Source organism: Eleutherodactylus coqui, chromosome 1, assembly GCF_035609145.1.
Source record: "Eleutherodactylus coqui strain aEleCoq1 chromosome 1, aEleCoq1.hap1, whole genome shotgun sequence".
NCBI classification, from domain to species: domain Eukaryota; kingdom Metazoa; phylum Chordata; class Amphibia; order Anura; family Eleutherodactylidae; genus Eleutherodactylus; species Eleutherodactylus coqui.
In genome coordinates, this window is record NC_089837.1 from 152596472 (window position 1) to 152740650 (window position 144179).

Consider the following 144179-nt stretch of genomic DNA (forward strand, 5'->3'; position numbering starts at 1 on the left):
AAAAGTCTTTTTTTTTTTTGTGTATATTCTTTATTTACTCATTAAGGATAGGGGGAGGGGGAAATACAAGAAAAGTAAGATAATGGTAGGGACTTAATCCCAGGTTAAATCTGTCAGTCAAACAACCAACAAACAAAAAACAATGACCGCTCTGTTGAGATATGCAATGTTAAGTATCAGAAAACTACAGAGAATAATACATTAATAAGGCAAAGTCAGATAGTGGGGTGAAAGTAATCCTGTGGCTAGGGGGTATTAATAATTTTTGGTGATGAACTGTGGTTTCCATAGAAGAAGGTGAACCAAACACTCAAAAGTCTTTTTTTTATCATTCAAACTTTGCACTATTGCGCACGCAAGAAAAAAATGTAGTAAGATAGGGCACGTATAAAACATGCTTGCAAGCAAGATCAGGCAAGGACTATCTTTTCTTGCGTGGAGGAGGAAATGTTGCTTTAGAATCACACTCCTGAAAACAAAACTATTGATATCAATTTCTTCGCTTTGTCACAATTTGATTTTCACGCCCGCTAAACATTCCAAAAACACATTTGTCTGTTTAAGGGTGCCTAAAGGGTGCCTAAGGGCTTCTTTCCACTGGCGAGATAATCGTACGTTTTCAGTGCGATGTGAGAGTGCCAGCTCTCGCAAGAAAGTCCCTCACATGTTGTTCTATGACAACCTTTTTACTAGCGATGTTTAAGGGCAAGCTGTGATGCGAGGATTGGAAATCGCAACAGGAGGATTGTTTCAGCGTTGTGCATTTTATTGTCACCCATACAGTGCAATGGCAAAACAGATTCTCGCATCGCAACGCAAAAGCTTGCGATTTTGCAGCGCTGCGATGCGATTTTCTCACAGCGATATCACTATCGCCAGTGGAAAGGAGCCCTTAGGGTGCCTTTCCATTTGCATTTTTTTTAAGGGCTGCACTCTCACTGAGTTTTTTTTAACACGATTGTCAATGGGACTTTCTAATGTTGAAAAAAAAAACATCGCACAAAAACCGCAAAGCACAAACTTGCGATTTTTGTGCGATGCGTTTTTAACATTAGAAAGTCCCATTGACAATCGCGTTAAAAAAACGCAAGTGGAAAGGCACCCTAAGTCCCAAGGTTAGACTCACACAAGCGTAATTTCACCTTGTATTGCATAGTTTTATAGATCCACTCATGCCAGCTTTTTTTGCGTACAATACCCACTTGAAAAAGAACGCAGCATGTTCTATTTTACAACATATTATGAATGCTGGAGCCCTATTGTTCTCTATGGGAGCCTAATAAATGCTGCACATATGGAATTACATTGCGTATGTGCGATGTTTATACGCAATGTCGCTAAGCAACAGAGCGGGTAAATTTAAAAGGTAAAAGAAACAAGTCAGACTGCACTTGGCAGCGTGCGTGAGATACACTGTTATGCGCAGTGCAAAATCTCTGCACTATGCAGTGAAAGCCTACTCACCGCCGGCTCACACAGCCATTAGGGATTATTTACGTGAGCATGTTTGTGTGTGCAAAATATGTGTGTGCATTGTACAGAGAATAGAGGCCATTGTTTTCAATTTGTTCATTCACCATATTGTTTTTTTCAAGCGCCCCCTCTTCCAAAAAAACACACAAAAACGCTGCCATGCTCTATTTTTGTGCACATTTGCGCACCAAATGCACCATAGGAGTCCCGTGACGATGTGAAGGCCCCTAGCAGCACAGAAAGTATACTTAAAAGCACTGAGCAAAAAGTTGCGCTATCAGAGTGGGTGAGTTGACCTCATGTAGCCTTTATCCTTCTCTTTAGGGAGACTGTTGCTTCACTTCTTAGGCTGCCTGCAGACGGCCGGGTCGGATCTGGCAGCGAGAATTCTCGCCGCGGGACCCGACCCGAGCGCCTGCAGAGAGCAGCGCGTACTCACCTGCGCCTGCAGCTCCGGATCTTTCATGTGCCGGCTGCCGGGCAGCCGACGCATGCGCAGACCGGAGCTGGCGGCCAATGAGTGAGAACATGCTGCGTTTTGTTTGCCGCGCGGCCAAACCGCAGCCGTCTGCCTAGGATTGCGTTTCCGCCCGTCTGCAGGCGGCCTTATTCTGGTGGCGCCTCCTTAGCAATAGTTCTGTAATACGTCTCTGTGAACAGAATCCTGACCAGGTATTTATGTATACAAGCGGCTATCTACTATATGTATCATCTTGCTACATACTTGCTTTGGATTATTTGGGCAGCCATATATTATTTTTGTGTGGTCTTCCCCGATTACAGTGGTCACCGGCCTATTTTGTGTGCTTTAAATGGTTTTAATACGTTTGGTTCCTTTTCGTATTCATTTCACTAAAATTTCTCACATGATTCTAATCTATATTTTCTAGAGTTCGGGTGTTCCTTGCTTGCAGCTAGAGATGAGCGAACGTACTCGGTAAAGCACTACTCGTCCGAGTAATGTGCTTTATCCGAGTACCTCCCCGCTCGTCCTGAAAGATTCGGGGAGCACCGCGGAGCGGGGAGCTGCAGGGGAGAGCGGGGAGGAACGGAGGGGAGATCTTTCTCTCCTTCTCTCCCGCCCGCTCTCCCCTGCTCCCCGCCGCAACTCACCTGTCAGCAGCGGCGCTCCCCGAATCTTTCAGGACGAGCGGGGAGGTACTCGGATAAAGCACATTACTCGGACGAGTAGTGCTTTACCGAGTACGTTCGCTCATCTCTACTTGCAGCCCTTTTTCTTTTCGGCTGCATCCCTTTCTCCGCAAGTCATACATATTGTGCACCTCATTACCAGGTTCCCTTATTACGTAGTGCCCACTATTTTTGGTTGTTAGCCCCCAAAGTCATGTACAGACAACTGAATAAAAAAATAGATACAAACAAAACAAAAGCACATTAGAAAAATGGAAAATATTTACTATCTGGTTTTAATTCGCAGAAACAGATATAATTTATACATTTCCTTTAAAGTGTAGCACAAACTTGTTTCTACAGGCGATGGAATGCATATAATTAGCTTGGAGTGTGAAAAAAGCAATATATCTTGGTGATCAAGTCATTATGCACACAATCAATGTCAAAAATGACAAGTAATGTACCCAGCACAATACTGTATGCCTACTGTAAAGGATATATGATCATTCTTATTTAAATAAAGATTATGTAAGTGTTTACTACAAGATACACCCCGGTATTGTGAATCATTCCCTGTAAGGAGTGCAAGCAGAGCGTCCATGTACCTGCTCCGTGAGAACAATACACTGAAGAACACTGTGCACCTTGTCCCAGGACCATGGGGATACTGGAGCAGGATGGCTCCCGGGCACTGCTTAATAAAGGACAGGACAATGAGATGGTAATCCTTCTGGAACTACTTTCCTATAAACTTAGAAGTTTCTATATTATTTAATGCATTCTTAGTTCTAGTTTGGATACTTGCATGATGATATTAAGTTCTATGAAAACTATTTGTAGAAACATCCTTAGTGCATTCTCCAGTAGTTGCCTGATTTACATTGTAAGAGATACATTGATGATTGTTCACACCGGCTCTTGTATAATTATAGTGTTATGATAGGGAGTATATCTGGGTCACGTTGAGGACATTAGTAATAGGGTACTGTGCATGTTTGAGAAATCGAGGGGCAAAAAGAAGAAACATTAAGGTCGGGCTCACACGGCTGTAGGCATGAAACGCTGCGGGGCTCCCGCAGCGTTTTACAGCTATGAACCCGGCTGTGATTCTGCGTATGGCGGCAAAACTGTACTGTGCATCACCGAGTTATAACGGAAGCAGTTATGAGCAGTACACTTGTTTTTTTTTCCTGTTCATATTTCCTGCGTGGTCGCTTAGCGATGACGCGTATACGCGCAGCCCATACGCAATGTAATTGTATATGGGCATGGGTATATATGTGACAATAGAGAACAATGGGCTCTATCTCGTGTATATACGTGGCAAAATAGAACATGCTGCATTCTTTTTTGCCCTCACGGATTACGCAATTCCGACACACTAATGTGAGTGGAACTGCGTCAGGCAATATAATTGATTGCCTGTGAGCCACTATGTATCACATGGGCGTAAAGAGCACACATAATATGCAGTTCCAGTACGGTTGTGTGAGCCCGGTCTAAGGTTGGTTTCATGCACAGTTTTTTTTAAAGACAGTTTTTGTGGCAGTTTTTCATGTTGCTTATTTGAGTTGAAGCTAGAAATGGAGGAATAAGGAACAAGGAAGGACTTGTACTTTTTCCTCGTATGTGTGTCAATCCATCCTGAAGGTATTATTTCTTCACAAGGGTTCATGCCCATGCTTCATAGAGTTCATGCCAAGAAACTAGAGAGCACAACATCATGGGAAAATAAGTTGCCCTACTTTTTACTAATCCGCATGTAATAAATTGAACTTGGCAACACCATAGCATTTTTTTTAATTAATAGCTCAACCTCCACTTCTGAGTACATGCAGTTTTCCTAAATTAACATATGGTAAGACCTTTTGATAGACGCAACCAACTGTTGAGTGTAAGTGTAATAATCGAAAGTTATTATGCCAAACATAATTATTATACCCAAGATTTATCCTCAGAGGTAGTGATTTAACTCCAATGGAAGTAGACTAAGCATCTACTATAGGGTCTGTGGTCTTAGGAACTCTGGGTCAAGAAGCCGGTGCTATGGCCATGTCATGTTTTCTAGCTGAAATTTGTAAATGATCAAAAGGGATTCCCCCTCAACCTGAGAATGTGGGTTGATGCGCAGGCATTCCTCATTACACTCTATCAGATACAATAAGAGTTGAGGAAACTGCGGTGGTAAAACATCTTTGACATGATTGTCAACTATATATATTAGAATTTATTGCAAACTGTTAAACTGTATCTTTTAGTCTTTTACAAAATTATCTGTATAGACTCAACTAAAACTAGAGAGGCACTAACATAAAATACTGGTGCAGCGTTCTCATGATGTGAAGCGGAAAATAACTTAGCGGTGCAGTTTCTTGGTTTCAAAATCTGAAGCCATAACTAATCAATTTTAATTATTTCCGCTAGCTACACAATGAAGACAACAAAGGTCTATTGTGTTATAGTTATGTATAAAGAGTGCATACCTGATAATTGATCATTATTGGATTATTACATCACTCTTGTTTGCACAAAGAATGAACCCATGAAATGCTTTAAAAAGTGAGCATTAATTTAGCTTCTGTTGTTCTGGCCACAAAATGTTCTCTGTATTTCTGTGATCTGTATTATTCATTCACCATCAGAGTGTCATTTGTACAGATACACATCAACTATTGAGAGATTGGATCTTTATTGTATATTAGAGGCAAAGAATCATGTCAAGAATTTGCATAGGCAACCAGAGAGATCTTTGGCAAGGACTGAAGGCCATCTCCATCACTTAGGGAAGCCCAATTGAGCGAATGGGAGCTTTATAAATTACTATGCAGCAAGCTTAAGGCCCATTTAGACACAACATTTATTGCTCAAATTTCGCTCAAAAGAATCTTTTGAGCGATAACCGTTTTGTCTAAATCCACTGACATCAGGCAGTTTTCTTGTAAGAGTCGATGATCGCTGAATTCTAGCTTGCTAGAATTGAGCGATCAGCTGTTATAAGCAGAGCAGGCTGCGCTAATAAGATTCTCTTTGCCTGTGTCCCGCTGTCAATTCACAGCAGAGACACTAACAGTAAGCGCAGAGAACAATACAGCTGTTTGCTTATGCAAAACAGCTGTCTTATTCTCATAGCGGCTGCGGCTGTGTCCCGTTCCGTCAGCATAGCTATATAGTGGCTTACCAGCTACTATAAAGTATGCAAAGATGATCGCTCAAAACTGTCACTCAAACTATCGTTTGAGCGATCATCTATCAGTGTAAATGGAGCTTTAAGGCTAATTTAGACCCAACAAGAATAGCTCAAAATTTGCTCAAAAGATTCTTTTGAGCGATTCTCGTTCTGGCTAAATGCAGGGACATCGTGCAGTTTTTGTGCACAAGTCACGGATCGCTGAATTCTAGCTTGCTAGAATTGAGTGATCTTCTGTTATCAGCAGAGCAGGCTGTTATTAGACGGCTGCAATGATAAGATTCTCTGTGCCTGTGTCCTGCTGTGAATTCACAGCGGGGCACAGGCTGTAAGTGCAGAGAAAACTACACCTGTTTTCTTATGCAAAACAACTTTAGTGTGTGGCGAGGGATAATGGCGGTGTCCCACTGCACCTGCATAGCTGAGAGTAGCTAATTAACTACTATAAAGTATGCAAAAATGATCGCTTAAAACTAACACTCAAACTGTCGTTTAAGCGACTTTTGAGCAATCATCTGTCAGTGTAAATGGGATATTACTCTAGTGGTTGCAACAGACATACTGACCTTTCTTGTGTAGCTTAAAGACTATGGAAACCTTTGTGCATGAAAACTTAATACACACATATCTTACTAAGCTCCTACAGAAAAAAATGATGCACTTATCTGGTTTTTTTTATTGAGCTTTCCTCCTCATGCATTTAGAAAGCCTCATACTTGGTTTGCAGGCTCTTCTACATTCATGTTTTTGGCTCAGGGGCATTACCAGCAGTTATCAGCTCATTTGAGACTCTGCCAGAGTCAGGGTCTAATAGACTGAGTTACATAGCAGACACCATGGAAACCCATTAGTACTTTGCGATCACATTGAGGGGTGCCAATGGGTGACAGTAGGCGCCTCCTCCACCTATCATCAGCTTATTTGCTGCAGTTGCTATTGATTGTGGCATGTAAGGGGTAAAACTGTCAGGATCTGAGGTTTCTGCATTACTGGCAGTAAAGCAGGAGCCTTCTGTTAGTAGTTAAGCCACCGCCTTAAAAAACTTCATGTTCAGGCCTAACGCCCATTAGTGACCACCGTAAAAAGGCATATAGTCATTAAGAGGTTTTAAAGCTAGTATACTGAAATCACAGAACTCCTTTGCAGAGTGGGAATGGTCCTATTTATACATTCTAGCAGTTTATAGAACAATTCAACAATGCAATAACTTTTCTATATACTTAATCCTTCTCAAGTTTATTACAGTGCAAAATGGTTTTTAACAATATTTTGCTATTTTTTATACAGGAAATATTTGGATACAAAACAGTTCTATGTCAGAAAGTCCTTTGCATTGTAGGATACATATTTACCTTTGGATTACTATGGCTTTTGTTTTACTGGAAACCTCAATGGGATGTTTGGGCATGCTGCACCCCATGTACATTGGAAGAAGCAGATGTTGTATTACTTAGAGAAACGGTATGTAACCCATACTTATGTAGAATCGTGCATTTATTGTTTGCCTGTATTTATAAGATACTCATAAAATCTAAACTCATAAACTCTTTCATAAATGTTTGATTAGTAAAGAAAAAATAAAATGTTGAAAGGCAGAAATTGATGCCAAATTAAGCACAGTGGGTTTCTATGTGACACAGTAAAGCTCTATAGGCAAAGCAAATCCTCACTCTTTATTAGCTACATGTTTGATAACTACAGTGCATGTAAAGTCTGCTCCAGCCTGTGATACTGCTGTCTCGTACCGACTTTACAAATGTTTCTCCTTTGTACTTTCATTTGACAATGGATTATGTCAAATAATAAGTGATAATCTAATCAGCAAACATTTCTCTGGCCTGTGTCTTGGCAAGGTAAATATTTCCTGCTACAAAGACAGATTCCCATCATGAGAGAATGAAGACTGAAATAGGTGTCTGTATTAGGCCGCCTGCACACGGGGGGATTTACAATGTGTCATCCAAGGTGGGCATTCGCCTTCAGATTCCGCAACAAATACCGCCCATATCATACTATGAAAAAGGGATTTTTCATACACACAAGTGGAAACCAATTGCGTTTTCGCTCGCAGAGGAAAAATTGCAAAATGCTCCAGTTGTGCGTGGATTCCACACAGACAACTTCCATTGAAGTCAATGGAAGCCATCCGAACCGTGACCATTCCCCAATTGACAGTTGGGGCTATTTATACATGTTGTGTTGAGATAGTTTACGTTCTTACCTCATTTCTTTTCTTTTTTTTAATACAAGTTTTATTGAAAATTTTTCAAGTAATATGATACACAACAATCTTGCAACTTTGCAACTGTCTTACATCTCCAAGTATAGCTGTATCGTTCCCAGTGGAGTGAGTACTTATTGCAGAGAGTACTATGTGAACCGGGGTGGAAAGCGAGTCCATGGATTAAGTCTCTCAAGCTTCAGCTCTCCATTTGTCTCCTTGGGGACAGCCCCAAGCTCCACTATGTAGGAGATGCATATAAAGTAACATTTCAACAATAAAAGACAGGGGCAGGGGGGGGTTGGGTAGGAGTGGGTAGGGAAGAGGGGGTAGGGAGAGAATATAGTGTGATCGAAGTTAGACAATGATGTATGAGGTGCCGTCGGGTGTGACTACTTGTTGGTTCTGAGCCGAGTAGAAAGAAGGGGGCAATATCGTCTTCTATGTAGGCTTTCTGCGTGTTAGCGTATTAGCGTATTAGCTCCAGGAGACGTTTCGCCAATCTGAGTGGTCGGGGCGCCAATATGACAAGGTGGCCACCCCGCCTCAACGCCTCAACGTCTCAACGCCCGAGGCCGACTGCCCCAGAAAAAGGCATACCACTGGGTATACGGTGAAGGTCGGGGGACCCCAGCATGAATATATGCTGTTCTGAGGTCTCCCCCGTCTATCCCAGCTGGTCTGTCTGAGCTATCAGTTATTAGTTTGGGTGTTATTGAGATTGACCAGGTTGATCTGTCTCCAAGGGTGCCATGTTTTGATGAATGCCTCGTGTGTACCCGTATTCCAGCTATGTAGTTCCTCCATATTATATTTGGAGTCAACCTTTGACTTCCATAGATCCAGAGAGGGCGGAGTGTTCTGTAGCCAGAAAGAGGGGATTAGGGCTTTAGCCGCGTCGAGGAGGAAGGCTAGCAATTTGTCTTTTAAGGGGTGGAAGTTCGCCGAGGGTTTCCAGAGGAAAAGCATTTCCGCTGTAATATGGAAGTTTGGTTTCAGTAGACATAATGTTGCTTCTATATCCTTCCAGTATGTGGCTAACCTCGTACATTCCCACCAGATATGGCAATATGATCCTGTAGCCGCATTGCACCTCCAGCATTTATCCTGGTCAGTTAGTTTGTGTGCGAATAGCCATTGCGGGGTTTTGTACCACCTGACCAGGATCTTATAATGGCTTTCTTGGAGTAGTATGCATGGCGATAACCCAAATGCGGTCTGCAGAATCGACTTAATATCTGTGGAAGTGAGGGAAATTTTAAGGTCTTTTTCCCAAGAGGCTAAGAAAGCTGGTTTGTAGAGTGTCTCGGGGTTTAGAATTTTGTTACGGATAATGGAGATGGATTTATTTTTTGAGAGGTCATTGGTTAATATTTTTTCAAAAGGGGTCTCTGGTCTAGTGGACCTCGGAGATCTCAGGAAGTCCCTGAAGGTTTGGAGTATATGGGCTCTCTGTAGGAAGGAGAGGGAAAGCTGCGGAGCCAATGTGTCTAGGATCTCATCCGGCTGTTTGTGTGCTAATATCTGTAGCGCCCTCATCTTCAAAGGGTCGAGCTTCTTCCAGAGATATCTATTGTCTTTATCAAGTGCTCGGCCCAGGTATTTGCTTAATGTGCTCAGTGGAGCCTCCGGGGAAACGTTAGGGGCCAGGGTTGGCTTAAGCTTATCCCATATTTCGCATGGGCCTCGCAATAGGGGGTTAAAGTTTTTATCTCTGTACCTTCTTTTGGCGGGGTACCATAGGTCCTCCATGAGAGTGTCTCCGTCTCTTCCTATGGTTAGGGCACGCAGCAAATGATTCCCTGTGGGGGATGTTAGGTCCATCCAGTATCTTAATTGGACCGCTTGGTAAAAATCGTGGACGCATGGCAGCCCAATCCCCCCCTCAGTTTTCCTTTTAATCATGAGTCTAAAAGCTAAGCGGGGTCTTTTCTGTCTCCAAGTGTAGCCGATTATAGCTGACCATAGGGCTTTAAAAAAGGACTGTGGAAGATGAATAGGTAGCATTCTTAATTTATACAGAATTTGCGGTAGGATGTATGTCTTAATAATGTTTTTCCTACCAAACCAGGAGGCATGTGGTATGTCGTATTTCAGTAGTAGGTTTTTAACTAGGGACAGCAGCGGGACAAAATTGGTGCTGTAAAGATCTTCCAGTTTTTTTGTGATCTTTATTCCGAGATATTCTATAGATGTGTCCGACCATTCGAAGGGTGAGCTGAACCTCAGGTGGGAGCATTTAACGGGCGGGATGGAAACATTTAGAATGTTGGATTTGGTGTAGTTAATCTTGAAGTTTGAGATTTTCCCAAAAGAATTTAGGAGGGTAATCAGGCTGGGAATGCTTGTTGTTGGTTCAGTCAGCACAAACATAATGTCATCTGCATAGGCAGCTGTGTTTAGGCTGGCCGGCCCTGCTTTCAGGCCCTTAATGTTAGGGTCCAGCCTGACACTCCTCAGTAGTGGTTCCAGTGAGAGGATAAAGAGGGACGGGGACAGCGGGCAGCCCTGACGTGTACCATTTCTGATATTGAAGGGTGGGGAGAGCAAGTTGTTTACTTTTAGCCTAGCATGCGGTTCCTTATAGAGGGAGAATATCGCCGCTATGAAGGGAGGGGGGAAGTTGAAATAGGTCAGAACCCTTTCCATGTAGGTCCAGCTCACCCTATCGAACGCCTTCTCGGCGTCTGTTCCGATGAGCACCATCTCTATGCCCTTATTTTGTGCGTATCATATGGCATGGAGCAGTCTATAACAATTATCTCTGCCTTCTCTATTTTTAACGAACCCTGCTTGTTCCCTGTCAAGCAATTTGGGGATTAAGTTTTCTAGCCTCTTGGACAGACGCTTCGCCCAGAATTTTACGTCAGTATTAATAAGAGAGATGGGTCTATAGCTACCGCATAACTCTGGGTTTTTATTGTCTTTGTGGATAAGTGTTATGTGTGCCTCCAGTGCCTGCTTGGGGAGTGGTTTGCCCTGCATAAGTGCGTTCATTAAGTCCTTCAATTTTGGGGCCAGTGTCTCTTTGAAGGTCTTATAGTAGAGTGCAGGGTATCCGTCCGGTCCCGGACTCTTTCCAGAGGGGCTATTGATTATGATATCCTTTACTTCTTGTAAGGTGACGGGTAGCGTTAGGGAGCTGGCGTCAGCTTCCTTTAACTTGGGGAGGTTGGTTGCGCCTATGAATGAGTCTATTTTATCCATAGTGTCCTTAGGGTTTGTGGGTATCTCTGATTCTTTTAAGTTGTAAAGGTCAGCGTAGTATCTTTGGAAGGCCTCCGATATTTCTTTCGATGACGTTGCGGATTTCCCCGTATGGTCTGTAATTGAAGTGATATGGTTCCTAGTTTTGGCTTTTTTAATCATAGAGGTAAGCAACTTGCTCCCTTTATTACCATGAGCATAGAATCTATATTTCAGAAATAGATGCTTTTTGTTGAATCTTGATTCAAGCAGTCGTTTGAGCTCTCTTCTCAAGTCCACTAACTCTTCTGATTTGCTTGCTATTTGGGATATTTTGGAGAGACGTTCGACTGTCGAGATCTTATTCAGAAGTCGATCTATTTCCGCTTGTTGTTGTTTTTTGACCTTGGAACCCAGCGAAATGAATAGGCCCCTCATGTATGCCTTATGGGCCTCCCAAATCACTGGGAATTCCAGGTCTCCGGTGTCGTTGAGTCGGAAGAATTCCTCCAGCCCATTGGTCAGGTTCCCCCTCTCTAGGTCCAAATCTAACAAGGAGGTATTGAGCTTCCATACCCACTCTCTACATCCGTCTCTGATAAAGCTCAGATCTAGGTGTATCGGGGCATGGTCAGATATTGTTATTGGTTCTATTTTGGCCCCTCTAACACTAGGAAGGATGCCTTGGGAAACAAAGAGGTAATCTAATCTTTGGTACGAATTGTGTACCTGGGAGAAAAAGGTAAAATCCTTTGTCGAGGGGTTAATTGTTCGCCACGCGTCCACGACCTTTGCGTCTTGGAATGCTTTGTACAATTTTTTAACCTGTCTCTGGGCGATCCAAGATCTGCCTTTCGACGAGTCAATTAAGGGGTTCAGAAATACATTAAAATCCCCACCCAGCACAATTGGACCCTCTGCGAATTCCTTCAAGATATCAAGTTGATCGATCAACCAGCCCACCTGATTTGAGTTGGGTGCGTATAAGTTCGCAATTGTTAATTTTTGGTTGTCAATAGTCCCTTTCAGGAACAGTACTCTGCCCATCTGGTCCGAATATCTAGCTTTTAAGGTAAACGCTATGGATCTATGGAAGAAGGTAGATACCCCTTTTGAGGCTGAGGTAGGATGTGTGCTATGGTACCCCTGGAGAAAAACCCTCCCCGGCAGGGGGTAGTGCTTGTCTGCTTTAAAATGTGTTTCTTGGAGGAGTAAAATTTTTGTGTTAAATTTTTTGACCAGCTGGGATACACTGTACCTTTTCTGAGGAGTGTTCAGGCCCCGGGCGTTGAATGACGTGATCCTCAGCGGCTCCACTATCCTTGATGCATCCATCTCAGAGTTCGTTCGTTGGAAGCTGCCTTAGTATCAAAAGGAAGAGACAGTGAGACAAATTGCTATTTATCAGAACTAACTCTAGGTGTGATGTCAGAAACAATATCGTCACCCTGGACCAGTCTGTTTCGTCAGCGGGGGTTGTCTAAGTGTATGTGCGATTCTGAGGGGTAGTGGAAAAAGGGAGGGAGGAAAATTTAGGTAAGGTAATATATGGAAAGAAAGAAAGAGAGAAAAGAGGGGAAAAAAAAGAAAAAAGAGAAAAAAGAGAAAAAGGGGGGGGGGGGGTTAAACCAGATTGCTTATACTACAAATGTACTATAGCGCCAGTAACTTTTGGAACTATAGTATTTGCGGGTGAGTTCTCCGGGGAATCCCACGGGAAATTCCACGGGAAATTCCGGGGCTCAGCCACAAAAGACGGGGTGGAACTAAGTTTTACTAAATAAACTATACGTTTGATTAACGCCTGATCGGGGGAGCACGAAAAAGTGCTTGCTAGTGGGGGAGTTAAGAAAAACTCTACCGTCCAACAACTATGAACTGCAACGTCCAACTTGGGTAACAGCCAACAGAATTCGGTGAGCGAACCGCCTCATCATCTTTCGTCAGGTGTTTCTATGGGAGATGAGAGAAATTCCGTTAATCTTGAGGTATGCGTAGGCTACCACTAAACCTGTTGTGGAAGGAACGAATGCCCCATAAGGTTCAAGTGTCGTTTGTGACAGGTTCTTCTCTTGGTTTCTTGCGCTGCTTGCTGCGTGGGGACTTTGATTGTGTGGCTATCTGCCAGTTGTCTTGGGAGGGTAGGTGGGGCAGTGTCGGGAGCTCCGGCAGGGGAAGCCAGTTGGGGAGATCTATCGGCTCCAGACCTAAGTGTTGCCAGCTTTCTTGGAGGTCCTGAGGGGACCGTATGTTTAATCTTCTTCCTTTATGGGTCACGCCTATCCCAAAAGGAAACAGCCAGGCGTACTTAATGTTTTTGGATCTTAGAGCCTCCAGCAGGGGGCGCAAAAGCCTACGCTTGGCTAAGGTAGTAGGGGAGAGGTCTTGAAACAACTGTATGTCCGTACCTTCAGAACGAATATTTCTGTTGCCTCTTGCTGCGTTTAGAATGGCAGCTGCGTCCGGGAATGCCAGCAGTCTGCACAGCACATCCCTTGGGGGTTCCGATTGCGCTGGCTGCGGTCTTAGGGCTCTGTGTACTCTTTCAATTGAAATCTCTAGTGCTCTGTCTTCTCCCAGTAGCCCTGCAAAGATTTCTCCACAGACCTTATGCAGCGTCTCCGCAGCCCATGATTCTGGCAGTCCTTTAATACGGACATTATTGCGGCGGCTCCTATTTTCATAGTCCTCCTGCATAAGGAGCATTCTATTTAGCTGGGTGTGCTGGTCTTTCACTGCGGTCTCTAGGACCCTGGAGTGGCTAGTGATGTTTGCCGTTGTGCCCTCTAACTCCTCCACCCTCCTCCCCACACTCCTTACTTCCTCCTTTATGGCATTCAGCTCCGTTAGTAGTGGTCCCATGGTGGTGGCTAACAGTTCCCTCATGAAGCCCTTTGAAGGGGGTTCGTCTTCCTCATCCTCCGATGAGGTTTCTCCTTCCCGCGCTGTATTTAGGACTTCAGCAGCCGCAGCTGCCAGCGCCATCTTGCCCGCTGCATGTGGGGAGCGAGCGCTCCGTTCTTTAAAGAATCTCGGCATCTCGGACTGTCCTCTGGCCAGGCGAGGGGTGCCAGTGTGTTCTCCGGTCTTCATTTTAGTAAGTTTCCCCATTTTTTCAGAAGATTGCTACCGTTCTTACCTCATTTCAATCGCTTACCACAGATCTTATAGATGAGCCCATTTCTATCATCACATGCAGTTTCAAAGAATACCCAAGCTGCACAAGTCCTGTGAGCAGACCTAGTTGTGGGCCTGATGTTGTTGGTGATACAGCTAGTAGTAGGTGATAGTGACAATATGGCCCTTTTGTCTATCTGCAATCCTACTTGCTATTTTGAGAGGATGTTGCCCCTCAATGTCTGCCTCTTTCTGCTCTCCCTCTAATCGGCTATCATAATGCTCCTTGCCTACCCACCATGTTGGGTCAAGTAGCTCATCATCTTCCACTTCCTGTTTCTTTTCATTGCCCTCCACCTCTTGAGTGGACTCTGTGATACCGTGAGCACCAGGAGATGGCAACCTCTGTTTCCACATCCCCCTGAGTACACCTTGCTTGAAAGCTTATGTGCACACTGACCCACCCTCATCTTCCTCTTTGGAGGAAAAAATGGTTGGTTATCAGTGCATACAATGATATGTCTTCTCCCTCTGGTTGCCTGGACTTCCCTGTTTTCATCCATGACACTGAATAATCAAACAGCTTTCAAAATTATCCATGGGGAATGTTTTGGGGGATCTGGCACAGGGTGAAGCAGAGGCAGGATGCTCTGCTGCTCTATCTCTGGGACTGGCAAAAATAGGAGGTGGTGGTAGTTGACAAATGCTGTGGCATCCACTTTATGACATGTTCTAAGTACTGCAGATATAACACATGGACATAACAACTTCTAAGGAATGGCAGTAGGCTCTGCTCACCTCATTCAGAGCATAGTAACGAATTAAGACAATGTCCATCTAGTTCAGCCTGTTTCCCCTCCCCCCCCTCCCCCTTTGTTGATCCAGAGGAAGGCAAATAAAAAAGAAACAATGAGGCAGAAGCCAATTCAGCCCACTTGGGGGAAAAAAATTCTTCCCGACTCCATAATGGCAGTCAGAATAATCCCTGGATTAACGTTTTCTACCTGACTCCAAGACCCGGATCACCAACCCTGCTGGTTATTTAATGTCCATATCCTGTAATATCATAGCGCTCTAGAAAGTCATCTAGTCCTCTCTTGAACACCTCTATTCATTTTGACGTCACTACGTCCTCAGGCAGAGAGTTCCACAGTATCACTGCTCTTACAGTAAAGAACCATCTTCTGTGTTAGTGATGAAGCCTTCTTTCTTATAGACGTAGAGGATGCCCTCTTGTTACCTTCGCAGTCCTGGGTATAAATAGATCATGAGAGAGATCCTTGTATTGTCCCCTAATGTATTTATGCATGTTATTTGGTCAGCCCTTAGCCATCTTTTTTTCAGGGTGAATAATCTCAAGTTTGATAGTCTCTCTGGGTATTCCAGTCCTCCCAATCCATTTATTAATTCAGTTGCTCATCTTTGAATCTCCTCAAGTACTGCAACTTGATCCTGAGCACCGGTGTCCAGAACTGTATACAGTATTCCATGGGGAGTCTGACAAGTGTGTAATATGGTGGAAGAATAATGTTCTTGTCCTTCGCCACCTATACCTCTTTTAATGCACCCCAAGACTTTATTTTCTGACTAGCATTGATTGCTCCAGTTTAGTCTACAGTCAACTAGTACCCCCAGAACTTTTTCCCTAGCAATACCCCATTTAGTGTATATTAGTGACATTCGTTTCTCCTGCCCATGTGCAAAACCTTACATTTATCGATGTTGAACTTCAATTGTCATTTTTCTACCCAAGCCGTTTGCAGACGTACATTGTACTCCATTGTATTAATTATCTTGTTTAGTTTAGTTTTTTTGTTGCTCCCTGATAAGGCTTCCAGTTAAATGACAACTGGAAATTAATTATATTGTGGTCACTATTTCCCAAGTGTCCCTCAACCTGCACCTCTATGATTCTGTCTGGTCTGTTGATTAATAGTAAGTCCAGGATGGCCCTTCCTCTAGTTGGCTCTCATACAAGTTCGGTAAGGTAATCATCTTTAATTGTTCTCAAGAATGTATTGCCCTTGTGAGATTCGAAGGATTTATCTTCCCATATTATATTAGGATAATTAAAGTCTCCCATAATAATTACTTCATTGCGGTTTGACACCCTTTCTATTTGTCTTATAAATACGTTTTCAGTTTCTTCTGTTATTTTTGGTGGCCTATAGAAAACTCCTATCAGGATTTGTTATTTTTCCCTCCCTGTATTTCTACCCACAGAAATTGCACGTGTTTATCTCCTACACCTATATCTTCTCGTAGCCTCGGCATTAAGTAGGATTTAACATACAGACATACCTCTCCCCCTTTATGGCTTCCAGGGTCTCCTCTGAAAAGATTGTAATCCTGTAAATTTACCACCCAATCACACTTATCATCAAGCCATGTTTCTGTTATTCCTACTATATTGTAATTTTCTTCAGACATTCTTGCTTTAAGATCCCCCACTTTACTGATCTTTTTTGCATTCATTGCCATACAATTTATATGGTTGTTGTTATTCTTTATATTAATTATGCTACTTATGGTCCTATTAGCTGTTCTATCAGTACTAACCCCAACCCCTGCTCGACCTCCATTCCCATTACTTGGTCCCAGGTTACTGTCTACACTGTCTTCCCACCTATTACTCTTTTTGCCCTCCCCCAGTCCCTAGTTTAAATACTCCTCTAGACTTTAGCAATCTTCTCCCTCCACAGCTGCACCCTCCTTATTGAAATGCAGAACGTCCCTACAGCAGAGCCTGTAACCGACAGCAAAGTCAACCGAGTTCTGCAGGAACCCAAACCCCTCCTTCCTACACCAACTCTGGAGCCACTTGTTTACCTCCCTAATCTCCTGCTGCTTTTCTGTTGTGATTCGTAGTACGGGTAGTATTTTCGAGAAAACTACCTTGGAGGTTCTCGCTCTAAGCTTAGATCCTAGGTCCCTGAAATCATTTTTGACTTCTAACTTTGTCATTGGTACCAATGTGCACCATGACCGCTGGATCCTCACCAGTCCCTCCCAGTAATCTGTCAACCCGATCCACGATGTGTCAAACTCAAGTGCCAGGAAGACAGCACACCATTAGACGATCCTGGTCTCTGTGGCAGGTTGCCCTGTCTATTCCCCTAATAATTAGGTTCCTCGCCACTAGGACCTGTCTAGACTGCCCTGCGCTCCCCTTCCCCTTCTTACTGGAGCAGTCATCTCCCTGGCGTTCAGAGGGCATGTCGTGCTGCAACAGTGCTGACCCTGTGATGGCATCCCCGTCATCTGAAAATTTTGCAAACATGCATAACATTTGTAACAATCTAATACGGCAAATTCAGAACTTGAAAAAATGTGTGAAACCAGAAATTTTTTAGATTTCTGCATTATTGAGATACATTCTAAATTAAAAGGATATTAAAACTTTAGCTGCTATATACAAACAGTTAATGATGAAAAAATACCAAATACCAGCTAAAAAAACTTGCTCTCCAAGTTGCTAACTTTCAAAGTTTTCGTGAGTTAGTCACATGTTCTTCACAACTTGAAGTGACCTTTTGTCAACACTACACACCCAGTTGTTGCAGATTAAATGTTTATATATATATTTGACTGACTTTATAAGTTTATATATTACTTTTCTTGTACTGACCCTAATTTACAACCTGTAATATAGTCCTAAACTACATTTATAATTCTACTGGTGGCAATTTATGCATATATTTTCGGGAGGAATAAGAGGTAAACCAGCTGATTTAATAAATGCACATCATTCATTTTATTCAAGGGGATTTCCAGACTATTTCTATTGATGACCTATTAACAGGACAACTAAACAATAGCTGATTAGCTGGGGTCTGCCGCTCGGAACCTAGTTGATCAGCTGTTGAGGTGCCTGATGTCAGTGCCAAAGCACAGTATACGGAGCAGAAGCACATTGCTCTAACACTTTGTAGTGGCTGGCGCTAGTAATTGCAGGTGCAGCTCTCATTAGTTTTAATGGAATCTACGCCTACAATTACCACTGCCGACCACTAGATAGTGTTGGAGCTATCTGCTTCTGCTTTGATCACTGTTTTTTTGTGCTGACAGTGAGCACCAAAATATCTAATCGACTGGGTTTCTCAATAGTGGACTGATCAACTACTGATGACCTTTACTGAGGACGGGTCACCAATAGAAAGAGCCCATAAAACCCCTTTACTTACAAAACTTCACCTTGAATTTTTTTATGTCTCTCAAAAGCATATATTTTTATTATTTTAAATATTAGTTATGTTATTATATTTTCCTGACAGGATGAGTTCAAACGATACTCGAGAAAGAAGATCCAGTGGACCCATCTCTCTGAGCTGAGCTCAGACAAATTGTCATATGGGGATGACAACTGTATTATCAACAAATCAATCATTGAGCCAGAAATGAAGGTGAATACATGCATAAATTAACTATGTGTTTCCTTATGGCAGGATGAACCCTTGAACAAATTCTAGTTCCCTTGTATTTTGAGGTGAGAAGTAGATTTCTAGGCAATATACCTACTCTAAATTATGTCCATCTATATCATGTCTCAGTGAGTCTAGTCTCCTAAGGCTACATTCAGGCTAGCGACACACTAGTGTAACTGCACGTTGTGTGGGACAGACACAGGTGCAACTCACATTGGACAACACCTTCGACAATAGTCCATGTGCATCCTGACATACATGGACACAACACATTCACATTCATATTTTTCCTCTGGGAAATGGACATGAGCAAGACATAGCTTGTGTACACTGGTAAGCATGGACCCAATATGGAAGTGAAAGGATGTCTCAGTCACCATAAAACAAAGGTTAATCGCAGCCATCATCTTTACGATAGTAACATATGGCTGTGAGACGTGGACATTGAGGATAGCAGCAGAAGAAGAAGTAACTTTTTTAGCTGTGGTGTAGAAGAAAACTTCGACAATTCTCCTAGACAGCTGAGGTTACCAACAAAGTTGTTCTGGACAGTGTCAACGAAGGTGTCTCTGGAAGGCAAGATCACTGGAAAAAGAGATGCTACTTGGAATGGTCATTGGTAAAAGGAAACAGGAAAGACAAAAGACAGATTGGCTTGACACCATCAAGAAGGATACGGGAATGGACATCAGGCAATTGAAAGCAGCCGTAGAGAGTAGAGAAGCACGGAGAGGGCTGACCAACAGATTATCCAAGAGTTAGACAAGACTGAATGGATAAAATTGAAATTGAAATTACTTTTATATTGTCAAGGCTTTGTGCTTCCTGTTAAAGTGGTATTCCCATATCGGCAAGTCATTCCTTATCCACAGGATAGGGAATAACTTGCCGAAGAGTGAGGCTCCGACTGCTGGGACACCCGCCAATCCAAAGGTATTGCCCTCGGAGCCTTCATGCCTTTCATTTCAATGGGACCTGAAGTGCTTAAACTTGACTATCGCCAGTAGTCCTATTGAAGTGATTAGTTTTAATCCAGTGGTCAGATAGGGTATAGTTTACCAAAATGGGAATACCCCTTTAATTGCAGTTACTGTATATTTTCTGCGTTGCAGTATCTAGTGGCTGCTATCTCCATAATGCAGTATTTGAGTCAACCATATCTTAATCATCTTAATACTTATAAATGAAAAGTTATGCACATGGGCAGAGGAAATACATGTCAACATTACACAATAAATGAGAAGCCACTGGGAAACACCAACATGGAAAAGGACTTTAGTTAACTGTTAGCTTAACTAGAGCAACAGATCAAAGAGCGTAAACATAATCTGTTCCTGCAGGATCTTCAAGATAATAAGGCCTACCGGACCCCTTTCTGAAACAGAAGCATGCTCATCTAACCTGGATAGCGACCTTACCTTCCTCCACGATCCAATCGTGCTCGTTGTACATATCGTGGTATGGGTCGATCAAGATTGACCTCAGAGGGCTTTTTGGATCGACCCATTTCCTGTTATTTTTTGAGGGGCGGCAGGGACCCCCTCCCCTGTACTAACCACAGAGTCTAAAGATACCCTGTTTCCCAATATCCTGTCAGGAAATTCATTAACTCAGACCCCAAATGATAAAATGCAGATCATCAATTTATCCAAACACAATCTAACAAGATTGAAAATGAGAGTCTTGGAGAGGAGGCTGTCCTTCGTTCCGACGACCAGATACAAGCCATTTATCTGGATGAAGGACATCTCCCTCTTCATGAGAAAACTCAGGTGGAAAAAATGTTTCTCGCTTAAGGACAAGACTATGGCCCAAGAATTTAGCTTATTACCCAAAGATCTCCCAGGGGTACGCGCCCTTCAAGCATTAGAGAATGAAGAGGTTTGTACAGGTCCATTCACAGACCTCAAACTATCCAACAAAACTACCCCTCACCAGTCCACTGTCCTAAGTTGGACATATTTGAAAAACTTGTCTTAAGGAACCTTAGGACATTATATCCATTATAAACCAAATCGACTCTCCAATATGACTAGATCTGAATTTTTGGCCCTTCACACTCTGGAAACTAATGATGCAATAATTATTAAACCTTCTCGCAAGGGAGGAAACATTGTGATACTCGACAAAGATCAATACGCCAAGATGTGTATGCACATCTTGAATGATAAAGATCTATACACCAGTTTGAAACACAGATCCGACTACACAATATCTGACTGAACTTAAATATCTTCTCACCCAGGCCAAAGATACCAGGTGCAAACGGAATACCAATTTATGACCAGTAACATTCTCATAAATGCAACATTTTATGCCTTACCTAAGGTGCATAAGGGGCTAAGCCCCCTGAAAGGCAGCTTATAATATCTGGTACTAACAATCTGACACAAAATCCAAGTCTATACATGGACAAAATTCTAAGACCATTTGTATTGGCCCTTCCCTCTTACGTGAGGGACACAATGAACCTCCTGCATCAACTTGAAGGTATTTCTGTAGGCCATGAGAACCTTATAGCTACCCTGGATGTGGAAGCTTTGTATAGCTCCATCCCACACCAGGGTGGTCTTAGAGCAATTCAATATTTTCTATCACAAAGGGGTTCTCAGTTTGGGAAACATAACAAGTTCATATTGGATCTCCTAAATTTCATCCTAACACACAATCATTTTAACTTCAATTCCAAGTACATCCACCAGCTGAGGGGGACTGCAATGGGGACACTATGTGCCCCATCGTATGCCAACCTATACTTAGGCTGGTGGGAGAAAAGGTGTATTTTCTCAGCTGACAATGACACCTGGTCTACTTACATCCTTAACTGGGTAAGATATATTGATGACATCCTAATATTGTGGACAGGGAGCAAACTACAGTTTAAAGAATTTGTGGAGCATTTAAATCAGAATGATTTAAATCTCAGATTTACTTCTGAGATAAGCACAACCTCAATTGAATTTCTAGATGTCACAATAACTCTGCAACCAGATGGTACTATTTCCTCTAACCTTTATCGCTAACCAACAGCAACCAACAACCTGCTGTTATGGAACAGCTTTCACCCCTGTGCCCTTAAAAAAGGCATTCAAAAGGACAATACCTGCAAGTACGACGCAACTGTTCTGATGAATCATCTTTTACCACTGAAAGTAAAAAAATGAGAAATAGATTTGAGCAGAGAAACTGTCCTTCTAAAATTCTAGATGAGGCATACGAGTTTGTGAAACGGAAAAACAGATCAGAATTACTAATCCTGAAAAAACGTGACTCATCAGCAGAACTCAGAATCATAGGGACTTATGATACAGGTCATAATGAGGTCAGAGGTATTTTACAAAAATATTGGGATATTTTGATGAACGATAAAGAACTACAAGTCATGCTTCCCAAATCCCTGAGTATTACCTATAGACGTGGACGCAACATCCATGACCACTTAGTTAAGAGCCACTTCAAGTTCAATTTTCATCAGGACAACTGGCTTAGAGGGTTCAGGTCCAAAGGCACATTTGCATGTTCCAACTGTGTGACTTTATCAACTCCCTCGCTAGAAATGTTGTCTATTTATTAACATGCCCATGCAGAAACAATACATGGGCAAGACGCGACAACAATTAAGAAGGCTAGTCCTGGGCCACATAGGTAATGTGAGGAGAAGAGAAAGTACTCCACTGTCAAATCACGTGTGGGATAAACATCAAGGCGACCCTGATTGCCTCAAATTTCAAAGCATTGAACTTGTAATACGAGAGATGCGAGGGGGGGATATTGTCCCACTATTGCCACAAAAAGAGGTGGCTTGGATTTTTAGACTAGACACCATCCAACCTAAGGGAGTAAATGAAAACCTGTTTTTAATTGCTTCCTCTCAGAAACTTCTAGCCCCGACAACTGGTACTCCTGTTGACATAGTGCCAAACTAGTTGGTGAGTCTATCTGTCCTTACCTCTATTCAGGGCAAATCGAAGGAATGGTCCATATTGTTACTTAGTGTGTCTGAGTGTTGAGTGTTTTCTCTTTTCTTTTGTCTGTCCAGTTTTAGAGTGACAAATTCCCCGTCTATCTCTAATGTGTGTATGTTTTTAACCAGGTATAAAATAAAAATCTAATTTTATCTATAGTCTATTCTGCGAAGGGTAACTGGAGCAACCAGTGTCAGGCAGCTGCTGCCAAGGCAAATAGGATCTTGGGTGCATTGAAAGAGGTTTAGGGGCACATGACAAGAACATTGTTCTTCCTCTTTACACTAGTTAGACCACACATGGAATATTGTGTACAGTTTTGGGCACCGGTACTCAAGAAGAACATATGAGAGCTTGAGTGGGTACAAAGATGGGCAACTAAAGTAATAAATGGAATGGACGGACTACAATACCCAGAAAGATTATCAAAATTGGAGTTATTTAGTTTAGAAAAAAGACGTCTGACGGGCGTCCCAATATATCAGGGACAATACAGAGATCTCTCCCGTCATCTCTTTATACCCAAGACAGTAACAAGGTGGAGCTCTAATAACTATGTATGAATATATCAGGGGACAATAGAGAGATCTCTCCCATGATGTGTTTATACCCAAGAATGTGACTGTAACAAGGGGGCGCCCTCTGCGTCTAGAGGAAAGAAGGTTTCTACACCGACATAGAAGGGGGTTCTTTACTGTAAGAGCCGTGAGACTATGGAACTCTCTGCCTGAAGACATGGTGATGGCAAACTCAATAAAAGAATTGAAGAGGGGCTGGGGCACCTTTATTGAGTGATACAATATTATATGTTATAATCATTAACAACTTCAAAAGGGTTGGTTATCAAGGAATTATTCCGCTAGTCAGATTTGAGTCAGGAAATTTTTTTCCCGCTTAAGGGCTTAGTCACACGGGCGTCTTTATGTGCACATGTTACTTGCGTTTGTGATCCCCATCTATTAAGAACCAATGCTTTTCAATGACAGCGGTTATATGCCCGATATTTACCTGCGCACAAAAATGCGAAGCGGTAAATATAGGGTAGCAGATTTTAAAACGCAAGTAACTGCGACATCCGTCTTTTTTGGATGTTAAAACCCCTGGATGCTGTCACATCCAGGGGTTTCACCTTGTGCTCAATGGGGCCGGCGGCAGCAGCGCCGACCCAATTGAAAACATACAGTGAAGATCGTGATCCTCTGGCACAGCTGTGACAGCTGTGGCACAGGAGCGCGATGTTCTCCCATTGAACTAAATGAAGCCGGCGCTACAGCCGCTTCCATTGAAAGCAATAGGCTGCCGGCAAGCTCTACAGTGATTTTCGGGGGTGATTGGCTGAGCACTGTGACCAATTAGAGGCAGCATTCAGCTATTGAATGACAGCTGAAAGCTGCCTCTGATTGGTCACAGTGCTCAGCCAATCAGAGGCAGCCCTTTCAGCATGCGGCGATTTTAAATCCCCGGCTGCTGAAAGCACTTTAGAGCAGTGCAGGGAGAAGACCTGGCTGGATGCGCCTGAGCCCCGGCAGCAGCGGAGAGGTGAGTATATATATTTTATACACATTTTAGGGATGATTTTCAGGGAAGGGCTTATATTTAAAGCCCTTTCCCGAAAATCACTGCAGGGCTTGCTGGCAGCCCATTGCTCTCAATGGAGCCGGCTGTAGCGCCGGCTCCATTGAATTCAAAGGGAAAGCATTGCAGTCCTCTGCCACAGCTGTGACAGCTGTGGCAGAGGATTTCTTTATCTTTGTGGGGAGTCCCCTTGTCCCTGGACACTGTGACAATGCTGTCACAGTGCTCAGTGACAAGGGTACTCCCCGCCGAGATGAAGAAATCCTCTGCCACAGCTGTCACATCTGTGGCAGAGGATCGCGATCTTCTCTGTATGTCAATAGAGCCGCCGCTGCTGCCGCCCGCCCCATTGACCAATGGTGAAACCCCTGGATGTGACAGCATCTAGGGGTTTCACATCCAAGGAATCCCCTGCTGCAGCTGTCACAGCCACAGCCGGGGATAGCGGGCACCGCACTTTATGTGCACGTTAAAAAGCCTGTCTGATTGAGCCCTCAATGGGGAAAATTGGCTTCTACCTCATATTGTTTTCTTGGCCTTCCTTTGGATCAACATTGGAGGGTATTAGGCTGAACTGGATGGACAGATGTCTTTTTTCTGCCTTAAATACTATGTTTATCTCTCCCTATGTTGATGTCAAGTACAGACAACTATGTTCCTCCAAAGCTATAGGAAATTTAAAATTAGCTGATGTAAATACTGCTTTTTTAAGTTGAATTAATAAAAAATGAGGCATATTCTCTGTAACGTCACTATGCAGGTTAAAGAAACTTTGTGGACACAGTAGACCTCCATTAAACTTGCCAACACCAAAAATGTTAGTTTCTACCTAAGGGTGCCTGTCTACAGGCGTGCTTTCGCCGGCGGTAAACCGCCGGCAAATCACGCCCTCTGAAGCTTCCCATAGCGCTGCTATGAAAAGCGCTGTCATACTGTCTACAAGCGGAGAATCATTGTGATTCTCCTCTTGTGGCGGGCAAGTGGCAGCATGCTGCAAATTGCCCCGATTCTCCGCTGTCAGCCTATCTATCAGATAGAGCTGACCCGCGGAGATTCGGTCGCAGCTCCTGCTCCCGGGCAGCGGCTCCCGCGGCGGAGCTTCACCACGGGATACCACAATGCCTGTGGACAGGGGGCCTAAGAGGGCATAAAAAAGGTTTTGTTTAGATTGTACAACCCCTCTAATACATATTTCCTAGTATATCACGCTATGCTATTCTATATATAGCATGTATCAGTAATATCATTAACATGCATATCATTGTAGCCAGTGCATATTGTCATAACTCAGGACTTATATGACAAGGGAGACAGCGGGGGGAGGGGGGGTCACAAGCCTTATGCGGCTCTGGAGCCAAAGGTTGCGGACCACTGCTTTACAGTATGACCTATGCTGTACCGCAGTTACTCGTTTTGGGCACTCTTTTGGATATGTTACACACAGTAAATGGTAAGTTGTATTTTTTTTTGCAAATCAGTATCAAATGTATTTTTTGCTACATGGAGCATGGTTAACATTTGTGTTTTTCTTATTTAACACTTTATTTATCATCACACTTATTTGCTTCCTCCTCATAAAAGTTGCTATTAAAAAGAATACACATGGGAATTATACAGGTTTAATGAAACTAGTGAGATAAATCATTGTTTAACAACTACCATACCCAGTCTGATTGCATTCCTCAGTCACCTGGCACGTTTCCATTGCTAGTGATGCTGCAGCAGTACCTGTGAAAGGTGTGTATTTATCCAATCAACTTTTATCTAAAGTGCCATAAGAGCATGCCACGTGAGAAATTTACCAGAAAGTGTCTTCTGCCAACTGGCAGAAAGAACTTTGACTTAGCTTCAATATAAACGCAGCATAATTCTAGAATATGGAGATATTTCTGACATGGCAGCCAGCAGTCTTTGTGTGTTGGGATAATAGCTCAGTTGGTAAATTCTCAGAAGTCACAGGAAACCAAACAATATATAATATTATAAATTTCTGCATTGTAGACATAAATTCTGAATTAAAAGTATTTTATACCTTTGTCTGATTTATACAAACAGTTAATGGCTAGGAATAATCCTTTCTCCTAAAGTTGCTGACTTCTGAAGTCTTTATGAGTAATTAGTCACGGGTTATTTGCTAATTATCCTGAACTCACCCTTGTGAACAGTACACACCCAGTTGTTGCAAAGGGTTTTCAGGGTTGGATTTGGAACCCAAAGTAGCCCTGGAAAACAAAATCACAAAGTGGCGCCATGTTATATATTGGCCCAAGACAGCAGCAAGTGGGGTGAATACAAGTAGGCAGAGGTCAGCAAACCACCAGCTGCAGCTATGCTGACTGTAGGAGGGGAGAAGCCTATGTGATGCGTAAAGCTTAGTGCAGCAGATTTTCTACAAAGCACTGACCATGTAAGCACTCCAGGCTACGCTGGTGAGTAAGTACAGGCCACAGTGCCCTCTACAGTATAAACAATTTGGTGTCAAGTCCCACTCTATTGGCCCACATATATAAATGCTTAAGCATGTAATGCAGCCATCCAACCAAATGGTGGCAGTATGTGGTTTACAAATTGCCACAGAGCACACTTATACACTATATATATTATGTATATTATATTTTTTCCTCATATATTCAAACAGGTTATTGCATTACTTTGTGAATACATTATAACTTATCTTCCGCTGATCCTGAGTTACAACCTCTAATATAGGCAAAATTATGCTATGTTCAAAATATTGCTTTTGCATTGGAAAAACAAGCACTTTTGGTGTATTTTTGGCCAATATACATTATTTTTAAAGAAATACGTAGTAGACTATGTTATTCTATATGGAAGAGAATGATAAAAAGACATATACTGTTGGGTGTATATTTGAGGCTAACTTCACATGGGGTATTTCCACATAAATGCAAGGCATTTTTATATCAAAACCGAAGAAACGATCCTCCACCGCGGCTGACAGCCATGGTGAAAAATTGCAAAGTGTCTCCCATTGTTTTCAGTGGGGAGACCTCATATCGCATCACACTCACATGCACCTAGGACAGGGGTGCTATGCTGCCACTGGCCCCACTGAAAACAGTCGGCAATGGAAGGGCACATCCAAAGATAGGGCATGCCATGATTTTTTTCCCCATTGCGTTGCGGGAAAAAAATTGCTTATGTGTATGACCCTATCCAAAAGGATGGGGTTAATATTCATGGGAGATTTGTGCGCCTTGCAACACACAAATCTCTTGTGAGAATTTTGCCGTGTGAAAACGGCCTTATTTATGGCAACCCTCCATTGGAAGTGAAGGTCAACAACATATACTTCTGATTGACAGCTCAAGCGTAATGTGCATATGAGCACTTAACCAATCACTGTCTTCAGGAGTCATGTGTCATTCATGGCAGTATCACCACGGAAGCCAGTGATTGGCTAAGTAGTCATGCCTACAATCAATGGCATAATTGGTGCAGCTTCTTCCAAGCCTACAGTGGTGAGGACCAGGGCCCCTGTACTACACTGGGGAGGCATCTGACCATTGAGTATTGCTTACCTTTTATTTGATTTTTTGCAAAGATTTTTCTTAAATAGGTCAAAGCACAGAGTTTTTTTGTAGATTTCATTTTAGCAAGCAAAGTCACAGAGACTCAGTATAAGTAACACAGTGTTATGTCTAACAGAGATATAGATATTTGTAATAGTAGTGAACTTTTTCTAAAGGAGCCAAACAAGTATAAAAGCTCAATCAAGTACAAGCAAGAATAAATCAACAAGTACTCTGAATTGGAAGGATGTCAAAAAGTTATTTCTTGATGGAGTGTAAGAACAGGTAGCAACATTAACTTAGCCACTAATATATCGGTCATGGAAGCAACCAAGTGAATACCAATTATTAAATCTGCATGTCCTCCCTAATAGATCTCCATATCTTATTCTCCTGCAATTATGTGAGTATGAAATGAAAGATGGAGTATAGTGGACTAACTATGGTCTAAAGGTTCTCCCTTTGGGTAAAGCAAGGCTTTAGACCGCCTGCACGCAAACAGGTCGGATTTCACATGCGTGAGCCCGCAGTGGAATCCGACCCTGTGCCCGGCCGGTGTCCGCGCGTACCTGTCATTTCGTCTTCTCTTTTGTACTAAGAATGGTCTGCACGGCTAACAGTACAGATTTTTTTCTTAAACTACTGCTTTTCCCACGTCATTGCTAGGCGATGACATGAAATCTGCAACCTTTCCACAATGTCAATTGCAGAAGAGCCGTGGGTCGGACAGATTCCATTAACTTTGATGGAAGCCATCCACACGGAATCCTCGCAAAAATAGGATATGCTGCGATTTTTTTTCCGTAAGCAGACATGCGGATGCTCTATTGGTTGCAATTGGCGCAGAATGCCGCGGTTCGTCCATGCAGGAAACGATTTAGGATTACGCAATTCAAACCCGGTCGTGTGCAGCTGGCCATGCAATAGTTGGCTATCTTAGTAATGGATATTGTGGACACAACAAAAGTTTTGAAACCAGCAATTTCCCAGCTGACATCAGCTGATTACAAAAGGTTTCAGATTCCAAAACCTGAATTGATTAGCTGATTGATGAGCAAGCTCGTGTGCTGTTCCAAAGCTTCTAAAGTTGGATTCTGGCTATTCCTCTGAGTAATGACGCGGCAATCAGATTACTATGATAAGAGGTCCTTTGAAAAATGGACATAATCTTCACCAATGACAATTTGTCTTTACCTCTGTACTGTGGATTGACCGTATGGCTCGCCGTTGGACATGTGCACTATAGATTTTTTTTGTAAACTCTAACTTTTCCCACATAATCGCCTAGTAATAACATGGAATCTGTGACCTTTCCACAATGTCCATTCCCGGAAGGGCCACGGACTTCGATGGATGCCGTCCGCATCAAATCCACACAAAAAAAAGAGCATGCTGAGATTTTTTCGTGAGCGGAAAATTGCAGTCGCTGTCCACTCATGTGAGTGGACATGCAGAAGCTCTGTTAGTTCGAATTGGTGGGGAATGCCATAGATTGTATAAGCGGGAGACAAACAATTCAAACATGGTTGTGTGCAGGGGGCCTTAGAAACAGTTTTTACTGGTAAGACACAAACTCGGTAAAGAAATGTCAGCTATAAATGCTATTAACTACTTCAATATTCTAGCATGTGTGCAGGCTGTTACTTTTGCAGTTGCTCAGTTTCTTAGACCATGTTCATATTGGTGTCTCGGCTTCCATTTAGTCTGGAAGCCAGGGCACTGTGATACATATAGTGAATAGGGTCTGGGTGCTTTCCACAGTTTTGGACAGCAAGAATTTCGCTGCATACTGCTTTATCCTTGTCCATGAGAAATATCAGAATAGCCAATGGAATGGCTCAATACAAGTGTGAACAGAACGAACAGCAATCATATCCACACTGTTTATTATTGTTTGTCCTTACAGCAGGAAAATCACGCCCACAAAACTCAGAATAGAACCCATTCCAATGGCTTCATTCTCACTTCTCTATTTTGCTCCCGCCATTTTCGCAGGTACAAAAAAATAGAACCTGCTCTGTCTCATGCGTGTTTGTGCACCAGAGATGCGCAAACACCCACATCTACACACGAGGAATATGTTAAACAGCATACGCATTACACTATCTAGCTATTTAAATCAGGGCGGAGTGATTTGCGCAGGCACGCTTGCAAAGTGCTGCCTTCGTTCTCTGTACAAAAAAATTGCGCAGGAGCGAGCATATTACGTAACATGCTTGTCTGTTTAAGCCCTAATCTTGTGATAACTAATGGAAAAATAAAGTGAGAATAAAAGAACACAACATGTAGAATCTTATTTTATGGACATCCTGTGGTTAGTACAGAGAAAAACATCTCTGCACGGTATAGACATATGTAAATAGTTTCATCATTGTAAACCTTTTTGTGTCATGTACAGAACAAATTGCTGTAAGATAACCAATCAGAACATGTCTTCATTATAATAGTACAATCTGATAAAAGATGACTGTATCAGCAATTTTTTCTTCAGGCTTCTTTGACTCATTATTCTCCTTTGTTGCAACAGGTTAGATACATTTGGGTGCAGAAAATCAAGTATGTCTGGTTACACTCAGAGAAATGCTTCCAAAAGGCTGGGTAGGTGGAAACAGTATGGAATCATGACAGCTTGAACTTGATTTTCTATGATTACATTTTATACCTTATGCAAGTTACAAGAACGTTTAAGCTTTTATTTTCTAAGCTGTCTTTCCTTTTTAAGTTATATTAGTGCTTTGGGTTATTTTTATCTCGATCGGTAACATGCATCTGTGTGTCCTTGGACATTTTTCCTGTGGCCCCTGGCTCCCTTTTATAGTACACAGTGCTTCACAATATTAGAGTACATTACATGTACTGTCTGAGTTCTATAACATCATCTTCAGACGATAATCAGATGTTTTTCATTATATGCAGTCATCTCCCTTCTGCAAACAGGGGACACAGGGCTCTGTGTGATGAGTCAAAGCCAACATCTGAAGCCTACAAAATAGACTGTGTTGGCCATTAGATGCCCATCGATTCATTCTTTTCTGTGAGAGTATTTGACATTTACTTTATTATATTTATTTTTGCTTTATTATATCATTTTTTTTCAGGAATCTGGAAGATGTTTACTCTTGTTCGCAGATACACGCACGATTTGGATTAGGTTTAAGTAAAGAGGAACAAAATTTAAGGTACTTCGGCAAAGCACATTCATCAACACAAACAGATATGTATCTTCCGCAAGTTTGCTTTTATTGAATGACATAGTGCATTAGAGGAACACGTCTTACATCTTCAGAGGAGTGTGTCTTACACGTTTTGCACCTCATATACTGTATGGCATGTTTTAGACAATTTTAGACACTTTTCACCATGCCCAAAAGAAAGAGTAGCTTCATGGGGCATGTATATATGGCAAAGTGGTGTGGATGAATGTGACCTCATGTGTGAAATTTTTGGTGCAAAAATTGGTGTAAAACTTAGCCAACTAATAGGTGGTATAAAATTAGGCTAGATAGTCTAAAGGTGTCCCAGATTTATCCTACACTATGAGCTACTGTGTTATATCTGGTGCATTTTAAGACTGTCTAGGCATTGTCTGGCCTTCATAGAGGCCCATGCAGACAGTCTGAGGGATGAATGATTGTTCAAGTTGTAGTTCAACCCCCATAATGTTCTAGTATTGTGCGCAGCAGATCACTCATTTATATATGGAGACAAGTATGATTTTTTTGCCACATGAAAGTTAGGCTCACTCAACAAACTTGTGTTTGCTTGTTTTTCGGATGGTTGGCATCTTCACATGGCCCGATGATCAGGTAAGCAAGCGTTCTGACGAACGTTGTTGCCCAATTATCAGGCCATGAAAAAGGCCTTTAAGTTTGCATTGCCTAACTATTAGATAGTATTAAACTGAAAATGTTGGTAGAAACATTATATGTACATAGTAAAAAGTGCATGTTATGTGATATAGACCCTGGAGCCAAGTACTAGTGATATGGATTTTAATCTGATTTCAACTCAGTTGTATGATTCTGTCCTTGGTGCCAAGTTAAAGAGGTTGTACCAGAATTTCAAGTTATCCCCTATCCACAAGATAGAGGGTAATTAGCTGATTGGTAGGGGTCTCACCACTGAGACCCCCACTGATCCTGAGGTCGGTACTCCTGTGTCCCACTCTCCTGTCACTGTGGGGGTCACTTTTCCCCGGCACTGACGTCACTCTGAATGGAGCGCTGGCCTCACATGCAGTTATGTGCTCCTTTAATTTCAATGGGGCTGACAGAAATACCTGAGGGAATTCCGCTCAGGTATCTTGGCAGTCCCATTAAAAGTGAATGGAGAACTGGTGTGTTTTTGCACAACCAGCACTTCATTCAGTCTCCTCCTCAATGCACGGGATGCAATAACCCCACAATGAGGACTGGGGTAAGGGACTCCCATTCTTGATATAGACGGGGGTCTCATCAGTGAGACCTCCACCAATCAAAAAGTTATCCCCCTATCCTGTGGATAGGGTTATAATTTAAAATTCTGGTTCCACCACTATGACACCAATGGCAATATGGGTTCATAATCACATCTTAAATTGTCATCAACTGGGGATTTACATGGAGAGAACCCTGGAAGTTCTTTTGCTGTTAGTTAGGAGACATTGGTTTTCATGGACTCCATGATTTCTTGCATTTGTTTAAAGATGTGTTGATTTATTTAATTTCCACTTCTCATAATTGCTGCATTGATTTAATGTATTTTTTTAATCTCAATACTTGTCTTGAATTTTAAGTCTTAATTTTTCTCCTGGATTTTCAGAGCTCTTTGAATGTGCTTTAAATAATCTAAACTCTCTTTTCCAGGAGAATTGTTTGTGGTCCGAATGCCATTGAAGTTGAGATTACTCCAGTGTGGAAACTGCTCGGCAAAGAGGTTAACATACTGTGCCCCAAAAACTGTTGTCTTTGTCTAGCAAAATGGGTGCACCTATGCGTTATACCATGCAGCAAATTTATTAATAACATTCTCTATTTTGAGCATGTTAGCCGCAATCCCTATCAAAACCCTTTTTATTTGAGATATATATTAGAATGTGGTACGCTGTTGACAGGGGCATACATAGAACTCATGGAGCCCACAGTAAAACTAATTAAGTGCCCACTCCCCATTTTCCTGCCTCTTACCCCAAAAAAGGATATACAGTATAAACAGGGTATCTCTATATTCTATAAGTCAAATTTTATAACATAGCAGGCTCATATACAGATGCTCAGCTTTAGTATAACTATAAATAATACGGTCACCAAATAATAGATACTAGTTTTACACATTGAGGCCTCAGTTAGATGGTCGTTTGTTACTTGCATTTGCCATCCGCATCTATTAGAAGCAATGCTTTACAATGGCAGTGGTCACATGCGCGATATTTACCTGCGCACAAAAATGCGCCGCAGTAAATATAGGGCAGTGGATTTAAAAACACAAGTAACTGCGGCATCCATCTTTTTTGTATGCGAGACCCCTGGATGCTGTCACATTGAGAACATACAGTGAAGATCGCGATCCTCTGGCACACCTGTGATAGCTGTGGCACAGAAGCGCGATGTTCTCCCATTGCTTTCATTGAATTCAATTTCAAGACATATTTCTTACCCTGTTAATTCTGGCAGCTTTTTGGCATGAATTTTTGTTATTAAGTATGTAAATTTAACAGAATGCTATACACTGTACTTACGTTTTATATTTCTGTTTTTGCTAGGTATTTAATGCTTATTATCTCTTTCAAGCCGCCAGCCTTAGTTTATGGTTTTCAGAAGGATACATTGAATATTCTATAATTATCGTAGTGGTTACCGTGCTGTCCATCATTCTGACTGTTTATGACCTTAGACAGGTACTGTATGCCTTACTCTGCAGATTAATGCTAAAGAATTGTAGTCATAAAAATAGCAACTACCATATATACTCGAGTATTAGCCGACCCGAGTATAAGCCGAGTCAATAAGTTTTACCACAACAAACTGGCCAACAATAAGCCTAGCTATACTCAAGTATATACTAAGTAAAGAAAAATTCCAATACTCACCTCCCAGCCGGCATCTGTGTCCCCGGCGCGATGGTCTCCTTGGCGGTGCGGCAATTTGCTTGGGAATTCTCCCCGCTGTCAGTGCTGTGTAAGTAAGCGCTGTGATTGGATCGAGCGCCAGCCAATCACAGCTGGCGCTCGATAAACCAATCACAGCCATTCAGTGATGTCATCCACTGAATGGCTGTGAATGATCGAGCACCGACTGTGATTGGCCGGCGCTCGATCCAAATCCCAGCGCTCACCTACACAGCGCTGATGGTGGGGGAAATTTAAAGCTGAGCAGGGAGAGGACAGCAGGGAGAATTCTCAAGCAGCTTGCTGCACCGCCGGGGAGACCATCGCGCTGAGGACACAGACGCCGGCTGGCAGTTGAGTATTGCGTTTTTTGGGGGTTTTTTTAGCCTCACTCGAGTATAAGCCAAGGAGGGCTTTTTCAGCATAAAAAATGAGCTGAAAAACTAGGCTTATAATCGAGTTTATATGGTATATCATTGAAATAATATAGCCACAATATAATTTTCATCTTGTTTTAGCGAAAACTTTTTGTTTGTGCCAAAAAATATGCAGCGTGTTCTATTGTCTGGCGTATTTGCTCTAGGAAAGTACACAAGCTGAATTTATTACTACAATTGCCTATTTCAATGAATGGAAGCATGGTTGCATGCTATTTGCGTGTGCAAAGATGTGCCGCAAATGCGCACTTAAATACACTTATACCCATGTGACACCAGTCTGAATTCAAAATGTTTGGTGTATAGCTTGTTCTGGATAAACTTGTATTTTCTTTTAGATTTAGAAGCAAAGATTACATTCATATGGGGGATTTTTGACATGCAGACATTTGCAAATTCCACAGCAAATCCGCATCCCATTCCATTCAATGGGAATCCATTCTGTAGACTATATGGCGCACATTTTTCCAGATACGTATTGCAAAGCCCCATGGGGGCAAATAAGAAGTGACATGCCATTTCTTAACGCTGATTCTGCATAATTTTCGCAAGGATTCAACTCTGCGAATTTCAAATGCGGAATTGCCTATTGAAAAGGTAAAATCCGCTTGCAGAATTGTGACCAATTATTTGCTTGGCAGCAGCAGAATTAACAATCCCAAAAAATTCAAGTATTTTTTTTCACGCGACAGTTTTTTAATTTATTTTCCAATGCATAATGAGTTGGGCCAAAACAAGCCCCCATAGAACTATGTTGATAGAAATACAAAAATATAGAAAAAATAATGACCCTTGGAAGGTGGGGAAAAAAAACAAAGTTTCCTGAAAAAATGGCTACGATGGAAGGAAATTAAAATGTATACATGATTTAAAACTGCAAATAAAGTAGTACCCCAACTGGTATGTAGAATATTTCTGCGACACGTCTCTTCTGCCTGTGGGAGACATACACTACAGTAGGTGAGTTGCATGAAAAGTTAGATCATGTGTTTGTGCTTGTCATTCATCTGTTCCTCCTATGTTTACCTTACTAATCTTATAAACCAAACCAATGTAGACATTTCTTCTCGGTAATTCTTTACAATAAGTTATTTATTTATCTATGTACTTCACCTATACAGCAATCCGTAAAACTGAACAGACTGGTGGAATCCAATAATAGCGCCATGGTAACTGTACACACCAGCGATGGGGGTAAGTGTCTTTAAGTAGCTCTTTAAAATGTATTGCTTCATTCTTTTGATTAAGGGTTTCCAGTTTAAGAAAATACATTTCATTTTATGCATTGTTCTCACATCTTTAATGTAACATATATATAATATTATTTATACAATATGTCCATATTCATTGGCAGGACCAGCCACCATCTATTCTGCATGGGGGGCCCGACTCTCCCTGACATCAGATGTCAGAAGAAAGTAGGGTTAAGCATGTTAGATTTCGGCCTCACATACTGTGTTACTATGGCTAGCTTCATGGTACAGTTAAAAGAACTCTCCCTTTGTAAAGAGCTGGCTTATATTGTAAATACTATGGATTTTCCGCAAAAAAAAAATTGCCACGGATGTTCTCCAGTGTTTATGGGACCTTGGGATGCAGTGATCATGCTATCCTTGAATTTTGGATAAAAAGGGGAGGAAGACCTGAGAAAACTCAGACCTCAAGGTTGGATTTCAGAAAGGCAGATGTTAATGAACTCAGAAAAAGGACAGTAAGAATCTAATGGCTGGATGTTCTTAAGGACAGAAATGTCCGAGAAGGTTGGGAAATATTGCGAAATAAGATTCTCAAAACACAATCCTTAACAATCCCTAAAAGAAGGAAGAATGGGAAGTATTTAAAGAGACCAGGATGGATGAACACAGAACTCGCACACATGTTAAAAAGGAAAAAAATGTTTATCAAATGGAAAGAGGGGGGAGTATCTAAAGAAGAATATAATGCGGTCTGCAGAAACTGTAGGGCAAGTGTCAGAAAAGCTAAAGCTAATAATGAGTTGAGGCTTGCAACACAGGCCGAAAAAGGATTTGGGGGGTATGTTAAATGCAAAAGAAAAGTCAAAGATGCTATTGGATGCTTACGAGATGAAAATGGTGAATTGGTTAAGAATGATGTTGAGAAGGCCGAACTTTTAAATTCCTATTTTGTATCTGTTTTCTGTCAGAAAGTAGATGGAACATCAACTGATCTTCCATGTGCTATTGGGGGAATAAAAGAATGAAGGCTATCTATAAGTAGAGAGATGGTGAGGGAACACTTAGCTAACTTAAATGAATTCAGGTCTCAAGCTCCAGATGAATTACATTCTAGGATACTAAAGGAAGCAGTGGAGGTAATTGCTGAACCACTTGCCATAATCTTTGAAAATTCCGGGAGATCAGTAGAAGTCCCAGAAGATTGGAAAAAGGGCAAATGTTGTCCTTATCTTCAAAAAAGGGAAGAAGGTGGATCCAGGAAACTACAGGCCTGTGAGCCTGATTTCTATACTAGGAAAGATCTTTGAACAAATTATTAAACAGCATGTATGCAAAGACTTGGATGAGAATGAAGTAATTATCCAGAGCCAGCATGGGTTTGTAACCAACAAGTCATGTCAGACGAATCTAATTTCCTTGTATGACAGAATCATCGACTGGGTTGATAAGGACAATGCGGTGGATATAGTATATCTTGACTTTAGTAAAGCATTTGACAAAGTATCTCATACCATACTTATTGAAAAAAATGACCAAATATGGGATTGACAAGGCAAATGTTAGGTGGATTCACAACTGGCTGAGTGATCGTACTCAAAGTGTGGTCATAAATGGCTGCACATCCAAGTGGAAGAATGTATCAAATGGGGTACCACAAGGCTCTGTCCTAGGCCCAGTGTTTTTCAACATTTTTATAAATGATCTGGAGGAGGGAATTAAAGGGAAACTGATCAAATTTGCCGACGACACAAAGCTAGGAGGGATAGCTAACACTAGGGAAGAGAGAGTATTCAAAAAGATCTAGAAAAGCTTGAACAGTGGGTGGTGACTAACAGAATGGTATTTAGCAAGGAGAAATGCAAAGTCCTACATCTGAGCAAGAAAAATAAGCATTCTCCATAGTATGCTCAATATTGCAGCGTATTCTACATGGAAAAGCAGTAAATTAGCTCCATCATATTACATATTACAATGCAGCTTATTGTTGTGCAGCAGAATTCAGAATTTAGATTTCTGCTGCATATCTTCTGAAAAATCTATGATGAATTTGCGTATGGTTAATCTGTGTAGTGTAAACGTTGCTTTAGAGATTAAAAATTGAAAAATAGAAATTACAGTGAAACTTCTTTGAGATGAACACCTAAAGTTGCATTGAAAAGTTGTCCTCTAGCATGGTGGTCTTCTCAACAAAGATGATCAGTGTATATGATACATGATGAAACAGAAAATCTGTCACAATTTTTGCAGAGTTTTCATTTTATTGGGCTAGGGCTACACACAACTTTTTACATTTCTTTGGTTTTTCAAAAGCCACCATCTGTAGAGGCCTGGGAAACAAGGCTAGGACCAACAGCCTTGCATGAAACCAATGGGGCATCGTTCTTATCCCTGTCTTCCTAAGGGGTTAGTAACCCCTGGGTTAATGGGGACTTCTAATAGCAGCTGCCCAGTCACCCCTTGGGCCAGTCATATGGGTGAAAATCACCTCTCCAGGACATATGTCATATAGATCCAAATCGAAATCCCACTATACCACAGACAACCGATGGATAAAGACTTGGCTGCCATGTATAATATCTCTAATCCAGCCTTAGCTATAGTCTGGATCATATTTCACTACAACACCATAATATCCTATACATATATGTTCCTCACGAATGTCGCACATCAAATGGAAATAGGCTTTCTCCTTCAGATGCCCCTGCTCCCTTTTCCACTTCATTTTACTCCACCGCACAATGGTTTCAATAAGCTCACTAGTGGGGAGTCATCAGAGTATTGTATAGTCTCAGGTGAATCAGGCCGAGAGCTTTCAACAGGGCATTCACCAGAACTTTGGACAATAGAAACAGTCTCTGCAGCTTCCCCAGCAGGGGATCACCATCTTGGGTCTCATTGGCAGGGGCTTCATCCTGCTGATGTCATTGAAAGTAGGGACCCCTGGGTGGTGTTAGATCCCTCCCTAGATTCGGGGGATAGGAGACTTACCAGTGGGTCAGACTTGGTTTCTTTAAAACTGATAGGAACTGCCTTCTGTGGAGCGGGACTCCTCTCCGCCCAAGACATGGAGCTGAGTTAACTGCTCACAAGACACATTATTGGCTGGTGTGTGGTGGCTGGGCTTCTCCCTTCCCCTACTCTTCCTGGGGCTTCACTTCCCTTATATTCCATCTCCCTTCCCTCTACGGTCACCTATGGTTTTGCTTTGCAGTGTACTGATAAAACAGATCTATTCAACACTGAAGACAGATGGAAGCCCTTCAGTTTGCTCTCCTCTGTTATTGACTTTAATGCAAAAAACAAAACGGAAGGGTGCTTTCCTTTCGCTTTCCAACCCAAACTAAAAGCAGAAAAATGTATTGCTCACTATGGGTCCAGTTTGCATCAGTTTAAAAAAAAAACAAATCGGGAAAACAAAGACTGAGGGACAGGCACAGATGTGAATCCCCCTTTAACTGTATAACTCATCCGGTGAGACCGGAGGTATGTAGCTTGAACATTACACAACAAAACAAAGTCCCATGATTCCGGAGAGCCAGGTAGCATAGTTTCTGTAATTTACCAATGGAGTTTACTCACTCTGTTAGGTATAAACACAACATCCCTCAGTCTGAGAGTCAGTAGCACAGGGCAACAGGACATCACGTGACAGATCCGGACACCAGCAAAACAGTCAACTTCAACCGTTTCCTTGCATAGGACCCAGTTACCCCAGGTTCATGCTTTTTAACTCTCTGTACTCCAGACTATAACAGGCAATAGGCCAAATCAGGTTCTGGCTGTACTGGAGGGCTTGGTACAAGGCACTAACTGGAAGCCGTGCTTAATAGCTTCTCACTTCTCTGATGTGAACTCACAGTGGAACTGTGTGCACTTTTTTGTCCCTGGTGTCCCAACATCCCACACGATGGCTGCTGCCAATCAAAGCCTATTCTACATCTCCAGTAGATAGGCGATATCAGGCAGTAACAGCAGAGGGCACTGAAAGGTTCCTGTAAAAAACAGCAGTCCTAAATTTACACAACTAGGTTTGTTACTTCACACACCAAGTATGCTAGCTTAATATGGCAGAACTACAATAAAATATCACACATTATGCAAAAACATGTCCCCCCCCCCCCTCTACATAGCGACCACTTTCACTTACATTACATGCATTAAATGCAATGTGACTTTGTGATCTATGGCGGTATGACACGTGTCACATCCGTAGTCGCAGTGTAGTCCTAGCCTTACAAATACTGGAGCTTTACGCATTAAAAGTTCGACATCAGTTTAATAACTTTTTTCCTTTGCTACTTCGTTTAGATTGTCAAATTACAGAATTTCTCTAAATTTATGTGATTTTATACTGTAATACTGTAATTTTTATAGGTGACGAGGAGATGGAATCTAGGCACTTGGTCCCCGGAGATCTAATTGTTCTTACGGGAAAAAGGTTTTTTCTTCCTTGTGACTGCATTTTACTGAGGGGCAGCTGCATAGTGAATGAAGGCATGCTGACAGGTATGTATTACTATTCTGTAACTGTATAATAGATTATGCAGCACTATACAGATATGTTAATTGTTGAATCTGGTTCCTACTTCAGAATGTAACATTCTTTATCACATACAAATTCCACAGGTATTAATATCTAGAAATCTTCTGGACTGCATTCTAACACCACTAGATGGAGTCCATTTAAACACAATTGTATGGCAGTCCATCATATGCCACAACTTCACACGGCCGAGTGCGATATCAGGCTGTGAATCATGGCCTGATATCGCACTTGCCAACATGTGAAAGCCCCATGGATGCGAGGCGTTTTCATGTGAAAACAATCTTGCATCACCTTAGTGATGAAGGGAATTCCCCGGCGCGGCTGTCACAGCCATGGCAGAGGATCGCAGAGTTCTCCTAATGCTTTTAATGGGCTGGCACTGCTGTTGCCGACCCCATTAAGGACAATGGGGCTACAGTGCGAGATAACGCAGCCAGATACAACATTCAGGTGCTATGCAGGAAAATTGCCATTTGTTTGTTTTATTGCACATTTTTTTCCCCAGTAAACAGTAAGTTTGGTGTTTCTTTCTGACATTTTGCATGGTCTTTTCCATAGCACATGAAAAATGACAAAAAAATACATGTTAAAAATGTATGAATGAATTTTTAAAAAATTGCCAACCAAAAATGTCTGTAAAAAGGGCAAGTTAAAGAAATGCTGATTTTATTTTCATATGCGTTTTATTGTCATAAAAAAAAAGCCTCCAAAAATGTGTATGTGAGCCTAAAAATCAAGAAAACAGTAAGGCCCCATGCTTAGCAATGTCTTTAAGGACTAATGGCCCATTTACACGTAATGGTTATCTTTAGAGATGAGTGAACATGCTCGTCCGAGCTTGAAGCTCGTTCGAGTATTGGCATACTCAATGGTGCTCGTTACTCGTGCGAGTACCACACCATGTTCGACCCCTCCCCGTTTTGACCACTCCCCGCATGACGTGCCAGCGTGCGCACGTCCACGGCAGTATGTGGCTGGCTGAGAGAGAGAGAGAGGGAAAAAAGCTCGGCACCCGGCGGGTGAATTGCAAAAATGCTCGGGTCTCCCGTTGACTTCAATGGGGTTCATTACTCGAATAAAGCTCTCCAATATTACGAAAAGCTTGACTCAAGAACAAGCACCTGAGCATTTTGGTACTCACTCATCTCTAGTTATCTTTCATCATTAGTTCAAACTATTCGTTCGTGGTTGTTTATTGCTGGCTTTTAATCAGTGAAAAAACTATTGCCAGCTTCTCGTTACGTGTAAATGCTGAACATGCTCAGCGCTTCACATAGAAGGTGGAATGTTGAGCGGAGAGCCAATGAGAGCCAGTGAGAACCCAGGGATTTAGAGAGAAGTTTTCAGTGTAAACACTTTGTATGAGCGCTGACAACCTTGGTGGTGACGTCAGCGCTCTTGCAGTAGTTTAAACGACTGTCGGCCTGTGTAAAAGACGTGCATATTTGGATCGCCTAAAGGTCTTTCTTTTTGTCTTTTCAATTGATTTGAACACTTTTAAAAACTGATGCCAAATTTAGTTTGCATCTGTCTTTTAATCCATCTGCACTAATGATACCTGGCTTTATCATTTAATGAATATGTAAAGTAGGCTAGAGTAATTTTGCGTAAATGTGCTAGTTTCAGGTCTTTACCACTTTCCAATCCACTGTCTGACCTCTGAAGACATTATGATTTAAGGCTGTACAGCTTCGATGTTGGAAAATGTCCATTGGGGTTCTGTTGCTGTATAATGCCAGCCTCTCTGTTGTCGGAGCCTATCCAATGTGTCACCTCATGCAGTACTGGCTCTAGCCAGCAGATAGCACCATTGTATAATGGCAGAAAAAGAGTAAGCCCCCTAGGAAAACCAGGATACAAATTGGATTGGAAAGGGTTAAAGGTTTATTCCCATCTTGACAAGTTATTCCCCATCCACATGATAACTTGCCGATCAATTGGGATCTGACTGCTGGGACCCTCAGCAACCCACAGAAATCACTCGCATGACAGTAGTAGCCATGCAAGCGCGCCACCTTGCTATTCACTTTAATAGGATCACCGAAGATAGCCGAGGTCAAGCTATTTCCGTAACAAGTCTTTGAGATGGTACGGAGGGTAGTTATGCCTGAACAAGGGGAATTTCTTCCCCTTCGCCGGCTTTTCAAACTGCATGCCAGAGCGCAAGAGTTCCTCTGGTTACTTTTCCCTGTGACCTCCCCCAGCAGTAACTTGGTCAGGTCCTGAGCTACCCTCAGGGGAAGAGATGGTAGAGCCACTGTGACATAAATCCTTATCTACCCCGCCATCTCCTCGGCTGTTGGCCCGCTCCTCGGATGCTGCATAACCACAGGAATATACAGTAGGTGCTGCCCGGTCTTCCCCATGTGAGCAAGATAGGGCAAGTTCTTTCTTTTCTTCGCTGTATTATTCACGGCCGAGAAATCTGTATAGTGAAAACGAAACCACTGAACTCCTATTGAAATCAGAGGTTTTGTTTTGTCCTATTATACAGCTGTGATTATCATGGCTGTATACAGGGAGAAAAACAAGCTTATGTGTTTTTGCCCAGAGGGTGTTATTGCTGTATACACAGCCCTTCCATAAACCCAAATCAGGTGGTGTCAGGTCTGGTGATCTTGGTGGCCACAGATTTTTCACCCAAATTACTTAAAATAGTTTAAGTGAACCTGTTTACCAATATTCATGAGCAATAAACACACTCTCTTAAATTAACTCAGTGTATGTTTGTGGCATAGTTAGTCAAACACCTGTCACAGTTGTGTTTCAACATCATCAGTACAGTACACTTCATTTATATATCATGTGTATCCTTCAAAACTTTGTACATAATCTTCATCCATGTCATTTTTTGTAGGTAAAATGAACAAAAGGGTTTGGTATGGTGTTAGCCAGTAGAGCAAAGTGTGATTGTTCCCAGCAAAAGAAACCAAATAATCTTGTAGATATTTGGTTTCTTTTAATAGCTAACAAAAATACATGATGTTATAGCGAGCTTTCAAGCCTCTTATTATGCCTGAGGAAGGACCGTGAGAGGTCCGAAAGCTCACTATAGCATCATGTATTTTTGTTAGCCATTAAAAGGTATCATATCTACAAGATTACGTGGTTTCTCTCACTGAGAACAATTCAATTTTTATAGGGAAGCATGAAAAATTCAAAAAGTAATTGAGAAATTTATGAGTTTCCTAGCTAGAGAATCACCATCTATCATATGTCTTCCGATAGGCGAAAGTATTCCAGTTACTAAAACTCCCCTTGATCAAGTGATAAACTGCACTCCCTGGAAAATCCATAGTGGGGAAGATTACAAAAGGCATGTGCTATTCTGTGGAACTGAAGTGATTCAGACGACAGCATCTGGCTCCTCATCTGTAACCGCTGTTGTGCTGCAAACAGGTTGGTACATTGTCTCCCATTGTGTTATCTTAATTGACTAATAACTACTTTTTCAGTCAAAAATCTGTAAAATTCTACACAATGTACACATCATGTATAGTTTTATGGTACAAAGATACATCAGAATATGACTCACAAACCAAACCGCACGGCAGCCGAATCAGTGATACGATTTTTCAAAAATATATTGGGGGGCAAAGTTGGCCCCAATGCAAAGTTGGTAGCTCGCCCTCAATTACCATTTACCCTTTATAATACTAGTATTTTCTTGACTTACAAATGGTTTGTATTAGGGGTGTTGCTAGGGTCTTTCAAAAATTGTGTGCACAAGCCCCAAGACATCTAACCCCCTCCTCCTACATATATAGTTATCTTATAACATTATCTTATAACATTGTTCCACTATACCAGGAGCAAATATTACCACAGTAATTACACATAGCCACAATATTGATATACATCAAAAAAGTCCAACATTACCAATGATAGCACTATACAAGGCCAAAATAATACCGTTACACCATTAACACTACATAGTGACTGCATTTTACTACCATAGTGTTATTAAATAAAAACTACTACACAAAGTACAATATTACAAATATTACTGCTACACAAGACCCAAATAATACCGTCAGATCATGACCACTAGTTACCACCACATAATGACTGAAAAATATTGAATATTGCTGAATAGTTTTCCTTCTTAAAAAGCAATTATCCTAAAAAATAAAATGCAAACCAAAAAGTGCAAACTGCACACTGTATTTACAACAGTTTCTTGCTGATACCAATAAATAAAAACCATATGATAACCCCAACAGAACAAATATAAGCCCTTCCCTGAAAACCATCCTAAAAAAGTGTAAAAAATAAAAAAAATTCTATACTCATTTCTCTGCAGCAGCTGGGGCTCAGCCGCGTCCAGCCGTCTCTTCTCCTGAAATGCTCTCTGTAGTATTCAGCAGGCGGGGATTTTAAATCCCCGGCTGCTGAAAGGGCTGCCTCTGATTGGCTGAGCACTGTAACCAGTAAGTGGCAGCCCTCAGCTATTAAATGACAGCTGAGAGCTGCCTCTGATTGGTCCATGTACTCAGCCAATCAGAGACAGCACTCACCCATTCATGAATTCAAAGTAACGAGCCTCTTTTATCCAACCCGCCCGTGGACATGAGGCCTTATGGTCCGGAGCACAACCCATGGATCTAATGGCCTAGTGATCCCTTTGGTCTGCATAAATCCCATTAGAAAGTGCATCAAACTTTCAGTTTGTAAATTGATCAGTTTGCTTCAAATAAGAAGTTCAGTAAACCCATTTTTAATTACTAACCTCTGTTGCTGGGAATTAGTAATCACAACACTCAGGATCTGTAGATTTAAAAAAATGTAAAAAATGATTGCTCTCTCAAAAAGGTAGGGCTGTCTGTTTAATTTGGCTTAATTTGCTGATCAGTGCTGCTTTTTTCATACAGGTTTCAACACAGCAAAAGGAGACATGGTGCGATCAATTCTATATCCTAAGCCTATGAACTTCCAACTGTATCAAGACGCGTTTCGATTCTTGATGTGTCTGGTTGCTGCATCAGTGATTGGATTCATATACACAGTGGTGGTATTTGCTGTTAAAGGGGTAAGCTTTAAATATCAGTATGGGTTTTGTTATTTTTCTTATCCCTATGGGTGATATGTGTCTTCCTCAGCTTTAGGTCCTCTACCAGATTAACAAACTCATATGTTATCCAACCATTCTTCAAATTGGACCCTTTCAAAACACAACAAAAATTCATTGCAATCCATTAAAATATTGTTTCTGTTCTTTAAAAGACATATTAAAAGTGACTGGACTATAACCTCATTGGTTTGGTATCATGAGAAAACTAACAGCAAGTTATCAAAGGAAAAATATAAAAAAAAACAACCAATAAAATTGCAGCTAGACGCTGATGTAATCAACCTGAGGCATTTTGCTATGGTTACATGTAATGCTTCATATATTGTTCCACACTCATATTCTCACCTTGACTCCTCATCTTTTTTTTACTTATGGATGAAACTAATTTTGGCTCAACTGCTTTCCAAGTCCTTAATGATGGACAATCTCCCTTAGAAATAGTCACAAAAAGTGATATCACCATGGGCATCTCTCTGGTGACGCCCAACATGACTGCACCTAGGGGCTGAGGATTGACACTGTCAGTCTCTATGGAGGCATGCAGAGACAAAGGAAAATGGAGGGAAAAAGGGACTTTTGTATAGCGCCAACTTTATTCAGCAGCACTTTCAGGTAATTTATTACCTTGCCCAGCAAGCTGAGTACCCTTTTCACCGAGCTCGGAAGGATGGGACGCTGAGTCAACCTTGAGCCGGCTACCTGAACCACGCGGGGATTGAATTCACAACCTTTAGGTCATGAGCGAGTGCTTAGGTCTGAATTCTGCTGGAGCTGTGTGTGTGTATATATATATATATATATATATATATATATATGAAGTTATTTTATTACAAATGATCTTCCCAATTTGAAACATTAATAACTCACATTTAATAACAGTCAGATACATAAATTTGAAATGAATGGAAACAGAAACTCAAAAATTTCACTTAGAAAAACTGTCTTAACAGTAAGATTGCCTTTGTTGACAATAGCAACAGATAGTCCCCTACTTGCGAACATTCGATTTACGAATTTCGCAAGATGCGAACAATCTGTCATGCACAGTATGATGTAATGCTATGGCATTACATCATACTGTGCAGGGACCGGGCAGGCTTCTATCAAGCCTGATAGAAGCCTGTCCGGTCAGATCGCGGGACACTGTGCGGTTGCTAGGCAGCCAGGGGCCTTCTAAAAGGCCCTAGGGCTGTCTATGCAGAGCGCCTATCAAGCCGTGCGCTTGATGGGCACTCTGCATAGGCAGCCCTGGGGCCTTTCAGGAGGTCCCCGGCTGCCTAGCAACCACACAGCATCCCGCGATCTCATCGTGGGACGCTGTATGGGCCCCCTGAACGTCGGGTGCAGGCTGTTTCTTACAGCGGGCACCCGGCGGCGGCAGTTACGATGAGCCGCACCGCTCATCAGAACTGTTAACACTTTATATACCGCTGTCAGAGCGGTATTTAAAGTGTTAACAGTTCCGACAAGCGGCGCGGCTCATCGGAACTGCTGCCGCCGGGTGTCCTCTGTAAGAACAGCCGGCACCCAACGTTGTATGGAGCGGGATCCACCAGCGATCCCCTCCATACAACCATTTGTTCGGACTTGCAAACAAATCAACTTGCAAACAGTCGCAACTAGGGGACTATCTGTAATCACAATGCAGCTTTCATTTCTCTAGCTGCTGAGATAAAATCGTAGAAGGAGCGTTGGGCTGTGATTGGTTGCTATAGCCAATCTTTCTGTGAGACAGTTTTGTTAAATGAGGCCTAAAATGTTTTATTCTGCCGAACAGACAAAATGGCTGGCAACGAAGGCGGTATATTATTTTCTATCCTTGATTTTCATGTCTACCAGTCTGTTATTAGTGTGCAACGTCATTTTCTAACAAAGTTTGGTGAAGATTCACCCAGTGGACACACAATTCGTCCGACAAACATGAGCAGCTCTGGAGGTCTCCCCCGTAAATTGCAGTCACTTCCATGCAGTGCAGCCTACTGTCTGATGCTTATCAGGCACCGTCTTGATACTGAGATTTTTGCTTTCACTTTCACAACAATCCCATAATACAATCCCTCAGGAAAGATACACCAGCGGTGTTCCGCAGAGCAGCTTACTCCCCTCTCCCCACTGAGAATACATGCATGCATGGCTGAATCAGCATGCATGTGTATGTGGTGGACAGGATATATGTAATTGTTGGCTAATTAAGCTATGTAAAGTATTTGGCCAACTTTAGTGCCAGCATGTAACCTACTTTTAGCACTATAGGCTAGGCGTATGGGCTAAAGGTAGGTGACCTGAGGGATGTGTTATGCTTACCTTCCAGACCTTCCTTACCTTCCTTCCAGAAAGACTCCAGTCTTTCCACGACTTCTAGTTTCAGTGCTGTGAGCCACCGTTGCAGTCCATTGCGTGGCACTGCTAAGCAGTCCAACCAATATAAAATTAGAACAGATGGTCTACTTAGCATGGTGCTCAATGCATTAAGCAGCGACTTTTAGCGCTGACTCCGTGGGAACAACGGGTGCGGCAAGTATAACATTTACATTGGCAGACTCAGTGGATCACCTACTTTCAGCCCATTAGCTTAGTTTATAGGGCTAAAAGTAGGTGACAGATTCTCTTTAAGGGCTTTTACCCTCTAGCATTTTTTTTAACGCTGCGATATCGCTGCATTTTTTTTACTGCAAATGTCAATGGGACTTTCTAATGTTAAAAATCGCATCGCACAAGATTTGCAACTTTGCGCTTCTGCGATTTTTGTGCAATGCAATTTTAACATTAGAAAGTCCCATTGACATTTGCAGAAAAAAAACGCAGCGATATCGCAGCATTAAAAAAAACGCTAGTGGGTAAAAGCCCTAAAGCAGTGCTGTTTTCTGAATCATAGCTCTTACAAAAAACATAAATAATCTAAAACATGAAATATTCACTAATATACTGTGTTCATCGTCCCCATGGAATTGCGCAACATATTGTACATCTCCTTGTCTATAGCGCGCACATTTGCACACTTCCTATAAACTTCTATGGGGACTTTTGGTGCACAAATGCGCACAAAAGTAGAGCATGCTGTGTTTTTTTCCGTGCGCACAAAACCGCGGTCATGAGTGAACCTATTGAAATCAATCGGTACTGTTCTCTGTGTGTTGCGAGTGAAAATTTTGCTAACACAAATAGACCCATCTGAAGCCCCCTAATGCTAGTGTTTTTCAACCTGTCTTTATTACCGTCTTCATTGCTTGTGTGCCATTAGATTTAATGTTTTTGGACCTTACTATAGAATTACTATATACTATTCTATAAAATGTAACAATGGAACGGTTTACATTCTAGGCATCCGTACGAGATATTGTTGTTAAGTCATTACTTGCAGTCACCGTTGCGATACCTCCGGTGCTTCCTGCTGCAGTAGCAACAGCCATCATGTATGCTCAAAAACGGCTCAAGAAGAAAAAGATATTTTGCCTCAGTCCTGAAAGAATCAACGTGTGTGGGAGAATAAATCTAGTCTGTTTTGATAAGGTAAGAGTTACTTTTGTGCCAGTTTTCTTGTGTAAAACAAAAGTTGCACATTTTTGTGCAAGTCATACTTGCACAAAAATTAGCAATTTTTTAAAATCTTTTTGTGCCCTACTTGCCATGTTTATAAAAGCAGATGGAGCTTAGCTGAAATGGGAGGGGGTGTTTTCTTACGGCCCAAGACACATACCAGAATTTATAAAAGGAACTTCTATAAAGTATCATAGTTGGCGTATGTTTCACATTTTGGTGCACAGACTAGCCAAATATGCAGCAAATACATTAAGAAGCATGCACCTCTTTATAAGTTTGGCACATATCACTCCGGGGAACTTAGATCAGTGTATAAAATGCCAGTGTGAATACATTTCCCCTTGTGATTCAATTCTTAATTATTTTCTCACATCTGAGGAATTGGTACAATGTAGCATACACTCCAGGTAAATAGTGTAACCTACATAAATCTGTACAACCCTTTGAGTATTGCATTACTGTTTTCAGACAGGCACTTTAACTGAAGATGGCCTTGATTTGTGGGGAGTAGTTCCATCAATTGATAGCAGGTAATTATCTTTATTTTCCACTGTATAAATAACCCTCGCAGTAAAACTATGGAGTGCAGTTCCCTAACTTTCACTGGCTTCCTCTATATACCTCACTCTCCACATAGTTTCTAAATCTGCGCTACGCTTCTGAATAGGGCTTGTAAAATGCACATACTGGAAAAAAAAAACATGTCATTCAGATGTATATAAATAATTCTCTGCAATTACTCAGCTGGGTGTGAACATAACCTTATGGGAACATAAAGTCTCGAAAACATAAGATTGCAGATTAATTTGGCAACTTTAAAACGACTCTCCAGTTCTGGAGAAACAAAGATGGCTGCACCGGCTTCTCTGGCTACCTGATGTACACTGTACATTGTGCATTAGTTTGTATCATTAGTTTAAAGGTGGCGTCACACGAGTGTATTTTTGCGCAGAAAAATCCTGCATGCAATATGCAGAGAATAAAACCTATTGATTTTAATGGGTTTATTCTCATTTCATTTTTTGCACGCAGTTTTCGTAGGCACAAAAAAATAGGGCCAGCTCTATGCTGTGTGCATTTGCACACCAAAGAGACCCATAGAAGTCTATGGGAGGTGCACAATGCACACTTATGTACGAATGGGTATGCGCAAAACCCACGCACACTGGCACCTTGTTTGGCTTAATACGGCGATTCCTCCACCCTTGTTAATTAGCGGTGCCTGCACAAATATGCATAGCGCAAAGCACACTCGCTCTCTGCACAAAAAAGCGAGCGTATTTTGCAAGTGTGTGACGCCGACCTAAGACAGTAAACCTGTTTTGATTCACCAGTGCTGTCCACATGTCCAGTCAAAACAGCATATAGTTAGACTACCAATGCATACTATGGACACTGTGCATCAGGTAATCAGAGATGCGCTGCGCCCACCTTTGTTTGGCCAGGCCCAGAGGGTCACCTTAACCTCTTAAAGAGAACCTATAAATTCTGAGAATAACCCATTCCTAATTTCATCAAATCTCATAAAATTCTGACTGCACTATTTAGGGTTAAAAACAGCATTTATCAACATGTTCACATCTGACAAGAGTAATGGACCTTTTGTGTACTTGGGCAGATTATCTGCAGTAAGAGGTTGATCATCACTAGTATTGAGCAACTAATACCTGAAATACCTGACCTGATTTTCTAAGAATTATTGTGAATCAAGATGTCCGATTCCGACTCATTGAAATCAATGAAAGTAATAATCGGCAGTGTAAGTGTGTGCATGTGTGTTTGTGTCCTGTTTTCTATGAATGTGGCCCAGTTGCTAGCACTGTTGCCTTTCACCACTAGGATCCCAGCTTCAAATCCCATTAGGGATAACATCTGCATGGACTTTGCAAAACTCCATCCAGATGTTGCCAATGGTCAGATTTGAACCTACAGCTCCAGCTATGCAGGGTGGCAGTTGGGTCACCACACCTTTATTTTTTGCTCCACAGAAGGGGACGAACAGGAAGAATAAAGACAAAGAGAACATAAAAACACCATCCAAATGTTGCCATTGGATAGATTTCAACCTAGAACTCTAGTAAGGCCTCCTGCAGACGGCCGTTCAGATCCCACTGCAAGAATTCTCGCAGTGGGATGCGACCCGTGCCCATGCACTGACCTGCGGCTCACCTCCTCCTGGCATCCTCTCCACTCTGCTATATACCAGCATGCGTCCAGTCGGCACATGCGCAGAGCAGAGATGGCGCATCAGCGGTGACGTTTCTGTGCGGGCCTCTGTGAGGCTCGCACAGAAATAGGACACACCGTGATTTGTTTACCATGTGAGTTTTCACCCGGTTAAATCGTGGCTGTCTACATAGGATTGCATTATCTAATGCAATTCTATGGCAGCGAGCATGGGTGGAAATTCTGTGGGAAATCCTGCCGCAGAATTTCCGTCCGTGTGCAGCAGGCCTAATGTTTGTTCTTCCTTCTCCTTCTTCCTACCCCACAGGTGGAGAAGGAGAAAAATAAGAATGTGAAGATTAAGTAGTAGTAGGAGGAGAAGTCATAGTAGTATAAGTAGGGCGGGAAGGAGAAGGAAAAGCACAAAATGAAGAATGAGATTAAGGAGAATAAGAACATCTTCTATTTTTTCTTCTCCTTCTTTATTTTCTCCTCTTTCTCCAGAGAAGAAAAAGCAGGAGGAGGAAGAAGGAAGGAGCTTGGTGGCTCAGTTGCTAGCACTATTGCCTTGTAGCGCTGGGGTTCTAGGTTCATGGCTGATTATGGACAACATCTGCATGGAGTTGAAATGCTTTCTTTGTGTTTATTATTCTTATTCTTCTCGATCTTCTCCTCCTTTGGAAAAGAAAGAGGTGTATGTGTGACAAGCTAGTATCAGTAGAGCACTGTGAAGTGATATTTAAGCTTGATCTTGAATTTTCATATTAGTATGAATGCGAGTATTTTATTGCTAATTAAAATTGTATTCCTCTGGATGTTCACTTTGACAACTAATATGATGTCATGTGATCAGCTTACTCTCTTTTTCCTTATTTGAGATTTCAGAAAGTTCATATGTTTACAAATGGAAATAATATGCCCTGGTGCCCACTTCTAGCTGCGATGACATGCTGCCACTCATTGATCATTTTGGATGGGAAAATACAAGGAGATCCAATGGACCTTAAGATGTTTGAAGGCACAAATTGGGTAATGCTGCCATCTAATGGTAAAATACAGCATACAGCTATCCAGTTTTTTTCTCTTTTCGATTTTTAATATTTGCATGACAGCTAATATACTGCATTGTGTAATATTATAAGACCACAAAGTAAAAAGGCGGATATTTTATTTAAGTATATGCAAAATACAGATAAGAGGTGTCTGACTACACTAAGAAGCAATTACAACCACTAAAGGTAGAATTGTGTCACCCATTCTATCTTTATAAAAAGACCAACAAGGAAATCATCCAAAAAGCAAAAAAAAAATCTTTATTAAGGCCGCGGTCAGACAAGCGTGTGTTTTTGTGAACCTATGTGTGTGAAAAAATGTGCTCCACGCATTAACGCAAAACACGTGGACGCGCAAAGTTTCATATGTGCAGCGCATGAGACTTTGCCCGTCCACTGGAGCAGCTGCGCTTGGAGAAGCGCAGTTGCTCCATGAAGGCCCCCTACTCACTGAACACTGTGACAGCACTGTCTCAGTGTTTAGTGATAATGGGACTCCCTGCGGGGTATGAAAGAATCCCCTGCCACAGCTGTCACAGCTGTGGCAGAGGAGGCGATGCCATCCCATTGCTTTCAATAGGGCCGACACTGCTAGCGCCCCATTGAAGGCAATGGAATGGAGGTAAGCCCCGCAGGGATTTTCAGGGAAGGGCTTGAAATATAAGCCCTTCCCTTAAAATAAGCACAGCTGCTTGAAAAAATAATAATACATCACCTCTCTGGTGCTGTCAGGGCTCCGGCGCGTCTTCTCCCCTGCTTTCCTACACTGTTCTAAAGCATTTTCTTCTGGCTGGGGATTTAAAAATTCCCGCCTTCTGAAAGCACTGCCTCTGATTGGCTAAGCGCTGTGACCAATTAGAGGCAGCGCTCAGCTGTCATTCAATGAATGACTGAGGGCTGCCTCTGATTGGTCATATTCCCCTGTTGTGACGGAGCTGATCAGGGTCTGCTAGGATCCTGCAGCTCTGCTGTTGCAGGAGGTACCCGGGGGCCATGTGATTGCCATGTCACGTAGCGGATCTAACACTTCCACTTTTATTCCAAGGTACGTAACACTCGTTGAGCGCTATGTAGCCAGAAAAATCGCTTCTCCCTTCTCCTCCGGGTTCTCACCTGTTATTGCATTGTAGCGGGTGGGGCGCCGTCTCACATCAGTTTTTCGTGTTCTCACCTGTGTCTGACAGCTAACAACCTGACCTGCTGCTGCTTGATTGCAGGAGCAGAGTTTTTAATCCTGCGCTGTATTTTTGCTATCAGATGGAATTAAAGCGCAGGAACAAGCGCCATATATTTACCACGCTTGGTCCTTAAGGGGTTAAGATGGGAATAACCTTTTAAATCAACCTCAGGCTTTATTCCCACGAGCGCATATACGCCATATTTTCACACCCGGGTGCACGTACCCATGTGAACTATTAGTTTCCAATTCAGCTGGTCAAACAGGCGAATATACGTCGCGTAAATACGCCGGCAGCATGCAAAATAGAGCATATATGTGACAGTGCATATATGCTCAGCCAATAGATAGTTCTGGAACTATGTTTTGGCCAATATAAGCCAGCGTGTCCTATAGACTCCTATATGGGAGCAGGGAAAGAGAAGGGAGGGGGAGGCATTTTTGCAGCTTTCAACGCTCCGAAAAGCTTACAGATGTCTCTATATAGGCATTGGAAGGCATCCCAAGGATTTTGGCTGAGTGAGGGATTTCCAGGATGCGGCATATTTTTCCGCTAAAATTGTCGCTCACGGTCGTGTGAAGGAATGAGAAAACGCTGGCCATGATCCCGGAAAAATGCCCATTCAGGCACTTATATGGAGCAGGCGTAAAAACGGCAAAAACGCTGTCGCCCTATATGCGCTTGTGGGAAAAGGCCTTATCAACAAAACATATAACAGCAAGAGGTACATTGATAAATCAAAGGAGACAAATGTAGCTTTAATTAAAGGTGCATTTAGAAGACACGATTATCATTCAAATGAAGTCAAGTGAACTATAATTGTTCAGTCTAAACATGACTAAATAACGAATGAAAATCGTTCGCTTGTCATTTAGTTTCTACAGGACTAAAAATCATCGTTGGCTCATTTACTTGTTGCTCTATTTAAACACTTCTTGTTTAGTGTTTCACATAGGGAATACGAAACCCTGAACGAGAAGTGAACGATGAATCTGCCTGTCTAAACAGGCTGCACGAACGAGCTGGTGATGACGTGACGAGAATTGCGTAGTATGAAAGGAGCATTAGGCCTTCTTCACACAAACACTTTTGCGCAGGTTTTTGCAATGCAGAAAATCGGCTGCCGGAAGCACAACCATTAAAACCTCTTAGGTTTTAATGTGTACACTCACATTGGTCGATTTCCTGCACGTTTATGAGTGTGCGCAAATGTGCACTCGGAACTGCACAATTTTGTGGTGTTAATTACTAACTCTGGTGACTTAATTTGACTGGCGCGCTTCCTCATCAGAATGCACAATGTGAACAGAGCTGGCAACATAGAAAAGGATACTTACCTGCGCAGGAACGCTCGCAAAAAGAGGTGATTGGGCTCCATTCAGAGCGTAATTATGTCACGGTCTTGTGAAGGAGGCCTTAATATTGACACTGCTGAATAGAAAAATAGTATCTGTAAGTTAAAGAAAAGTAGATAATAAACAGTGGGTTTTGCTTAAACGTCTCATTAAGGCCAGCTTCATACAGGTGTAAGTGGAATTAAGTGCACATTTGCAATATAGGCATTGCGTTTTTGCATGTGCGGGTGTATTTTACTGTATTTTTTGCGCACAGATGCCCTGCCTATTTGCGCACACAAAAGAACAATCGGGTATGTTTGATTTCAATGTGCAATTAAATTTAGTTAGCTTATTATGTGCTATTTCTATGCGCAAGACTCATAAAAATAGAACATGCTGCATATTTCAATGACCGCACAAAATACGCTCATGTAAATATTATGTTGCAAAATTTGCACATGTAATCAGTGAAAATACACCCGTGTGAATAAGCCGTGGCTAAGATCAACTGTATAGGGACTTTTTACGTTTTGGTGGCAATATCAATGAAAGTAGTAATGCCATCTAAAAATTCCCCCTTCCTGTTGCATTAATAACAATAATCATCATAATCACTATCTTTATTTATATAGCACCAACATATTGTATTCTGACTCAATAACATGGCTGCAAGCGTATCGGTTGAGGTAACTGCTCTTGTAGTTATGAACCAGTACTCACAGTAGGTATATGTTGTCAGACAGCATCCAACTCGACTGCAGAGGCATGTGAGAAGATTCCAGGGTTTATTCAGGAAGAAATCTTGTAGAATGCACATTTAGCAGTAGGTAAAAAGAATGATGATTAGCCAAGGCACGGAGTAGAGACTTAACATGTGGGCTATAGACAGGCGGAAAGGGTGTGGTTATGGAACACAGGGGGTACAGAGAACCAGAAGGGACAAACTAAAAAAGGCAAACACTTGCAGCTACAGTACAGGTTATACATGTCAATGAATAGAGTCAGGTAGATGAGACATGACATATTGGATCCTAGTCAATTCTACATCCTGTGGTTATCAGCACTTTCTGACAGCTGACAGCCACTGGCAACGATTGTGGCCATATACTATATAGATGGCATGGTCAAAGGTGACTGTACATTTAAGCAGCCAGTTGAAACTCCCTCTGCGGTCCCCACAATGCAAGTATGGGGTACTCAAGGTTTAGCATGGCAGCCTAGGCTTCAGTGAAGGCTTCCATGGCTGCCATGCATAGATGCCTATTAAATTCGTTATTTTTACAGCACCATAAATGCCATAAAAACTAAGCAACCCCCCCACACACAAAAAAATGGTGCAATTGCTTTTTTCCATTTCAACCGACTTTTCAGTACGTTGAATGGTACATTAAATGGTACCATTAAAAAATACAACTCCTTTAGCAAAAAACAAGCCCTCATACAGCTATGGCAACAGAAAAATAAAAAAAGTTATGGTTCTTAGAATGTTAACCCCTTAAGGACATGGCCTATTTTGGCGTTGAGGACCAAATGATTTTTAGTATTTTTTCATCTACATTTTTCAAAAGCCATAACTTTTTTAGACGAGCTGTAGTTTTTTATTGCTACCATTTTGGGGTACACACAGTTTTTTTTATCACTTTTATTGCGTTTTTTGGGAGGCAAAATGCTAAAAATTAGCATTTTGCCTCAGTTTTTTAGCATTTTTTTAACGCTTTTTGCCGTGCAGGATAAAATGCATGTTTAATTTATTGTACACGTTGTTACGGACGCGTCGATACCAAATATATGGGATTTTTAATTTTTTTTATGCTAATATGAGAAAAAGCATTAAAAAAGGGTTTTTTAACATTTTTTTTTACATTTTAATTTTTTGTACTTTATTTTTCTCTTATTTTTACATCATCTGTGTCCCTCTGAGGGACTTTTACTACAACACTAATGATCGCTGCGATAAGGTATGGCAGGACTTCTCTCCTGCCATGCCTCATCGCTTATTACAGCGATCTTAGGCAATGGCAATACAGGACGCCGGTATCAGGCATCCTGTTGCCATAGCAACCAGCACGCTCCCTCTGTGAACCCTTTCCCTGCTGCGATCTACTTAGATCGCAGCAGGGAAGGTGTTAACAGCGGGGGGGGGGGGGCATCTCCGATGCCCCCCGCTGTTGCAGCGGGAGGCCGGCTACTAGCGACACCCGGCTCCCGCTGCGGGATAGCCTGAGATCTGCTTTGATCTTGCGCTATCCCTATGACGTAAGGGCACATCACTTTGCGGGAAGTACCCCACTCCCATGAGGTACCCTTGCGTCATAGAGCGAGAAGAGGATTAAAAGAACAAAAATAAAAAAAAAACAACTGCAGATATTTTAAGGAAAAAAAAGTAGCTGTTCTAAACTGTCACTACATATTACAACATAAACAAACATGTACTTTAATTATATAATTTACCCACTCTCTCACCCTAAGGGCTTATTCACACGGGAGTATATCAGGCCAGGTTTTCACGCCCTGCCAATATACGCTGCCCCTCTGATGCATTGGCTGAAAATGCATCAGTGCACAGGGGCGTATTTCCACGGTGTAAAAGCACCTGATTGCTATTGGAGCCTATGCTCGCTGCTGGAGAAGGGAGCCTATGCTAGCTGCTAAACTCCCTCCCCCTTCTCTTCTCCTTTCTGCCCTTTGCCGCTGTTTGCAATAGAAGGGGGCGGAATGGGGCGGAGATAAGCTTTGTCTCGCTCTGCGTCCTACCATTGCTGGCTGCAGACAAGTAGCAGGAGCTTAGCTCCACCCTCATCCCGCCCCCTCCCATTACAAACGGCCGGAGGGGAGTAGAGAGGAGTGGAGGCGGCTAGTGGGAGGGAAGGGGGAATGTCTCCCCAGGCCCCATGGCATTGTGGCCTCGGCGTATATGCGCCGGGCCCTTTGCTGTTCAGGTGTTTTTATGACGCTGGCTGGCGCACGTGAAAAGCTTAGGGACATGTAAATGGGCCCTAGCCTTTCCTATGCATCCAGCGGCACCTCCACAGCTTCACTTTATCAGTTGTTTTATGTAAATCTTATGATTCTTTGTGAAGTAGGTTCTATTTTCTGCTGATCATGAATTTACATTGCTGACCTTCTGGTATATACAGTACATTTTCAGACATTACATAGTTAACACTTTATTGAATGCTTTTAATAGGAAATTGACCAAGACTGTCAAGTAGACAGTAATAAAAATTTGTCAAGAAAACATCATCTTATTGTGAAGCCTGGAAGTTCTTCTAATGCAGTAAGTAGGATATAAACCAATTCTTACAATAATACAATTTCTAACATCCATTTAAAGGAATTTTATTTTTTCTTTTGGATTGAGTTTTTTTTTAAATGCTTGCATTTCCATTACAGGAGTAGGACTATATGAGTATATCAAACATTACAATTTAGTGGACCATAGCGCTCCCCCTTTCCTTTTTGTGCACACACAAAAAAATGATTATCGTTAAATCCAGCTCATAGTTCTAAATATTTTTGCAATTATACTTATTAAAATTTTTATATCCCCAGTGCCAATGTTACAATAGCACCACCTGCTGTTTCTATTAAAGAGCCTCTCTGTGTCCAGTCCACCTCAGTAAATGTTTCAAGGTGCTCACACTACTCAGTCTTGCTTCTCTGCAGTAACATTGCTTGACTCTCTTATCACTTGCTCACCATGTCTTCTGACATCAGAGAAGACTCAGCAACTTCAGAAGCAGCCACTCACCACACCAGGGATCACTCCACATACTCAATGAAACAGAGAGATGAGCAAGACTGAGCATGTAGAACAATTACTGAGATGGACACAGAAGAGGCTCCAGCATTCTAACATTAGTTATCCATTCTTTAGGGCTTATTTACATGAGCGTATATCATCCGGCGTTTTCACGGCTGCCTGATATACACTTCCATCTGAGCAGTTCCCCCCTTCCCTCCCCCTCACCGACTCTCTGCCTCTCTCCTCCACTCTTGCTCTTTGCTAAGGGACTGGGCGGGGTGGGGGCAGAGCTAAACTCCTTGTCCACCCCACCCCCCTTGTCTGCAGCCAGCAATGGGAGTGGGCAGGACAGAGCGGAGCTTAGCTTCGCTCTTGTCCCGCCCCCTCCCATTGCAAAGAGCCGGAGGGGAGGAGAGAGGCAGAGAGACAGTGAGGGGGAGGGAAGAGGGAACAGCTCAGATGGAAGCGTATATTGGCCGGCCGTGAAAACGGCGTCCGATATACGCTCGTGTAAATAAGCCCTTAATAAGTATAAATAAAATTATGGACTGGATTTAACTATGAACAATATTTTTTTATGGGACAACCCCTTTAAATTGAACATATTTATGAACATTGATCTAGTTAAATTGTAAGCAAAAAATATACATACTTGCAAAATACAATTTATTATTCTGGATTTCATTGTCATTCTGCCACATGATTTGTCAATTATTTCGACCTCAGGAGATTCATTCTTTTGACTCTTCTGCCTTACTGTTGCTTGCAGAGTAATGCACTTTAGGCTTCTTTCTGACGAGCGTGTATCCGCAGCCATTTTCACGGTCGGCCGATACACGCTGTGATCTGATACATTGAATTCCAATGCATCAGATCACATGGCCGTATTTCTGAGACGTAAAAGCGCCCAGCTAGCCAATATTGCGGCAGGCGTTTTTACATCAGGCCCAAAAGATAGTCCTGGAACTATTTTTTGGGCCGGAATACGTCAGCCGCTGCATGGACTCCTATGAATAGCCAAGCTCCCGACCCTCCCCACCCCTTGTCCACAACCAGCAATGGGAGGAGGCGGACGTCTTGCCCCTCCCATTGCAATCTGCTGGAGGGGAGGAAAGAAGAGGTGAGCCGGCGAGGGGGGGGGGGGGGAGGGCCGACGGCATGGGGACTCTGTGTATATGCGCAGGGCCCTATGCCATCTGAACGGGCGCACAAACATTTGTGCGTCTGTTCACGAGCTTCAACGCCCCAGATGGCAGCGTAAATCGTCCGCCCGTGAAAATGCTGGCCGATATACGCTTGTGTAAATAAGCCCTTATACTGTATATTCCACCACGAGAATAGGAGGAGGGAGGTGACAATATGGAGATATATTTAGATGGATATATGTATGTAAATTTATTAATAGGCAATATTTTGAGCTACATTTCCTACCTATTTTCTCAAAACTGTTCTTTTTATTTTACTGGATTGTAATATCTGTTGGTAGATTACAGTGGATGGACTTATTATACTACAACAACTTCCATTTTCCTCAAGCCTCCAGCGCATGTCTGTTATATCCCAAGTTGTAGGAAGTGAGGAACACTTGGTTTTCATGAAGGGAGCGCCAGAAATGGTAACAAACTTTTGCAGCCTTGAATCAGGTAATGATTATCATTTGATAAGATAGCTAGCTAGAAAGATGGATGGATGGATGGATAAATAGATTATATTATAGATAGATATGAGATAGATAGATTATATTATAAATAGAAAGACATGAGAAAGAGAGATATAAGATACGAGATAGATAGATAGATATGAGATAGATAGATAGATATGAGATAGATAGATAGATAGATAGATTTGAGATAGAGAGATATGAGATACGAGATAGATAAATAGATAGACAATCTCATATAGCAGACAAAATTCTTATCCATGCAGTCGAGGCCGACTTTTGGTCACTTTATTGATCATTGTTCTCCATGCTTTCCTATTCTTGACTACTTCTTTCAGTTCTTCCATGCGCATGTTTGTATAAGGAGTTATGAATACAGGCATTTAAAAAGTGACTGAAATAAGTGTTGCATTTATTTTTCTGATCTGTCTGGTTAGTGGATGACATTACATTCAGTGAATTGGTGAAAACTGATAGATCAGCCAGACCTCTAGAATCAGAAACGCTATCTTTTCTCCTTAGAGAGAGCACCTAGATGGTGAGTGAGGAAACTCAAAAGGCCATTCATGCTCCTCTGGGTAATATGCAAATAAGGGAGATAGACTAATACCTCCACAGTGCCACCTATTGGAAGGCAGCATTCCTTCAAGCCAAAGTTAGACTCTTTATACAAGCCTTGTAACAATGACTGGGAATTAAAAGCAAAGCCAGACTCCATGCACAGACAGCTGTTTCAGGGTATTTGCCCTTCATCAGTGCAGGGTGTAACAGGCAATAAGGTGAGGGGTGCAGGCATGGAAAAATGTGTTTTCACTGGAGTTGCTCTTTAATATATATTAAAATATAAATATAAAAAATAACAGAATATGTGACTGTGAAAAAATGATTAGGAATACTAACATTTGTTTCTTTTCCTAGTCCCTGTAAACTTTTCCAGTGAGCTCCAGTTATATACACTCCAGGGATTCAGAGTGATAGGTCTAGCATATAAAACTATACAATGTCCAAAAGATCTGAATACAGAAAGCTACTCAAGGTAATATCTTATAGGAATCACAAAATGCATTTCTTTCAAGTACTGCAAACTGGACATTTTGTTTCGACATAAGTCTATATAAAATATATTTGGGGGACTTTTAATAGCATAAAGTTTTTAATTGCATCAAATTACTATGTACTCTTGAATTTCTCATGTTATAAATGTCCATTTTATTTAAGGGAGGAGGTGGAATCAGACCTTGTATTTCTAGGTCTTTTGATACTTGAAAATAGGTTGAAACCAGAAACCCAACCAGCGTTAATGGAGATGAACAATGCATTAATCCGCACTGTTATGATTACAGGTACAGTATATACCATATAATGTCCACTATTTCCAAAAAGAGCTTCTAATCTCATTCATCAGTATACAGCCTAGGAAAGGGTGTTCTCAGTGGGAGAAATAAACAGAAGAAAGTGTCTGTACTTTATGGTTTTCTTGTTAGAACATCTCATCAAATTCAGCTGTTAATGAATCTTGATGTATCACATCCTGGATTTCAAATGGTTACAACCATTAAGGCTGGGTCACACGGGGCGGATTCTCGACAGAAATCTCGCGGTTTGGCCGCAGCGAGAACTGCTGCTTTAAAGCCCACGGCGGTTTTGAAGCGGCCCGGCCGCTTGCTCTTCCGCTGCGGCCAGCGCTCCCATAGAGGAGAGTGCGGCCGCAGCGGAAGAAAAAAAAAGAACATGCTGCGGCCGGCAAATCCGCGCTGCAGCAGCGGCTTCTGCCAGCTTTGCCGCAGCGGATTTGCCGTCCCGTGTGGACGAGATTTCTGAGAAATCTCGTCCACATGGCTGGCAAATCCCGGGATTAGCGGCCGCATGCGGATTTGCCGTGGCGAAATTCCGGACGGAATTTCCGCGGCAAATCCGCCCCGTGTGAACCCAGCCTAAGGGTAGTTATAACACGTCAATTTGGTGTGACAATGGGAACCCTAGGGATGAAGACTTGTTATTATAATTAAGCTTAACATTCCAGCATGTAGACAAATTACAGCACTTTACACATATAAAACTATCATTAGAGATGACCGAGCACCAAAATGCTCTGGTGCTCGTTGCTCGAGTCGAACTTTGAGTAATACACAAGAGCTCGTTTCGAGTAACGAACCCCATTGAAGTCAATGTGGGACTCGAGCAGTTTTGTATGGGACCGATGCTCCGCATAGGTGATGACTTGTGAAACATCAGAAAACATCAGAAAGTCATGGAAACACCACAGAAACGGATAGGCAAGAGCAGGGGCAGCATGCATGGCTGCATCTGAGGGGGCAAGATGGGGGCAAGAGCCTGGCGGTCACCCTCCTAACAATTTACTTGGGACAAACCTTATTAGCAAGGGACACGCGCTGGCACATCTTAGCTAAGCACCACACTACCTGCAACCAAGGACAATCACTGCCTGCGGGTGACACCGCTGCCTCTTCTCCTGAGTTACATGCTGGCATTGCTGTCCAAACCCCCCCCCCCCCCCCCCCCCCCCCGCACAACCCAAAATTTTCCCAGCGCAGCATTCAGCTTGCCTTATGCCACACGCTCGCTTCCTAGCCACACCACTCTCATGTCTATTTATAAGTGCGTACTGGATGAGGAGGAACCGGAGGCATACACTGCAGAGGGTTGGCACGGCTAGGCAGCGACCCTCTTTGAAAGTGTGGACAATAGACCAAAATGCTGTTGAGAATGGATGATAAATTGACATAGATCATCATTCCAATCCCGTGCCACCTCCGTCACAAAATTGTCAGGAGCCGCAAACGTGGGCATAAAGGGGACTCAGGTGCCAGCACTTCTACACATCTGCACAAGGCAGCAATACTCTGTGTTGGAAGCACGTGAGCGGGCCCAGGGTCAGGCTCGGTCCCAGCCTCCACCTTTTGTGACCCAAGGTGCCGCGAGTTACATAGCAATGGGAAATCTATGTGTCCCCACACAATTCCTTCCCATTGCGGTGTCAGATAGCTCAACACCGCAATCGGAATTCTTTGAGTTCCTTGGGCTCGCCTATGCTGTGGGTGCACAAAGATGGTATTACACAGGAAGAAATCAGAGTGCCCAAACATGGCAGAGTTTCACCCTGCCAAGGACCTCGGCCTTGGCTCACATTTCTACCCTTGTCAGTCAGTGTATTTGTGCCAGACAGGTAAAACACTACGATGGGAAGTCTTTGTGCACCCACAACATAGGCGAGCCCAAGGAACTCAAACATGGTATTACACATGAGGAAATCAGAGTGCCCAAACATGGCAGAGTTTCACCCCGCCAAAGGCCTCGGCCTCAGCCTACATTTCTGCCCAATTCATTCTTTCTATGTGTCAGATACCTGAACAATGCAATGGGGAAGCCTTTGTGCACCCACAGTATAGACGAGCCCCTGAAACCCAGGGACAGTATTAAACAGGAAGAAAAGAGAGTACCCAAACATGGCAGAGTTTCACCCTGCCCTGGACCTTGGCCTCGGCCCACATTTCTGCCCAATTCATTCTTTGCATGTGTCAGATAGCTGAACAATACAATGGGAAAGCCTTTGTGCACCCACAGAATAGGCGAGCCCATGAAACTCAAAGATAGTATTAAACATGAAGAAAAGAGAGTGCCCAAACATGGCAGAGTTTTACCCAGCCCAGGACCTCGTCCCACACTTCTGCCCTAGTCATTCAGTGTATTTGTGCCAGATGGGTAAAACACCGCAATGGGAAAGCTGTCTGCACCCTAGCTAAGTCAGTCAGTGTATTTCTGTCAGACAGGTAAAACAACACAATGGGAAGTCTTTGTGCACCCACAGCATAGGTGAGCCCCTGGAACAAAGGAAAGTATTACACATAAAGAAATCAGAGCGCCCAAACAAGGCAGTTTCACCCTGCCAAGGACCTCGGCGTCGGCTCACACCCTCAGTAATCGTGGGCATAAAGCGGACTTGGATGCTAGTGCAGCTGTGAACGTCTCATTAATGCAGTAACGCTCCTATTGTTTGGCCCAAACCACTGTCTCAGATAACTGTGGTAACACGAGAGAAAATACATGTTGCCCAGTGTTGATCCCCAGACCCCAAGCAGGAGGAGGAGGTTGCATAATAATGCAGAGAAACCATGACCGAGGTAGGAGCCGCAATACTCTGTGCGGGAAGTACGTGAGCAGGCCCAGGGTCAGGCTCGGTCCCAGCCTCCACCTTGTGTGACCCAAGGTGCCGTGAGTTAAATAGCTATGGGAAATCCATGTGTACCCACACACTTCATTCTGTGTATGTGTCAGGCAGCTGAACACTGCAATGGGAAACCTTTGTGCACCCACAGTATAGACGGACCCCAGTAAAATTTCTGTAGCAAGAGTATAGACGAACCCCTCAAACCTTTCAGTAGCAAGTGTATAGGTGGACCCCAGTAACATTTATGTAGCAAGAGTATAGACGGACCCGTGTAACATTTCAGTAGCAAGAGTATAGGCGAACCCCTGTAACATTTCTGTATCAAGCGTATAGGCGGACCGCAGTAACATTTCTGTAGCCAGAGTATAGGTGGACCCCAGTAACATTTATGTAGCAAGAGTATAGGCGCACCCCAGTAACATTTATGCAGCAAAAGTATAGGCGGACCCCAGTAACATTTCTGTAGCAAGAGTATAGGCGGACCCCTGTAACATTTCTGTAGCAAGAGTGTAGACGGACCCCTGTAACATTTCTGTAGCAAGAGTATAGGCGGACCCTAGTAACATTTATGTAGCAAGAGTATAGGCGGACCCCTGTAACATTTATGTAGCAAGAGTATAGGCAGACCCCTGTAGCATTTATGTAGCAAGAGTAAAGGTGGACCCCAGTAACATTTATGTAGCAAGAGTATAGGCGAACCGCTCAAACATATCAGTAGCAAGAGTATGGCGGACCCCAGTAACATTTCTGTAGCAAGTGTATAGGTAGGCCCTAGTAACATTTCAGTAGAAAGAGTATAGGCGAACCCCAGGAACATTTTTGTAGCAAGACTATAGACGGACCCCAGTAACATTTATGTAGCAAGAGTATGGGCGGACCCCAGTAACATCTCTGTAGCAAGAGTATAGGTGGACCCCAGTAACATTTATGTAGCAAGAGTATATGCGGACCCCAGTAACATTTATGTAGCAAGAGTATAGGCGGACCCCAGTAACATTTCTGTAGCAAGAGTATAGGCAAACCCCTGTAACATTTCTGTAGCAAGAGTATAGTCGGACCCCAGTAACATTTATGTAGCAAGAGTATAGGCGGACCCCTCTAACATTTATGTAGCAAGAGTATAGGCGGACCCCAGTAACATTTCTGTAGCAAGAGTATAAGCGGACCCCAGTAACATTTATGTAGCAAGAGTAAGGCCTCCTTCCCACGAACGGATTTCCGCCGCGTAATTCGCTGCGAAAATCCGCTGCGTTGCCCGCAGCTATTAGGTTCTATTGAACCTAATAGCACAATGCTCACGATGCGTAATTCCACCGCGGAATTACGCACCGCGATTTCTCCCGTCCTCACCCGCAGCATGCTCTATTTTCTGCGGGTGAGGACGGGCTGTACGCACTGACGGCTTCCATTGCAGTCAATGGAAGCCGTCCGTTCACGCTATCTCCCGCTGTAACCAGCGGGAGATAGCGTGAAAAACGCTTTCCCGCCCACCGCCGCGCGTCATATGACGCCATATGACGCGGCCGGCCGCGTCATGTGACACGGCCGGCCGCGTCACGTGACACGCTCGGTGACGCGGCGGCGGTGGGCGGTGACGGGCGGTGACGCGGCGGCGGTGGGCGGGGAAGCGATTTCACGCTATCTCCCGCAGGTAAGTATAGGGGCTCTGGGGGGCGCCGTGACGGGCTTCACAGCGTAATATTACGCGGCGGAGCCCGTCACGCTCGTGGGAAGGAGGCCTAAAGGAGGACCCCAGTAACATTTATGTAGCAAGAGTATAGGCGAACCACTCAAACATATCAGTAGCAAGTGTATGGCCGACCCCAGTAACATTTCTGTAGCAAGAGTATAGGCGGACCCTAGAAACATTTCTGTAGCAAGTGTATAGGTGGACCCCTGTAACATTTCTGTAGCTAGAGTATAGGCGGGCCCTAGAAACATTTCAGTAGCAAGAGTATAGGCAAACCCCAGTAACATTTCTGTAGCAAGATTATAGACGGGCCCCAGTAACATTGCTGTAGCAAGAGTATAGGCGGAACCCAGTAACATTTCTGTAGCAAGAGTATAGGCGGACCCCTGTAGCATTTCTGTAGCAAGAGTATAGGTGGACCCCTGTATCATTTCTGTAAAAAACTTTTAAACAGAGCCTTTTGGGCAGTAGACATATTTGGTATTACCTTTCCACAGGATAGGAGATATATGTACGATAACAATACATGTTACTCCAGTTACTCCAGTACTGATAATGGTAAAAGTCACATTGCATCGCACTCACACATGGCATGTGTGTGCAATGTACTTTTTATTTCCCACAGGAAATAATGGGTGATATCACCAAAAAATAGGGCATACTGCAATTTTTCCTTCTTGCAGCATCACTGCGGGAGAAATATCCCACATGTAAATAGACCCATTATAAATACTGGGATCTATTTCCATGAGAGTTTTGTGCGTCTCTCAACACTCAAAACTCGCACGATAAAATCAGCCATGTAAATATAGTCTAAAGATGAAAGCTGTCTTTCTTAATTATAGGCTTTTCAATGGAGAGGCAGTATGCATGCGTGAACAGTGCTCCAGAATGTAGGCTCGGAACCTAGTATTCTTTGGGGGACTCATCAATGGGGACTCCAGCCATCATACACTGCTGCTCATTAATTTTCAATATACCATCCAAATCATCAATTTTTTAGAGATGAACAAAGATGCTTCTGTAGTTTGTGATAAATGTGCAGGCATTTAGGCAAATAAACATGTTTTCTACTCATAAACGTTGTGTACAAATGAATGGAGTCTTGATTTCACAGCAATCACAGATGTGCAAAACTGGGGCATTGTATTGGTTCATTTGTAGAGATGAGCGAGCACCAAAATGCTCGGGTGCTCGTCACTCGGGACGAAATTATGGCGATGCTCGAGGGTTCGTTTTGAGTAACGAACCCCATTGAAGTCAATGGGCGACCCGAGCATTTTTGTATGGGACCTATGCTCCGCTAAGGTTTTCATTTGTGAAAATCGGGGCAATTCAAGAAAGTGATGGGAACGACACAGCAACGGATAGGGCAGGCGAGGGGCTACATGTTGGGCTGCATCTCAAGTTCCCAGGTCCCACTATTAAGCCACAATAGCGGCAAGAGTGCCCCCCCTCCCAACAACTTTTACTTCTGAAAAGCCCTCATTAGCAATGCATACCTTAGCTAAGCACCACACTACCTCCAACAAAGCACAATCACTGCCTGCATGACACTCCGCTGCCACTTCTCCTGGGTTACATGCTGCCAACCCCCCCCCCCCCCCCCCGCACGACGCAGTGTCCACAGCGCACACCAAAGTGTCCCTGCGCAGCCTTCAGCTGCACCCATGCCACACCACCCTCATGTCTATTTATAAGTGCGTCTGCCATGAGGAGGAACCGCAGGCACGCACTGCAGAGGGTTGGCATGGCTAGGCAGCGACCCTCTTTAAAAGGGGCGGGTCGATAGCCCACAATGCTGTACAGAAGCAATGAGAAATATAATCCTGTGCCACCGCCATCAGGAGCTGCACACGTGGGCATAGCAATGGGGAACCTATGTGCCACACACTATTCATTCTGTCAAGGTGTCTGCATGCCCCAGTCAGACCGCGTTTTTTTATAAATAGTCACAGGCAGGTACAACTCCGCAATGGGAATTCCATGTGCACCCACAGCATGGGTGGCTCCCTGGAACCCACCGGCTGTACATAAATGTATCCCATTGCAGTGCCCATCACAGCTGAAGTAACGTCCGGTTAAATTCAGATGGGCGTCAGCCCACACTGCATGCCCCAGTCACACTGGGGTTCTTTAGAAGTGGACACATGCAGTTACAACTCCCTGAGGACCCACAGCATGGGTGGGTGCCAGGAAGCCACCGGCGGTACATAAATATATCCCATTGCATTGCCCATCACAGCTGAGGTAATGTCATGTTTAATGCAGGTGGGCTTCGGCCCACACTGCATGCCCCAGTCAGACTGGGGTTCTTTAGAAGTGGACACATGCAGTTACAACTCCCTGTGGACCCACAGCATGGGTGGGTGCCAGGAAGCCACTGGCGGTACATAAATATATCCCATTGCATTGCCCATCACAGCTGAGGTAATGTCATGTTAAATGCAGGTGGGCTTCGGCCCACACTGCATGCCCCAGTCAGACTGGGGTTCTTTAGAAGTAGACACATGCAGTTACAACTCCCTGTGGACCCACAGCATGGGTGGCTCCCTGGAACCCACCGGCGGTACATAAATATATCCCATTGCCGTGCCCAGCACAGCTGATGTAACGTCAGCTTTAATGCAGGTGGGCAAAAAATTAATTGGATTACACTGTAGGTGAGGGCCCCAAAAAATTGGTGTACCAACAGTACTAATGTACGTCAGAAAAATTGCCCATGCCCAACCAAGAGGGCAGGTGAAACCCATTAATCGCTTTGGTTAATGTGGCTTAATTTGTAACTAGGCCTGGAGGCAGCCCAGTTAAAATAAAAATTGGTTCAGGTGAAAGTTTCAACGCTTTAATGATCATTGAAACGTATAAAAATTGTTTACAAAAATTATATGACTGAGCCTTGTGGGCCTAAGAAAAATTGCCCATTCGGCGTGATTACGTCAGGTTTCAGGAGGAGGAGCAGGAGGAGGAGGATGAATATTATGCACAGATTGATGAAGCTAAAAGGTCCACGTTTTTGATGGTGATAGAGAACAATGCTTCCATCCGCGGGTGCAGCCTACGTATTGTTTAGGTATCGCTGCTGTCCGCTGGTGAAGAAGAGAAGTCTGGTGAAATCCAGGCTTTGTTCATCTTGATGAGTGTAAGCCTGTCGGCACTGTCGGTTGACAGGCGGGTACGCTTATCCGTGATGATTCCCCCAGCCGCACTAAACACCCTCTCTGACAAGACGCTAGCCGCAGGACAAGCAAGCACCTCCAGGGCATACAGCGCGAGTTCAGGCCACGTGTCCAGCTTCGACACCCAGTAGTTGTAGGGGGCAGGGGCGTCACGGAGGACAGTCGTGCGATCGGCTACGTACTCCCTCACCATCCTTTTACAGTGCTCCCGCCGACTCAGCCTTGACTGGGGAGCGGTGACACAGTCTTGCTGCGGAGCCAGAAAGCTGTCAAAGGCCTTAGAAAGAGTTCCCCTGCCTGTGCTGTACATGCTGCCTGATCTCTGCGCCTCCCCTGCTACCTGGCCCTCGGAACTGCGCCTTCGGCGACTAGCGCTGTCGGATGGGAATTTTACCATCAGTTTGACCGCCAGGGTCCTGTGGTATAGCAACACTCTCGAACCCCTTTCCTCTTCGGGTATGAGAGTGGAAAGGTTCTCCTTATACCGTGGGTCGAGCAGTGTGTACACCCAGTAATCCGTAGTGGCCAGAATGCGTGTAACGCGAGGGTCACGAGAAAGGCATCCTAACATGAAGTCAGCCATGTGTGCCAGGGTACCTGTACGCAACACATGGCTGTCCTCACTAGGAAGATCACTTTCAGGATCCTCCTCCTCCTCCTCCTCAGGCCATACACGCTGAAAGGATGACAGGCAAGCAGCATGGGTACCCTCAGCAGTGGGCCAAGCTGTCTCTTCCCCCTCCTCCTCCTCATCCTCCTCATGCTCCTCCTCCTCCTCCTCAACGCGCTGAGATATAGACAGGAGGGTGCTCTGACTATCCAGCGACATACTGTCTTCCCCCGCCACTGTTTCCGAGCGCAAAGCGTCTGCCTTTATGCTTTGCAGGGAACTTCTCAAGAGGCATAGCAGAGGAATGGTGACGCTAATGATTGCAGCATCGCCGCTCACCATCTGGGTAGACTCCTCAAAATTTGCAAGGACCTGGCAGATGTCTGCCAACCAGGCCCACTCTTCTGTAAAGAATTGAGAAGGCTGACTCCCACTACGCCACCCATGTTGGAGTTGGTATTCCACTACAGAACCGGCGCACCTTTCCGAGCAGGTCTGACAAGCGTGGGTAGCTTTTCAGAAAGCGCTGAACCACCAAATTAAAGACGTGGGCCAGGCATGGCACGTGCGTGAGGCTGCCGAGCTGCAGAGCCGCCACCAGGTTACAGCCGTTGTCACACACGACCATGCCCGGTTGGAGGCTCAGCGGCGCAAGCCAGCGGTCAGTCTGCTCTGTCAGACCCTGCAGCAGTTCGTGGGCCATGTGCCTCTTCTCTCCTAAGCTGAGTAGTTTCAGCACGGCCTGCTGACGCTTGCCCACCGCTGTGCTGCCGTGCCGCGCGACACCGACTGCTGACGACGTGCTGCTGCTGACACATCTTGATTGCGAGACAGAGGTTGCGTAGGAGGAGGAGGGTGGTTTAGTGGAGGAAGCATACACCGCCGCAGATACCACCACCGAGCTGGGGCCCGCAATTCTGGTGGTGGGTAGGACGTGAGCGGTCCCAGGCTCTGACTCTGTCCCAGCCTCCACTAAATTCACCCAATGTGCCGTCAGGGAGATATAGTGGCCCTGCCCGCCTGTGCTTGTCCACGTGTCTGTTGTTAAGTGGACCTTGGCAGTAACCGCGTTAGTGAGTGTGCGTACAATGTTGCGGGAGACGTGGTCGTGCAGGGCTGGGACGGCACATCGGGAAAAGTAGTGGCAACTGGGAACTGAGTAGCGCGGGGCCGCCGCCATCATACCTTTGAAAGCCTCCGTTTCCACAACCCTATACGGCAGCATCTCTAGGCTGATAAATTTGGCTATGTGCACGTTTAACGCTTGAGCGTGCGGGTGCGTGGCGGAGTACTTGCGCTTGCGCTCCAACTTTTGTGCTAGCAACGGCTGGACGGTGCGCTGAGAGACATTGGTGGATGGGGCCGAGCACAGAGGAGGTGAGGGTGTGGGTGCAGGCCAGGGGACGGTAGTGCCTGTGTCCTGAGAGGGGTGTTGGATCTCAGTGGCAGGTTGGGGCACAGGGGGAGAGGCAGCGGTGCAAACCGGAGGCGGCGAACGGCCTTCGTCCCACCTTGTGGGGTGCTTGGCCATCATATGTCTGCGTATGCTGGTGGTGGTGAGGCTGGTGGTGGTGGCTCCCCGGCTGATCTTGGTTGCACACCACTGTTCGTCGGTCGTCTGCACTCTCAGTAAAAAACTGCCAGACCTTTGAGCACCTCGGCCTCTGCAGGGTGGCATGGCGCGAGGGGGCGCTTTGGGAAACAGTTGTTGGATTATTCGGTCTGGCCCTGCCTCTACCCCTGGCCACCGCACTGCCTCTTCCAACCTGCCCTGCTGCTGCACTTGCCTCCCCCTCTGAAGACCTGTCCTCAGTAGGCGTAGCAAACCAGGTGGGGTCAGTCACCTCATCGTCCTGCTGCTCTTCCTCCAAATCCTCTGTGCGCTCCTCCCTCGGACTTACTCCAATTACTACTACCTGAGTGATAGACAACTGTGTCTCATCGTCATCGTCCTCCTCACCCACTGAAAGCTCTTGAGACAGTTGCCGGAAGTCTCCAACCTCATTCCCCGGACCCCGGGAACTTTCCAAAGGTTGGGCATCGGTCACGACAAACTCCTCCGGTGGGAGAGGAACCATTGCTGGCCATTCTGGGCAGAGGCCCGGGAACAGTTCCTGGGAGTCTGCCTGCTCCTCAGAATGTGTCATTGTAATGGAGTGAGGAGGCTGGGAGGAAGGAGGAGCAGCAGCCAGAGGATTCAGAGTTGCAGCAGTGGACGGCGCAGAATGCTGGGTGGTCGATAAATTGCTGGATGCACTTTCTGCCATCCACGACAGGACCTGGGGGCGACAGGGACGCCAGAAACGTGCCTCTCTCCTAATCCCGCAGCAGACGGCTGCGATACACCTGGATCAGGAGCTCGGCCTGTGCCCACACCCTGACTTGGGCCTCCGCGTCCTCGCCCGCGTCCACGTCCTCTAGGCCTACCCCTACCCCTCAGCATGCTGTATTACCAGTAGTGCAGAAACAGAACGCTGTAATTAAATGTGCCGCTTATTGGCCTGTGGTTGGAGGCTGACTTCACTTACGGAACGCACAGCAGAGCCAGGAAACAATTTTGCGCACGCCTGTAGTGAGACGTAGGTGCGTATGACTGAGCTAGTGGAATTCACAGCGCAGAAGCAGTCAAGTGGCCAAAGGCCAGTAGTAGGCCTTAAATATTTTGCTTCTATTTTTTTTAAATGCTGAGCTGATACAGCAGACAGATACTGTAGGCAGCGTATAATATTATGTATACTCTTTCCCTCTGGCGGGATGATGGCGATCATGTAACAGAGACAGCAGATCCAGGAAACAATTTTGCGCAAGCCTGCTGTATCGCTTAGCTGCGTATTAATTAGGACTACAACCCCCAGCAGATAGATACTGTAGGCAGCGTATAATATTATGTATACTGTTTCCCTCTGGCGGGATGACGGCGATCATGTAACAGAGACAGCAGATCCAGGAAACAATTTTGCGCAAGCCTGCTGTAACGCTTAGCTGCGTATTAATTAGGACTACAACCCCCAGCAGATAGATACTGTAGGCAGCGTATAATATTATGTATACTCTTTCCCTCTGGCGGTATGACAGCGATCATGTAACAGAGACAGCAGATCCAGGAAACAATTTTGCGCAAGCCTGCTGTAACGCTTAGCTGCGTACTAATTAGGACTATAACCCCCAGCAGATAGCTACTGTAGGCAGCGCATAATATTATGTATACTGTTTCCCTCTGGCGGGATGACAGCGCTGATGTAACAGAGACAGCAGATCCAGGAAACAATTTTGCGCAAGCCTGCTGTAACGCTTAGCTGCGTATTAATTAGGACTACAACCCCCAGCAAATAGATACTGTAGGCAGCGTATAATATTATGTATACTGTTTCCCTCTGGCGGGATGACGGCGATCAATTTTTTGGAAAAAGCCCACTGCCTATATAGCCTGAATATCTCTTTCCCTGCTTCAACAGTACTTCCCCTATACTCTGTACAATGACTGCAGACTGCGGACGCAATTCTCTGCACGGCCGATATACAAAAAAAAATAATTATGCAACACTGCTAAAAGCAGCCTCAACAGTACTGCACACGGTCAGATGTGGCCCTAAGAAGGACCGTTGGGGTTCTTGAAGCCTAAAATAACTCCTAACGCTCTCCCTATAGCAGCAGCACCAGCAGCAGCACTGAGCTATGTCAGAATGCATCTGTGGCGAGCCGCGGGAGGGCCGATTTATATACTCGGGTGACACCTGATCTCGCCAGCCACTTACTGCAGGGGGGTGGTATAGGGCTTGAATGTCGCAGGGGGAAGTTGTAATGCCTTCCCTGTCTTTCTATTGGCTAGAAAAGCGCGCTAACGTCTCAGAGATGAAAGTGAAAGTAACTCGAACATCGCGTGGTACTCGCCTCTAGTAACGAGCATCTCGAACACGCTAATACTCGAATGAGTATCAAGCTCGGACGAGTACGTTCGCTCATCTCTATTCATTTGTCTAACGTTTTGGCTCCATTCAGGGGAGTAACTTGAAGCTCCCCGGCCCCAATGCAAAACCTGTAACAAGGCCCCCAACTATAATGTTTTATTCATAGTGATGGGCTCCCTATATGGAGAAGAGAGGCCTTATGGGCCCCCTAAGGGTCCTGGGCCCAGGTGCAACTGCATCCCCTATAGTTACGCCCATGGCTTCATTTGCAGCCCACTTCTCTTGTAGCAACTCCCAAATGTGATTTTGGGTCCAAACTTACACACCTCAAACACACCAGTCCAGATAATCCGAAAGGAGTTCAATTAGATTGCAACTGCTGTGGCCAAACCATGTTCTTCTGTACCTATTTTGTTCTTTTTGACTGAATACATTTTGCAGAGACAGAAGGTATGTTTTCAGTCACTATCTTGCTGTAGTTTGAAACCATGACCAATAAGACAGATATCAGTCATGATTTCTTCAAATTTCAAGTAAGTCAGCAACTGAACTAACTCCTAAACATCCCCAAATCATAATGGAACCTCCTTCATGCTTGACTGTGGGCTGAATGCAAGCAGAAAGCATGCACTTACCCTCATGATTGTGGTCGATCATGTGCACTTTTGTTTTCACCGTATTTATTGAGGGTACACTGCATTCCACCAAGAGAAAGCCTCTCCAAGTGAGCAAAGAAACTATGGTAGATCACTGTTCGACTGATAACTCCTTTTGTGGAGCTGTTTAAAGGGGTATTCCAGTTAGTGCACAAAATTACAAGTTTTCACCTTTCCATAGAAGAATACTGATAGATTAGTGGGGATCCGACTGTTGGGACCCTGACTGATTTTAAGAACGGGGGAGCCATGCCCACCCAGCAGGCATAGATGGTACATCCTCTAGCTAATGCTGTACATATGCATTATGAGATTGATTTGAAACTGAAAGCAAAATTTAAACCATCAAGATGATGTCTGATAAGTATCAGACAGGAGGTTGTACTGCATGGAGATGGCTGCAATAAACAGAGGAGATGTCTAGATTGTGACAGGCAATCAGGTGAGGTAGGGAAGGAATGAAAAACGAGTTTTAGCAGAAGGGTCCCTTTAAAACAGCAGCTGGACTCATTTCTACGTAAAACATACATATTACATTTTTCCTTTATGGAGAAATCGGTGAATCTGGAGTGTATTGAAATTAATAAGCAGTAGTGTACATTTATCATCAATCCTGTGGATAGGTGATAGATGTTGCTCATGAGGTAAGCATCTTTATTAAACACATAATTCATGGTATTGTGCAAAAACATATGGTGATATAACCTCAGGTCAGAAGATGTGTGGGGTGTCAAGTTATTGTGGCCTTAATACACAACCTAAAATGCAGCCAATCAGCTTGAAGTGATTAAGTAGGGAGGTCTAATGAAAAGGAAGATAATTTAAGATAACAGAAAATACTTTAGCAACTTTGCTATATTTTTCCACTGTAGGTGATAATATTCAGACTGCAATAACTGTTGCAAGAAATTCTGGCATTGTCCAAAATCATACTACAGTGATTCTAACTGAAGCAAGTGAGCCAGCAGACAGCTGCCCTGCATCTGTAACATGGAGCCAGATGGAAAATACAGATGCTAACGAAACCGCAGTAAGACTTTAGGAGTTTCGGAGTTTAGCATTGTTTCTGTTTATTTGATTGGATGACACAGATTCTATCTATCTATCTACCTATCCATCTGTCTCATATCTATCTATCTATCTATCTATCCATCTGTCTCAAATCTATCTATCTCACTATCTATCCATCTGTCTCATATCTATCTATCTATCTATCTATCTATCTATCCATCTGTCTCATATCTATCCTATCTATCTATCTATCTATCTATCTATCTATCTATCTATCTATCTATCTATCTATCTATCCATCTGTCTTCTATCTCATATCTATCTATCTATCTATCTATCCATCCATCCATCTCCTATCTATCTATCTATCTATCTATCTATCTATCTATCTATCTATCTATCTATCTATATATCTTGGTTTGATCAGTGATAGTTTTATGGCTAAATTGCTGGATATAAGATACCTATTGTGAAAAATGTTAAATCCCATTCTAAAAGCTCCCTAAAAAAACTTGTTTGAAATGGCTAAATTATGGGCTTTTTGGCCGACCATTGTTTGAAAATTTTATGTAAGCTATTTTTTGTTTGTGTCTGCTGAAAATGTGATTAGCCAGTTTGGAAAGTGTTAATGGCCATTTACACAGGATGATTTTAACTCAAAATTCATCCATTAGCAGTTAAAGGGGTTGTCCCGCGCCGAAACGTTTTGTTTTTTTAACCCCCCCCCCCCCCCCCCGTTCGGCGCGAGACAACCCCGATGCAGGGGTTAAAAAAACAAACAGCACAGTGCTTACCTGAATCCCGGCGGTCCGGCGTCTTCATACTCACCTGCTGGAGATGGCCGCCGGGGTCTGCTCCCTCCGTGGACCGCAGCTCTTCTGTGCGGTCCACTGCCGATTCCAGCCTCCTGATTGGCTGGAATCGGCACGTGACGGGGCGGAGCTACACGGAGCCGGCATTCTGCGCGAGTGGCCCCATTGAAGACCGCAGAAGACCCGGACTGCGCAAGCGCGGCTAATTTGGCCATCGGAGGCCGAAAATTAGTCGGCACCATGGAGACGAGGACGCCAGCAACGGAGCAGGTAAGTATAAAACTTTTTATAACTTCTGTATGGCTCATAATTAATGCACAATGTACATTACAAAGTGCATTAATATGGCCATACAGAAGTGTATAGACCCACTTGCTGCCGCGGGACAACCCCTTTAAAATTGGTCACAATTTCTAATGAATAATCAAATAAACCTGTTTTTTTTCCTTATTTTCTTTACACAATTTTTTCAGGTGATTGATATAGCTAAAGGTAATATATCACAAGCAAGTAGCAGCTATTGCTTCGCCATGACTGGGAAGACTTACCAGGTTTTAGTACAACACTTCTACAGCTTACTGCCAAAGGTAATATACAGTCATTTCTGACAATCTTGCATGTTGAACTCTTAGCAATGCTCTATAATTAGAGGCGGAGTTTCCTATAGATGCAAAGGCACATGCCAATGGAGGCCCTGCAGGAAAAGTTATCTGTACTTCATGGTTAGAGCTTGAGTTGGTGCAGCAATCTCCATTCAATACATATACAATATCCAAGCTATGTAACCCTATGCTGTAAGTACAGTAGAGGAATATTTAGTTATATCGGATAATGCTACACTGGTTGATCATAATCTTACCAAAGAGCACCTTCTGGTTGCAGGGCTCAGAGATGTAATTCCCATATAGACTTGTCTTATTTGCATAACTATTATGTTTCTATTTTATCATGGGTGAAAATTTTACTGAAGGTCTAAGCATTTTATTCCTTTCCTTCCTCCTTTTGTGATAGCTGTTGTTGAATGGTGCCATTTTTGCAAGAATGTCTCCAGGCCAGAAATCCAATCTAGTAGAAGAGTTTCAAAAGATGGAGTAAGTTGTATAAGGTTAATCGAATCTATACTGCTCAATCTGTTTGACTTCAATCCTATCCCTACTATACAGAGAAGCTGTGAATTACCTGGCTCGTCAAAGATATCTTTAAATTGGCTATCAGATGTATGATGATCAGTCCTTTTACTGAACATTTGGCTTATAGCATTAAAAACACAAAGACAAAACATTAGAGAAAGCAAAGAAAAAAAATCCTCTGTATATCAGTAGATTGGCTGCTAATCATCCATAAATTTCAGGTAATGGTCAAGTACAGTAGCAATTGTTCCCATGACTGGCACATCATGATGACTCGATTTATAGCATTGTGGTTGAGTTATTATAATGTGTTAAAGGGGTTTTCCCACTCCAATTTTCTATTTAATTCTCCCCAACATGCTCCCACCCATTATTGAGCATCCCCTCAAACTGTTTTTTGCACCTTTGTACCTTTTTTCTTTCCTCATTGCTCTTTTGCATTCTTTGCTGCTGCTGATGCTTTGTTATGGTCCAGGACCTTTCACCATATCACTTCCGGTTCTGTCCAGCGGGGTCAATACTTATCAGTGTTTATATGCCTATATTAAACATGGTCTGTACATTTGGAGAGGGTATATTTCTGCTGTGAACATATATAGCAGCAAAGCAGACAGACAAAATACGCTTTAATGTGGGGAATATTGAATTTTTCGGTTTGTGGCCTCAGATGTCATTCAAAGTTGTCAGTCTAGCCACTAGAAATTATTTGCGAACCTTACACAGCTAGTAGTAGAGTTTGCAGAATTCAATTATGCTGCATTAAATAGGAACAGCTCACACAGATAAAAGATATAGTCTGTGGTCTCCTTTCCTCAAATATTATGCCTCCCAAGGATTGTGGCTTATATAACTGGTGGTGCTTTTTGGGATCGGTCACATGTCCGCTTTTTATGCGGATGTGCCGAAAATTATATGACACAACGATTCACAGAACGCATGTAACTGCATTCTGTGCAAATCGATGTTCTTGCATGTGTGCTCAATAGGGCCAGCGGCAGCAGCGCCGACTCCATTGAGAACATATACTAAAGATTGTTCTCCTCTGCCACAGCTGTCACAGCTGTGGCAGAGGAGAACGATGTTCTCCTATTGAATTCAATGGAGCCGGTAATACAGCCGGCTCCATTGAAAGCAATGGGCTGCCAGCAATTGCTGTATTAATTTTCGAGGAAGGGCTTCAAATATAAGCCCTTCCCTGAAAAGCATCTAAAAAAAGTGTAAAAAAATAAATAAATATATATATATATATATATATATATATATATATATATATATAAAAGCCCTTAAAGTGTATCTTTAATTATAAAAAAAATATATTGTATGTCATAGAAGCAAGAATGAAAAGGCTATAACACTATGCAAAGCGCTAAGTCTATAAAACTTGCATTATTGCCCATGATCCAATATGCCTCACCTGAATGAAACTGAGAGAAGCAAAGTACCATGAAGTTCCCCAGCTGCCTAGTCTATAGTTGTCTTTACCTTTCCTGAATGAAGTTGAGATAAGCCAAAGGATCTGTGGCCTATCTTCACTTCTCCCAAACTAAGACAAGAGGAGCTGATGGATTTCAAAGTATTCCCTTCATTCAAACTATTCCTAGAGACTTTAGTGTTAAGGCCCATTTAGATATAACTATTCTCCAACAAAATTCGCTCAAAGCCATCTTTTGAGTGATAACCGTTGCGTCTAAATGCACAGACATCAAGCAGTTTTCGTGCACGATTCGTTCCTCAATCAATTCTAGTTTTCTAGAATTAAGCAATGAACTCTTATCAGCAGTGCAGGCTGTTATCACAGTCTACAGTGCTGATAAGATTCTTACTGATAGTGCACAGCGGGACGCGAGCTGTAAGCTCAGAGAACAATGCAGCTGTTTGCTCATGCAAAACAGCTGTATTGTTTGCCAAGATATAGTGGCAGTCTCCAGCTTCACCTGCATAGCTCTTTAGTAGCTAAGTAGCTACTATAGACTATGCAAAGATGATTGCTCAAAACTGTCACTCAAACTGTCGTTTGAGCGATCATCTTTCAATGTAAATGGGGTCTTAGAAGTTTTCTATAACTGGAGATACACTTCAAATTCCTGCTGTTTGCATTTAAATCAACCCAGAAAGCTAACTGTTAAGTTACTTTGGGGGATCTGTTAATAAAGATTAGTCAAATAATTGACATCTTTTAGCATTTTAGTACAAGGCAATATTTTTTGGAGGACATAGAATCAATCATAGCAATGATGTACCCTAGCAGATATTCAATTTGCCTGAAATCCTAATTATTTCAATGCATGTGAATAAACCTCAATATATACAGTATACCATATAGAACTCTCTAAATTGCATCCTTTTTATAGTTACTATGTGGCAATGTGTGGAGATGGAGCCAATGATTGTGGAGTGAGTAGTCATATTACTTGCTATTTTTATATCTACAGAATGCTATATTGGAAGTTTGAATCCTAAGAAAGGACAAATGTTTATAATTATAGTTACTAAATGTAGATTTACATTTTATTGAAGAATGAAAACCACAGATTGATATTGCATGTAATGTGATATATTCCTTTATTGGTATGGACTGAGAACTGCAATGGGGTTTTTTTTAAATGCAGCTAGGGCTTATTTGTAGGGTAGGGCTTATATTTTAACCACCTTCCAAAAAATTCCAGGCAAAAGAGCGCTATAAAGTCATGCGACTTTGTAGCGACACAAAATTGCAGTATTGCTTCGAGAAAACGCAGCGATATCGCACAGAACACCGATGCGGTATTGCTGTGATTTTCTAACGGCGATATTGCTGTCACCCGTGTGAAAGAAGCCTAAGGGTGCGTTCAGACGAGCGCTTTTTGGTGCGTGCATACGCACGCACAAAAACACGCTTGTATTTACAACACTGCATTCCCTATGGTGTGTGCACATGTCCGTACTTTGCAGGTGCGTGCCTGCAAAGATAGGACATGCGTGCACCATAGGGAATGCACGCATTGTTTTCAATGGATCCGCGGCTGCTGCCGGCGGCTCCATTGAAAACAATGACCTGCTGGCTCCCTGCATTCCTTTTCAGGGAAGGACTATACATATAAGCCCTTCCCTGAAAAAGAAAGGTTTTAGTGTAAAAAAAAATAAATGCAGGCATTCTCTTCAATGGAGCCGCTTCTGCTGCCGGCGGCTCCATTGGAGACAATGGTCTGTGGCACACCTGAATTGTTTTTCAGGCAGGGGCTTTACATGCAAGCCCTTTCCTGGAAATCAACTAAAAGTGATTTAAAAAACAAAAAAAATAGATACTCACCTCCCTTCAGCTGGCGGGGCACAGCCGCGTCTTCTCCTGCTGTCCCCTGCACTGTGGTGCTGATCTAGTGCTCAGCCAATCACAGGCAACTCTCCCCGAATGAATGACAGGTGAGAGTTGCCTGTGATTAGCTGACCTCAGCCAATTACATACAACTCTTTCAGCAGGCGGGGATTTTAAATCCCCGCCTGCTGATAGATCAGCAGTTCAGCACAGTGCAGGGGATAGCAGGAGAAGATGCGGCTGTGCCCCAGCAGCTGAAGGGAGGTGAGTAACTATTTTTTTTTGTTTTTTAAATCACTTTTAGTTGAGTACCTTTTTTTAAATTTTTTTTTACTATTTTAAAAGGCTTTTCAGGGAAGGGCTTATGAAGCCCTTCCCTGCAAAAGCCACTGACAGCTGCCGGGGCTCAGCGGGGACTTCTGTCGCTGTCCCCGGCTCTGTAGCGCTGCTGAGCTATCAGCAGCCGAGGATTTAAAATCCCCTCCTGCTGGTAGCTCTGATTGTGATTGGCTGAAGCAATTCAGCCAACCACAATCAGAGCTACCAGCAGGCAGGGATTTTAAGTCCCCGGCTGCTGATAGCTCAGAACTACAGAGCCGGGGACAGAGCTAGAAGTCGCGGCGGAGCCCCGGCAGCTGAAGGGAGGTGAGAATTGTTTTTTTTTTATTTTTTGCACTATTTTAAATGGCTTTTTAGGGAAGGGCTTCATAACGCCATTGACAGGATGCCGGCAGCAGGATTCTCTACCGCAGCTGTCATGTGTGACAGCTGCGGTTGAGAATTGAAGAATTCCTTTTGCTGCATCAGATGTGGCAGATATAGCAGCAGGGAATTCTCTTAACTAGCGGGGGTGAAGGATACATCGGCCGCATGCGGCAGATGTGTTCTTCATGCCCGCGGGGGTCACAGCAGCGGCGGACAGGTAAGTTTTTTTTTATTCTTTTTTGTTTTGCACTGAAATGTTTCTTTTTCAGGGAAGGGCTTATATGTAAAACCCTTCCCTGGAAAAGAATGCAGGGGACCGGCAGAGCATTGTTTTCAATGGAGCCGCCGGCAGCAGCCGCGGCTCCATTGACAACAAGCACGCAGCTGTGTTCACGCGTGCTTTTGCTCGTACCTAGGTGCGGACGTATGTATGCACCTAAGTACGCACCAAAACACGCTCGTCTGAACGCACCCTAAGGCCTCGGTCAGACGTCCGTTTTTTGCCGCGATTTGCAGATCGCATGATGGATGCGCATCCGCAAATCGCGTGACCGGGGCCGACGATTCACCAAAAAATCTGCAGCTAGCAGAGTTTTCGGTGAAACGGGCCCGACCAAAGGAGCGCTGTCCGCCCATTGAAATTCAATGGAGCCGGCAATACAGCCGGCTCCATTGAAAGCAATGGGCTGCCGGCGAGCGCAGGGACCAATCAGGGGCAGCTCTCATCTGTCATTCTCAATAGCTGAGAGCTGCCTCTGATTGGGCCTTGCGCTGAGCCAATCAGAGGCAGCACTCACTCACCCATTCATGAATTTATGAATGGGTGAGTGAGAGCTACCTCTGATTGGTGAGGGCTGTGACCAATCAGAGGCAGCCCATTCAGCAGGCGGGGATTTTAAATCGCCGCCTGCTGAATACTACACAGAGAAGTTCAGGAGAACTGCCGGCCGGCCGTGGCTGAACTCCGGCTGCAGGGACAAGGTGAGTATATATATTTTTTTTTATTTTTACACATTTTTGGATGGTTTTCATGCAAGGGCTTATATGTTTAAGCCCTTCCCAAAAATTCATCCTGCGCTCGCCGGCAGCCCATTGCTTTCAATGGAGCCGGCTGTATTGTCGGCTCCATTGAATTCAATGGGCGAACATCGTTCTTCTCTGCCACAGCTGTTACAGCTGTGGCAGAGGAGAATGATCTTTATAGTATATGTTCTCAATGGGGTCGGCGCTGCTGCCGCCGGCCCATTGAGCGCATATATAGAACACCCGGACCCCCACTGATCAAAATTTCTAACATGTCACTATGACATGTCAGAAATTTGCAAAATGTTTTGATAAGCTGCTTCCACACCTGCATTAGGGTTCACTTCAAGGTTTCAAAAATAAACCTGAAAAAAAGGATCATTTTATTCCCCCATTGATTTTAATGGGTTTAAAAAAAAGAGAGAAAGGAAAGGCTTCCGTTTGCTTCCATTGTAGTAGGTTTCTATAATGCAATATGCAGCATTAATTTTCAGTCCTAAAAATGGAAACCTAACAAAATGGAAGCAAAAAGAAGCCTCTCCGTTTGTTTTCTGTTCTTTTGAAACTCCATTGAAATCAATGGAGAAAAAAAATGATCCATTTATTTTCAGTTTAATTTCAGCTTCTATCCTCCAAAAACGAAGCAGATTACAGAAACCCTGAAATGAGCCCTAACACAGGTCTGAAAGCAGCCTTACCTTTTAAAGTATGCAGGAAAGGTTTTGCACATAGAAGTATAATTGATGGTGCCTACCCACTAGCGTCTTCTTTTCTTGCGCTGCGAGAGCGAGTAATGAATTCATTGATGAATGGCTAAGCACTGCCTGTGATTGGCTGAGCACTCAGCCAATCAGCACAGCCCTTTCAGGAGGTGGGGATTTTTAAATCCCCGGCTGCTGAAAGAGCGTCACAGCAGTGCCAGGGAGCTGCGGATGGGGAGTATATATTTTTTAATTTTTTTCACCAGCTAAGGATGGTTTCCAGGAAAGGGCTTATATTCCAAGCCCTTCCCCGAAAATCATCACTGTGGGGATTGCCTACCACCCACTGCATTCAATGGGGCGGCAGCAGCGCTGACACCATTGAAAGCAATGGGATAGCATCCTGGACTTCTGCCACAGCTGTGGCAGAAGATTCCGGTCCCCGCGAGGATGAAGAAAACCCCTGCCACAGCTGTGGCAGAAGTCCGCGATATACGCCCTATGTTTTCAATGGGGCTAGCGCTGCTGCTGATGGCCCCATTGAAAACACTAAGTAATATCGCAGATTTTATCTCTGTGATGCAAGGCTAGAGTAAAAAATCGCAAATGAGTATGAAACCATTGAAAATCATTGGTTTCATAATCATCACTCTCGCATTGCATGAAAATATATCGCTAGTGGGTAAAAGCCTTGACTGTAGAATTTAGAAGGCATCTACAATCGATGGATTTTGGAGGTTCTGTTTGCTTTTGCAGGCTTTAAAAGTGGCACATGCTGGGATATCTTTGTCTGAGCAAGAGGCATCTGTGGCTTCACCTTTCACATCTCAAAGAGCAAATATTCAATGCGTTCCTGGACTTATTAAGTAAGTGATTGTGTCTACTACTATTTCCCATATTTTTTCATATTGTTTCCTTAATTTCCTTTTAGTTTATCTTTGTTTAATCATGTTAAATATTTAGCAGGTGCTTATGAGATCTACATTGTTAACATTCAGTTATAATTTACGCATATTCATTTTGACAGCAATGATTGTTTTGCCAAAAATAGATGAGAAGTCACAGCCTGCCCAATCCTTTGCAATGAGTACCATTGAATAGTTTTATAACCTTATCACTATGTAACGCATGAATGATGAGATGATTAAACAGTAGCTTCGAGATTTGATTGGAATGCAGTGTCATGTCAATCAGCCAGTACCAAACTATACTTTTTCTCTAGTTTTGAAAGCAGCTTGAAACAGTGCATAATCTACTAAAATGATGGAACCCAGCAACATCTAGTGGTTCTGGCAACTTAGGCAATAAAGAGATTGTCTGCTTTAGAGAAACCATTCTTATACAATATAGAATTCTGAGTTAATAAAGTTGGGTCCATTGTTCAGGATCCTTAGGGCGGATTGACATTGGCAAAATTGCACGCGTAATACACAGAGAATAGAATCTATTGATTTCAATGTATTTCACAGAGGCAGGAGTCTATAATGAATCTATAAGCCCTCACAGGATAGATATCTAAAACTAAATTTTAATGATTTCTACTAAAACCAGGGCAACTAAGACACACACAGATCCCACGTGGGTCCACAATAGAACAAATATGGACGCGTGGGTCATTGACATATACAAATAATTTTGTGGAGCCCTCAACAATAGGGGAGCTATAAGTATGCCTCTACTCAGAGATTTCACAGAACCTGATTGTCGGGTACATGAGATCAGAGATCCTGATAGAGGGTATGTTGATAGGCGTTATTATGGATAAAAGGTCTTCCTGGAATATCCAGGAGTTTGTGCGTATACCTGGATAGCCAACATGACAGGGGGAATTTTTTCTTCCCAGAGTGTAACACTGGTATAGTAGCCCTACTGTTAGAAGACGAGACCATTATGGAATTCTGGCAACTAGACTAATTTAGCTCTCAGAAATTGGCTCAGTTCAGACGCGATTCTTAATCGGTTATTTGCATCTCCATCACATAGACTGCAGCATGTAAAAGGTTAACACAGCAGAGATTGGAGGTTTTCTCTGATCTCTGCTGTAAGAGCTGGTGCCTGGCTGTCCTCTGACAGCCAAGCACCAGCTCTCCCTGCCACAGAGACCATCGGCTTGCTTCTGACAAGCCGATGGTCTCTATGGCAACCTGTAAGCAAAGCACGACTTTAGAAGCAGTAGATTGCCGGCAGATCGGCAATATCTTCCTGCTTCCGTTTTTCAGAGTCCTGCTTTGTTCTCTGTGGGACTGTGCAGGCAGAGCACAATGCCACAGCTTATGGCATTGTGCTCTGCAGCTCCCATAGTGAAACATAGCCCGGAAATCTTCCGGGCTATATCACTTCTCGGCAGAAGAGCTCGTCCCGGAAAATTTACGAGCGTGCCACTTAAAGGGTTAATGGAGATTGTTCATGTTTCACCCACCTATTTTCACCCCGGTTTCCAATTCATCTAGGTCCATTTTACACATGATCACTTCCACATATTGGTTAAGCAAGAAGGGTGAGACAGCTGTAAGATGCCCTGTTGGACGCCTTTGCCAATCCCAAACCAATCTGTGTCCCCATACTGTATTCTCACAGTGGCTTCTTGATTGGTATAAAGTGATTTTATTAGCTTGACTAGATGTGCCGATATGCCCAGCTCTTTCAGGGCATGCCATAGCTCGTCATGGTCAATGCAGTCAAGCACCTTGATGTAGTCGATGAAGCACATGTAGATATTTCTAACTTTAATGGTAAAGTAATTGGAGTAACTGATGCATAAATAAAGAGAATAAACAGTTATCAAAGTTGCAGTTGTTGTAACACAATGAACTTATATACTTATGTAATTGTATAGGGAAGGTCGTGCTGCGCTGGTCAGTTCTTTTGCCGTCTTCAAATATGTAACTATGTATGCAATGATACAATTTATTTGCCTGCTCCTCTTCTACTGGGTAAGTCACTCTATAGTTGTTTTGATTGTAAGCTAGTGATATATAGTATTGTCATAGTCCACTGGTAAATCATACTTGTGCTCTAATTTTACAGTGACAAATGCAAACAATGCGCAGTAACTTGAGTTACATAGTAGTCTAAGAAAATATTATCTGCAAAATACATTGTATGCTGTACATTGTTTAATAAGACTATTTTAGCTGATTAGATTAAGCCTTATTCATATGACCTTATCAAATGAGAACACAATACTATAATACTTTTCTTTTCTTGCAGAATCTGCTATCAGTGGGTCTGTATCAGTACCTTATTCAGGATGTGGGAGTGACAGTATTGGTCTGTTTGACAAGTATGTTAGTTAATTGAAAATACATCCTATTTGGTTTTTCATTTATGTATTCTGTATTTTGTACATACTGAGATTTCCTTTGTCTGGGATTAGAAAAAGATTATTTCTCTAGTCTCACACAAGTCTCATAAAGTAACATTTAAATTGATTTAGATGGGGTGACAGTAACAAAAAAGACAGCTGTTGTGAATTTATTGATAAAACTATTTGTAAAATGTAGTGTGCACAACAATTTACAGCCTATAAAATAGAAACTTTACAGATAACAGATTGGAGGTATTTAAAAACACAAAAGTGCATGGCCTTCAGCACACACAATGAAACAAAGGCAGAAAATGTAACCTACTTAGGAGAGAAAAATGATAGCAATACAGCTGCCACTAAAGGTGACTTCAATGGACACTAAAGGCCCATTTAGACACAACAGTTATTGCTCAAAAGATGTCTTTTGAGCGATAATCGTTGTGTCATTTACAGAGCAAACGTTGAGCGATCACCTTGTGCTCCGAGCAGAGGATTTAGAAGGCAAGCGGGGTGGTCCCACTTGTCTTGTGCATCCAGCTGTTCCCCACTCGGAGCGCCCAGCTGTTACAGCCGAGCGCTCCAAGCAGAGGATGCAGAAGACAAGCAGGGTGGCCCTGCTTGTCTTGTGCATCCAGCTGTTCTTTGCATGGAGCGCCTGGCTGTTATACAACCGAGTGCTCCAAGTGGGGTATGATGAACACAGCTAGACCGCTCTGCTCTTCATACCCTGCCTGTCATCAGGGAGTGGGATACAGCTGAAACAATAGTATCAGCTGTATCCCACTGTGAATCCCTGATAAGGAATGAGCTAATTGTGAGCAATAATCGTTGAGTGTAAATGGGCCTTTACTTTATCCCTTAGATAGGTACATACATTTTCTTAGAAATATGTTTGGGATACTAATGTTAATAGTATAGAAATTATTGAAAAAAACTGCCAATTTTATAATTTTCCTCAGTATTCAAAGGCCAGTCCAATTTCACAGTGAGGTTCAACTAAGCAGATTCACTGATGTCATAAAGTGTTCTATCCCAGTTAAGCATATATGTTCACAAATTGCAAAAGCCATGGTATAATTAACATCAGACTGATTAAATCTTAGTAGAAAAATAAGCGTATGCTTTTATTCATAGTGCTGCATTTGTTTAGTATTGATTTTAGTTATTATAAAGAACTCCCCAGCATGCAGATCAGACTGCACCCATTTATTCATACCGAACAATAGCTGTGCAGAAGATTCTGATCAAGGTCATGATTTTCTGGTTACATAGTTAGGTGTTCTTGTTTGTAGACACCTTTTGTCAACCACTCACACTAGAATGTGCCAACGATGCCATGTGATTTGATTTGAAAACCGATAAAAGCCTTAAGGGAAGGTTTATAAGCTCATAATAATAGCAGTAACAATACAAAGGATGCTTTGTGAAGTATTGGACAAGTGTAGAGTCTCTCCCATAATGGGAAGAACAATGTTGCGTCAGAGCACTTTTATTATTGGTTTATTCTAAAAACAAAGCAAACACTTCATGATAATCTGTTAAAGATCTGAGGTGAAGTTTCAGGAGTTAATCGACACTCAATTATGCTAAATGTTACAGGTATATTGTAAATATAATGTATGTTTTTGTATATTTTACAACAGTGAGTTTAACACAAGCTTATCCAATACTGGCTCCATACAGACCTCCAGCGCAGTTGATATCACCTCCTCTCCTGTTATCTGTGATCTTTAATATTCTTCTCAATATGGCCATTCAGATCTGTGCCTTTGTGTTCGTAAAGAAGCAGCCGTGGTACAGCACAACTAACTTCAGGTATATTCCCACTCAATTGTTTACAAATTTCAATAGCTGAATTGCAATCCTGCCTCATGTCAACCAGCTGAGAAGTGCCGAACTGGTCTGGAAGTACTTTTAGATGTTCTACACATTTTTCTTTGTGGTATTCTCTATAAGTCTCCTCATATTTTCTAGGTGCTCTCCTTAAAAGAGTTTTGTCATAAGAAAAAAAATCAATAGTTACCTATTCCTCCCCAGGCACCCTTCTTACCACATCTTCTATTCACCTATCTTCTCTTGGCTCCTCCTGTCCCCCAGGTAACCTCACTGCAAGTTGGCCGGATCCTCTTCTTCCTGTTTTGGAGTGTCCATTAGCTGCAGTTCGCTTCCCGCAGGGCAATAAATGCTACAAGTGATGTAGCGTGCACTGCCTAGCAGGGAAAGCCGAAACTTTGGCAGCCTGCTTTAGCACGCATACGCAATATCTCGCTACTAGTGTTTCATATAGTATATGAAACACCAGCAGTGAGACATTGCACATGTGCAGTCGCACTAAGGCAGGCTGCCAAGGATTCAGCATTCTCTGCTAGGCAGGAAATGTTATGTCACTAGTGATGTAGCGTACATTGTCCTTGAGGAAGCAGAATGCCAGCATTGTATGCTTCGTCACAGGAAGAAGAGGATCCAACTGACTGGAGGTGACGTGACTTTTAGGTGCAATGTAGGTCAATGCATATTCTTACACAAAATTCTGCATGCCATCCTATCACACAGGCATGTATGTGTGTTATGCTTTGGGAGTTTAAAGGGATTGTCTCATAATAGGTTTTACCTGTCATGCACACACCCCAGCCATGGTTGAGTTCCGAAGTGAATGGCAGCGGAGCGGGGAGTACATGCTCACCACCACTCCATTTAGTGGGACCAGATAAATAGCCGACTCACTGCATTTGCTTTCGAACTGACACGCAGGTGGGGTATCTGCATGACGGGTAAAACCTGTCATGAGACGACCCCTTTAATGGACTTGATCACTTGTTTTATTGTGAACCTTTGATTTAGAGTCTATGTTGTCACATTAAATAGTAAATGTTCGATATGATTCCTATATTTATGGTCATGTTTTCATGTTCTGTTTTTAGTGCTTGTATAACCAATGAAAGTAATTTTGGAAATGGGAGCATTACAGATCTTCAGCAATTTAATGAGTATCAAAATTATGAAACCACATCGTTGTGGTCGATAACAACGATTAGCTGTGTAATTCTTGCCTTTGTGTTCTCCAAGGGAAAACCATTCAGAAAGCCTATATACACAAACTGTAAGTATACTATTAACACAGTGAAAGGAATATAATCTTTTGACAATTTTGAAAAGAGAAAAACAACATAAATTCAGTTGACTTTGGGTTGCATTGCAGTAAAATTCAAGAAAAAATGTATGTTAAAGGGGTTTTCTGGGACATAAAAAAAAATAAAGAAGCTTAAAATTAAGAAAAATTGAATACTACCCTGTTTCCCCGAAAATAAGATGCGTCATATTAATTTTTGCTCCCAAATATGCGTCTTATTTTCAGGGGGTGTCTTATTTCGCCGTGGCAAATCTATCTGTGGCCGCTAATCCCTCAATTGGCCAGCTTTGTGGACGACATTTCTCAGAAATCTCGTCCACATGGGACAGCAAATCTGTCACGGCAAAGCTGGGAGAAGTCGGTGTTGTGGTGTGGATTCACCGGCCACAGAAACGGAAAAACGTGCAGCCAGGTCGCTTCAAAACAAGCGGCTGAGTGCCGTGGGTTTTGAAGCAGCGCTTTCCCGGCGGAAATCTCACTGTTTATCGCTGTGGCCAAACTGCGAGATTTCCGCTGGAATTATGCTCTGTGAGAACCCAGCCTTAAGAATCACACACAGGTTGCCTGACTCACACACGGAGCCATAAAAAAATAAGGGCTGTAAAGTCTGCAGACAGAAGTTCCTGTACCACTTGTAAGCAGGGATGGTATTACAGCTTCCGGCCACCAGGGGAGCTCATCACAGCAGACATGTACAGCAGGAACAGAACCTACAGTATGGACTTTTCCAGCCAGCAAGGGGAGCTCGCAACAGCACACTCGTACAGCACAGCAGGGACAGTATAACAGCAGAATGTCTGCAGATCAACCTATACATCTGGAGGTAGGAGACAACGGGGATGGCAGCAGGGGACAGGCATCTTGACTTGCCTGCACACTTTACTATGCCTTACTATCGGGGGGTGCCTTATATTTGGGACTTCTGTGAATTTCAGGGTGTGCCTTATTTTCGGGGAAACAGGTTTCAGTGTTTTTTCTTTCATGGCTGCAGAAGCCTGTGAGTAGCTGAGTGGGCATTTACATAATGAATGCCATGTGGCCACCCGCCGCTTCTTCCAGGTTCCAAGCAGTAGACATTTGGACGGGGATTCACCAGGACAGCTGAGTATTCAATTTTCCTTAATTTTAAGCCTGTTTAACCTTTTGTTTATGCCCTGGAAAACCCCTTTAAAGGAGTTTCGCAAGTATGTAGTGGTTGGGTGTGGTATTGCAGGCACAGGTCTCAATTAGGTGATTGGAACTGTTTCTGTACATTGTGCAGTGACCAGTGTGGTATTACAGAGTTACCTACATCCTGCTCCACAGTGCGGGATGTAGATAACTCTGTAATACCATAGGACAGCTAGCCTGGTGAGCAGCTGATTGACTTGAGACCCCGGGCGGTGGCCCCCTACCAATAATCTATTGTGGATAAGTCATCATTTAAATTCCCCAAGTTAGTTAAATAGTTTAGCAGTAAGCACTTTAAAACAGCTACAGAAATGAAACCACCATGAATCTGCTACTAGGACAGACTAAATGTATTACACGCGATATACAAATTTTGTGTCCATCTTTCCATGTGCTTCTGTTTCAAAGGAGTATACAAACTATAATGTGCCTCTTCTTTGTACTTCACCCTAGCCAAATGTAATCAGTAAGAAAGGGCACATGCCTGCATGCAATATACACTTCATTTTAAACCACCAAATGGGATTTTGGAGTATTGTATGTTACGGTAATTCACCACCTAGCTTAAAAGGGTAGTTTCATCTGCATAGTCTTTGCCCTAATACTTTATTAGGGGTCCCCCACTCATGAGACTAGACCAGTAGTCAATGCAACCAATGCAAAGATCTCTAGTGAAGCTGGAGTGGCCATTTACACATTAACCTGTTCATTGAAATATGTGACGGAAGTTAGACATAAATCTGTTGGTCTGGAGCAGCCATGATCCCGCCCGCTATTCTCAAAAGAGGCAGGCCTGGCTCAGAAAGAAGAAAAGTTGCACAACTTTGCGCAAATATATGTTTGCGCAAAAATTAGCTACTTTTTTATGCCAGAAACTTAAATGTACTTTTTATGCATAAAACTGTTCATAAATGTGCCGCATATGTGAAGGAACTTATTATTGATGCAAATAAAAGACAAAGCAAAAATTTTTTTTGTGCGTGAAACTGTGATAAAATATTGCTATGCTAATACAACAAAGGGGAAAGTCCGTTAGATCAGCTATTAGTGACTAATGGAACCTATGTTAGATTGATCCAAAGATCTTATACGACGAGTGTATTTATGACTGTAATACACAAGGTCACTAAGATATACTTTCTTTATTCTCTCCCATAGTCAGATGGGTAAGCTAGTGGAGAGAGTCAAGTAGAGAGAGTAGAGAGTAGAGAGAGTTTGTTCATTAGAAGTAAGACACACCCATAGGGACGCGTTATCTCAGAGTATATACGCGTTAACTTTCTTTAACTTATAGGTGCGATTCTCTTATTTATTCTCTCCCATAATTAGATGATGATTTATTAGTTGAGAGAGTCACATAAGATCTTTATTTATTATATGCAAGGCACATCAATAAGTACGTGTTGTATCAAATTATGTACGCGTTATCTTTAACTTATAGGTGCGCTTGCAGATAAAATATATAATACACCTCTCTGTACTCATAGGGTGCATTAGTGGGTTCGAATAATGTGTCACTATGTTGGGTAGTTGAAATTGGCGGATTTCCGTCAATTATACTTATAGATATAATAGTGTTTTACTACCACAATAGCAGAAAGGAACAAAAGTGACAGGTATTGTTAATTCTGTCGCTAAGTTGGATGGTTTATAAATGACAGACTCCCATCAGCTGCTTTAAAGAAGGGGAGTCATCTCTATTTAGCAACCATCCATAAAGAGAACGATTGGAGTAATGAAGAGAGTGATGAAACTCTCTAATCTATATGAAGAGAGTGATGAGACTCTCTACTCTATAACGGAACTCCCTTAAGATAGAGTGATCTCAATTAGATCAGATAAAAACTTCTGTCAGTTTCTGTCTATGAGTGAATGAGCGCATTCAATATTCTAGTGCCCTCAAAAGCTATTTTATCTAAGTGAACCGTTTAGCTGCAAGCTAAACTACTAGTCACAATAGGTGATAGCTAAAACGTCCATCAACGCGTTTCTACTGCTATATGGTTATTAGCAGCGTCATCAGGATGGATACTAATATAAAGACAGAGTCATAGAACTGTGCAGCACGGTGGCTGTGAGATAAATGAGCATAGAACCATTTAGCACACAAGTCCCGAACATTTTGAACCTTTTGAGCCGCATTCAACTTTGAGAGTTGGTCGGGGGCCACATTCAACTCAAAAGTGGAGGAGAGACATGTTTAAGCTAGGGCTACACAGCAACTTTAGGCATAATATATTTCACACGGCCAAAGATCGCACCATTATGTGACTCATAAGTTGCCACAATATGATAATTGCAAAAAATCTAAGCCTGATGGGTTTCTTGTTATTATCAGGTTACGAATCACAATGTGCCAACATTCACCTACATGAGGATATGATGTAGCAGGCTATAGTGCAATCTTTGGCTACACCAAATCTTGCACCAATAATCGCTGGGTATCGCTAGCCTATATGTAAAGCAACAATATTCTATTGGAACATTTGACACTAGTACAGGGAGGGCCACGAAAAAGTAGCCCATCACCACTCTTTTAAAGCAGCTTTCATTTTATCTCAGCACTTTGAGAAATGAAAGCTGCGCTGTGATTGGTTGCTATGGTCAACAAAGACAGATTTTCTTTTAGACAGCTTTCACAAGAGTGTGGTTCCGGGCTAGTTTTCTGTGGCCAATCCTGTATTATGCCATCTGTATTAGCACTGGTTAAAATATGTCTGCAATAACGCCACTTGCCAGTACATAAGGTCATAAGTCAGGACTCCCATAATGAGCTACACAGCAAAGAGGTCGCGAGCCACAGGTGACTGTTGAGCCACTGGTTGGGGACCATTGCCGTAGAGTCTTCCATCATGTGAAAGCAGCTGACTAGAGAACTAGTATACTAGTGGGTTAAAGGGATCTGAGTACTAGAAACTAAGCTATGGTCCTGATAAGTCAGGTTGGTTTCTTGGAGTCCAGGGAGGTCTTTTTTTATATGAGGATTATAACTTAGTTTATGGTGCTGATACCTGGTAACTGGTTCCCTTTAAGCCCCTTTTACACAGCACAATTATCGTGCAAATCACTCGTTAGATCATAATTTACTGAATATGCTGTGGACCGCATTGTTATGGTATTGGGATAAAGAAGTAGTATATATTAACATAATTGTTCTGTCCTCCCTATGAGTGGAGCATAAGTAGACAGGCAGATAACCTTCCCTGCAACACAATGACGATGGAGCAATGTCCGCTTTTAACTTTATTGCAAGGTAGAGGTAAAACTGTAGAACAAAGAAAATAATGCACTTAGCAATGTACACTAACATAGCAGTACAGAGAATACATTACATACATGTGAAAAGACAGGCAGCATGTAATACAGCCATGAGAGATGATAACCCTAGGACACATGCTCTGCTATCTGAATAACACACACAAGACTAGAAACTATAGAAGTGGTATAATCATGGAACTGGAAACATATATACACAGGATGCTAAGAGTAGGACATCAGGTAGAAGTTATCACATACCGACGATGCCGCTGTGAGCCTGGATAATAAAGGTTTCCAGAGGGTCTCTAGAGCAGTCCAGACATGGAGGGAATGTGCCAGAAAATGGCTACTGTGGGCTGAGCTGATGATGTCACTGAGGTCATGGGTAAAGATACAGAATCCCTCAGAGGACAAAATAGACTGGGGCTCAGTATATAAATGCCCACTAGATGGAGCCCTAACAGAAAGTCCATCTAATAATGCCAGAAATAAAGCAATATCATATACCTTATACAGTACAGACAATTTTACTGAACAGAGACTGCCAAAGGCATGACACTCCCCGTCTGGTAACCCAAGGTTACCACATTAAGACCTCTTCGTTGTAAGTAATAAAATTAGTTCTGTAACAGGTCTGAAGAAGAGTTTAGGCTCATTTTGTTTGCACAATTTGACTTCCACCTCTCTGACTTTCCCGTCTTCACTAGGAAAAACCTTGGTTATGAGTCCCATAGGCCATTCGTTTCTTTTTGACTGAGAGTCCTTGACAAGAACAACATTGCCAACTTCCATGTTGGGTTTACTGGAATGCCACTTATTCCTAGTCTGTAAAGTTGAGATGTATTGTTTCCTCCACTTTTCCCAAAAACATATTTGCCAAGCTTTGTACCCGTCTCCATTGACACTTGTACAAGTCTTTAGAATCAAACTCACCAGCAGGAGCTGTAATTGCATCGAACTTTTGCGTGAGTAGAGTAGAAGGGGTAAGCAAAGGAGGGTCATCTGGATCTCTGGATATTGGCATTAATGGTCTTGCATTTATGATAGCTACTACTTCAGCCATAAGGGTTGTGAGGGTCTCATGGGTGAGTCTTGAAGTGCCCTCGTGGAGGAATATTGAATCAAGGATCCTACGTGCTATGCCGATCATACGCTCCCATGAGCCGCCCATGTGAGAAGAATGTGGAGGGTTAAATGACCATGTGTAACCTTGGTTCACAAGATATCTTCCTACATGGTCGCTGTCAATGTTTGAGGGAATATTCAGCTCTTTACACGCTCCAATGAAATTGGTACCTCTATCAGAAGGGATTTGCTTGACTGGACCTCTTATAGAAATGAAGCGTCTTAATGTATTTATGAAGCTGGATGTGTCCAAAGACTCAATAACTTCTATATGCACTGCCCTGATGCTCATACAAGTGAATAGGACAGCCCAGCGTTTGCTGTTTGCTTCGCCTCCTCTAGTGCACCGCTTGGTGACGGACCATGGGCCAAACACGTCGAGCCCAACATTTGTGAAAGGTGGTTCAGTGCTGAGACGGTCAGCAGGGAGATTAGCCATTTTCTGCGACTGAAACGTACCTCGGAGTTTCCGGCATGTAACACATCTGAAAATGACATTACTCACAAGCCTTTTGGCTCCAACTATCCAAAATCCAGCTGTACATAGAGCTCCCTCAGTGAACAAACGTCCCTGGTGTTTAGTCTGTTCATGGTAATGCCGCACAAGTAGAGACGCAACATGATCGTTAGGGAGTATTATAGGATGGCACTCATTACTATCAAGCTGTGCATTTGAGACACGTCCTCCAACTCTCAACAGTCCATTAGCATCTATATATGGGTCAAGTTTCCTGAGGGAACTATCTTTAGACACATTCTTTTGATTTTGGAGTGATTCTAGTTCTCTTGCGTAAATCTCTTGTTGCACACAATGGATGACAACATCCTTGGCCTGTGTAAGTTCATCTACTGTATAGCCCTTTGGACAGCGGTGCCAACTTCTGCAATGACTTGATCTTGCTGGCGTGGCTCTGAAGGTTCTGGCTATATGAATTAAAGGGGTGGTCTCGCGAAACCAAGTGGGGTTATACACTTCCGTATGGCCATATTAATGCACTTTGTAATGTACATTGTGCATTAAATATGAGCCATACAGAAGTTATTCCACTTACCTGCTCCGTTGCTAGCGTCCTCGTCTCCATGGTTCCGTCTAAATTCGCTGGCAGCTTGCTTTTTTAGACGCGCTTGCGCAGTCCGGTCTTCTCCATTCAGCACGAGCCGCTTCAGTGTGCTCCCCGCTACAGCTCTTCTGCGCATGCGCAGACGAGCTGTCACTGATCGGGAGCGCGCTGCAGCGGCCATTCTGTACCTTCCTCTGTTAGAGGAAGGTGCAGAAAGTGGAGCTGCCCAGCGGAGAAGCCCAGCCCAGCCCAGCAGCCCCAAGAAGCCTCCCAGGTAAGTGATTTGTCGGGGGGGGGCCGCCGCTGCGCCGGGCTGCGCCGGGGGGGGGGGGGCTGCCGCTGCGCCGGGCTGCGCCGGGGGGGGCTGTCGCTGCGCCGGGGGGGGCTGTCGCTGCGCCGGGGGGGACTGCCGCTGTGATGGGGGAACTAGCGCTAGGCCGGGGGGGCTGTCGCTAGGCCGGGGGGGGGGGGCTGTCGCTGCGATGGGGGAACTAGCGCTAGGCCGGGGGGGCTGTCGCTAGGCCGGGGGGGGGCTGTCGCTGCGATGGGGGGGCTGTCGCTAGGCCGGGGGGGGCTGCCGCTGTGATGGGGGAACTAGCGCTAGGCCGGGGGGGCTGTCGCTAGGCCGGGGGGGGCTGTCGCTGCGATGGGGGGGCTGTCGCTAGGCCGGGGGGGGCTGCCGCTGTGATGGGGGAACTAGCGCTAGGCCGGGGGGGCTGTCGCTAGGCCGGGGGGGGCTGCCGCTGTGATGGGGGAACTAGCGCTAGGCCGGGGGGGCTGTCGCTAGGCCGGGGGGGCTGCCGCTGCGATGGGGGGGCTGTCGCTAGGCCGGGGGGGCTGTCGCTGCGATGGGGGGGCTGTCGCTAGGCCGGGGGGGGGCTGCCGCTGCGATGGGGGAACTAGCGCTAGGCCGGGGGGGGCTGTCGCTAGGCCGGGGGGGGGCTGTCGCTGCGATGGGGGGGCTGTCGCTAGGCCGGGGGGGGGCTGCCGCTGCGATGGGGGGGCTGTCGCTAGGCCGGGGGGGGCTGTCGCTAGGCCGGGGGGGGCTGCCGCTAGGCCGGGGGAACTAGCGCTGGGCTCCGGAACCTAGCGCTGGGCTCCGGGGCCTTCACCTGGGCTGAGGGTCTAGCGCTGGGGAGCCGGGGGCTAGCGCCGGTTACCTGCTGCCTGGCAGTGGGCGTCTGGTCGGCGGCTGCGGGGCGTCTGGTCGGCGGCTGCGATGCGTCCGGTTGCCATGGAGACACAGCTGGCGGCGTCTCGGGAGCGCACGTCGTGCTGCAGCGAGCGACGGGGAAAGAGCCGGCGGCCATCTTGAGGAAACTTTTATAAGTTGCTGAAACGCTGGAACGGTAAGTACGAACCAGCTAGAAATGTCATTTACAGGGGGGCTTAGTAATGTATGCTTAATAAGGGGGACTGGGCAAAAAAAAAATTTAACTGCTTCCTCGAGACATCTCCTTTAAGCAACTTACAGCGCGGTTTAGTGACTTCCAAGTTGAGAACCTGTTAAAACGTTCAGATCCCAGCTGTTTGCTAGAAAGTGTCGTAATGAGCGTGGAAACTTGAGGGCGAACCTATGCATTGGAATCTGGGTCTAGCAGTTCATAAGTGCTTTTCTTGTGAGTGTCCAGTACTGGTTTATAAAAGAAAGTTGGCCCTGTGAGCCATGTGGTGTCTTTAAGGAGTGGTGCTGGTACAGCTCTTGTAGCATGATCTGCTGGGTTGTGATCAGTCGGTACATAGTGCCACTGAGTAGGTTTTGATGACTTTCTAATCCTATGGACTCTGTTATGCACATACACATAGAATCTCCTAGACTCATTGTAAATGTAGCCCAGCACTACTTTGCTATCTGTATGAAATTCTGTGTCATCAAGTGTCATATCTATTTCTGTCACAATGAGTTCAGCTAGTTCCACTGCCAGAACGGCAGCACAAAGCTCCAGCCTCGGTATGGTAGGCTCAGGAGATGGTGCCAGTTTTGCCTTTCCCATCACAAACCCAATATGTGTCTGGCCCTTAATGTCAATCGTTTTGAGATAGGCAACTGCAGCAATTGCTTTCACTGAGGCATCACAAAATACACACAGCTCTTTAGACTTGACCTCTGCAATAGGCACGTGTGCATACGGCCTAGGAACGTGTAGGTCGGATAACGCTACCAGGGAGTCTCTCCACTTTACCTACAATGTATCCTTCTCTGGGGAAAGTGGGGAGTCCCAATCGCATGTATCTGCAGTCAAGTCTCTGAGCAGCATCTTACCTTGAATAGTCACGGGAGCTGCAAACCCAAGCGGGTTGTAGATGCTGTTGATCTTAGATAGGACACCGCGTCGTGTGAATGGTTTTGGCTTTTGATCCACCTGAAAGGTAAAGGTGTCGTTGTTGAGGTCCCAGTTGAGTCCTAGGCTGTGCTGCAAGGGTATTGTGCCCGTTGCCAAGTCTAGATCCTTCAGGTCATTGGCGTGATCTTGAGTGGGAAAGGCTTTCATGACAGCCTTGCTGTTTAAAGCTATCTTATGGAGTTTGAGGTTCAAACAAGCAAGCATACTTTGGGTTCTTTTGAGTAGGTCGATTGCTGCATCTGGTGATGGAAGTGATTATAGGCCATCGTCCACATAAAAGTCTCTTTCTACAAACTGCCTGACATCTTGTCCATATTCTTCTTCACCTTCTCGGGCAGACCTTTTGAGTCCATAGATGGCGACTGCAGGAGATGGGCTGTTGCCAAAAACATGTACTTTCATTCGGTATTCCATTATGTCTTTGGTTTGGTCGTTGTCTTTAAACCAGAAGAATCTCAAGAAGTTCCTATGTTCTTCTTTCACTAGAAAACAATGAAACATCTGCTGTATGTCGGCAACAATGGAAATGAATCCTTTACGGAACCTAATGAGCAGTCCTAATAGTGTGTTATTGAGGTCTGGTCCGGTCATGAGAACATCATTGACGGAGATTCCTTCATACTGTGAACTGGAGTCAAATACTACCCGGATCTGTCCTGGCTTCTTAGGGTGGTAGACGCCAAAGATTGGCAGGTACCAGTGTTCCTCCTTTTCTCATAGAGGTGGAGCAACTTCCGCATGACCGTTTCCAAATATCTTCCCCATGAATGTGAAGAAATGTTCACTCATATCTGGCTTTCTTAGAAGGTTGCGTCTGAGTGAGAAAAAGCGCTTCAGTGCTTGATCTCTGTTGTCGGGGAGATGGCGTCTCTGAGTTTTGAAAGGAAGTGGTGCCACCCAATTATTTGCTTCATTTTTGAAAAAGCCTTGTTCCATTATGTTCAAGAAGGCTTTGTCTTCAATAGAGGGGGCGATTTTGTGGTCGTCTTTTGTCCTCTGGAACACTGTGCATCCTAAGTGGTCTCTGTCTTCGTCACAGAAATGGGTCCCGATTTCCGTAGAGTCAGAGTATGAAATACTGTTAGGTGTGTCTCTTATAAGGGACCTGTTAGGACAAGGCTGGAAAAAGGATGGACGTCCATTTTCCAGTGTATTAGTGCAATAGGAATTTACCGTGGATGGTTTGTGGACATTTCCTAGGCAGACGATACCTACAATGACCCATCCTAGGTCTAGTTGCTGTGCACATGGAGAATTGTGAGGGCCATTTACCTGTTTTCTGACCTTGTGGACTCTTCTGATGTCCCTCCCAAGCAGAAGCAGTATTTGAGCCTTAGGATCTAAAGCAGGGATGAGATGGGCCATGGTCTTCAAGTGCTTATGTGGTAATGCTGCTTCAGGCGTTGGAATCTCCTCTCTGTTGTTTGAAATTTGATTACATTCTATCAGTTTAGGTAGAGGCAGGGATGTTTCACCATCCATGGATTCTATTTGAAAACCAGTAGCTCTTCTTCCGGCTTCTTCAGTCACGCCTGTGCAAGTCTTAAGTGAATATGGAGAGCTATGTCCTTCAATGTTGAAGATGTCGAAGAAAGTAGAGCTGGCAAGGGACCTGTTGCTTTGATCGTCAAGAATGGTATACAACCTTACAGCCATTTCTTTGTGTCTAATTGGATAAACTTTAACAAGACAAATCTTAGAGCAGGATTTACCTCTGAGGCCCTCCCCACAGACTTGGGTACACTGGGGTGACACTTCAGAAAGTACTGTGACTTTCACCTCGCCGCCATGCTCTGTAGCCTGGTCTGAAGGCGTGAGAGTCCATGGGGCGGGGTTCGGGATGTAAGGCCGTGGTATGCTCCTTACTATGACCGATGAGATGTTGAGGCACAACACTTGTAGCAAATTTGGTTCTCCTTGAGAAAGGCTTTCCGGTCCTTAAGAGGTTTTTCCCTGAATCCTCTACATTTCTGCAATGGGTGAGGCTTCTTATGTAGAGGGCAGTCTTTGCAAGGGTCTCTTGTTGAGGGATGCACAGCAGATATGCTGGTTTTGTGTACTGCAACAGGTGTAGCTTTCGGGTTACGAAGTGAAGCAGGTTTGTTAGTTCTGGTGTAAGCGGTTTCAAATGTTGAGAAGTCAAAACTTGGGTCGTTCCTAGTCTTTGATTGTTGGCGTATGAAATCCACAAAAAAGGAGAATGGAGGGAATGAGAGGTTGTGCTGTTGTTTGTACTTGGAGCCTTGAGTAATCCACTTTTCTTGTAGACTGTAAGGTAATTTCTGTACAATGGGGTTGACACCACGTGCTGTGTCTAAAAATGTGAGACCTTGCAAGTCTCCCTCACATCACTTAATTCTCTCAGCTTCTGAAATCCTTTATTGGGAATCTTAGGAAAATCCTCAATCCTTTTGAAGAGTGCATTTTCTACCACTTCTGGTGAGTCATAACACTCCTCCAGTCTTTCCCATATCATTTTTAGTCCTCTGCTTGGGTAGTTAATGTTTATGTTTCTAATTCGCTTTGCATGTTCAGCTGACTCGTTGCCTAACCATTTGACTAGGAGGTCAACTTCTTCACTTACAGACAGGTCGAGATCTTTTGTCATATTTCTGAATGACGAACGCCATGCTCTATAGCCTTCAAGTCTGTCATTAAACTTTGTGAGTCCTTTAGTTATTAGCTCACGTCGTGCAAAGAATTTGACGAGGTCTGTCATACCTTGATCTCTGCGTGGTAGATCTGAAGGTAAGTTGCTTTGTGGAGGTCCTATTGAGTTACAGCGATTCTTTGACATGCTGCTATGCTAATAGTCACAGTCTAAAGGTTCATTCTTATTGGTGGCGACCGTGGTACTCCAAACATTTGTTGGTTCAAGCTTAGGTTGTACTAAGGGCCGATTGAATATCAAACTGCTATCTAATTTGATGTTGGGCATTTGGTGTGCTGAGGTCACTTGCTGTGTTACCGGTTGCTGGCGGAGCTCTTTTTGGTGGTTTGACTCCTCTCCCGGATCTGAGCATGAGTCATCACCCGACTTAGCATGTAGCTGAACATAGTCTGAAGTACGCAGGAAATTGTCTTGGTGACCAGAACTGCGCCTAGACATGTTGCTGAATCTCTCACTTGCGTAGATGGCTGCTTCTTCCAAAGCCTCTGCTTCGGCCACAGCAGCTACAGCTTCTTTCTCTACTGATAGTTTTTCCAGTGCTGCTTCCATGCGTGCTTTCTCTACTTTTAATTGCCTTTCTTGCTCAGCATAATGCACTCGCATTTTGGCGGCTTCCACTTTTGCACGAGCAATGGCGACTGTAGAGCTACTCACTGACCCTTTTGAGCTTCTGGAGCTAGTTGTGATGTGAGACCTTGTCTCATACAGTCCAGTCCCTAACGTTGACATGGTGACGCTCCGGACCAGCTTACGTGCTTACCGCTGTAGTGGGCGTCCTGTAACAGTATCTCTGCGTATAGCACAAAACGTGGTTTAGTATCCTGCTGTCTAGACTGCTGGTGCCCTGTGTCCAGCCTGTGAGAAGTCCCTGTTTCTCTATCCAGCCTGCGAAGGGGCCGTCGTTTTACTGGTATCCAGTCTGTGAGGGGCCGTCGTTTTACTGATATCCAGACTGTGAGGGGCCGTCGTTTTACTGATATCCAGACTGTGAGGGGCCGTCGTTTTACTGGTATCCAGTCTGTGAGGGGCCGTCGTTTTACTGATATCCAGACTGTGAGGGGCCGTCGTTTTACTGTTCTGTCCTCCCTATGAGTGGAGCATAAGTAGACAGGCAGATAACCTTCCCTGCAACACAATGACGATGGAGCAATGTCCGCTTTCAACTTTATTGCAAGGTAGAGGTAAAACTGTAGAACAAAGAAAATAATGCACTTAGCAATGTGCACTAACATAGCAGTACAGAGAATACATTACATACATGTGAAAAGACAGGCAGCATGTAATACAGTCATGAGAGATGATAACCCTAGGACACATGCTCTGCTATCTGAATAACACACACAAGACTAGAAACTATAGAAGTGGTATAATCATGGAACTGGAAACATATATACACAGGATGCTAAGAGTAGGACATCAGGTAGAAGTTATCACATACCGACGATGCCGCTGTGAGCCTGGATAATAAAGGTTTCCAGAGGGTCTCTAGAGCAGTCCAGACATGGAGGGAATGTGCCAGAAAATGGCTACTGTGGGCTGAGCTGATGATGTCACTGAGGTCATGGGTAAAAGGTACAGCATCTCTCAGAGGACAAAATAGACTGAGGCTCAATATATAAATGCCCACTAGATGGAGCCCTAACAGAAAGTCCATCTAATAATGCCAGAAATAAAGCAATATCATATACCTTATACAGTACAGACAATTTTACTGAACAGAGACTGCCAAAGGCATGACAATAATACTGTTGTCTTTCTTATTTTTGACAGATATTTTTTTCACTCTGCTTCCAATACAATTAGGAGTTTGTCTATTTGTTTTGTTTGCTGATATTGAGCGCATTTACCGGGGTTTACAAGTGAGTATTCCTTTCATTAATAATATTACATAACATTAAGATATTAAGTAAGATTATTTCCAGTATTGACTGGCATAATGAAAAAATGTAGCATTAGTACATTTAAATCTGTCAATAGATTACGCAGTTTTCACATCTGCGGCAGGGGGTTCTGTTTTCCTGCTCTGTTATGGGAGTAGGAAAGGCGAATTTCCTGGCCGAACAGATCCATCTTATAACTGAACCGACCCGTGCCGAACGGACCTCATTGACTATAATGGAGTCTGTTTGGAGTCTGTTTGATAAGTCTTTGGCTTTACCCAGAAAGAAACGAGATAGGAAGATGAAACTTTGAATTTATTCCACATACTCTCCACTGATGTCAACACACTTCTTACATCGGTATTCCAAGTTCTGTAAGCCTTGCAAAAAGAAGGATTTCGGTTGTGCCTCAGACCAGTCATCCGTAGCAGCCATGGCATCAGAAATGGTGTGAAATTTGGTACCCTTGAGGTGTTTCTTCAGGTTTGGAAACAGATGATAGTCGGAGGGAGCTAGATCTGGTGAATAAGGTGGGTGGTCAACCAGCTGGAAGCCTAGCTCCACCAGTTTTGCCGTGGTCACTTGTGCAGTGTGAGCGGAGGCATTGTCTTGCAGGAACAAGATTCCTTTGGACAGCTTGCTGCACCTTTTGCCCTTCAGAGCTGCCTTCAATTGGTCTAGAAGTTCAATGTAATACCTTGCATTGATAGTGGAACCATTTTGAAGGTAGTCCACTAGCGGCATGCCCTCCTTATCCCAGAACACAAACGCCATCACCTTAGTGGCTGATTGTTGCACCCTGAACTCCTTTGTGAATATCGCCTTAGACTCCCCCATTTTGTTTTCCCGCGTGCCAAGATCACTGTTGCCATAAGCTACAAACACAAAATTTTGAAAACATGTATTAGACACATAAGGCTTTCATGTGATGTAACATTCGTTACCATAGAAACAAAAAAAGAACACAAAGCCAAAGACTTATCAGCACCCCCTCGTACACACAAGTTGCACATTTTAGTAGCATATTTAAAAATGTTACTTTACTTATTTAGATTATATGAAAGCAAATGATGCGAATGGATAACATTTGAATAATACAAGTTATTACAATATGTGTTTTTTCCCATTCTAGCTTGTCTGCACTCCCACTATCTGGAGGATAGCCCTTCTTATCTTGTTGATCATTTTCTTTCTTATATCTTTCACTGTTGAGGTAAGGTGAACTGATGTTATTAAAATGGGTATTTTCAAATAATGTAAAATTTCCATTGGATGTTTAAGGGATGCAACATAGTAAGATAGTAAGTAAGGCTGAAATAAGACATATGGTCCATTCAGTTCAGCCTACTATCCTGCAATGTTGATCCAGAGGAAGGCAAAAAATCCCAATAAGGTAGAAGCCAGTTTTTCTTATTCAAAAAAAAAATTATTTTCGACTCTAGCAATCTAGCAGTTAGAATAATTCAACAACTCCTCAAAAGTAATCAGTGACTATAACATATAATATTGTTACACTCAAGATAGGCGTCCAGGCTCCTTTAAAGCTCTTTTAGCGAGTTCACCATCGCCACGTCCTCAGGCAGAGAGTTCCATAGTCTTGCTGCTCTTACAGTAAAGAACACCCTTCTATGTCAATGGAGAAACCTTCTTTACTCTGACTGTAAAAGGGGGCATCCTCTACATCTACAGTCCTGGGTTTAAGTAGGTCCTGAGAAAGATCTCTGTATGGTCCAGTAATATATCTATACATAGTTATTAGGTCGCCCTTCAACTATTTTTTTTAATCTAAACTAAATAGCCTCATTTTTGATAACCTCTGTGGGCATTGTAGTCCGCCCATTCCATTTATTGATTTATTTGCCCATTTTTAAACCCGCTCGAGCTCTGATATTTTCTTATTGAGCATCAGTCTCCAAAATTGTATACAATATTTCATGTGTGGTCTGATCAGTGATTTGTAAAGAGGAAGAACAATGTTCTTGTCATGTGCCCCTACACCTATATTCATGCATCCCATGATCCTATTTGCCCTGGCAGCAGCTGCTTGACACTGGTTGTTCCAGTTAAGCTTACAGTAAACTAAAATCCCCAAGTCCTTTTCCATGTCAGTTTTGCCCTCTCTCTCTACCCCCCCACACTCAACCCCGCCACCCCCTGAATCTTTTCGAACAAGCAGGCAGTTACTCGAAAATGCCGACGCTCACTTGAGTAATTTCCTTAACTGAGCATGCTCGCTCATCTCTATATACCAACTTTTTATGTGGCACAGTATCAAAGGCTTTGGAAAAGTCCAGATACACAAGATCCAATGACTCTCCCCGGTCCAGTCTATAACTTACCTGCTCATAGAAGGAAAAGCTTGATAAGGCAAGGAAACATGGAAGATGATTATGTCAGGATGTGCTGCTTGGATCTGTTGTACTATGTACTCCTAGCAGCACAGCTACAGGTGGTTCAGGGTTAATTGTGCTGGCTGGGTGTGGTACTTCCTGCTAGCCAATCTCCTAGGTCTGTACTCACATATAAACCCAGCTCCTGGTCAGTCTCTGGCTGAGTCGCAAGGTGAGCAGTCATGTTACTTCTGTGTTCTGTAACTTGTTATCAGTCATGTTCGGCTTGTTCGCACTCTGATCTGTGTTTGCAAGTAGGTCTATTGTGTCTCTCTGCTTCCAGTGTGTCAGTTGGTCCCTGACACAGTCCCCTATGTCAGCTCGGTGGCTGACTGTCTATCCCCCCTGGTACGAGGACACATAGACTTGCTGTAAATTTCATCTGGGTGGAGTCCGTGCCGGTAGAGTCCGTGCCTTGGTTGTCTGTCCTGTTGCAAGCTTACTGTGTCATCTGTGACCTGCTGGTTCATGTCCATTTGTACGTTTATTTCCTGTCAGTTTTCTGTCAGCTCGCTGTGTGCCCAGTACTCTGTCCTGTTCCTTATGCAAGCTTGCTGTGTGATCTGTGTCTTGCTGGTTCATGTCCGTTTGTACATTTAAATTTTGTCAGTTTTGTGTAAGCTTGCTGTGTGACCTGTGATCTGTGTCCTGTTGCAGCGTGCTGTGTGAACCCTGTCCGGTTCTTCTGGACTTTTGGTTAGTGTAGGGACTAGCAGTATAACCAGGAGCCATGAAGTGGCCTGCTAGCTTTCACGTTTTGTACAAAATGTCAACTAATACCTGGTATTTATATTCAGCTTATCTGTTACTAGTGGTTGCATTTTGTATGTTGTGTATCCTGTAGTTCTGTCCTTGTCATGTGGCATGTGAATGCGTCCTTTTCTGGTGCGTGGCTCCTAGGATCAGCTCGGGCCCAGTTTCGAAGACCGCTGGGCTGCCCTTATTGGGACAATGTTACCCACTTAGATAGGGCCTCTGTCATCCTGCTTGTAGCACAGGGTCAGTTTGCTTGAAATCCATGTGAAACCCCCATGTGTTCCGTCCCCCTTTTGGTCACAATTGTGTGGGCCCTGTGCTTAGTTTGCCCACACGATCATAACAGATTAGTCTGGAAAAAGACACAAAAAGATCATGTAGGTGTTTCCAATACAAAGTGCGAATAATAGGAAGGGCATAAAGGGACTTACAGCAGTTCACAGTTGGTTTTTAGTAGGGATAAGCGTGAAAGTGAAGGAGTATAGTGTTATATAAAGCTCTAAAATGCCATTGTTTGATTTTCATGTATCTTCTCTGTTTGTTGTGTTAAAACATAGCAGAGATGGGAAAATCATTGAATACAAGGTGGCCAAGAGGCTGGGCTAATGGAAACAGCCAAGCACACGAACAGTGTAGCTCAGCTGTTTCCTTAGCTCTCCGGATACAGAAACAGCATAGCTTTCTGTCCTATGCTGTTCTGTAATCCCCATTGACTTTTATGAGATTTATGTAGCTCATTCAAGCTTAGTAATTTCTCTGTCTGACTACCCTAAATCCGGTGGCTGGGGTCAACAGAAGATAGGTACATGTCCCTACCAGAGGTGCTGTCTATTACAGGTGATATCTATTACAGTCTTAAATACACTTTTTGTCAAAAAAAGAAAAAAATCAAGCACCTAGGACTTGTCATTTTGTGCAAAAGTCAGCATGCAGTTACATTTCAGGTAGATTTACAAATGATTAGAATTGTGGTGTGATTAGATGATTGGTCTTGCCACGTGAGACCCTAAAAGTAGTTCCAATCATGGCCTATAAAAAGACTCTCAGAAGATTCTTGTGTGCAGTGGACCTCTTTTTCTGCTTGTATAGGGCTTGTTGACCACTATATATGCCTTTAGGATTCAATTGAAGACATTTGAAGCAGTTTAAGAAGGAGCCACCTGGGCTATTCTGACCAGACCATTAGGAGGTCTTGGGACTATTGGATGCGTGTCGGCACACACAAGGCAACCGGACACCTTTGACAGACCACCAGTAGAGAGGATCGTCTGATTGTCCGACTAGCATGGGCAGCTCCAACTGCTTCATTGTCAGACATAGAAACACAGGTGTCGCTATCGTTATAGGCCCCTGTGTCTATCAAAACCATTACCAGGTTCTTGGCTGAAGGACATTTGGTCTCACAGTGCCCATTACATACTGCTTTTGACACCCACCTCTGTTTGCAGTGGTGCCAAAGGACGACAAAACTGGACTACTACCGAATAGAACCAGGTTGTCTTTAGTGATGATCTTGCATCCCAGCTCGAGAATGCTCAACCTCCCTTCAAGTGTTCAAATTTCCAATTCTCCTGTAATCACTTACTTATGTTAATGTTACAATCATCCATATTAGGGTGCCTACCCACTTGCGATTTTTTTTCCTGTGATGTTTTGCGCTTTTTTCTCAAGAGCAATTAGTATAGAATGTGTTCTTGTCCATCTGGGGTTTTTTTTTCCTTTTTCGTGGGGTTTCTTCACATAGGAACTGTCAGTTGCATATGTCTCCTTATTTTTCTCTTAATGCACCCATGATTGTCAATGGAGGGCTGCAAAAAAAAACGCTGCGAAAAACGCCGCAAAAACGCGCGAAAACGCCGCGTTTTTCACGTGCAAAAATCGGCAACGCAAGTGGGTAGGCGCCCTAAAGTTTAATTTGCTTCCAACAATTCCTAGGTGCTTGATTTCTTTTTTTTTTTTTACAATAAGTGTAAACTCTAAAGTAAGTTCACCTTCTGTTTTATTGCCACTATATACTGTATGTTCAAACTGTATTTATTTCTTCTAACTTAATAGCAAAAACTTTGACTCTTCACAGATAGTTTTTGCTATATTACAATAATTACCACAGTGCTATATTTACTATTGGTTTTCCATTTTTTTCTCTTTAAGGCATCTGTTATTGAAAATAGACGCCTTTGGCTGTTTCTGAAACGAATCTTCAAATATCAGTCTCGCAGCAAGTACAGAGAAATCTACAGGGCTCTGCAGAAAGACCCCAGTTGGCCTCCAGTCAATACAAAACAGTATGTTAACATGCTGGATGAAGAACACAAGGGAGCTTTCTACACTAACCCATGTTACAAGTCTGATGAAAATGGAAATTGTGAATAATTAATGAAATATAAAATAAATCTAAAGCAATTATGGCTATTTCTCACTATGTGGAGCACAACCAGCAGCGCAGAAGCCGTTACTGACAAAGCACATGCAAGTTCTTATAGCTGTGAATGCAGAATGGAATATCCATTTTGCTCATTATTTCTGGCTATAGTTTTCATATATTTACATATGTAAATATATATGCTACTAGCTCATGAACTGCCAAAGTAAGATTCCTTCTGTGCAAAAAACTAAATTATGTTCTTTAAAGGGAACCTATCAGCACTTTTTATCCTACTAATCAATGGTTTCGTTTTGTCCCGTTATGCAGCCGTAATTTTCACGGCCGCATAATGAGAGAAAAACATGCCCATCTGTTTAGCCCCTCACAGGGAAGGGGAAGCGAGATGGCCTGGCATCCTCACCAGCCCACTCTGCCTAATTTATATGCTGCATGGGTATTTTTTAAACATCGATTCTTCAGGTATTGCTTTTTAATGCGCCATGGGAAAATATGTTTTCTAAACAGATGTAGATGATAATTCTTGCGTTGGGGTTGGTTTAGTGTGGTAAAAAGTGCAGAAACAGTTTTGTTACGTTCGTCCTGAACTGTTAACAAAACCCTGAGATGACCTGGTACTGGGGCAGCCAGAACGAATGTAGAAGCTTGCTGTATGGGTGGCTAGATGCAGGAACAGACAAACAAACAAGGCCTTTGCGTCCACGTAGAAACGGACAAAGGGGACAGGACAAGGTTCGGACGTCAACCCACCAACGGACGGGTAGGACAAACAATCAAGAACCCAGGCGTCCACAACCAATGAACTGATGGAAAGAAATAGACTGGAATATAGACATACAATCACTGAAAACAGGCATATGCTTAGGGATACAGGAGGGCAAATATCTGCATATAGACATAGGACCAAGACTGACAAACAGCTAAAACCCTTACCAAGCATACCTGCATGCATACACAGATGGAAAAGATAAGTTACAAGGTATTGGTTCGTATTTTGGCCAAGATACTTAAGCCCGCGAGCCCACTTCAAGGGTTCTTGTTGTCTCGTGGGTCCCTACTCTAGCGTCCTAGATGGTAAATGATCCAAGCAGTACAGGACATAGTTCACACCAAACATCATGGAATGCATACAAACCAGAACAGGACTGTTCACGCCATATGTACAGCACCCAGCACAGACACACAGAACAAACAGCATGAATGCAAACACAAAGTGGAATGAGGAAAAACAGCTCCCTCCAGCTGAGGGGCTAGAATTAACATACAGCAGATCAGTGGGAATTATCTGGCTGGAGATCTCCACACCCAGTGACCTCAATTATCCCACACCTGTGAAGGTGTGCTCCTGGGAACCTGTAGAACAACAAGACTCAGCAGCAAAACCCAATGGGTTTAAAGTGACCTATATACAGCAATAGTAATATAAAATATTAAAATTTTGTTTGCTACATTTTTATTACGCTATGATAAAGCAGCCTCCCATTAGAAACCACATTATTGTAACAATATGGAGATTGACATACATAACAATAATAATCAGAATAAGTAACTGAATGATCTCTTTACGAGCAGCCTGTTAATTATTACCATTTGCATGAGAAAAAATTGAGTCTTAGGGCTAATTCACATGAGAGTATGCTATTTTACGCTGGCCGCTTTGCGTCTAAAAATCGTATTAATAAAGAATAGCTGTGATCAAGTCCTGAGCTTGATTAGCATTTTCTCAACCATTCACATAGGTGTATCCATGGGTATATCAGGGGGAAACATATGTAGCAGTGTGGAAATTCCTCGGTCGGCAGAAATCCTTGACAATTTTTTTTTAAAATCCCATTGTTAGCTAATCGTTAAATTCAGTTCAACCTAAAAATCGTTGGTCAGCCTTATCAGCAGTTCTCCATGGGAAGTACTGATAGCATGGTTTCCCTTGGAGAACAAAGGATCTGAGCCCTATTAACTGTGTTTAGTGAAGGCTTCATTTGCACACTTAATTGGTACTTAAGTAGCTGAGTAGCTACTTCATAGTTTATGCAAAATGATTGCTCAAAGCTGTCACTCAAACTGTTGTTTGAGTGATTTTTGAGTGACCATCGCTCTGTGTAAATGGGCCTTAATACAAAAAAAAGGTTGGCCCTATACAAGAATCTCACGAAGTCACAGTGGTATGAAAATATCTATATCAGTCCAAAACTAAGGCCGTCACAGATATAGAATTTAAAATTTCACTTTTATTAAGAATTATTTAAAAGGGTCAAGGCCTACTAACAAAAACAATACATAAAACATATAGTAATAGGACAGACAAATCCACAACAGTGGGGTCCTGAGAAAGGTCGGGGAGGGAGAGAAATGTCAGCAACTCCCGTTTAATCTTTCCCAAAAAAACACCAAGAGTCACTTATATTCAAAAGGTGGAACCGTAGCCTCCAACCATATAAGTATATGTCGTTTTAGGCTGTGGTGTGGTTCGTATATGCTCCAGAGGGAGACTATCATATATGTTGTATGAATCAAAGCAACCTGCTTTATTTTTTTGGACTCTTGTGATTTGGATGTTTAGATCGATGTCATTTGGTGTATTATTTATACTTTACACCAAGAGTCACTTATATTCAATAGGTGGAACCGTAGCCTCTAACCATATATGTATATGTCGTTTTAGGCTGTGGTGTGGTTCGTATATGCTCCAGAAGGAGACTATCATATATGTTGTATGAATCAAAGCAACCTGCTTTATTTTTTTGGACTCTTGTGATTTGGATGTTTAGATCGATGTCATTTGGTGTATTATGTACACTATATTGTATGGTGCGTTATTTGCACTCTTTGCACAGTTTCTGTTATGGTAACTCTTCGAACCAGTATAATAGGAGCTTTTTTGCTCAAAAACCACACCAACCCAAAGAGCAGAAGTCTTATGAACATTAGAAATATTGAGCACGAGCTATTTGAATTAAAAAGCTCCTATTATACTGGTTCGAAGAGTTACCATAACAGAAACTGTGCAAAGAGTGCAAATAACGCACCATACAATAAAGTGTACATAATACACCAAATGACATCGATCTAAACATCCAAATCACAAGAGTCCCAAAAAATAAAGCAGGTTGCTTTGATTCATACAACATATATGATAGTCTCCTTCTGGAGCATATACGAACCACACCACAGCCTAAAACGACATATACATATATGGTTAGAGGCTACGGTTCCACCTATTGAATATAAGTGACTCTTGGTGTAAAGTATAAATAATACACCAAATGACATCGATCTAAACATCCAAATCACAAGAGTCCAAAAAAATAAAGCAGGTTGCTTTGATTCATACAACATATATGATAGTCTCCCTCTGGAGCATATACGAACCACACCACAGCCTAAAACGACATATACTTATATGGTTGGAGGCTATGGTTCCACCTTTTGAATATAAGTGACTCTTGGTGTTTTTTTGGGAAAGACGCAAATAAGGGAGATGGAATAAATCCTCCACAGTGCCACCTATTGAAAGGCCTGTCCCAGGCCTCTCACTAGCAAAAGCCAGACTCCTACTGTACACTGATGATGGGCAATAACCCGGAAACAGCTGTATGTACATGGAGTCTGGCTTTGCTTTTGATTCCCAGTCATTGTAACAAGACTTGTATAAAAAGTCCCACTTTGACTCGAAGGAATGCTGCCTTTCAATAGGTGGCACTGTGGAGGATTTATTCCATCTCCCTTATTTGCATATTACCCATAGGAGCGTGCGTGGCCATTTGAGTCTCCTCACTTAGTTTATAGTATATAGTTGCTCTCCCTAAGGAGAAAAGAGCGTTTCTGACCCCTGTCCCAGGCCTTTCACTAGCAAAAGCCAGACTCCTACTGTACACTGATGATGGGCAATAACCCGGAAACAGCTGTATGTACATGGAGTCTGGCTTTGCTTTTGATTCCCAGTCATTGTAACAAGACTTGTATAAAAAGTCCCACTTTGACTCGAAGGAATGCTGCCTTTCAATAGGTGGCACTGTGGAGGATTTATTCCATCTCCCTTATTTGCATATTACCCAGAGGAGCGTGCGTGGCCATTTGAGTCTCCTCACTTAGTTTATAGTATATAGTTGCTCTCCCTAAGGAGAAAAGAGCGTTTCTGACCCCTTTGGGAAAGACTAAACGGGAGTTGCTGACATTTCTCTCCCTCCCCAACCTTTCCCAGGACCCCACTGTTGTGGATTTGTCTGTCCTATTACTATATGTTTTATGTATTGTTTTTGTTAGTAGGCCTTGACCCTTTTAAATAATTCTAAATAAAAGTGACATTTTAAATTCTATATACAAGAATCTCACACTTAAATCTCCCTAATCTAGGGGAGTAGCAATGGCAGCTTGTAAATGTATTCAAACATTTCCAGAAGGAACTACAGAGGAATGACAGATCGCAGAGTTCTATGAAAAGCTACTGCAGTTGTTATTGCATGGGAAATACATACTGTATCAGGAAAGCTCCTCTATAAGCATCAATTCTTTTTAGAATATATGAATAAGACTTGATATTGCTTTTCCGCCCACTAGAACACCTTTAACAACTGGGGCAATGGCAGCCAGAAATCATGAAAACAATGGGTCTGACTATAAAATATGCTCAGATGTAATTTATCACTTGCCTTGTGCGATAATGTTTTCAGATAATCAGACGGGTACAGGATCCAATTTTTTTAATAGTATTTTGCACATTTTGTTGAAATATCGGACACACATGGCCAGCATTAGCCAAGAGATCAGATATTCTGTCCCAGATGTGCGGTAAAGTACAATAAAGTGAATACAAATGATAAAACTGCATGTATAGTTTAATACTGACTCCTGGTGGTATATAGTGGATTTACATTTAGCATTTTAGTAGTAGAACTCAACATTATTTTCCTTATAATATACATTACATATCCGTGCTCTGTATGCTAATTTAACATGGCTAAGGGCTGTGGCAATGAACAGGCCCCTTCTCTAGTAATGTGGTCCTTTAGAGTTCTGTCAAGTTTGTTTGTTTTGATGGCAGGAATAGCACTGTATGTTGTACTATTGTTGCTGTCAAAAATCATGGAAACCTTTAGGTCACTCTCACACACAGCTTCAGGAAAGCACAGCGTTTTTACTGCCATTTTCAGACATAGGGTACTGCATTCAATAGTGATTTTTAATGCACCTCATCATCGTGATGGATGAAGAGGTGGATTGAAAAGAGTGAAAGCGCGGCATAATAGAGCAGACAGTGTTCGAAAATTGCAGAGTTAGAAAACTCAGAGTTCAAGCACATGTCTGCGAGGCCCCCCTTAAATCAATGGGAGCATTTTACCACGGTGTTTTGAATGTATGTGTGAGAGCGACCTCATGGAATCTTTGATGGAGAGCACCAATACAGAACAAAGTGTAAAAATATAACGTAGATATCAAACTACTAATGACCACTTGTTCGTGATCGTGAGTATGTGTGTGGGTGCTTCTCATGCTCCACCCCTGGTGTCGTCATCGCAGGTCCTACAGCTATACACAGAGCCTGACTGACAGAAGAAGAACAAAGTTAAGCCTCTTGGAAGGGGAGGACAAAAAAAACAAAATGAAAATACAACTAAGCCGTTATTATCTCAGACACAACTTAGCAGTCCTGACAGGAGACACAGACCTACCGCCACCACAGAGATCTGGCGGGCTAAAGGACCTGTGGTAAAATCACTTCCACATGACCAACGCTGCTGTGGGAGGAGCCATTCTGGGGGTTAGTAAAAAATACTGTATACTGAATAAGCACCAACCCAAAGAGCCACCTACAGAGCCAGACACAGGTACCAGGAGCTGTGATGATGTCACCGTTATGTGATCACCTGTGTGGGTGGAGTCAGGGATTGCATGACAAGGGGCTGATCACTGTATCCAGGAGTCCTCTGTGCTGGTTGTCATCCCTGCTGGATGAGCTGAAGGGATCAGGTTGTAGCAGAGCTGTGTGTGTGATGTCTGGGAATCAGGATGGATGTGGATGTAGCACAGCTTTGTGTGTGATGTGTTGTAATCAGGATGCATGTAGTAAAGCTGTGTGTCTAATGTGTGGGAATCAGCATGGATGTAGTACAGCTGTGTGTGTAATGGGTGGGAATCAGGATGGATTTAGTACAGCTGTATGTGTAATGTGTGGGAATCAAGATGGATGTAGTACAGATGTGTGTGTGATGCCTGGGCATCAGGATGGATGTAGTAGAACTGTTTGTGTAGTGTGTGGGAATCACAATGGATGTAGTACAGCTGTGTGTGTAATTTGTGGGAATAAGGATGGATGTTGTACAGATGCAGCAAAGTAGCTAAAATATGATGATTATCCATTTGGTTGAGGCCAACATTAGGTCACTTTATGGATCATTGTTCTACATGCTTTCCTATCCCCGACCACTTCTTTTAGTTCTTCCATGTGCAGTTTTGTATTCTCTTTGATTGCGTCCAGCCAGCATGTTCTTTGTCGCCTTCTCCTTTGTGACCTACTAACTGTGCCGAGCATCAATGTTGTTTCCAGACAATTGTCTTGCATGATATGTCCAAAGTATGAGAGCCACTGTTTGGTGATTTTGCCCTTTAGCAATATTTTTGGTTTGATACGCACCATCTGGTTGGTAACCATTGCTGACCATCATATACAAATCATTCTTCTCCAGCCCCATAGTTTGAAAGCATCAGATGTAGCAAAGCTTAAAGGGGTTGTCCCGCGAAACAAAGTTGGGGTATACACTTCTGTATGGCCATATTAATGCACTTTGTAATATACATCGTGCATTAAATATGAGCCATACAGAAGTTATTCACTTACCTGTTCCGTTGCTAGCGTCCCCGTCTCCATGGTGCCGTCTAATTTTCAGTGTCTAATCGCCCCGATTAGACGCGCTTGCGCAGTCCGGTCTTCTCCGTGTTGAATGGGGCTGCTCCCCGTCACGTGTGCCGATTCCAGCCAATCAGGAGGCTGGAATCGGCAATGGACCGCACAGAAGACCTGCGGTCCACCGAGAGTGAAGATCCCGGCGGCCATCTTCGCAAGGTAAGTAAGAAGTCACCGGAGCTCGGGGATTCGGGTAAGTACTATCCGTTTTTTTTTCAACACATGCATCGGGTTTGTCTTGCGCCGAACGGGGGGGCTATTGAAAAAAAACAAAAAAACATTTCGGCGCAGGACAACCCCTTTAAATTGACTGAGATAGCTTTCTGTCCAGCTGTAAACTATTGATAGCCTGGAACCCCCACCGATTAGCTTTTCACTGTGCCTTTGTGTAGTGAACTGATTTCTCCAAGAAGCAGGCAGCTTTGATCTTTCTGCAGTGGCCAGGTTGAGTATTTCAGGTTGAGTTGAAATGAATGGAATCTTTGCCTGCAAAATATGTTTGACCACTGCAGTAAAAATGGAGCTGTCTGCTTCCTGCAAAAATTAAGTCAATGCACAAGCACAATAGCCTTGCAGAACAGCTGTGATTTTAAGCGTAATATACTTAGCAATGCTGTTCATTGTTTAGCAAAAAATCTTAGTTGCTGGGCTATCTGTTGTCCCACAGCCTTTTTAAATTCTCCCAGCCATGTTCTACTTGGTTACAGTATAGAGGTTGCTACATATGTGGTCACAGCAGGTGTGGTACCTACAAGTATATTAGGAGATCTACCATATTTGTGTCAGATGTTACTCATAGGTCTAATCCTATTAAAAAATATATTAATTGCAATACATCTAATAGGATGTTTGTCCTGCCATATGCAGTACATCGGCTGCACCACTCACAAACTCAGAGTTAGGATAATGGAACATGTCCTGGGAGCCTCCTCTGTCATGATACGCAACCAATCTGGTGCCTCTTTGCATTTTACACACCACCATCATGGCAATACCAGTTTGTTGTATGTGATTGACATTGAGTGGGTTAACCATCTGGTACGTGGGAGTGATTGGTGTAGAAACCTTTTAACAAGGGAAGGTTATTGGATAACGGAGATATGTACTCGGTACCCCCACACCTGGGATTGAACTTAAGGCACTATGATATCATAACATATGATCTTTTATATTGTTATTGAGGATTTTCTACTTTTTTGCATGTAAAATCAGGTATGGTATGTAGTCCATTACGTGCTTTCTTCACTCTACGGCTCTGTACTTTGATCAATGGCGTTTTACTGAAACATGTCTGCCGTTGCTTTTACATGGCTTGTGCACCCCATCCCATGCTTTAATAAAGTTTGGACTTTTTATGCTTTGAAGCTGGAGACATTTTTCTATTTTTGATTGGGAAAGGGAGCCCTACAAATATTCAAGAGCTTGGGCATTATGTCTGTACAACACCAGGGCCTCAAGCCTCCGCACGGACACAATGTGGCGTTCACACAAACACCATAAGCACACACAAGATGCATACTGAACACAAAGGTAGGACTGCGAACTGGTCTCATGGGCAGATATAACATATCAATACTCTAACGGGACAACCACCAGTGAAAACCTGCCTGCAAGCAGGGCGATAGTCCCAATAAAGATGACCATGTGTTGGAACCTAGGGACCTACCTATCACTGGATGGCAAACTCTCCAAAGCAGGACAGGACGCAGCTTACACCAACTCACAGAACAGGACTGTTCACACCTGGTGTGTGGAAACCTCCATAGACACTGAACATGTTGCTGTTCACACCAACACCCCAGGGACTTGCACGCAAGATAGAACAGGATTGTTCGTACATCTTGTGCACCTGCACAGACCCAAAGAACACGTCACTGTTCACACACATGTCCGGCCACTTGCACAGATACGCACCACACATCAAACATAAAAGTAAAACCCTAGGGTGACAGAGAAACTCAATGAAGAAACCCCACTAAGAGCTCACATGCGTACAGATAAACCATTGCTAGCGCAAATGTCCTCACACCAAAGGTAAAGAATCAGACACCGTACTGATATACAGGGAACAGCATCAGGCATCACCCACCTGACACACACAAAAGACATCACATGTCTGGTGGCCGCAACTGTAAAAGGGAAGGGAAGGGGAGAGGGGGTCTGCATAAGATGCAGACAAGGACTACAGGTGTCCAGACCGTCCTCAGGGAAGGTGTGATACAGTATAGACTAAGCATGCATAACACCAGCTCTGAGTGAGATTAACACAAAATGCATAAACAAGATAAAGTGACCAACATTCTCTGACAACAGAAGCTGGTATTTATGTGCAGCAGACCAGGGGGATTGGCTGGCGAATACCACACCTAGCCAGCTCAATTAACCCCCAGCTGTGAAGCTGAACTCATGGAATCCTGTAGAACCACAGATCCCAGCCGCACAACCTAACATTGAGTGAATTACAATTAAAGAAACCACCAACAGACAAGTGCAAGAAGCTCACAGATTGCTACAAAAAATGTTTGGAGAGTGTCATTGTTGCAAAATGTTATGCTACCAAGTATTACGGAAGGATGCCTGCCCTGGTCCTGTACATGTCATGCACTATGCTTATTCTTAGTTTTTTTTAGAAATGACTGCATTAATGGTGACAGGTGTAACTTGAAGCTTCTGGGCTTCTGGGCCCCAATGTTACAGGACGCCCAACTACAGTGCTTTATTCATACTACTAGGCTTACTATATGGAGTAAATGGGCCTTATGGGCCTGGGAGCAACCACATCCCCTATAGTTACGCTCCTAGTGACAGGTAAACTTTTTTGTTGAATGTTTTTGCATATTCCATTAAGCTATTAGCAGGATACAAAGCTAGTACATAGCCAAGTATTTCTGATTACATTGGATTTTTTATGCTAAACAATCAAGGTGCCAATAAGGCTGACCACAACTATAGTTATATGGACTGCAGAAAGTGTAACTAAGGACTATACTATACCCATTATGTGTAACTGCAAAAGGTATGGAAAAATCCATTATGGCACTGCTATGCTTCATTGACCTGATAACTGAGTAAAGTTTTAGCTTTTACTGCAATTTCCTACCATTATTTCCATCGCATTCCATTATCTGTATGTTACGGTAGAATTGGTTTATATGGTCATTAAACAGAGTAAGGGCTTGTTCACACAAGGGCATTTGCAAAGCTAAGATAGCTGCGCAAAAAAATAGCGACTATTAGAACCAATGCTTTCCTAGACAGAGGAATTTTTGGCATTCAAAAAAAACCCACACACCTAAAAAGTTATGATATAATTGACTGAAATTCCCTGCTGCGCAAAAATATAGATCTTGACCTATCTTTGGTGCACAAAACACAGGAGTGTCCATATACTTCTATGGGAGCTGTAAAAAAGGGAGGGGGAAGGAGTTTCCAAAAAAAAAATAAGAATAGACGGGCGCCTGTATTTTACACATTGGAAATTATTAGAAGCATTTCTACCAACTGAAGGAATTCCAAACAGCAGCACATTTTTTTCTGCAACACGCTGCTCCAGATTGTGTGAATGGGCGATTTAAACACTAATGAAGCTCGGGACTCCATCAATGAAAATCGTCCATTCATGCGTTTTTTTGCATGTAGAATTTTTGCGCGATTAGGTCCCTCATCTGAACGAGCCCTAATAGACTCCAAGATAGTTAACGAGTTTTTATAGTATCTAAACATATATTTAACAAATTGATTTCATTTTAAGAGGTATTTTCTTACTTATGAAGATGAGCTCTATTTACACACTTGGGACATTACAATGGGGTCTTGGACTGCACTAAGCTATGCCAACTTCTTTAGGCCGGTCTCACATGACCAGATTTGAATTGCGCATTACGCAGGCTCTGTACGCCCGTGTGGTACACGGTAGCTTGCTGGCAATTTACTGCATTTCCTTACATACTTCCATTCACATTAGTGTGCCGAAATTGTGTAATCTGCCAGTGGAAAATAGAACGCAGCATGTTCTTTATGGTCGCGTATATACCCGCAACCCATATGCAATTACATTGCGTATGGGCTGCGGGTATACATGTCATCGTTGCGGAAAATATAAACCAAAAAAAGGTGTACTGTGCATGACCGCCTGCGTGAGTATGCAGTAATTCGCAGTACAATTATGCTGCTATACATGGCCGTACGCAGAGTCACGGCCGGCCTGTAGCTGTAAGCCGCTGCGAGAGCACCGCAGCAGTCTCCGCTTACGGCCGCGTGAGCTTGGATTTAGGACTTATTCACACGAGTGGCAGCGTTTTTATGTTCACCCATCGGCTATGTAAAAACGTGTGAACGGGAGCACAAACCTAACGTTTGTGGCCCATTCAGACAGCCCGAGCCCAGCGCATATATGTCAAGCCTGCAATGTCGTCAAGATGGGGGGAGATAGATGCTAAACTGTCTCACCCTTGCTGCCTCTTGGCAAGGGGAGGGGGTGGAAGCTTAGCAACTAGAGGAGAAGAGAAGGGGGAGGGAGTTTAGAAGTCACGCTGCTAAACTCCCTCCCACCTCCCTTCTCTGGCAGCTCCCTTTGGAGTCTATGCAGCGGCCGACGTATTCCAGCCGGGAAGATAGTTCCTGACCCTGAACTATTTTTTCTGGCCGGCGTAAAAGCACCTGGCCAAAATGCACTATCTTGGTTGGCAGGGCGCTTTTAAACAGCGGAAAATCACCCGTCTGATCTGATGCACTGGAATCCAATCCATCAGATGGTAGCGTATATCGGTTGGCCATGTGCAAGACTCTCGTTCGTGTGCGTGTAGCCTTAGGGTGCATTCACATGACCCAGTCGCCCCCTCTACTCTTGGCACGACTTGCATCGGACAGCACGTGCTGTACAATTTGTGTGAGACCATGCAGCTGCATGCTTTTTTCTCATGCAAGACCCGCATGAGAATAGAGCATGCTACGATTTGTATGTTTCACAGCGATGCTGTGAGAGAAAAATGACCCATGTAAATACACCCATTCTAAATAATGGGTTGTATTTTCGTGTGAGGTTTGTGCGCCTCACAAGACATAAAACTCGCACAATTTTCTCGCCCGTGGGGATGCACCTTAAGCCTAATTCCACACAAGCAATCACGAAAATCGCTGCAAAATCGCATCTTTGTTCCTGCGCTTTTTGAGCGTCAGTGATGGTTTTTTAAGAAGAATCTCACATTGCATCTCTGCCGCCCGCAATAAAATCGCACAATTTTTTATCGCAAGAGTCAATGGGACTTTCTAATGTTAAAATCACATTGCAACACGTTTGTTGTGTTGCGATGCGATAAAACGCAGGCTCCATAGAGAAATCGTACATTGCAGAAAGATAGAGCATGCTGCGATTTTAGATCATATACAGTAGATGGAGGCTTGTTACTTTGAGGCTTTCTTTGATGTTAATGATTGTTTCCTTCCATCAGACTATTCTACGATCTGATCTATAGATAAAAGATAAACAAATGGAGAGGAAAACTAAACTACCTGCAGTACATTGTTATGTTCCTTTTTAAATGTTTGCATGGTCAGTTTCGTTTAATTTCTATATGCTTAATGCACAAACAACCAGTGGAATGTAAAAGAAGGCATTAAGTTTGCTTAATGTATAGAATTGTAACATGTGCACTGGTCAATGCTGTTTGACTTTTACACAAATTCCATACAACTTTGCCTTCCAGCAAGGACAAATGTGCATTTTCTACCTTTCAGACTACCACAGCTCTTGTATTTCCAGAGGATAGTTTAACCCTATACCTGTTGCTGACAGTTTGAACCTTTATGAAGCCATTTGTTTCATACATGCTTTCAAAGAGCAATAGCTGTTTACTTTTCTGTTGATGTAGTCATTATGCCAACAAGTATCATGTTAGACCCTACCTTTGCAGGGTCTAATAGTTGTACTAAAGTGGCAGACCTGGGGACCAGTATTAGGCTCCCAGCTGCCATAGCAACTAATCAGCACTCCTCAATTGTGTCAAAGGAAAACCAATGGGGTAACAGAGGAAGCCCCCTTCCTCTCTCTAACTACTTAGATGCTACAGTTGCTATTGACTGTTGCATCTAAATAGTTAAACAGCCAGGATCAAAGTTCTCTCCAATCCCAGCCATTGGCTGAATATTATAACCAGCTCCAACTGCTGATGACGAGAGTTTAGCTCATGAACACACACTATTACTGCGCCATACATATACAAATGTAGTGTTTAATAAACACTGAAGTGGAAATTTATTAACATTGTGATATATATATATATAGTGTAGATTGAGTCAAGTGTATCAAAATAGCGCACATGGTGTGATCAGTTTGGAAACTTGCAAAGTATTTTAGACTTTTTTTTGCCTTAAACCACCTTATGACTGTTACATTTAAAACAATATGTCACAACAAAAAATGACATATAGCTTTACTAGATTTGATACATTTTATGACTCATGTTAATCATGTCATAAAACATTGGGGGGTAATAGGCTGAACTGAATGGACATATGTCTTTTTTTGGCCTTACATGTTACTATGTTTTATACGGTAGACATTTTTCAAAATTGTCAAGGCAAGGATGAAAAATGATACATTTGAGCCACAGCATGCATTTCACTTTTTGGCTGAATATGCTGCATAATTCCGGCATATTTTCAATATTACACTTATACAATATATATTGAGTGCTTTTGTACTCCAGTTATTAAAGACCTGGATGTGTGAAAAACACCCAGCTGTAACCTTGATGTATGCAGTTGGCCATACACATAAGTCAGGCGTTGGATGAAAGAGCATCTGTCTCCTTGTCGTAGTTGCTAGCCATTTAGTCGTTCATGACCCTCGGTGACTCTAGCCATGTATGGATGTAAAAGCTGGACTGCGAAAAAAGCTGATGGAAAGAGGATTGATGCATTTGAGCTGTGGTGCTGGTGAAAGGTGCTGCGTATAGCCTGGACAGCGAGAGTAACAAATGGAGAAGTCCTGAATCGAATTAGACAAGATGTATCACTAGAAGCGAAGATGGCCCGGCTTAGGCTCACAGATTTTGGCCATGTAATGTGAGCAGAGTCACTAGAAAAATCTATAATGCTTGGACAGATCAGTGGCAAAAGAAGGCCCGGCCGCCAAAGGACACAATGGCTTGTATAGTGTCCCAGAGTAGAGACCCTTCAGACTGGTGGGCTCATCTTCCTGAACAAAGGAAAAGTTAAGGAATTAGTACATGTATTATCTACTCACAGCAAATCTATTGAAGTCAATGCTAATTCGAAATTCTGCAAAGTGTGAACTGTTGTTAATCTTCTAAGTCTTAAAGGGGTTGTCTCGCGGCAGCAAGTGGGGTTATACACTTCTGTATGTCCATATTAATGCACTTTGTAATGTACATCGTGCATTAAATATGAGCCATACAGAAGTTATTCACTTACCTGCTCCGTTGCTAGCGTCCCCGTCGCCATGGATCCGTCTAATTCTGATGTCTTCTGGCGTTTTTAGACGCGCTTGCGCAGTCCGTGCTTCTGGCTGGTGAATGGGGCCACTCGTGCCGGAGAGCTGGTCACCGCGTCGTCATCGTAGCTCCGCCCCATCACGTGTGCCGATTTCAGCCAATCAGGAGGCTGGAATCGGCAATGGAACACACAGAGCCCATGGTGCACCATAGGAGAAGACCCGCAGTGCACCATGGGAGAAAACCGCAGTGCATCCCTGGGAAAGGACCGGCGGCCATCTTAGGGAGAAGATTTTTATAACTCCATATTTCGTCGGATCGGTGAGTAGCAAGCAGTTTAAAAACCGCTTTAAATTGCTATTTTATGCCAGGGGGGTGACAGGGGAGTGGGATAATGTAAAAATTTGAGGTTTGCCGTGAGACAACCCCTTTAAGTAAAATGTGTACATTTGGTTTACTTTATCAAATCTGGTTTGGACTCTTCATTGCATCGCTACCATAAGGCTTCACTAAAAAGGTACTGGTGTCACATGAACATTCAAACTACAGCATTCATCACAACCATTACCTTTGCCACTGTGCGTAGCCGTACCAGGCCGCGTCTTGATATATTCCAGGAAAGGACAGTAGAGCCACCATTGACAACCATCTTATACCCTGCTGTCTCCCCACAAAGGTCTGCACTCGGCCACCACAAGTCTTGGCATCATGAACAGGATGATGCCTCCGTGCCTTTTATGTCAAGGTGTACAGATATGGACTGTCTTTGCCCCTGCTTATGGATTACCATCTGTGGACTACAAATAGAACTTTTATTGGGACAATGGCTGCTAGAATGCCCTATGTGTTGCAAGGGGACTATGTGGTGTTGCTTGGTGATTTGACCATACAGAATGGCAGCAAATGGCAAGGAAATTCAAGCTTCGCCATGGTCTCCCAAGATGGTGCCTGCTCGTCTTCCTTGGCATCTTCAGAAAGGCCTGTAAACTCTTGGCGCCAAGAAAAGCACATTGGTGGTGAGGAAAAAGTAGGGGGGAGTGAATCACCCATTGAAGTGGACGGCAAGAGTTCCACTGGGACTGCCCCCTGGCCAGAGTCTTCCCAGGGTGCCGCAGGAGTGGGAGTTGGTGCAAGAGAGGAGGAGAGTACGGAGCTTGAAAAAGAAAGAGAGGGAGGCTGCGACACAGGATGCACCATGGCCATGCGAGGCGTGCCTGCCAGCTATCCGCCACCTGAGCACCACTGGTTTTTTAGTGATGAGAAGGAGGTCTTGGGGCTGCTACGACTCAAAGACCCCACTGTGGAGCCTCCTACTGCCCGAGAGGAAATGAATGAAAATGTAAGAATCATCAGTTAATGAATTTTAAAATATAAAATTACCTATAATCCAAAAATGGTGACAGGTGTTCTTTGTGCCATTCTTAAATTCCAGTATTTCTTGAAAAACCCTGTACTGTGCTGTCAGTAGACATGCGCAGTAAAAATTATTATTTTTTAAATCTCTGCTTTTCCCGCATCATCACCTAGTGGTGACGCAGAATCCACAACCTTTCAATGTCATTGCGGAAGAGCCGCGGATTGGATGGCTTCTAGTGACTTCAATGGAAACTGTCCATGTGGAACCCATGCAAAAATAGAACATGCTGCGATTTTTCCTTCACAAGCGGAAAATCACAATTGATTTCTGGTTGTTTAGATGAAAAAGTGCTTTTCAATAACATGTTATGACCAGTATTAATCAGGCACTTTTCTAATGGCTGGTTTAGACACAACGATTATCGCTCAAAAAAATCTTTTAAGTCAGGGTTCCCCAACTCCAGTCCTCAGGGACCGCCAACAGGTCATGTTTTCAGGATTTCCTAAGTGTTGCACAGGTGATGTAATTATTGACGGTGCCTCAGACATTGCCACAGGCGTTCTTACTATAGGATATCCTGAAAACATGACCTGTTGGTGGTCCCTGAGGACTGGAGTTGGGGGCCTCTGTTTTAAGTGACTTTTGAGTGATAATCGTTGTGTGCTTTTTGCAAGGTTATCGCTTAAACGTTGAGCGATCACCTTGTGTTCCAAGTGGGGGATGCAGAAGACAAGCGGGGCCACTTGTCTTCTCCATCTAGCTGTTCCCTGCTCGGTGCGCCCCGCTGTTATGCAGCCGAGCGCTCCGGGAGGGGGATGCAGAATACAAGCGGGGCAGCTTGTTTTCTGCATCCAGCTGTTCCCCGCTCGGAGCACCCTGCTGTTATGCAGCCAAACGCTCCAAGAGGGGAATGCAGAAGACAAGCCGGGCCACTTGTCTTCTGCATCCAGCTGTTCCCCGCTCGGAGCACCCGGCTGTTATACAGCCGAGCACTCCAAACGGGAGATGCAGAAGATAAGCTGGCTGGCCCCGCTTGTCTTCTGCATCTAGCTGTTCCCCACTTGGAGTGTTCAGTTATGCAGCGGAGTGCTCCGAGAAGGGGATGCAGAAGACAAGCAGGGCCGCTTGTCTTCTGCATCCAGCTGTTCCCTGATCGAAGCATCCAGCTGTTATACAGCTGAGCGCTCTGAGCAGGGGATGCAGAAGATAAGAGGGGTGGCCCCGCTTGTCTTCTGCATCCAGCTGTTCTCTGCTCGGAGTGCCTGGCTGTTATACAGCTGAGCGCTCCGAGCAGGGTATGAAGAACACAGCTGGACCGCTCTGTTCTTCATACCCTGCCTGCCTTCAGGGAGCAGGATACAGCTGAAACAATAATATCAGCTGTATGCCGCTGTGAATTCCTAATAACTGATCACCGACGGCTTAACCAAAACTGCACGATGTCAGTGCAGTTAGACGCAATGATTATCACTGAAAAGATGGCTGTGAGCAATTTTTCAGCGAAAATCGTTGTGTCTAAAAGGGCCTTAAGTCTGCTCTGTTATCTTCATCTTCACGGTCATTGTGGGGCATGCCCCAGGCCCATTCACCTTTAATTTCAATATATTTTTTTACTGAAAATTTTTACCAGCTACAAAACAAAAACAAAAATAGAGCCCTAAGTGGCAACAAATAAGTAATATACTGACATTTCCGATTAGAAATACTCTGTGCATCGCATCCTCTAACTACTACGGCTCATTCACTTGATCATGATCTCAGCATTCCAATGTATTTGCTCACATGGGCAATTTTTGGTTGTGTGAAAAAAATCGCACCATTAAAATGAGAAATCGGTCGCTGATTTTTCTCACTTCGTGAAAAGATAGGTCTTGATTAGAGATGAGCGAGCATACTCGATAAGGCAAACTACTCGAGCGAGTAGTGCCTTATTCGAGTACCTGCCCGCTCATCTCTAAATATTCGGGTGCCAGCAGGGGGCGGGGAGCGGCGGGCAGCCAAATCTTTAAAGACAAGCGGACAGGTGCTCGAATAAGGCACTACTCGCTCGAGTAGTTTGCCTTATTGAGTATGCTTGCTCATCTCTATTCTTGATCTATCTTTTGCCTAAAAACACTGGAAGCTCCCATGGACTCCTATGGGAGCTGAAAAAAAGTAAAGGGGAGGAAGTATAACTGCGTCCGGCGCTCAGAAAAGTAGACAGCTGGCTCTATTTAAGCTATTGAAGCTATTAGAAGTCATTCCAGAGGAATTCTTCCGACCGAAGAATTTCTGTGCTCCAGCGTATTTTTCATGCAATATGCCAGTGTGAATGGACAAGAAAACGCTAATGAAGATCAGGACTCAATTGCAGATATTCTTCATGGATGCTATTTTCGGCCTCGATGCAGCTAGCGCGAAAGCGCATACACTTCACATGGTAGCGATTTTCAGCTGACGTTTAATTGTGGCAAAATAGCCACGTAAAAACGCTTGTGTGAATGAGGCCTTCGGCTGTGCATTTACTGTGGAATTATTGTGGATTTGCAAAGGGTAAAATCCTCAACAATTCCAGGCAAATCCCCATCAAAATGCACAAGTAAAATATGCTGATGCTGGAGAATTTGTCAGTGGCAGCTTTTTCACCTACATGTGACTCCACCAACATCCAACTTGTTTGACTTTGCTTCTGCGGCTATTGTCATATATGACACAATATTTAGAGGTATGTTACTGTCTCTTTAAAAAAGGTGTGAATGTTGCATGCCTCTATGCTGCTTTAAGAGAACATGCCAGAGGGCTGTGCCAAGCCTCTATGGAATCTGGGTTGAATGGCAGGAATTTCCTTTAAGCTGTGGTGTGCGTCATTCTGCTCACTAAACACTTAACATTTGTTACGTAATGTAAAAAATGTATTTGCCTTTATTTTTTGTGTGTATTTAGCTGATATCTTCTACTGTTTACTTTAGGGAACTCTGTCCCTTTAAAACTCGCTAATGATGATCACTTCTAGTACTTATGTTGTGTGGTGACACTGTGTTAGCATCGAGGGAGGTCAAAAGTCCGGAGGGCACTATGCAGCTGAGCCACATTACTCCTTCAGAGTGCTGCCATTCGGGAGTCACTAGGGGATGCAGGGGATGTGGTTGCACCCGGGCCTGGGAGCCTTAGTGGGCCCATAAGGCCTCTCTTCTCCATATAGGGAGCCCAGGACTATGAAAAGAAGCATTTTAGTTGGGGGCCCCTGTTACAGGTTTTGCATTGGGACCCAGGAACTTCAAGTTACGCCTCTGCAGGAAGTAATGCAGTAACAGTAACAGAGGTGGCTGGGCTGCGTACGTTAAGGAGCCATGGGCAGGAGGGCTGCTGAAACAAGAAGGCCACAGGTTCTGATAGAGAAGATCAGAGTTGGTGGAGGCCAAGCAAGACACAAACTCCCAAGAGAGGGTCTTAGGCCAGCTGCACACGGCCGTGACGGGCTCCACCGCGGAATTCCACGGACTCCTCCGCCGCCCCCCAGGGATCCCCTAACTTACCTGCGGATCCGGCGTTCTCGCTCCCGCATGACGCTTCGGCGTGACGCGCCACAGCGTCATGTACACGCCCGGCCGCGTCATATGACGCGGCAGCGGTAGGCGGGGAAGCGGTTACACGCTATCTTCCGCTGTGTTACAGCGGAAGATAGCGTGACGGATGGCTTTCATTGACTGCAATGGAAGCCGTTTGCGCGTACACCCGCAGCAAATAGAGCATGCCGCGGGTGAGGTCGGGTGATTTCACAGTGCGGAATTCCGCGGTGGAATTCTGCACCGTGAGCACTGAGCTATTAGGTTCAATAGAACCTAATAGCTGCGGGCAACACGGCGGAAATCCGTCCGTGGGAAGGAGCCTTTAAACACCACCAAACTGCATTCTAGTTGGCAGAGTCGAAAATCCTAAGGGCCAATTTGCACAGTTGTATTTTCTGTCTGTTTGTTGTTTTCCATGAACAACACACAGCCCCATTTTAGCTTATAAGGCTTTACGCATGAGTGATGGACTGATGGTCCATGTGAAAAAATAAACTGCTGCATGTCCTGTTTTCCCCAGTTTTCAGGGACCAGAATATGACATATAATGTGCAGTGTCCATGCATATCGGACAGCACAAAGCTAGGTGTCCGCATGCTGTTCAATGCAAGTTGTGTCCAAGTTTCTTACAACTTGCAATATGACAATGTGAATCTAGCCTAAGGGCGCCCACCCACTGGTGATTTTTTTTTCTTTGCGTTTTGCGTTTTTTCTCAAGAGCAATTAGAATTGAATGTACTCCTGTCCACTGGCGTTTTTTTTTGCGGTGCGTTGCGATTTTTAACATAGGAACTGTCAGTTGCATATGTGTCCTTATTTTTCTCCTAATGCACCCATGAATGTCAATGGAAATTAATGGAAAAGGCGCGAAAAAGCCGCGAAAATGCCGCGAAAACGCCGCAAAAAACGTCGCGAAAAACGCTGCGTTTTTCACGCACGAAAATCGCAAACGCCAGTGGGTGGGCGCCCTAATACTACAAATATCCCCATTTTGGCTAGTAAAGTGCTGTGGTGATGAGTTAAAAGTCTTGCTCATTTTTTAAAATTCTGTTGATTGTACCTTTATAGTGTATGCTGTCATGGTACTCCAAGCTCTAGGTTTACCGGAGCGATCATTTTCATAACCTGCACTGACTAACAAGCTTGAGATAGCTATATTCGAGTTTTAGGTAGTGGCTCTGGGTGTTGTGTGTTTCAGAAATACAGAAGCAGCTCTAAGTGTATTGTTAACCACTGACAAAAAATTAGCAAAGAAAAAAGTTTGCTCATTTGAAATGTTCTTTTCCTGGAGTCCGAGGCAGCACCCAGGGTACTACATTCTACCAGACAGGACATACAAGCAAGGAGTCAAGCACCAGACACCTCCCATCATCCGTGATCAAAAAGCCCGTCCTTACCAAACTTGATTAAACTCAAGCAACAATTTTTTATATACTTTAAAGAGACCCTGTAATTACATTTGAGCCTCTTAAATTACATTATGGGCCTCAAATATAAGGGGGCCAGTTGTGTTTCATACTCATTCATACCTAATTCCTTCTGCGCTGTGTCCCTGAGAAGTTTCCGCATGCACACAGCATGACTCTTTTCAGCAGTCTCTATCATAGAAATGAATGGAAGATTGTGTGCACAGAGCCGGTGAAGAGAATCATGCTGTGTGTACGCGGTAACTTCGCATAGACACAGCCTAGGAACGGGGCACCCAGTGAATGTGAAACACATCTCTCCGTTCCCTCACATTTGGGCCCCTTAACGTAGTTTATGGGGCTCAAATGTGATGACAGGTTCCTTTAGGGATTTATTTAGGGTGGAATATATAGTGGTGTGCTGGACTCAAGGAAACTAAAATTTCAGGTGAATAAATTACATTTTTCCTCTTTGTCTAAGGCAGCACCCTGGGATTTAAGAAGCTATAGTAATGATAGGAATAGGATTATAGGATTGCATTATTGAAGACTCTAGTGCTGAAGGCCATATACTATATCCAACTTGTAATGGGTGAGAAGCGTTCTAGCGGAATCAGAAACGACAAAGGGGTAAGACCAGAAAGAACAAATTCAGTTTACCCACCATGGTGTAAATAGGCAATACGAATACAAAATTATCCTTGCCACAATCAAAATTTTCTCAAGCAGGAGATTCGGAATCTGAATGTCGGTATTAGTGTATCTTGACGCCACCAGAAAGTCCTGGTGGAGTCAAGATTGACAGGGGCGTGACGCCCCATGCAGCTGATTGGCTGCACAGCTCAGGTCCTCTCAGGTCCTGGCAGCCTAGTTATGCAATGCTGTAGCTGAAAGTCCTTAAAAGGCAAGGTGGGCTGCAGCTATGGCTCTTCGGGGCCGCCACTGCAGACGAGGATTGCGTCAGCTTAAGCGATGAGCAGGGTCGCAGGGGAGGATAGGCCCAGCGTAATAACCCTTCCCCGCTGTCATACCACAAGCCGGCACCCCCTCTATCTAACAGCGCTGAGCAGGCTCATTAGTTATGACTAGAGATGAGCGAACCTACTCGGCCACGCCCCTTTTTCGCCCAAGCACCGCGATTTTCGAGTACTTCCGTACTCGGGTGAAAAGATTCGGGGGGCGCCGTGGGTGAGTGGGGGGTTGCAGCGGGGAGTGGGGGGGGAGAGGGAGAGAGGGCTCCCCCCTGTTCCCCGCTGCTACCCCCGCTCCGCCACGCCTCCCCCCGCCCCCCGAATCTTTTCACCCGAGTACTGAAGTACTTGAAAATCGTGGTGCTCGATCGAGTAATTACTCGAAACGAGTAGGTTCGCTCATCTCTAGTTAGGACACAGAGTGCTGTGAAGCAGGCCCCCCACATATGAGTACAATTCCGCTGCACAGCAGGGAGGATAGAGTGCTGACAGCGATGAGCGACGGCATAACGAAAACTGCACGATGTAAATGCAGTTACACACAATGATTATCGCTCAAACGATGGCTTTTGAGTTAATTTTGAGTGATAATCGTTGTGTCTAAATTGGCCTTTACTCTTTAAAGCGTAATCTGCAGCAATACAAGGGCTCATGTGCACAACTGTGTTTTCACCGCATTATCACATGGCCGCTTGATACGTGGTGAAGGGAGTCCAGGAAAGTCAATGGAGTTTTATTGATCCATGCACATGTGCATGTAGACATTGCGTATTGATATGCACGAGAAATAGATGGCAGCATGCTCTAGTCCTCTGTGTACCACACAGCGTGAGCCCTATACATTTGTATAGACTGTATGAATGTCCGTGTGGTAGGTGCCATGCGCAGTCTGAGGTTAATTTTATGCACTTTAAAATAAAATATTCTATTAACTGCTATTAATATCATTCTGCACTTCCCTTTAAACACGCTCCACTGGCTTAGGTCTGGGCAATGAACTGTGGCCTCATTTTGTGGTGACGTATTGGTTGTTGTTTGGTTCAAGAAGATCATGAAAAAACTCTGTCATGCCTTTACCTACTGTTTTATTTGTGATAGACTCTGGTAGTCCATCAAAGCAGAGGCTGTTCATTTTGTGATGGTTTTTGTGGATTTCAGAGATAGAGTACATTTGGTTGATGTGTTGATAATGGGGTTGGACATGGATTGGAGACAGGTTGTGATGCCTGTTTAAAAATCTAGCATTGTTTATTGAGATTTTTTTTAAGTTTTTCAGCTCTGGGGCTCACTGGGAGTAGTCTTTGACTATAGATTTAAGAATTTGTTTGATGAAAGATGTTGAGACAGCTAAATATTTTTCATATCTGTTGCCTTCTTTGTCACTTTGACATTCAGGGTATTGGGGTATCTTGACGCCACCAGAAGCTAGGAGTTGGACAGGGAAAACGCCTCAGTCACACCCCTAGCTTCCGATAGGGCCAAGAGTAGAAGGTTCTGGAAGGTGCTAAAGGGCAGCTATGTGACTGAGCAGCCGCCTGTCCCCCGCCGCCTAAGCTCTTTATGTGACATTGGCATGACGCTGTAGCCTCCTGGAGGTCTATGCCCCCGCAGCCTGTAACTGTCAGTCGGCTGCCGCTGTAGGCTCCGTGCTGTCCTTAGGCAGTGCTACAGGGGGCGTTACCCCCCTGTCAATCTTGACTCCACCAGGACTTCCTGGTGGCGTCAAGATACACTAATACCCACATTATTAACTAAAAGGGTACAGATCACATATTACCATCACCAAAGGTTCCCTCTAGAGATGAGCGAACGTACTCGTCCGAGCTTGATGCTCGGGCGAATATTAGGGTGTTCGGGATGCTCGTTACTCGTAACGAGCACCACGCGATGTTCGGGTTACTTTCACTTTCCTCTCTGAGACGTTAGAGCGCTTTTCTGGCCAATTGAAAGACAGGGAAGGCATTACAACTTCCCCCTGTGATGTTCCAGCCCTATACCACCCCCCTGCTGTGAGTGGCTGGGGAGATCAGATGTCACCCGAGTATAAAAGTCGGGCCCTCCCGCGGCTCGCCTCAGATGGAGCTGCTGTAGGGAGAGCGTTAGGAGTTAGTGTAGGCTTCAAGAACCCCAACGGTCCTTCTTAGGGCCACATCTAACAGTGTGCAGTAGTGTGGAGGCTGCTGTTAACAGTGTTGCACATTTCTTTTTTTCCAAATCAGCCGTGCAGAGCATTGCGCCCTGCAGTAATACTACAGGGACAGAAGTGGTGGTTAGGCAGGGAGAGTGTTAGGAGTTAGTGTAGGCTTCAAGAACCCCAACGGTCCTTCTTAGGGCCACATCTAACAGTGTGCAGTACTGTGGAGGCTGCTGTTAGCAGTGTTGCACTTTTTTTTTTTTTCCAAATCGGCCGTGCAGAGCATTGCGCCCTGCAGTAATACTCCAGGGACAGAATTGTGTAGGCAGGGCCAGAAGACATATTTTATTGATTGAATATACGCAGTGGGCCTTTCCTTTTAAAAAAAAGGGCAAAAATTCTATTTGGCCTGCAGGCTTGCGCCAATTTATTTCCTGGCTGGGAAATCACTGCTCTGCTGCAGTTAATAACACTGCAGTTCTGTGACACACAGCAGGGCCACACAACACATTTATTAATTGATTGAATATAGTCAGTGGGCCTTTCCTTTTAAAAAAAAGGGCAAAAAAATTCTATTTGGCCTGCCTCTGACAGTCCTCAGCGTTCTGGGTACGTGTGTGCTGGTTGGAGAAGGTAAAAAAAATCATACGCAGCCAGCTAAGTTTAACAGCAGGCTTGCGCCAATTTATTTCCTGGCTGGGAAATCACCGCTCTGCTGCAGTTAATAACACTGCAGTTCTGTGACACACAGCAGGGCCACAACACATTATTGATTGAATATAGTCAGTGGGCCTTTCCTTTTAAAAAAAAGGGCAAAAAAATTCTATTTGGCCTGCCTCTGACAGTCCTCAGCGTTCTGGGTACGTGTGTGCTGGGTGGAGAAGGTAAAAAAAATCATACGCAGCCAGCTAAGTTTAACAGCAGGCTTGCGCCAATTTATTTCCTGGCTGGGAAATCACCGCTCTGCTGCAGTTAATAACAGTGCAAGACTGCAGTTCTGTGACACACTGCAGGGCCACAACACATTTATTATTGATTGAATATAGTCAGTGGGCCTTTCCTTTAAAAAAAAAAAGGGAAAAAACTCTATTTGGCCTGCAGGCTTGCGCCAATTTATTTCCTGGCTGGGAAATCACCGCTCTGCTGCAGTTCATAACAGTGCAAGACTGCAGTTCTGTGACACACTGCAGGGCCACAACACATTTATTATTGATTGAATATAGTCAGTGGGCCTTTCCTTTAAAAAAAAAAGGGAAAAAACTCTATTTGGCCTGCAGGCTTGCGCCAATTCATTTCCTGGCTGGGAAATCACCGCTCTGCTGCAGTTCATAACAGTGCAAGACTGCAGTTCTGTGACACACTGCAGGGCCACAACACATTTATTATTGATTGAATATAGTCAGTGGGCCTTTCCTTTAAAAAAAAAAAGGGAAAAAACTCTATTTGGCCTGCAGGCTTGCGCCAATTTATTTCCTGGCTGGGAAATCACCGCTCTGCTGCAGTTCATAACAGTGCAAGACTGCAATTCTGTGACACACTGCAGGGCCACAACACATTTATTATTGATTGAATATAGTCAGTGGGCCTTTCCTTTAAAAAAAAAGGGAAAAAACTCTATTTGGCCTGCAGGCTTGCGCCAATTCATTTCCTGGCTGGGAAATCACCGCTCTGCTGCAGTTCATAACAGTGCAAGACTGCAGTTCTGTGACACACTGCAGGGCCACAACACATTTATTATTGATTGAATATAGTCAGTGGGCCTTTCCTTTAAAAAAAAAGGGCAAAAAGTTCTATTTGGCCTGCCTCTGACAGTCCTCAGCGTTCTGGGTACGTGTGTGCTGGTTGGAGAAGGTAAAAAAAATCATACGCAGCCAGCTAAGTTTAACAGCAGGCTTGCGCCAATTTATTTCCTGGCTGGGAAATCACCGCTCTGCTGCAGTTAATAACACTGCAGTTCTGTGACACACAGCAGGGCCACAACACATTATTGATTGAATATAGTCAGTGGGCCTTTCCTTTTAAAAAAAAAGGGCAAACAAATTCTATTTGGCCTGCCTCTGACAGTCCTCAGCGTTCTGGGTACGTGTCTGCTGGGTGGAGAAGGTAAAAAAAATCATTAGCAGCCAGCTAAGTTTAACAGCAGGCTTGCGCCAATTTATTTCCTGGCTGGGAAATCACCGCTCTGCTGCAGTTAATAACAGTGCAAGACTGCAGTTCTGTGACACACTGCAGGGCCACAACACATTTATTATTGATTGAATATAGTCAGTGGGCCTTTCCTTTAAAAAAAAAAGGGAAAAAACTCTATTTGGCCTGCAGGCTTGCGCCAATTTATTTCCTGGCTGGGAAATCACCGCTCTGCTGCAGTTCATAACAGTGCAAGACTGCAGTTCTGTGACACACTGCAGGGCCACAACACATTTATTATTGATTGAATATAGTCAGTGGGCCTTTCCTTTAAAAAAAAAGGGAAAAAACTCTATTTGGCCTGCAGGCTTGCGCCAATTTATTTCCTGGCTGGGAAATCACCGCTCTGCTGCAGTTCATAACAGTGCAAGACTGCAGTTCTGTGACACACTGCAGGGCCACAACACATTTATTATTGATTGAATATAGTCAGTGGGCCTTTCCTTTAAAAAAAAAGGGAAAAAACTCTATTTGGCCTGCAGGCTTGCGCCAATTCATTTCCTGGCTGGGAAATCACCGCTCTGCTGCAGTTCATAACAGTGCAAGACTGCAGTTCTGTGACACACTGCAGGGCCACAACACATTTATTATTGATTGAATATAGTCAGTGGGCCTTTCCTTTAAAAAAAAAAGGGAAAAAACTCTATTTGGCCTGCAGGCTTGCGCCAATTTATTTCCTGGCTGGGAAATCACCGCTCTGCTGCAGTTCATAACAGTGCAAGACTGCAGTTCTGTGACACACTGCAGGGCCACAACACATTTATTATTGATTGAATATAGTCAGTGGGCCTTTCCTTTAAAAAAAAAGGGAAAAAACTCTATTTGGCCTGCAGGCTTGCGCCAATTCATTTCCTGGCTGGGAAATCACCGCTCTGCTGCAGTTCATAACAGTGCAAAACTGCAGTTCTGTGACACACTGCAGGGCCACAACACATTTATTATTGATTGAATATAGTCAGTGGGCCTTTCCTTTAAAAAAAAAGGGCAAAAAGTTCTATTTGGCCTGCCTCTGACAGTCCTCAGCGTTCTGGGTACGTGTGTGCTGGTTGGAGAAGGTAAAAAAAATCATACGCAGCCAGCTAAGTTTAACAGCAGGCTTGCGCCAATTTATTTCCTGGCTGGGAAATCACCGCTCTGCTGCAGTTAATAACACTGCAGTTCTGTGACACACAGCAGGGCCACAACACATTATTGATTGAATATAGTCAGTGGGCCTTTCCTTTTAAAAAAAAGGGCAAACAAATTCTATTTGGCCTGCCTCTGACAGTCCTCAGCGTTCTGGGTACGTGTCTGCTGGGTGGAGAAGGTAAAAAAAATCATTAGCAGCCAGCTAAGTTTAACAGCAGGCTTGCGCCAATTTATTTCCTGGCTGGGAAATCACCGCTCTGCTGCAGTTAATAACAGTGCAAGACTGCAGTTCTGTGACACACTGCAGGGCCACAACACATTTATTATTGATTGAATATAGTCAGTGGGCCTTTCCTTTAAAAAAAAAGGGAAAAAATTCTATTTGGCCTGCAGGCTTGCGCCAATTTATTTCCTGGCTGGGAAATCACCGCTCTGCTGCAGTTCATAACAGTGCAAGACTGCAGTTCTGTGACACACTGCAGGGCCACAACACATTTATTATTGATTGAATATAGTCAGTGGGCCTTTCCTTTAAAAAAAAAAAAGGGAAAAAACTCTATTTGGCCTGCAGGCTTGCGCCAATTTATTTCCTGGCTGGGAAATCACCGATCTGCTGCAGTTCATAACAGTGCAAGACTGCAGTTCTGTGACACACTGCAGGGCCACAACACATTTATTATTGATTGAATATAGTCAGTGGGCCTTTCCTTTAAAAAAAAAAGGGAAAAAACACTATTTGGCCTGCAGGCTTGTGCCAATTTATTTCCTGTCTGGGAAATCACCGCTCTGCTGCAGTTCATAACAGTGCAAGACTGCAGTTCTGTGACACACTGCAGGGCCACAGCACATTTATTATTGATTGAATATAGTCAGTGGGCCTTTCCTTTAAAAAAAAGGGAAAAAACTCTATTTGGCCTGCAGGCTTGCACCAATTTATTTCCTGGCTGGGAAATCACCGCTCTGCTGCAGTTCATAACAGTGCAAGACTGCAGTTCTGTGACACACTGCAGGGCCACAACACATTTATTATTGAATGAATATAGTCAGTGGGCCTTTCCTTTAAAAAAAAAGGGAAAAAATTCTATTTGGCCTGCAGGCTTGCGCCAATTTATTTCCTGTCTGGGAAATCACCGCTCTGCTGCAGTTCATAACAGTGCAAGACTGCAGTTCTGTGACACACTGCAGGGCCACAACACATTTATTATTGATTGAATATAGTCAGTGGGCCTTTCCTTTAAAAAAAAAAGGGAAAAAATTCTATTTGGCCTGCAGGCTTGCGCCAATTTATTTCCTTGCTGGGAAATCAAATCACTGGTAATACACCATGCTGAGGGGTAGGGGTAGGCCTATAGGACGTGGACGCGGGCGAGGACGCGGAGGCCCAAGTCAGGGTGTGGGCACAGGCCGAGCCAGTGCGGTGGCCAGGGGTAGAGGCAGGGCCAGACCGAATAATCCACCAACTGGTTCCCAAAGCACCCCCTCGCGCCATGCCACCCTGCAGAGGTCAAGGTGCTCTACGGTGTGGCAGTTTTTCACAGAGACGCCTGACGACCGATGAACAGTGGTGTGCAACCTTTGTCGCGCCAAGATCAGCTGGGGAGGCACCACCACCAGCATGTGCAGGCATATGATGTCCAACCACCCCACAAGGTGGGACGATGCCCGTTCACCGCCTCCGGTTTGCACCACTGCCTCTCCCCCTGTGCCCCAACCTGCCACTGTGATCCAACCCCCCTCCGAGGACACAGGCAGTACCGTCTCCTGGCCTGCACCCACACCCTCACCTCCGCTGTCCTCGGCCCCATCCAGCAATGTCTCTCAGCGTAGCGTCCAGACGTCGCTAGCGCCACTGTTTGAGCGCAAGCGCAAGTACGACGCCACGCACCCGCACGCTCAAGCGTTAACCGTGCACATTGCAAAATTGATCAGCCTAGAGATGCTGCCGTATAGGCTTGTGGAAACGGAGGCTTTCAAAAGCATGATGGCGGCGGCGGCCCCGCGCTACTCGGTTCCCAGTCGCCACTACTTTTCCCGATGTGCCGTCCCAGCCCTGCACGACCACGTCTCCCGCAACATTGTACGCGCCCTCACCAACGTGGTTACTGCCAAGGTCCACTTAACAACAGACATGTGGACAAGCACAGGCGGGCAGGGCCACTATATCTCCCTGATGGCACATTGGGTGAATTTAGTGGAGGCTGGGACAGAGTCAGAGCCTGGGACCGCTCACATCCTACCCACCCCCCGAATTGCGTGCCCCAGCTCGGTGGTGGTATCTGCGGGGGTGTATGCTTCCTCCACTAAACCACCCTCCTCCTCCTCCTACGCAACCTCTGTCTCGCAATCAAGATGTGTCAGCAGCAGCACGTCGCCAGCAGTCGGTGTCACGCGGCGTGGCAGCACAGCGGTGGGCAAGCGTCAGCAGGCCGTGCTGAAACTACTCAGCTTAGGAGAGAAGAGCCACACGGCCCACGAACTGCTGCGGGGTCTGAGAGAGCAGACCGACCGCTGGCTTGCGCCGCTGAGCCTCCAACTGGGCATGGTCGTGTGTGACAACGGCCGTAACCTGGTGGCGGCTCTGCAGCTCGGCAGCCTCACGCACGTGCCATGCCTGGCCCATGTCTTTAATTTGGTGGTTCAGCGCTTTCTGAAAAGCTACCCCCACTTGTCATACCTGCTTGGAAAGGTGCGCCAGCTCTGCGCACATTTCCGCAAATCCCACACGCACGCTGCCACCCTGCGGACCCTGCAACATCGGTTTAATCTGCCAGTGCACCGACTGCTGTGCGACGTGCCCACACAGTGGAACTCTACGCTCCACATGTTGGCCAGACTCTATGAGCAGCGTAGAGCTATAGTGGAATACCAACTCCAACTTGCGCGGCGCAGTGGGAGTCAGCCTCCTCAATTATTTACAGAAGAGTGGGCCTGGTTGGCAGCCATCTGCCAGGTCCTTGGAAACTTTGAGGAGTCTACCCAGATGGTGAGCGGGGATGCTGCAATCATTAGTGTCACCATTCCTCTGCTATGCCTCTTGAGAAGTTCCCTGCAAAGCATAAAGGCAGACGCTTTGGAATCAGAAACGGAGGCGGGGGAAGACAGTATGTCGCTGGATAGTCAGAGCAACCTCATGTCTATATCTCAGCGCGTTGAGGAGGAGGGGGAGGAGCATAAGGAGAAGGGGGAAGAGACAGCTTGGCCCACTGCTGAGGGTACAGATGCAGCTTGCCTGTCATCCTTTCAGCGTGTATGGCCAGAGGAGGAGGAGGAGGAGGAGGAGGAGGATCCTGAAAGTGATCTTCCGAGTGAGGACAGCCATGTGTTGCGTACAGGTACCCTGGCACACATGGCTGACTTCATGTTAGGATGCCTTTCTCGTGACCCTCGCGTTATACGCATTCTGGCCACTACGGATTACTGGGTGTACACACTGCTCGATCCACAGTATAAGGAGAGCCTTTGCACTCTCATTCCCGAAGAGGAAAGGGGTTCGAGAATGATGCTATACCACAGGGCGCTGGTGGACAAACTGATGGTAAACTTCCCATCCGACAGCGCTAGTGGCCGAAGGCGCATTTCCGCTGCCCAGGTATCAGGGGAGGCGCAGAGATCAGGCAGCATGTACAGCGCAGGCAGGGGAACACTCTCCAAGGCCTTTGACAGCTTTATAGCTCCCCAGCAAGACTGTGTCACCGGTCCCCAGTCAAGGCTGAGTTGGCGGGAGCACTGTAAAAGGATGGTGAGGGAGTACGTAGCCGATTGCAGCACCGTCCTCGGTGACGCCTCTGCCCCCTACAACTACTGGGTGTTGAAGCTGGACACGTGGCCTGAACTCGCGCTGTATGCCCTGGAGGTGCTTGCTTGTCCTGCGGCTAGCGTCTTGTCAGAGAGTGTGTTTAGTGTGGCTGGGGGAATCATCACGGATAAGCGTACCCACCTGTCAACCGACAGTGCCGACAGGCTTACACTCATCAAGATGAACAAAGCCTGGATTTCACCAGACTTCTCTTCTCCACCAGCGGACAGCAGCGATACCTAAGCAATACGTAGGCTGCACCCGCGGATGGAAGCATCGTTCTCTCTCACCATCCAAAACAGGGACATTTCTGCTTCATCAATCTGTGTATAATATTCCTCCTCCTCCTCCTGCTCCTCCTCCTGAAACCTCACGTAATCACGCCGAACGGGCAATTTTTCTTAGGGCCACAAGGCTCACTCATATAATTTTTCTAAACAATTTTTATACGTTTCAATGCTCTTAAAAGCGTTGGAACTTTAACTTGAACCAATTTTTCGTTCAACTGGGCTGCCTCCAGGCCTAGTTACCACTTAAGCCACATTAACCAAAGCGATTAATGGGTTTCACCTGCCATCTTGGTTGGGCATGGCCAATTTTTTCTGAGGTACATTAGTACTGTTGGTACACCAATTTTTGGGGGCCCTCACCTACAGTGTAATCATAGTAATTTCTATGTTCTTCGCCTGCACTCATGGTACAGAAAGGTGTGTGGGGTTGGCCTACACTTTAGCTACATAAATGTAACTGGGGCCTTGTCTATACTGCAGCTACTGAAATGTGAAAGAGACTGTTATCTCCCTAAACTGCTGCAATGGGAATGTTACTGGGGCCTGTCTTGAGTGCTACTATTACTGAAATGGAACTAAGACTGCGCTCCCCCTATACTGCTGCTAGTGATATGTTAGTGGGGCCAGTCCCTAATGCTACCGCTGAAATGTTAATAATTCTGGGCTCTGCCTATACCGCTGCTAATGGTATGTCACTGGGGTGTGGAAACAGAGGCTTCACCAAGACATGATGGTGGCGAGGCCATTTCCCACCAACGCTGTTACTGTTAAGGTGCATATAACCACGGACACGTGTAGAGGACACATAGTGCCTCCAAAACATCCCCCTCCTCCTCCAACAATGAAAACATTCTTGGCAAATACCTTTGCATTGGTCCGTCTGGTGGCAGTCCAAGAATTTCACCTTTAACGACACAACAAGAGAGCACCACCACCATCCCCCCGCCACGGCCCACTTAATCCTAGCCACATTCTGAAAACCAACTACATAAAACCGCGCTACCAGGTCCACAGTCACCACCACATTACCACCAATGAGGTTACTGTTAAGGTACATATTACCAGTCTGACTGGGGCATGCAGTGTGGGCCGAAGCCCACCTGTATTGTATCTGACGTTAGCTCTGCTGAGTAGGGCACTGCAATGGGATATATTTATGTACCGCCGGTGGGTTCCAGGGAGCCACCCATGCTGTGGGTCCACACGGAGTTGTAACTGCATCTGTCCACTTGTAAAGAACCCCAGTCTGACTGGGGCATGTAGTGTGGGCCGAAGCCCACCTGCATTAACCACGACATTACCTCAGCTGTGATGGGCAATGCAATGGGATATTTTTACGTACCGCCGGTGGGTTCCAGGGAGCCACCCATGCTGTGGGTCCACAGGGAGTTGTAAATGCATCTGTGTCCACTTCTAAAGAACCCCAGTCTGACTGGGGCATGCAGTGTGGGCCGAAGCCCACCTGCATTAACCACGACATTACCTCAGCTGTGATGGGCAATGCAATGGGATTTATTTATGTACCACCGGTGGGTTCCAGGGAGCCACCCATGCTGTAGGTGCACACGGAGTTTAACCTACATCTGTCCACTTGTAAAGAACCCCAGTCTGACTGGGGCATGCAGTGTGGGCCGAAGCCCACCTGCATTAACCACGACATTACCTCAGCTGTGATGGGCAATGCAATGGGATATTTTTATGTACCGCCGGTGGGTTCCAGGGAGCCACCCATGCTGTGGGTGCACACAGAATTCCCATTGCGGAGTTGTACCTGCCTGTGACTATTTATAAAAAACCGTGGTCTGACTAGGGTGTGCAGACACCTTGACAGAATGAATAGTGTGTGGCACAATTTGTAAAGTAACCAGGCAGCAGCTGATGATTTTTTATAAAGATAGAAAAACTTTTATTCCTCCATAAAAGTCAGACTGGCGATGTTTCGGTCTCCACTGAAACCTTTCTCAAGGCTTGAGAAAGGTTTCAGTGGAGACCAAAACGTCGCCAGTCTGACTTTTTTGGAGGAATAAAAGTTTTTCTATCTTTATAAAAAATCATCAGCTGCTGCCTGGTTACTTTACAAATTCAGCCGTGTTTGGTTTCTGGATCCGGACCACACCAGGCTCTTGCGCATTTCTCCTCATATCCACAACAGATGATCCTCTGGTGGAATCCGGAGTTTTAGTCTGCCAACTCTGGTGAGTGCTGTGGTTGCATTAACTTCTTCTGGAATAGTGTGTGGCACATAGGTTCCCCATTGCTATGCCCACGTGTGCAGCTCCAGATGGAGGTGGCACAGGATTGGATTTCTCATTGCTTCTGTACAGCATTGTGGACTATCGGCCCGCCCCTTTTATGGGGGGGTCGCTGCCTAGCCATGCCAACCCTCTGCAGTGTGTGCCTGCTTTTCCTCTGGCAGACGCACTTATAAATAGACATGAGGGTGGCGTGGCATGAGGGCAGCTGAAGGCTGGGCAGGGACAATTTGGTGTACGCTGTGGACACTGTCGTGCGGGGGGGGGGGGTTGGGCAGCATGTAACCCAGGAGAAGTGGCAGCGGAGTGTCATGCAGGCAGTGATTGTGCTTTGTTGGAGGTAGTGTGGTGCTTAGCTAAGGTATGCCATGCTAATGAGGGCTTTTCAGAAGTAAAAGTTGTTGGGAGGGGGGGGGGCCCACTCTTGCCGGTATTGTGGCTTAATAGTGGGACCTGTGAACTTGAGATGCAGCCCAACATGTAGCCCCTTGCCTGCCCTATCCGTTGCTGTGTCGTTTCCATCACTTTCTTGAATTGCCCAGATTTTCACACATGTAAACCTTAGCGAGCATCGGCGAAATACAAAAATGCTCGGGTCGCCCATTGACTTCAATGAGGTTCGTTACTCGAAACGAACCCTCGAGCATCGCGAAAAATTCGTCTCGAGTAACGAGCACCCGAGCATTTTGGTGCTCGCTCATCTCTAGTTCCCTCACATCTAGGTGTTCAACAGATGACCTCCTCATTCTGTCTCTGAAGCGTCCGTACTACTCAGAGCCCCTCATCCTTTCATCAGAGTTTCCAAGACTTCTCCTCCTAGCTTCCAAAAGCTACTACTCCTTTTTAACTTGAGAAGATGAAACCTTTTTATATTCTAATACAGCTGACCAAGTCCTCATTCCAACAGATTATTATATGGCTGCATACCAAAGCCTTCTAAACCAAAAGGTACCAGCACATTCCTGTGTGAAGTGGACATCAAACAGTTGCACTTGGTCATTAATATTGACTCCACTTTGTCTAAATACAAGCTTAATTACACATGTTCCTAGACCAGGATCTAATCTTAAATGTCCATCATGTTGAGTTAACCCTTGTGTTTAAGTCAATAGAATTTGCGCATCAAAAGAGGGGACATCTCTTCTGATTTGCACATGGAACTGGTTTAGCTACCTACTCAGTATATTTTGGTCAAAGGCTCAAAATTGTAATGGCTGAATGAAATCTAAATAATCATACATTTAATATTTTCCTAACAGTCCTAAAGTAGAAAAAAACTCTCACTTCTACTAAACAGCTTTAGGGTGCAGGTAGACGAGCGCATAAACGGCGCGTTTTTGCGACCAAACGTATATACATGACCATCTGAGGCAATGGTTTCGAATGTATTCGTTCACATGGGCGATTTTACGGCGCATAAAAACGGCAACCCGAAAAAAAACCGGAACATATGCGACCGAAATACGCGCCAACGCATATTTGATGGCCGAAAAGCTTTCTAGCTCTGGTCGTGATCGGTGAAAAACGTTCTCTCGGGCGATTATACGTTGCGCTCGGGCGATTTTTGTTGCGCTCGTGCGAACGTAAATACGCCTACGCTCGTCTGCCCGCACCCTTAGGCTGGATTCACACAAATGTATATCGGCTCGGTTTTCACGCTGAGCCGATATACGTCGTCTCTCTCTGCAGGGGGGAGCCTGGAAGAGCCAGGAGCAGTGCTCCGAGCTCCCGCCCCCTCTCTGCCTCCTCTCCGCCCCTCTGCACTATTTTCAATGAGGAGAGGCGGGATGGGGCGGGGCTAATTCTCGGAACCTAGCTCTGCCCCGTCCCACCTCCTTTCATTGCAAATAGTGCAGAGGGGTGGAGAGGAGGCAGAGAGGGGGCGGGAGCTCAGTTCCTGCTCCTGGCTCTTCCATCCTCCCCCCCCCCCGCAGATGAGGACACCGTATATCGGCTCAGTGTGAAAACCGAGTCCATATACGTTCGTGTGAATCCAGCCTTAGAATGGCTCCCTAGCTGTCAAAAGAAAATCTAAACACCTGAAAGGCGTTTTCATTTTGCTGCAAAACTCGGCATGCAGTTACATCATTTGCAGATACGCAAATGATTAGATTTGTGACACGATATTGTTCTACCATTGGACTATAAAAAGGCCTGTCCGTGTCACATCTTGTATCCAAGCTAGAGGCAGTACAACAGGATACTAGAGCATCCATGCCCACATGTATCACATCTTGTATCCAAGCTAGAGGCAGTACAACAGGGTACTAGAACTTCCATGCCCGCCCGTATGACATCTTGTATCCAAGCTAGAGACAGTAAAACAGGATACTATAGCATCCATGCCCGCCCGTATCACGTCTTGTATCCAAGCTAGAGGTAGTACAACCGCATGCTAGAGCCTCCATGCCCACCAGTATCACATCTTGTATCCAAGCTAGAGGCGGTACAACAGGGTGCTAGAGCCTCCATGCCTGCCTGTATCACATCTTGTATCCAAGCTAGAGGTGGCACAACAGAGTACTAGAGCCTCCATGTCCGCCAG

At 44.0% G+C, this 144179-nt stretch overlaps 1 protein-coding gene across 2 annotated transcripts; it reads left to right on the forward strand.

Moving 5' to 3' along the window:
- The first annotated feature begins 3192 nt into the window (after nt 1–3192).
- Nucleotides 3193–108233, forward strand: LOC136626985 (probable cation-transporting ATPase 13A4). 2 transcript variants are annotated; one of them, XM_066601943.1, is made up of 30 exons: nt 3193–3328; nt 7082–7255; nt 18593–18721; nt 30343–30413; nt 30914–30994; nt 32660–32729; nt 33556–33690; nt 35459–35531; nt 39908–40039; nt 43308–43478; nt 44951–45108; nt 48472–48660; nt 49159–49220; nt 51735–51885; nt 57611–57700; nt 59655–59811; nt 60747–60864; nt 61047–61171; nt 74933–75090; nt 76357–76470; nt 76895–76974; nt 79365–79407; nt 83491–83600; nt 85571–85667; nt 85945–86017; nt 87685–87856; nt 88963–89141; nt 102572–102660; nt 103814–103894; nt 107979–108233. In XM_066601943.1, the coding sequence occupies exons 1-30, from the start codon at nt 3266–3268 to the stop codon at nt 108198–108200; spliced, it is 3567 nt and encodes a 1188-aa protein (XP_066458040.1). In that variant the 5' UTR covers nt 3193–3265; the 3' UTR covers nt 108201–108233. The 2 variants fall into 2 exon arrangements, with proteins under 2 accessions (XP_066458040.1, XP_066458045.1); XM_066601948.1 differs by lacking the exon at nt 57611–57700.
- The last annotated feature ends 35946 nt before the right edge of the window (nt 108234–144179 follow it).

Excerpts from the sequence above, each read along its gene's own strand:
- LOC136626985 (XM_066601943.1), top strand. The coding sequence starts at position 3,266 with ATGGGGATACTGGAGCAGGATGGCTCCCGGGCACTGCTTAATAAAGGA. Across the intron at positions 48,661-49,158 it reads ATCTAGTCTGTTTTGATAAG|ACAGGCACTTTAACTGAAGA; the intron begins GTAAGAGTTACT and ends TACTGTTTTCAG. Across the intron at positions 103,895-107,978 it reads TTATATCTTTCACTGTTGAG|GCATCTGTTATTGAAAATAG; the intron begins GTAAGGTGAACT and ends TTTCTCTTTAAG.